Raw genomic sequence first — 144179 nt, forward strand, 5'->3', positions numbered from 1 at the left:
CAAGGAAGTTTCTTTCCCATTAGAATTTTTGGTGACTTGAATGTGGTGAAGTCCCAGACTGGAAGGATGCTGCTGCTGCTGTGTCAGTACTTGAGTAGAGGCAGTCAGTCAGTCCTGCTGGTGGGACATCTTGTCATCTGATAAAGAATGAACCTTATGAAGATAAAATGCATGGATAGGACTATAATAAATGCTAAGCAACAGATTTTCTAGATAAGGCCTAAATTTTTAACATTAGTAATTACCTCTGTGTCATCTGATTGCTGAACTGGAAGATCAGGAAGACAAAAGGAGGTAATTTTGTTTCTGCTCAAGCATGTGTGTTATCCATGACAGGGACTGATCTAGTGTTGAAGGGTTTGAGAGTGCTGGTGGGAGCTCAGAAGAAACTGGCACTGCCATCAGGGACCGTGGTGGCAAAGGGTATGGCTGTGATCTGTGGTAGACTGTATGCTCCAGTCCAGTGGGTTTTTAAAAGTATTATCAGAAGTGAAAGGCTACATTTAAAAATGTATAAGAAGGGACTTTGAGCACTGCATGACTTCATTCATAATTCAACAGTGTTCATTTCTAAAGAAGATTTGATATTTTTACAAGCTAAACGTACTTAAAAACCTTTCTTTACTTCGTGGTAAATGTGTGGTTAAGTGAAATTACTGCAAAGCAGGAGAGGGAAGCAAGGCTTAGAATAGGGTCACCCAGATATTAATGAACTGACTGTAGTTTTCATGTAATTCAGCTGTGATTGGGAAACGTTGCATTTCTGCTCATAGTGCAGTCATAGGTTTGATGCTGGTAGAACTTTTCTGAAAAAAATCCCCAAATTGTTGGCTGGTGACTATTATTATCTGTACCTTGGTATCTATTTGGTGGAGAGGAAGCAGCAATGTCATTCCCATCCCTACCTGGCGTGCCAGAACCTCACAGTGCTGAAGCCAGTTCAAGACTGGACTGGTTGATAAGTAGGTAGAAGAGAGAGCACTGTAGAGGCTAAACTGGACTTGACATGGAGCCAGTTGTCCACTGAGTTTGCTCAGCAGACCAAATAAAAAGGGTGACCCCCAAGTCCCTGCCTCCTGCCCACAGCCACAAGGTCTCCCTTTGCTCACCTGTGGTGGGGAGCTCAGCCTGGGATGCTGATTCCTGCAGGCTGAGACATTCCTTTGTGCTGCTCAGTTTCGTCCCATGGAGCAAGGACACAGGCTGAAGTTTTAAATGATCTTCCAACACATTTCCAAGGAAGTAAAGACCAGCTTTTTCCACAACTTACTGGGAAAGAGCTGTGGGAATTCTAGGCTAGAAGCTGAGTGAAAAAGCTCTCAAGTTGGGACAGATATCAAGTCACAGCAGTACAGGTCTTGTGCCACAGGGCTATTCACACCTCAGCTAAGCTGCCCCAGGACACAAGTGTGTGCATACTTGGTTTAGCTCTGTTGCTACTCCACTGACTGATGCAAAGTCACTCTGAAGGAGTGGGGAAGGGCAATACAGCTCAGGCATAAGCTGGGTGTGATGTGAGATACAGCAAGTGTTAATGTTACACCAGCAGGTAACAGCTTTCTAGCCTGGGAAGGCTTCTGCTTGGCACAACAGATTGGTGCTCTTGGATCTTGAGGATCACCAGCTCCAAAAATCTGGGCTCTGGTCTGTGAAGGTGGAGGACACGAAGTCCCCTAAAGTGAGGACACTTACTGCTGATGGCAGCACAGAAATTCACCCAAGTCCATCGTGGTGAGGCTGCAGCCAGCAGGTACCTGCTATGCTCCCACCTGTATGTGGTGGCCCAGCATTGGCACTGGCATGGATAGGAGCTGGGGGAAGGACAGAGCAGATGTTTACTCTAACAAGAGATACCCACTGTTACAGTACCCACAGTAATTAGGAGCAAAGCACTTTTAAAGCACCTTCCCTGCACCTATTCTATAGGCACAGTGTGAGGTGTAGCCATTAATCAGACAAGCTGCTGGAGATAACTGCTAATTGAGAGCAGTCTGACTCCCTCAAGTTTCTCTCCCTCTTTCTACTCATGCTGAAGTATATAATTTGTTCTATACACTGGCATTCAAGAGCAGATTGTGGTTTTTCTCTTCTACTGTGTGGGGAGATTGGAGGAGGTATCCAGTGGTGTTTATAGGATAACAAAGCCTGTGGGTGTTACGTGGCCCTGCCCACATCCATGCAATGATATGGCTGCTGTGTGTTCAGATTCCAGTTCTGCAGGAAGAGGTAAAAGTGGGTGCCTGATAGGAAGCAATAGGGAAATTTCCATGGACATCTGACTCTGAGTGTCTAAATTGGTAGCAAGCAGCTCACTGGAGCAGCACCAGTAAATAGAGTGTTTCCAGCTGATGCTGGAAAACTCAGCATGCTCAACTCGTTTACTCAATACAAGATTATGTTGCAATATCTGGTACTTTAATGTAAGGAAGACTTTATTTGCACAAGTAATCCTCTTAAAGTCAGAGAGCCACTTGTGGGTGAAAGTGTTGCTCACTACCAGAGCTCCAGAGCAGGAAGAACTAGCTGAGACTACATTGAAAAAAAAACCCAAGCCTGTAACCACATGTATGGCTGTATAAATCAGACAGAAAACTCATGGGAAGGCCCTAGAATTGCAGCCCAATGAAACCAGACTAAGAGGAATCAGTCAGGTCCCATGTCCCAAATATGCTACACCACACTCAGCAACCTCCAGACAAGGTTCCTGCTGCCTAAAGCATTGCAAATCAGCACCTGATGCTTTATTTTCTAGCCAAAATCAGCATTTTCATCCCCTCCTTAATTTTCTGCATCTTTTTGCTCTCTAACAAGGCCATCTGGGGACAATCTCTGCCCAAGCTTGTTCCAGTGTAATCCTCAACTGGATGTGGCCTTTTTTTTTTTTTTTGTGTGTGTGTGTGTGTGTCTGGTGCTCAGTTCCTCATCCTTTAGGAGTTGCCCAGGACTTAGGGATGAAAGCCTGCCTCCTTCCCTCAAAGGATCAAACTCATTTGGCCTGTTTTCCAGCCTGATTGATGTTTATATCTACTAATTGTTTTCCCTCTCATTTTCTGATTTCCTACTGATTTCACAGAAAGCCCTGAAGAAAACAATCTTTGATGGAAAATAACATATTTCAGAAGACAACTTCCCACCTCCAGTGTTTGTGGATAATTAGAAGATTGAGTATAAATGGCTCTCAAAGCTAGTTATCAATGTATTTTTTCCTTCCATTACCTAAAAGAGTTCATTTCTCTGTGTATTTTGGCCATTCTAGGCTCTTTCCCATGCAAAAGGCAGAGGTGAGCTCACTCTACACCTGTTGTCCCTGTCCTGCCAACTGCAATTTTAAGCAATATCACATTTTTAACATCTGCTGCAGCCAAGACTCCTGGTGTTTATGTACTGCTCTATCTTCCACAGGCATTAGTGAGAACAGATTAACCCACACACTTCCCAAGACTGACAGGTCCTGCAAGTTTCCATAGATGGACAAATTGAAGTGAAGAGAAAAAAAAAAAAAAAGCAGTGACCTCATGGGATCACAGGAGGAATCAAAATGAATTCTGGAACTGGAGGTTCTCTACCCATTAACCTCAGGCTCCAGATGAAGTTACACATTAATCACAGGTTGGAACTGGAGTGGAATCAAGTTAAGGTTTTTAACTTTGTTAAAAGTTAGAACTGGGAATTCAGTGAAAAAAGCCTTTTGAGTCACAATATATGGCAAACTCATATCCAGGACAGATGGTGTTTTCTAAAAGTAGCTGTTTACTCCTGGAATTACTCTTCTTCCTTCCTGTGGCATTTCTTCTTCATTCTGTGGTGCTTCTGCCCACAAACTTGTCTTTTTCAGCATATTTCTGGTGGCAATTTTAACAATCTTTTCTTAAAAAAAACAACCACAGCTATAAAAAACCCTCTTTTCGTCTCTTTGTCTTCTTACCTTCGTGTTCCTCTCTGGCAATGTCCTCTCCTAATTGTAGGTAAATGTAAAATATTTAGTTACTTTGGAAGATGTGTTTTGTCTTTACACAAGAGGTGTAATTAGCATCTTAGTTCATCTTGCTTTTTGTTCAACTAAATGTCACACTCTCAATTTGTCATTGCCTTTGTTTCCAGCTATGTCAGAATATCAAGAATAGACTGCAGGAAGAAATACACTTTGTTTCATTTTCCTCTAGAAAGCTGCTTTCAGCTGGCTTTCCTTCTTTCACCTTTCACAAAGGAGGGAATCCTGTTTCAGACATCTGCCACCATGATGAAAGTGAAACCACATAAACTCTCTCCTGAAGTAGTTGTCTTAGACCAAATCAGGTTTTTCACCATCACAGCTTTTTAATAAACCTGGGCATGTAGAACTTCAGCAGTCTCTAGTGCTACTTTAAGGGTAGGAAAAAGCAGCTTCTTTCATTCACAAGCACCAAGCCTATTATAGCAGTCAGGCACAGACTGATGGTCTCATGAGCAACACTTATTTCCACTATTGTGGAATCTCTCATGCCAAAGATTAATGTCTTTGCTCACAGCAACCTCCTTGTCGGATTTATTTCTGTGCATGAAAGGGACCCTACCCAGGGCTCTAGCTCTGCCCAGTCATTGCAAGGACATCCAATTACCAGTTCATCATTTTAGTTTGATTAAATGATAGTTATGATGAGCAGCTCCACTTGTATTGTGTCCTCTGATCTTTTGCCTTTCTATTAATGCACAGGTAGTGCTGGCTGTGCAAGAGACCAGCCCTTGCCTGAAAGCAAAGCCAGCTGAAGTCAACAAGAGACTTTTTAGTGACTTCAGGGGACTTTGGATCCAGCCTTTGATATGAGGTATCATATGCTGGTAGTCACAGTAATTTGCTTTTTCAGTCCTAAGGAACTCCATGCTTCCAGATGCAGCCAGCTCAAATGAATGCATTATTCAAATGGGAGCACACTATAGGTGGGAAGATAAATATAATTGCACCCAATTTTGCACATGCACTTGTCCTCTAGGAGCTAAACTGAGATTTTTAATGTACTTATTATGAATATGTGCATCTGCTCTGCCATTTTTGCATAATGAGCACATTCCTGATACTTAAGGAATTAGCTTCCTCTTTCTCTCCAAAAGATAGGCAAAATGAGGCATGCTGTTATTCCTGTATTTATTTATTCATTCATTATTTTTTTGCCTGAAGCATACTGGGCAATCCATCTTGTTCTCAGGAAAACCCCAGGGGGTGTGGAGAAGGCTCAGCTTCAGCTCTGAGCTCAAATATCACAAACCTCATCCTATAAATTAGAGCCTGTTACAGAGTAAGGAGAAAATTCAGCTCCCCATAGTACATCTCCTGAAAGAGAGAGAGAGAAAAAAAATGCTTCCAGTCAGTTGCCTTGAGAAATACAGGGGATGGAAATTATCCACCCTTCCCTAGATCCATGCTGCAGGAAGATAAGGGGCTGCTGGCTGCAATTCCAAATAAGTTTTGCCACATCTGGTTTCATACACTGAGCAAAGTCCAAACAGCAACAATAACCATGGACAAGATACATCAGCCTGGACTCAACTGTCTGGAACTCAGATATGAACCTTCCCTGAAAGGAAAACAACTTTTCTTCCTTGAGCAAACCAAATAATGAGATTTTATTTTCCCCTTCAATGACTCAGAGCACAGTTCTGAAAAGATGCTATTTTCCAAAGTAATTCAGGTGCTAGCAAGCCACCAGGAAAGCACCTATAGGTTGTACCCTTGCAGACAACTTAAATCCCTTCAGTATTCAGCCCAAACCTGTTCCACAGCTGCATGATGTACCCTGACACCTCTGAAAGCTGCAGTGAGACCAGGAAAATGTCACCAGCTCAGAGGTTTTGAAATACCTGGTAGCACCAAACACCCCACTTGCAAACAGAGCAATACAACCAGTATTTTCCACCAGGTGATGTTCCCAAGCAGATGTGATCATTAATCAGCTCTTTAAAACCAGCTGATAGTGCTGCATTGTTGACCTTTTAATTCTTTTCCTTTGTTCAAAGGATGTTCCCATTCAAACATGTGTTCTTGTTTTATATCACTTTTTAAACTTCTTTGAGTTCTGACTCAATCTGGCCAACTGCAAAGGTCCTTGTTGCAGTAAGAGACACTGTTCCTGCTGACAGCCCAGTGAGGGGCTCAGATAGCACCAACAACCCAAAATTTCTACTGTGCTGACTTTGGTGAATTGCTGCCAGGGGGGGTTTGGAGGCTGAAGAATGAACAAGCAGCTTGTTGCCTGGCTGAAGTGGTGCCTGACCAGTCAGTTCACTGCAGTTTTTAGCAACACAGGGGGATGTGTAAGGAAAGAGCTCTCAGGCTGCTGGGGGATGCTGTCAGACAGGCAACATCCCTGCCAGCTGCCAGCACTCAGTGTCTGAAGCATCCAGTGTGGAGGTGCTAAGTGTAGAAACCTGGTAAATAAGTGTCTGAACCTGTTAAAATGCTAATTAAGCATGACAGGCTTGAGGTAGGATGCTCTAATAAGAGTGAGGATGTGTGAGATGCTCTCATAAATATGCAACAATCTGCCAGCTGATTCCTATCCTCTTTGCAATCTACCCAGGACTGTACAGTCAGTATATTTTTCTTCTGATTTCTTAGCTTCCCTAAGTGGTAGGTGAAATTTATTTTTACCAGTTGCAAATCTGAGGCCCATGTAAATAGCTAAGGGGTTAATCTTTAACCAGGAGTCACATAAACCACCACCAGCTCAAAAAAACCCACTGGTATTCTACCATTAAGGTCTTTTAATTTTTAACATCCTTATTTCCAGGGTGTTTCTCAGAAACTTAGCTCTGTAGCACTGCAGCTGCTTTGGGCTGGATCCAAAGAAACTTGAAACCTCTGGGAAGGTTTCCATTAACTTCACTAGATTAGGTCCTGGAACAGGAAAACACTCATCTTTTCTGGTAAGTGTGGAGGCTTTGTGGGATGGCTGTGCTGTTGTCTATTTCAGATGTGAAAAAAAATCCACGTGTTCTGAACACTGCAAAAACTGCTTTTGCACTGGAGCTGTCATTCACACACCCAAGTCATGAACACAGGTTTCCTAACCTTGTTTTGGCTTTTCCAGAGAAAAAAGAGCCTCCTTCAGCTTCTTGCATCACACCTGAAGGGAGCTCACAGGCTCCTTGTGCCCTCAGCTGCTATTAAAAGCTTTTAGGACAGCAAGGAATCAGGGAGACTCAGCTGAATTTCTAGTTACTTTTTTTTTTTTACTTAATCTGTTACCAACACATGGAGGGGAAAAGGCATAACAGCTGCCAGGGCAGAACCAACCCCTCTAAACAAATCAGAGGTTACAGTCCCCCCTGATGAGGAAAAGAAGGGGCTTGCTGTACTGAACTTAAGGAGCCAAGTTCAGCAAGGCTTTTCAATACATGCAGAGAAAGGGTCTTCATCTGTGCAGGTGGAGATGGTGCAGATGTCCTCAAAAATAGCCCTTAGATGGATAATAAGGGGAAAGCACTTGGTCAGGCTCTTTTTAGTGGTCCTGAAGGAATAAGTGTTTTCATAGGAATTATCATGCAAGCTCCTATAGAAGTCTACTAGTTATGTCACAAGGTGATGGCTCTGTGGGCTTGACCAACATAAGGAAACTTGCTGCAAATAGTTGAGTCTGAAGTCCATGGCCAGCATGTTAATGAAGCTCCAATTACAAGGCAAAGACTTGGCCTATAGATGCCTCAATTTGTAAATAATGAATTTTGGAGTTCATTCAGGCTAAAAAAGCATTCATTAAAAATGGAAATCCAGTGCAAATCAGTGAAGCAGACAGCCAGAAATACAGAGTAAAGATAAACAATAATTATGCATTATTGAAGCTTAAAGCTAAGAAAGCCATCAGAAAGTCAGATTGTTCATCTACAAATGGGGCAGTGAAAGAAGATAATGGGCCTAAATTCAGCTTCTATAAAACTTTCATTGACATCACTGATTAGGAAGCAGTTGCTTAAAAATCAGCAGAGTGGGTTCTGATTTGGTGTGGGAAAAAACTTCACTCACTCAATGGACTAACCAGAAAAGGCTTTTTTTGGCACTATTTATGAAGAGCTACCTATGGCAAAGATTTCTGGTGCTACCCTAAGAGGTTACACAAATTGTTATGGTGAAGGACTAAGGAGGATGTGCTAGAAGGAAAGCTGCTTGCCAGTTTGGGTAGCCTGATTTGCTTAGTTTACAAATTAGAAGAGGATTTGTCCTCCATTTCCAGAGGCTCTTGGGCTTCAGCAGCTGCACTGCTTACATTTTGCTGACAGCTTTAGCTTTCATTTGTCATTTAGCTGTGTACAAGGCTTCAAAAGATGCACGCAGATTTTACTCCTTGTTTGATTTATGGCACCTTCTGCAGGCATCCAGGTGCTCCAGCAAGCAAGACCCATGTACAGAGACCACTGTATTTCAGCAGACTCCAGCAACAACCTCTGGAGTGCCACATGCCTGGCATTAGTGCAGCACCAGCAGTTGGAGGGATGAGATTTTAATTTGTCTGTCTTTTGGATAGGATCTATCTTAAATCATCATCCTGGGATGTATTTTGATGTCAGGGTCAACTAAAGCATGTAGGTGGTTTTGTACCTATGTCTATTCATCAGTGAGCACCTTTCTAGAAGAAGTGGCAGAGGAATTTATGGACAGATCCCAATGCCATTCATTACTGTGGCCAAGGCACAACATGACCCAGATTCTCACATTCACAGAAGCGAAGAGGGCTCTGATCTGACACTACCAATTTTGAGATGTTCTGCTTTAGCTCAAGCTGCCAATTCCATCTGCAAGCTGCTGGGTTTGGGCCTGTATCTGAGTAAGATTCAAGGCATAGCACATGCTACTTCTGACAGGGGAAAGGGGCTGATTATCTCTGAAGGTCATTTGAAAGAGGAGCTGAGCTTCCAGAATGTCCAGAAAGTCTTCATATAGTGGATTAGATACAAACACAGGCATTCCCCTCATCCTGCTCAACATCTCCTTACTTCTTCATGTTAGCTACATCAAAATTGCATAAATGGAAAACGTGGGAAAGTATTTAATATCTTGGAAAAGATGGAATATCAGGCAGCATGTATTCCAGAAGCTCTTGAAGACAATCTCTGGACACAAACTTTTGCCCTGAGCTTGCATCAGGCAGAGGTACTGCCAAATCCACAGCCTGCTTTTTCTTATGCTTCATTTTCACACATGACCAGAGCTGGGCTGACCTCAGCTCTCAGGTCTTTTGACCCACCAAATGGAATTGCTTTTAATTTTTTTTTTCAAGAACCCCCAACAGCTTTGGATTGGTACTTTCCTAATGCAAATGTAGAAGCAAGCAGATAATTCAGTTTGATCTGGTCACAGACTGAGTTAAGGCTGGAGGCTACCTGTGAATCACTTTAGCATAGAATTTTCTCAGTAAATCCAGCAGCTTGTAAATGGTAATAACTTGAAATTCCATGTCAGAACTTGTCCCAGGAAACTCCACATTCTGCTCAAACTGTCCATTTACAGCTTAAAAAGAATCTTCCTTGTGCATGTTTTCTACATATTGAGTCCCAGATATTTTAGTAAACAACCACTGCCAAGACAGTCCATACTAATACCTGGAATATTTTCTGAAAAATGAATTTTGTGCTCAAATATTCAGTACTAGAAGAAAGTTTGCTCCCTCAGGATGCAAATTAGCAAGTGTATGTCCAGCTCCAACCTGAAGCAAGGCTGGGGCCACAAAAGCCTTGATCATTAGAAGATGCCATTCTCACTTCCCAGAATATGAGATTTAACCACATATTTTCCTTTCTCACAGCAAAAGATCCTCTGTCCATTTTGTCCCCTTTAACCCCACTTTTCAATGTTTCTGCTTGTTTAGCCCAGTAGAAAGCACAAGAGACCAGGTTTGGAAAAAGAATCTTGATCCAGAAATGTCTTGGGTGAAGTCTGGGGCTGTGAGGTGGCATCTCCAGCACCCAACCTGTTTGTCAGATGTCACCCAGATGTTCCTTGCCCATCTCCAGCCCCATCACTCCTCCCTGCACCCTCCATTTTCAGCTCTACACATCCAATTTGCTTTATAACCCTTGAAAGTCAAAGGAAAGATCTGCCTTTGATTTCAGAGATTTGAAGATAAGCTCCCAAGTACACTCTATGTCCAAGAAGCAGATGGACGAGTTGAGGGGACAGACAATGCAGTGATGGGAGAGATCAGGGAACTGCCCTCAGCCCTACAGGTACCATGTACAGACCCACTGGCAAGGATCTGAGTACCCTTTGGGCACTTCTCTAACACTCACATAAGACAAGTTCATTTTCTGTTCAGCACCCTAAGGCAACAGTCAGGTTGAAATCCCAGGGTCCCTCTTCCCTCCTTTCTTGCTGTTGCTTACATTGCAATCTCCTTCAGGCTTGCAGCTTGTACACCCAGCACGGGCTCTGCCCACTGCTGCTGATCACAACAATGATATCTAAAGCAAACAATGAGAGTGGGGATTTTTTTCTTTTTTCTTTTTAGTTCGTGTGAACTTCCTTTGATGCTTAAAAAAAAAGAAAAACAGCAAAACAAAATGAGGCTCTCATGGGAATTACGCAGGAGTACAGAGGATGCCACTCCCAGCTGTCAGGTAGAGTTGTAATTAGGTGCTTCTAGAAGTATATCTATTTTTATCCATTTTTTATTGTGCATACTATATTTATTGTGCTGAAAACATTCTGCCCCTCACAGACTGCAGATTCCTTGGTATGTTATTGCCTAGCACTGTTGTTGAACCCCTTTTTGAGATTCAGAGACAAACCAATTGGTTTCTGACATTTATTTGTCTTCTTAGACTGAATCTTTTTGTTTGGTAGATATGTAGGACTCCTAAAGAGACATTACACTGTGTCATGCTAATCCTCCTTACTTCATGGATTACCAACCTAATGCACAATGACAGCCCTTTCAGAGCCATCCTCTCCCACTCTGGTAATCTGCTGTCACATATGTGTGCCAGAGTGCACAACCCTGCACATCAAACCCGTGGTGTCTGCCCTAAAACAGCCCCCACAAAACAAGCTATCCATGTGCAAAGGCACCCATAAACCATTCCTGCTGCTGAGAGAGCTCAAGAAAGCCCTCACTGCTGCCCTTACTGCCTGTAGAAGGATGCATCTCACTTCAGGAGAGCAACACCCTTTCCCTAAAAGCTCTCAAAAACTTGTGTGGTTTTCAGCAGAGAAAATTTTCTGCACTGGAGCAATGCTGATGCACCCAAAAAGTGGAGGTTTGCCCCTCCCTGGGCTGTACAGATCTCTTCTCAAGGCTGTGTTAGCCCCAGGAGCTGAAAATCAGAGCAACTTCCCTACTCCAGCTTCCCACCCCTGCCCACATAGAAAAGTTATATAGGAACAAGGCAATAAATCTTCTCCCTTCCCAAACACCAAGAAAAGAAACATGAGTCAAGGCTCTAGCTACCTGGCAGTGTGAATGCAAACACACCCGAGTGTCCTGGGAGATGCAAAAAGCAAATCTCAGCTTGTTTTGGCCATTCCACTTCTTGCAATAACCCCCAGGTCAGTCCTGGGTCCTCAGCTCCCCCAGCCACACACAGGGTCTGAGCTCAGCTGTTGCCAAGCACAACCTGAGCACCCTTCCCTTTGGTTGGGTTTGCACTGCTGGGCTGGGTTCGATTCACGCCAGTTTCTCATAAGAAAGCACAAAGGAAACCATTCCCAGCTTCTTAGCCAGTATCTCCCTTCTTCCAAGATCCTTGCATGTCTCATCCCAAAAGAGACCCCTCCCTTCAGCTTTTTTGTCTGTCCAACTCATGACTGGAAACAAGAAGAATTTTTATCTGTCTAGAAAGCTGCAGCAGAGAGCTTGTAAGAGGCAGCATCAAAGTTCAAGAAAGGAAGGAAACTGAAGACCCTACAGAGCTGGTTATAATATGGCAAGGATGAGTGACCTTTAGTTAATTATTCTATAGAAACACTACTAATCCTGCTTACAGAAATTCAGAAACAGGTTTAAAACAGTGAGTTTATGTCCCTGACAGAATGAGCAGCCTTCTGCAGAGACTTTCAGCTTGAGCCCTCCTGCCAGAACCCCTGACCTACAACCCAGCTTCTAAAGAACAAAGACCTTTGCTGTATCTGCTTCTCTCTGAGCCCAAAGGCTGCCAAGTGCTGCTTTCCAAAGGAAAACCAGGTTTGTAGCTCCAGATCCCTGGGATGACCTCAGCCCAGAGGCAAAAAGCAGAGCTATGTCAGGGAGGTGATTTTCCAGCCCCTGTCTGCTCTCCTGGCACAATCTCAGCATGAGAACAATCTGCACCTGCAGGAAAACCACAGCCAGGCACTAAGGATAAAGCAAGAGTAGTATCAACCATTTCAACTTTTAAAAATCCTGGTTTAGACTTCTTAGCTAACAGAGAGAGAGCTGCAGTGCAAGTGCTGCATTAGAGACATCTTTGCTGGAGCAGGTGGGTCTAAGAGAAGGAAAAAAAGCCATGGGGTAGCAGAGACGTTTTCCAAGTTCATGGACACTTGTGTAACCTGAGATGTTCTGAATGCCATGTATGTGTGAGTCAGGGGAATCTGAGCTGGGCAGTGAAACAGTGCAAGACATGTTTTTAGTGGTAATACATCAACCTAAAGGTGAATGAGACTATAGAGCAGATCTTTCTCTCATTCATAAGTTGATATGTTGAAATGCCTACGTTTTAGTCTATCTGGCTACAGTCTTTTAAACTATATGTTTATAAATCCTTGGGAAGAAAGACATAAAATGAAACAAATGACACCTTTGAATTATAGCTGTGATGAATATTGTCATAAATTCTCTCCTCCACCCAAAGGAGAGATGGGAGATTCCTTCTATACCACACCATGTTTTCACAGGTCTAATACAGCTACTTGTTCAATTTACAGCTTGCTTTTGGCTTGAAAGTCTCCACACATATTACGTGAACCCAGCTGTAAATGATTCAAATCTCTTTGGTTCAGAGTACCATATTTCTAGATAAATTCAGCTGAGATTTTCTGGGTTGTGCAAAGGCTTTTGCTATGCCAGGCAGAGGAACTGATGTGTTTAAATCCTCTGGGCAGTGCATCAAGCCCTAATCTTTTAGAGGTGTTGCTCTATAGCTTGTTTCTACAGCTATAATTTCAAGAGGAAGGGATGCTGAAATGAGAGTCCAAACAAGGAATATGCTTTTATATGTAAGATTAGCATTTTTCAACACCACAGTCCTTATCAGAGTTGTTGGGCATATTAATCACCAATTCCTTGTTTTAGCTCAGTTGGCTGTTGCTACAAAAGGGGCTGACAATTTAAACAACCACTTCTGAAATGCTTGGCTGGCGTGCCCAGCTTTGGCTCTGAACCAGATTTCAAGTGAAAAATGAGTCTGTTCAGACACAATGGCTACACATTTTGCCATATCTTTATTGCACTTTTACCACGTTGCAAACAATTCCACAAAAATGCTGCAAAAGTAAGCCTAGAGCTGCTTGAAAGCAGCTTTTTACCCATATATGTATATATTTACACAAAACTATCAAAAGCAAAGTTGAAAAGTAGCAGCTCGGCTATGATAGTCTAGAAAGATAAGAGCTGCCACCTCCCTATGGACAAATAGTACAACTTGGCATTTTACATCACTTTGTAAAACCAACATTCAAGTATTCCTGTCAATGCACAATTAGTGAAATTCCCTTCTGGTAACCACTGTATTTATTATAATAATAATAATTATTATTATTTGCCTTTAAAAGTTCATAATGCCTTAACCCTTTAAATGCTGAGTAGCTGGGGGGGGGGGAAGCATTCAATTTAAATAAGATACAGTGGATTAGAGCACTTAAAGGGTTAAAACAAAATACTAAGTGGACTGTCACCACAAATTAAAGTGTGAGTCACAAAACTATGCCATCCCTCTTAGTTAAATTTGGTAGGTAGGTCTGGGTTTTCATAGATATACCATATATAAATACAAAATATTAAGTAAAGGCCTCCTTTCTATACAAAAAGGACAGGAGGTGGTTTGCTATCAGACTGTTGTCTGTCAATGATCTGAGTATTTTCTGAGTCTTTTCATAATCTCTCTTTAGGAACTAATGAAAAGCATCACATTAGACTTATTTTTCTTATTTAACTAATCCTTTGCAGAGTCTACACATTACCTACTTTGGGAACAGTTACATCTCATTTCTGAATTCACTGAATTCATGAAGTGGCATATACAGTCTTTTGCAAGACTTTTTTTATTTATTTTGTTTTTCTCCTCTTTGAATCTTCTTTGCTTGGCTGGTAAAAACGTGGTCTTGCCATTTCACTACCTCTCGGTCGTAACAGTGTTAACATCAGTGTGAAAGTCATTTTCAATGACATTGTCGTAACCATCCTTTTCTATACAGTCACTAACAGCCTTGAGGACAATCCGCAGCCTCCTGTCCATCGCCTCCAAGTGAGGCTGGTAGAGAACAGGAGCTATTTTATCTTTTAGTAAAGATTCCTTCATCAAGAGACTGAGCTTGTATTCCTCCTTGGCTAACAACTGCAATCGCAGATAGGTAGACTTCCTGATTCTAAGAGAAAAAGGAGAAAAAAAATGTAAATCAGTATTTTCATTGCTATTGATCTTGACAAGGCTAAAAAGCTGATAGCCAGCATAGCCATATTCACATAAAAATCTTATTATGTGACCTGAAGTGAGAAGCAGGCATAGCTGGATACAACTGTGTAAAATGGGAGACAACTCCAGAGGGGAACCATACCTGCAGCACTGGTTTAAAGGCACCAATATGGAAAGTTCATCATGGGAATATTTTCCAAACCTATTTAAAGATAAGAGTGAGAACATGGCTGTTGCAAAGACTTTTTTTTCCTTCCCCAAAAGATTATGAAAGGTATTTACCCTCTTCCATTGTCTAAGTGGATAATAAATGTTTCATTTCCGAACTTCTCGAAGGTTTCGTAGTGATGTCGATCCATGTTACCTATGGGGGAAAAAGAGAGAAAAAAGACTTCTCAGTCTGGCTTGCTGCTGAGCCTGCAGCTCAGACCAACATGAAACCTACGGGTCAGCAAGACTTCCTGCATTGCCCAGACATGGATCTGTATATGGGATGTAGCTGGCATGTGTCTGAGGATCAGCCTGTCTGCTGGCACCTTGAAGGTACATTAGTTGCACCAGAAGAGCTTGCATAGGAGAATGTCTCTGCTGACCAGTGAGCAGGCATGGAATAGGTCACTATTACCTGCTTGTTAATTATTATTTTATTCCAATCAGGCTACATAAAAAAACCAAAACAAAACCACTTTCTGATAAATACTACAGTTGCCTCCAGGACAAAGCAACACTTTTTTTTTTTTTTTTTTTTTTTCCCCTCCCCCTGACAGTTCAAAGAGCAACCAGTAGTGAATAGTACTGCAGGCTGAAAACCATGTGCCAATAATGAGCAGCTCTTGAATGTGCACCCAGGAGCCACACGTTACAATGGTAAAGCACTCACTAAAGCAAACTGTAAAGATCTTGGCTGTTGTGAAGGAGACTGGCCTGACCCACATTCATCATCACTCTGCACTTCAGAACATCTTTGTTCCTTTAATCTGCACTGATGGGAATACATAACCATGCAAATCTGCATTTTCTCATAATCATCTAGAACAGCACATACACTAAATGCAGCTTCAACTATGCTTTAGCAAACTGCTGAGCTGAGCAGAGCAATGTAGAAAGAAATGGATCTTATTCTAATTAGATGTTGCATTTAATTTTTGAAAGAGATGAAACATACCCATTAGGAAATCAAAAACTGTCATATCCATTATATCCAGAATTCTGGTCCCACTGTCGTATGGGGGTGTTTGTTTAACCTCTTCACAATAATCTGGATCAACTTCCCATCTGGAAAAGCCAATATTTTGGTATTTTATGTGACATACAAAGCTTACTGAGCATTTAAAAAAAAAAAAAAAAGTTATTTTGGAAAGATCAAGTTGTATCATGATTGATTGAGGGCAGGGTCAGGTAGAGGCAGGAAATTCTTCAGGCTGCTTTCAGTAATGCAGGCAATGGACAAAGATTGTGACTGATGAAAAAGGAAGAAAATCACAAGATTGAAAACTATCTGTCTAAAAGCTTCAAGATTTAGGAGACCAGCTGCACCATCAGTCATATGATGAAAACATCTGAGACTTGTTTAGGGCTGCAGAGAATCTTTCTTCCTCTGGTAAGACTTAGACAGGTCCAGTTGCATCCTGTCAAAGCCACGGGATGTATCTGTCCCACGAGGGAATTATGCCACTGGAGGTCCTTTCAGGTTCAGGACTATCAGCTGGAGCTCCTTGCAAGTGTGAGTCCCTTCCCAGGAGCTGGACCCGTTGAAGAAATGCAGGTGCTCTCCTAAGCCTCAATGCTTTAGATCAGGCAAGGGCAGTAACTGCAGCACTGTGACTGCAGCTTTGGCCTTGGCACCTGGTGAACCCCCTGCTCACCACTACTCACTCTGCTTTCTTGCGCTTGTGGTAGGAACGTCTCCAAGGGTTTCTCCAGGTTTTCCTTTTAGCTAAGGACAAATCAGGCAGGAAAGCAGCCAGGGACCCTTCAATCTGATCTGGTTTTCCACACAGGGCGTGCTCTGTTGAGCAGTAATAGGAGCATTCCCCATAGAAGCAGATGTTGTTGGCTGGCAAATGAAGGAAAAGAGTTTTAAAACCTACCCTTAAATTACAGTTGAAGAATTCATAAAAGCACTGATGTATGTGTGAGCAGAAATAAGTCTTAGACCCAAAACCCCATTACCACACATAGTTTTCTTCCACTGAAACCACTAGAAAGACATTATTTTTGATGGCTGAGATCACGCCCTGTGCTGTGACTATTTCCAGTCTATTTATATTTCAAAAAACCCCAATTTTGTTATTTTTAAAAACCCTTTCCTTTCTTCTTTCATTTTCCCTGACTGATACATCCTTTGGGATATATTTGTAATGTCAGGCTGGAACCCCAAATCCCACAGCTAACAAGTGGCACGTGTTCAAAATTAAGTCACCTTTCAAAATCTTGGCTCATTTCTTTAGGAACAGACAACATTTCATTCATTGAATTGCTGGGATGAGAAGAGCTGTCAGTTTTACTAATGAGAATTATTTACCAGAAAAATTCATGTGGGGGTGTATGTGGAAGGTGGAAATAGCACAGATGTAACTCTGCCAGAATGCATCCCAAACTTGGATTTCTTTCTTCACACATCAGGTTACTCCAACAACCCCACAAAAAGAGCCTGCAGCAGGTTTTGGAGTGTGTGTTACGTTAACACCCCCCCAAAAGCTGCCACCACATATTTCTGTACTAAGAGGAACACCCACCTCTTTACAGGAACCCAGTTCCCACAAGAATTCACTGGTGGTGGGAAAGAGCAGCTCATCCCCAAACTCCACCAGGATTGGACTGTGAACAAGAACAGGAGTGCAGTGCTGATGATCTTGTCAGTGTGCTACAACTCTTTTGACATTGCTTTATGCACATAAAATGTAGTTAGGAGAAGACTGCCCTTTCCTTATGGTAATGCATGAAGCTGAGAAGTCCCATTGCTTCCTGATTCCCCTCAAGGCCTCTAAATTCAAATGCTCCTTCTGAGCCTCTCCCTTTGGATCAGTATAAACAAATCAGGAAGGCCTGGCAAAAAGAGGGAAGTGATTTTCTGCCTGCCACAGAAGACCAGGCAGCTTGGAAAGGTAAGTTAGTGGATTTTCATCATAGTATAATGAGATGTATCTCATCACATCACTGTGATGTTCCCTTGATCCAGCTCCATCCCATGGCTGGCAAAGTGCCTGGCAGAGCTGGTGCAGTGCTGGTGGGCAATGCAAGGGAGATGCTGAGTCAAGAGGACAGGGAGCAGGGAGTCCTGGTGCTACAGAAGTAACAGGAGGGAGGGAGAAACAGAGCAAGAGGCTGAAGCTGGGGAAGGAGAAGAAGAAGGTGGAAGAGTAACAAGGTCCCATAATATTTTTGATTGCATTAAATAACTGTATTATCTGAGACCAAATGCTAACCTTGGAATCACATCATAAGGCTCAGCTCTTCATTCCCAAGCCTCTACTGATGGCCATCAGGTTTCTCCTTTAACTTGTGATTACTTTTCCCTGGACCCTCTGTTGTGACTGACCCATTAGTGACAGCCATCTCCCTGTGCTCAGGAAGGACTCCAACCCATATTTACAGACTGTATATTTACAGTCACACTGTTGGCTCATACCAGTTTCATGCCTCCCTGTGAACCTCTTCCATAATTCAGGATGCAAGGGAAGAGTTGTCCAAGCATCTGTGGGGAGCTCTGCCAGCTGCAGAAGGTCTGCAAGCAAGAGCACCATGCTAGGCCATTAGGATCTTTGAGATACTCTCAGCCAATAAAAACTTGGGGAAAATATCTGTCATTTATACTCTTAAAAAAATCTTATTGCAGACAAAGTATTTCTAGGGGCCAAGGGCTGCCACATGGGATGATTTACAAGAAATCAGGTACCAATGCTGTTTGCTGCAGGCTGGCACAGGGTTAGGAGATGCAAAGGGATCCCTGGTGTCCTGGGTGCCTGCATCCTGGGAGAGAAGTCAGGGCTCACCCTGCAGTGCACCCAGGGGCTCTGTTTCCAACCATCTGAAGGTGCAGTGATGTTTTTGCTTCAAGTCAGCTGTGCCAGCATCACCTGTTCCTCTGGGGAAGGAGGAGACCTATGCAGATTTATCTGAGACAATTTATCTTCCAGGGTTTCTATAACCTGACTTCCACTTGGCAGGGGGAAGCTGATGCTGGGTTATCTGCCTCTGTAACTGCTTTGTAGACAGCAAAAGGGCCAGTGAAGCCTTTCCCATGCTATGGCAGCCTCTGCTGCTCACTATGTAAATCTGACCTTTCAAAAAAGGAATTATATTAAACACAGCATTTTTCACAGTGGGAAGATAAATACTGTGTTTAATAGTTTGCTTCTGAATTTAACTTTGGGAACAATGAAACCCTGCTCTGTATTGTCAACGAAAGCGACTGGGACTAATCATTTTACAGTAATCACACATTTGTATCCAGACAAATCTTCAGGAAAGCTCAGGGGTTATGGCAGTGATGGCATTTGCTGCTGCAGTGACACAGCCAGCACGTGTGCTGCCTGCACCATGCTGGGCCCTTCATCCCTGCTCCCCCTGTGCTCCTCCGACTACTGCTTTCCCCAGAGAGCCCTCATTGCCCCCAACAGGAGTCCAGTCCTCCAAGAAATGGCAGGATAGAACCACAAGGGTGTTTCTCAAGGAAAAGTGACTTTCAATGGCAAAGCTTTCTCTGCCAGCTTCTCTTCTCCCTGTGGGATCAGACCTGGGGTACTTGCTCTCCATGGCTCCTGCCTGATTTCTAGGGGTAGTGGAGGTGGAAGGACAATGTATCTCAAGTGACTATTAAAGAAATGAACTGCTTTGGTTGATACAAAATAGACATCCTGATATGCCTACCCTAGTTCTTACATGGAGTCAGTGAGATGAAGCTGCCTGAATTATCTGGGGGAAACATTAATTTTTAAGATTTCTTTAAAAACGAAGGGAAAAAAAAAAAGAAGTACCAAATATAGAGAAGAACAGTTCTCATTTCAGACTTCAAGGTGCAGTAGCAAGGCTCTTTGAAACCTAAGTAGGTGACCCACATTCTGCACAGCAGGCTGAGGGTGAAATTCCAGCTAGAGACATGAGCTCAGGGCTTTGCCAGCAATCCCATGCTCAGAGCAGAGTTTGGCCTTCAGAAAGCAAAAATCTGAGGGAAAGGGGAGATGAAGTCTAATTGGAGTGTGGTCCTTCTCTCATTAAAACTGGCCAGGCCATATGTTCCTGTCTCATAAGATCCAGGTGTTTCTGTACAGATCCCTCTCCCTAAGCACACCTGCCAAAGAAACAACTGTCAGAAATTTGTGCTCCTGCAGAGTGGGCAGCAACAGCAACAGCAGCTGTGCTGGCAAACCAGACAGGGAGGGATGTTTATACAGGTTGAAATGTTCAAATGCTGCAAATTTGCAACATGCAAACTCCCTTCTTCATTGAAAACCAGAATTGCTGCCCCAAAGCACTAGAGGCAAGAGAATCAATCCCAAGCAGTGTTGCAAATGTCTGATTTTCATTATCTGAGGATGAATAGATATGATTTGTAATGAAAACCACACAAAAATCATAGTCTGGATATCAAAACTCCAACTAATTACAACAGTTAAGAGCCAGGGTATCTGTGGATCTGCACATTTTCTGTGCATAGTCCTGATAACTGAACAATAATCCCTCTCAGGAAGAAAAGGAACAAGTGGAGATACCTTAAAGCACACTGCTTGCCAGAGCAATTCTTTTACTGAGATTTGCATGACTGTTAATACAGGACTGTTAATAGAAGCCTGTGCAATTTGAATACTGGAAAGCATCCTGAATATTTACTAAAGAAATGCATGAAAAGATTTTTCTTTTACCTGCTCAAAATAACAGCTAATTCATAATTGCCACTGTTCGCTTAGAGGGAAAAAAATAATCCATAATCCCTTGGAACTGGTTAATATGAACAAAAACATAGTGCTTACTAGCTGTGTAACATTGATTTCTTTAAGCTGCTGCTTCAATTACTTCCAAAATGAAGGCTGACATCATTAATATGTCTCTTTTTTCCTAGCAAATTACCATTCATTTGTAAAAGTAGCAGGGCTACTGCAGTCTGCCCTACTGCAAAGGATGCAAAATTAATTTAAATAATTACTGACCTAATTCCATTTCTCATGTTGAGTCCGAACTGTCTGGAAGTGCACTTTTCTGCAATCTGCTTTCTCTCTGAATGCAGTCTAAAGCAGGGACTGACTGACTGACCAGCTTGCTCACAGCCATTCCCACCTTTCCAAGAACTGGGAATCAGACCCAAATTTCCACCCATCATGGGACAAGAGTGAGGTTTCTTCTGATACATCTCTGCATGGGTCCAGGGAAAAACAGGGTGAACATCATCAATATTTACCCTCTGAGGGTTTCCACTGCAAGCAGTGGTCTCCCAGGCCCAGGGGAAGAACTTTGTACAAAATCAATTACATTAAGTTCTTGTTTAATTTTAAGAGATGTATATAAATGCACAGAGAGCCATACATGGCCAACAGACTTCATGTGTCCCCATGACCCCACTGTCACTGAGCACTGTTGGGGATAGAGATGCAGGGATGCAGCCACCCCACAGGGAGCCTCAGGGGAGCCTCCAGAGCTTCCTGGGGGTGCACAGGCTGGTTCCTGCAAGTATCCCTATGGCACACCTCAATTTCCCAGCCTTTAATCACTTCTCAGAACTGGTTAAAACCCTCAAAACCAAGTGACCTTGGTGCTATTTCTCTGCCCAAGGGGACAGGTCAGTCTCTTCAAGTTATCCATAGGCTCCCTGGTCCCTCTCCATCCTCACCTTCCCAGGCTGTGGAGCTCCCCCCTGCACCCTCCTCTTTTCCCTTTTCTGCCCTTAATCTGCTGCTTGAGCTGCCTGATAGGTGGGTAAATTTGTTTCCAAATGCCTAATTTAGGACCTTTGTTACTGTTTCATTAAACATTAATTAATGCTTGCCTCTTAAGGTCAGTATGAAATACAAGAGAGAGGTTGAGTATATGTTAATGAGAATCTGACTAATTAAACTTGGGACTTGTTGGAAAGAACTCTGACAAGTAACCAACATGATTTAAGCAAACTATATTGATTTAGGAAATGTAAAATTGAAAGAAAAAATTAATTCCTTAAGCATTTTATTCTCCAGGAAAGCCCGATTCACAGTTAATCAAATATTTTAATTGAATTTATCTGAGGCCTCTAAATAAATTTGAATAAAGGATTATGGTTGGATCATCCCTTGGATGTCTGGAATTTCATTATGACAAGATAAAGATCTTCATCTGAACCAACAGCCTCAACTGCCTTGCCATGCTCTGGCTGCTGTAAGCTCAGTACTTGAGTACAGTCTTGTAATTCTCAGAAATCACTCAAGTTCACCCCTAAGCCTTGCTATGTAACCTGGAAAGACTAAAAAGCAAGAAAACCTGCTAATCTTACTTGCTAAAATAGGAGTAAAATGGCTTACATTTGAAATGGGCCAAAGCACTCGTGAACAAGAACAGTCACAAGATATTTTTTTTTGCCATCTTTTGCATGTGACTGTTTGCCTACAAGAAAAGCAAACAAAAAAAAAGTAGGCAGAGAGGGAGAGAAAGGAACTGAGACACAAGTACCTAGCTGGAGCAGGCAGAAATGTCTGCATGTGGGGGTTTGGTGAACACTGTCACCATGTGCCGTCACCATGTACTGTCACCATGACTGTACATGTGAAACTGGAGCACTCATAACACAGAGTAAGATGAACCCTCTTGTAATTATGTCATGTATTTTACAAGTGAAGTTACTGGAATAAATAGCTGTCTGCTCAACTGTGTCCTGCACAGCTGAGCACAAATATGAAGCTAAAAATAACAGCCACAATAATGACTTTATTGGTGATCACAGAAGTGTGATAAATATTTTAAGAGAGAAAGCTCTGCAATGACAGGGCTCTGGATTTTAGCTAACAGCAAAAAATTACTGTTACACTGGGAGAAACTGTAATTAAGTCTTTGGATCTTGACTTTAGGGATCTGGGATAAACAGCTTCTGGCCAATCATGCACAGACCAAGGGAGAGATCTCCAGAGATTTCTGCTCCAGATTTCCTGTTACACAAGCCACAGCCTGAGTTCAGCAAAGCACATTTCCATGCAGCTGAAATATAAGTTAAGCTCACTGGAACATAGCAACATGCTTGAAGTTGAACATTTCCCTAATACATTCTTTCTCTAAGAATACATGTATGCAAACATTTTTGTGCTTCAACTCAGAGCCTTTATTTCTCCATCTCAGCATCCCAGATACTGAGCAGAGATACCATCGCTTTCTCCCACCGTTTGCTCATCTTCACCTATTCCAGTTCTGTATTCTGCTGAGCAGGGTGTGGTTTTACCCTCTTTGTAAAATTTCCACTCTGTGGAGCTCCATTTGTGGCTGGGGACACAAGATGTTGTGAAACACTGAAGAATGATGAAGAATAGTATTGGTTTCTGAGGTGAGCTCTCAAAGCAAGAAGGAGGACTTGGAACAATTCAGGTCACTTCTACTCTGGCCTCTGCCCAGGGGAGAATCTGAGCTGGAAGCAGGCTATCTTACACATCTATTTGCTTGATTTTTTCCCAAATTGCTGGTGTAATAAAAACTGAAGTACATGACTCTGAGAAAATTAGGTTTTGGTCCACCAGTCAAAACCAAGAAATAAATGCATCTGACCAACAGAAGTGATCAGAAGTGATGGATCACATTGCAGGAGAAAAAAAAAAAAGTCTAAATAACTAATGGGCTAAGTAATAAGGTTTTGGATAAAATGAGAATAACAGAAGAAATTGCTTTAGAAATTGCTCTACATAAAACATTTGTTGAATATATTGCTTTTGTGAACATAAAAGCCTGTCTCTGTGGATAATTTGTCAAGGGGAAAAGGCACTCAATTCAAAACAATAAAGTCTTCTTTGTAAGCTATGTCTCCACATTTATTTTTATTCAAAGGTCTAGAAGACAGTTCTATTAGAAACATCTGAGCAATTAAGCAATCTACACATCGTTCCCTTAAGTATGTGTTTGGCGGCATGGAAAGAATATGTGTTATTTCCAAGACTACCTGGTGAGATGAAAAATGTTCTCCACAGTTTCTTGTCACGAGTTACATCTCTTATTTCTCTTGTCATGTTAACCAGTCTGCCTGCAACAGGGGGCACACGACGGAAATCCAGGATCCTGGAAGAGAAAAAAAAAAGAGAGTTTATGTAAAGGATTAAAATATAACGATACTGATAGGGTTTAGGAAGGTTCATTACACTCTGAAGGCACAATTATCTGTGGTCTTTAAGGAGTAAAAAGCCCATCAACTATAACTGGATAATCCTTTGTATAATACGTTACAAAATACGCCCTGAATATGATCAGCTCCGACTTGCCTGCTTGGTACAGAGCAGATGCAAAATGCAGAAGAGGATGGGGACACATCATTCCATGGAAAAAATGAAGATACACAAAATCCCAGAAGTCAGAGGCTGTGGAAACTTATTTTTGATATTGTGCTACTTCAGGATTGTTATAACATGCATTTTACTCACAGATTTTTAAGGGGCTTGAGGAATGTGATTTCAGCTTCTTTTTTCCATAAACACCATCTCATTGTAATTTTTTTTTCTGGCAGTCTTAATATTTGTCTTATCCTTAAAATATCTACCCAGGGTGGCTCTTAAAGGCAAACCTACCTTGTGCCTCCTTTATCCTCCATCAAGCAAGAAGGCAGCATTATTACACATACCTCCAAACAATTTGCATTCCCAGATCTTCAAGCTCAGATTTGTGTGCCCTGGAGCTAACTGAGGTGAGCCAGTTTTCCAACACAATTATTTGAGATATTCCCAGGGAGATGGGTCCCCTCTGTACACACTTTAGTATCACAAGGGAAATTCATTTCTCTGCTTCTCAATGTAATTTCTCTTTCTTTTTGAGGATTACTTACTGCTAGGCTTCTAATTCTCAGAGCCAGTAGCATTTCCTAAGTACTAATCTACCCTTTTGTCATCTGCCATTTCCTTTATTTGTGGTGTTTGCCCACTTTTGTTCCATTTTCCCCTTTTCCAAATGAAACTCAGTTACAGTGCTGGCCAAGTGCAGAAACTTATCTCAATATTTCCACTTCTCTTTTAATGCAAATCCATTTTACTTGCCTGTCCAAATGAAATGCTGCTATTTCTGCATTATGTCTTTCATAATCTGAGAAATAAAAAAAGTCAGGTGGGGTTTCTTGTTCTCTGGTTTGTCTGCAAAGAAAAACAAGGAAAGTGTTTTAATGAAGGGTAAGGATTCCTAAGGAGCAGTACTCAGTCATCAGCATGTTATTCAGGAGTTCAGTATTGTTTGCTTAATAGAAGGCCTTTAAATAACTGTGTGCATTATTTGCCATGTAGCCTGCATTTTATCTTCTTGTTTAAACTACTGTAACAAAAAATAGGAATTCAAGCCTTGTGCACACAGGCTGCTGTCACAAAGCTGTTCCAGCCAAGACACTTGTCCTGTTTAACCAGATCTGTTTTATCATTCTCAAACATTTCATTAGTGATAGCAGTGAAGACAATGTCATTTCATAAATTATTATCATTAACTGCAATTATGAAGTTTCTAAAAGTAATAACTTTTTTCTTTCATCTTTGGCAGCCGTGCAGCTCCTATCTAAAATATAATTCTCCTTTTAAGAGCCCAAACTGATGTGTTTTTCTCATTTCAGGAGAAATGGATTCACTGCACTTTGATGGCCACGACACGTCATGTGTGAAAGAACATTAACAAACCCATGTTCCACCAAGGATTCAGAGTTTGTTGTTTCTTCACTTCAAGAATAGATAAAAAGTGTCATTCTGATGGGGACAGAAAGGCTAAAGCTTCAGCACCAAACTCCATGGAAAATAGAAAGCTCTATATAATAAAGGAGCAAATCTCTGTCTCACTTCAGGCAGTTTCCAGTCCTGATGGCTTTTGACTGGAGCACAGCTCAAGCAGTGACCATCACAATGTCTGGGCCTCATCTCAACCTGCAACATGCCCTATTTTGAAGTCTGAAATGGGAGATAGGTACTGCAAAGCTGTTCTGCAGAGCAACTTTCAAGAGAGGACAGTTCCTGAGAAGAAGAAAACAAAGTTCCTTTTCATACCCCACTGTCACAGGTGGCCAGCTGACAGCTCATGCATCACCCATGCTACATGCTGGCAATTAAAATACAGCTTCTGCACTGGGATCTTGTCTCATGAAAAGCTTTGGGGTGCTGGTGCAGAGGTCAAACCTCAAGAGAATTTCCTGTAGATCCTAACCATGGGGCTTGTTGGGAACCTGGAGCTGTGTCGACAAACCACCATGATTACCAGGACTGGTATCTGCCCTTGAGCTCTCCTGTATCCAAACTGCTGGAGAAGTTGGGTAAGTCTAATGGTCTAATGGCTATATGAAGACTTTGCCATGCAACCAGTAGGGTTTGAAAGGCTTACATCTTTTCTCAGACTTTTTTCTTTATATTAGTATCTTGGTGAGGTACACTATATCACCCTGAATTATGAACAATTGCCATCAGAGAGACAACTTCAAGACATTTGACTTCTGTCCAGTGTAACTCAAGGTCAGAGGGGCCTCCAAAATCCCAGTGATGCTCTGGCTAAAACAGCACTGACCACTGTCATATCAGTGGTAGCAGAGGAGGCCAGGTAGAAGTTGTGCTAGGGTGCTGCTGTGGCTGCAAAGAGTTCACAAGGACACAAGCTAAATGTGAGCTTGGCATAAAGTAAAAAATAATATTTTGCTTTGTCTCTATAATAAATGCTAGAGAGGAAGGAGCACACCCACAAAGAGAAATACAGGAGAGCCAGAAACCTATGGCACATCACACAATACACCATGTCATCAAGACAAGAGCTAGGGGAGCTGCCACCCTGTTGTGCATATTCCCCTCAAAAATGAAGAAATAAGCCCTGAATATAAATGCAAAGAAAAGATTAACATATTTCTGCTGGGCAGAAAATTACACATTTGTATCTAACTTCCCCTCCCCCTCCAGATTTTAAAGTAGCCTATTTCTTCAACAAATCAAAGACAGAAAGATTCATCCCATGATTTTGCAAACTTTACACATATCAGCACAGCTGATAAGTTTCAGAAAATATTACTAATTACCTAATCAATGCCATCTGCTTTTTATCTCCCTAAGACTTTAAACAAATCATGGCTGCTCCTTTACAAGAAAATCTTGCTCTGGAAAATCCAACTTAAATACGGGCTAGATCTCAATCTTGCAGGCACAGCCATGCCCACAGCCCAGCTCCACATGCTGGGCAGTCAGGACATCCCCACCATACTCCAGTCTCTCTAATTTCACTTTTCTATTTGCTTCCTCTCCCCCCTGGCAATGGCTGCAGATATTATTCATTTGGGTGCAAGCACAGCTGTCCTGCAGGCTTAGACTTGTTTGTAGGTATTTCTCTCCTGTCATAATGTATTATTAAGGGGTAGTGCAGCCTCCTAGAAAATCATAACTTGATTGTTCTAAACCCTTCAAATATGGGCACCAAATCCACAGGGCAAGTTAAACAATGGAAATACCACTGGTTTTTGAACATGGCTATTCGGCATGAAACAAACTCCCATGTTTATTTGGTGCTTCAAAGGTGTAGCAGATCCAAATGTGAAAACCTCTCCTGAAATAACCTTGAAAAGTACTTTTTGCTTACGTATTCTAATACTCCACAGATCAAACAGGAACCTTGTTCCTTGGATCTGAGTTTAGGTGGCAAGAATTTTATTCAAACCCACATTTATTGCTAATTTCATATCTGAAGTAGCACCTAAAGAGATTTGTTGGTAACTCCTCAGCCTCAGTAAGCTGCCATACAACCTCAAACTCAAAACATGTGCAATGATCATACCCTAAGGTACATAACTGAGTTTAAAAAGCCACATGAGCCTAACACAGCTTGGAATCGATGGAGTAAGTGGACTGATGGGGATGGCTTAAACAGTGTTAAAAAGGCACCTACCTCATAATCTGTACTTTTACTTTATCCAGGTGTTTTTCTACATTATTTTATTCACATTTTAAAAGCTGCTAATTTTGGCATGCACAATCTAATCACTGCATTCCCTGGTTTGGTGCTAAGTCTTCTAATGATCTGTTCTGATGTACATACATAGAGAGGTGGAAGATCAAACTCTGCTTTCAGATGTAGAGTCAGCAAGTCTTAGCAGTGACTGTGGCTTTGGATGGTGGTACCTGGCACTCAGTCTCTACGTGACAGGCTGGGAAAGGGGCATGAACTCTGAGTCCCTTCCAGGTCAAGTAAAGTATCTTACAAAACAACACTGGACCTGACCCATCCTACAGCATGTTTGAAATCAGAATTGCTTTTAGAAGGGGGGAAAAAAAACCCCAGACCTCAAGTTATTTTGGTTTTATTACCTGATGACTATTGATATTAATTTTCTAATAAAATGACACACATAAAGAGTTATTTGAGAAAACCAATCAATACGCTGAGCCCTCTGTAGAAGGAGGGAAAATAAATTACAGCCATGGGCAGAGCTCCTCTACTCCAACAGAAACATCTCACAAGGTGCTGGGAACATGTTTTGCACAGGTTGCAGACGGTGGGAGAGGATTTCTGGCAGCAGCTCTTATTTTGCAAACAGTTGGAATCTGGTGATCCTCTCTTTGGAGAAGGATTTGGCAGATATTTATAATGGCAGGCTGGGAAGCTCTGGAGGAGAGACAGATGGAAGTCTGTTGATAGTGCACACAGTTAAAAATTACACAGTGGCACCAGACCAATTACAGCATGAGGAAAAGACAAATCAGCACAGTAACACGAGTAGAGGAGAAATAAGAACTAAAGGGGAAATCAAAGCCCGTGAAAATTTCCCTGCCATGGCACAATTCAGAGAAAATATTGGAAGTAAAGCATAATTTTAAACAGGACAGGGACACATTTGTATTGACACAAGATGAGATGCAACTATAATCTGATCTGGTGGCTAGAAAAACAAGCCATGATTACAAATAAAAGAAATAAAGCTACTTTGATAAATGAACAGAGACAGGAAGAAATGTGGTGAATCAGCTCCATCCTAGCTATGGTTGGGACACGTCTTGGTGTTCAGTAGTATTTGGAAAAAACGATTTGCATGCAAAAATAATTGCAAAGACAAAAGCTTTTCTCAAATGTTTCTGTAAATTTTTTTTTTTTTGCCAATTAGTTGATACCCCAAACCCAACATTAATAGATATTTTTTCTTGCCATTCAGGAACCTCATCACCACAGTGAGACTGCAGGCTCTGCAGACGCTCCAGCATTTTAGAAAACTACACCTTTAACATGCAAATCTATATTTAGTTTCCCAGATCATTTGCATGCACCTGCCTAAATTATCAGGATTAATACCCACCAGGGCCATGTATTACTCGAAAGAATCCTGCCTCATTGCCAGACTTCCTCTGCTCTGGAGGGGTCCTATTATCTGTAGAGCAGCCAAAAAGCTAGAAAATAGGGCAAACAGCCCAATCAGAGTCAAGTGTGATCCTGACAGACACATGCTGTCTTTCTGTGCTGCAGCCCAGAGACATTTCAGAGCCACGTTTTGTGTCACCCCTGTGTACCTTAACTAATGGAAGGATGTGTCCCTGGTTAGAGAACAGCCCCTTGTAAATGCTTTGCACTCCTCTTCTGACACATAATCAGGGGCATCAGCCACAGGGATTAGGGATGATTATGGATCACAACAAGGAGATTTGCCACAGCAGGGAGCGGGTTTGTTTGTGTTAGAGCATTTTGCAGATGGAAACCCTGACCCTCTCAGGCCAGGGAAAGTCAGCAGCAGCGAAATCACTAAGAAAAGTAACCAGACAGTGAGGTGTTGTAATTGCATTGGCAGGGACATGGCTAACATTGATAAGAGAGTAATTTGGCTCTTGGAGCAGTTAACTGGAGATTATCTATCCACAGCTATAGGTTGCTAGTCTCCTCTTTTGAAGAGCAGCTTTCCTCTCTTCTGGGGTATTGAAGGTGTTTAAACACCTGTCCTGGAGCTGAGTTGCAGGCTCAACAGTTAATATACAGGATCACCTAAATGATAAAATAGAGTTAATGCAAGACTAAAAGGCTTCCACTCAGCAATTTGCTTGTTTCAATTACTTTGTGGCCTAGGAGGGACTTGGGGACCTCTTGCACTTGGAAGCACCACGGTGGGGCGCCCCTTGCTTGGGCAAGCAACCCAAGGACAGACACTCCATCAAGTCCAGAGATCCTTTCTTCCAACACAGACAGGCATGAAATCTCCCCAGCCCTTGCCTATGAACTTCATCTCTGTACTAGTGGAAAACTCAGAATGAAAGTCCAGTGTCTGCTTGAAAGATTTTCTTCCTCCCCACACCCCCTGCAACGCTTATGTCAAATTGGATTGTGCAGCAGTGGGATCTAGAGTGCCCTGAGATAATCTAAAGCTTATTATTCTAAGTGAAGGAGGCAGCTCGTGGAAAAAAAAATCAATGTCTCTGAGTCAGCTGCACTCCTTAGGAGGGTACTTAGATTTTGCATGCAGTTGTATCATCCGAGAGGGCTTTCTATGTGGTTTGGCACCACTTAGAACAGGTGGAAAAAATGCCACTTAATTTTATAATACATTTTAGTGGCTTAGTAAGTCCTTAGGAAGATAAATGATATTGCTAATGCATCTACAGCTACAGCAGTGGATACCTGGTGCTTATTTCTGACTCCTTATGGAGTCTTGGCAGCTGATGGCTTTGGCTTTAACAAAATGTTCTGCTACAAAGAGCACTCCCAGGAATGATATGAGCTGCTTACAAGAGCAGAATATGGTCCAGAAAAAAAACGGCCAATTCAGGAATGCAAAGACATCCTATTTAAGTGGTACAGAAAGGATGTTTGGCCTGTTTCATTGCTATCATCCAAATGACAATATGGGCCTCTGCAGGATGTTCAGGCTTCTGTTTAACTAGCAGTTCTGCAGCTAGGAAAAATGAGAGTATTTACTGTGGCAGGAAGACAGAAATTCGCACTGGGATATGATAGCAATAGGAATAATTAGCAAACTGCCAAAAGGATAAATACCAAGATCATGCCATGGCATGCCAGCCCCGGAGTGCTTTTATTCTGAGCAGCTGAAGAGGGTTTGACAACAGCACATGCTCAAGGACCAGTTAGCTCAATATAAATCATAAACTTCTGATGCAGAGAATGACAAGAAGCTCTCAAAAGAGCATTTATAATATAAATATATTTTTACCTGGCACAGGAAGATGGGGAGGAGGGGGGGAGAAAGAGAAAATCCACAGGGAAACAGTTATTAAGGTGGATTTTCTTTCCATTTCCAGTTGTGGAGTCAAAGGAAAAAAGGCTCAGGAGGTCACCTAACCCTTTCCCTGCCTTCAGGGTGAGATCAGCCAGACCTAAACCATTCTTGACAGACTTTGCTATAACATGATTTTCAAAATGTCCTTTCACAACCCCATGGCCACAGCCCTCTCCTCCTTGTCCCCATCTGATAGCCTTACTCTTCTGCAGATTTCCACTCTTGCTTTTCTTCTTTGCAACACAATCAAAGCAAAACCATCACAATAAGACTTGCTTTGGTTGATCTGAGTGCCTTTCTGAAGAAGGAATACATATGATAGACATGCCAGAACAACTGGCTCTCATTCCTGGAAAGAGCATCCTCAAGCCACACCTGGGAATTAAATCTCAATGCCTTCAGACTGCAGATTCCTCAGCTCAGAGGCCCCTTCTTTACAAAGCACCATTAATATTTTTTTTTATTTCACTAAATACACAACTAACCCAATGTCTTGAATCTTGAAAGCCTACTTTAGGCTTTCCCCTTTAAATCAGCACTGTTTCTAGAATACAACCTCAGATTCCTCTACATGGATCAGTGTTTATGAAACAGTTGTGCAAAACCCATCCTTTGCTTGCAGCAGAAGCAGGGAAAGGTTCATAGCATTCCATGCATGAGATGTAGCAATATGTACTTATGCACATATATGTATATATAAATAAAACCAGATTTGCACCTGAGCAAAACATGAGTTACCACTCCTGACTACATAAGCAGATAGGTTAAGAAGGGATGAATAATCAGAGTAATTAATATGATCCAAGTACATGAAAGATTCATTTTATTCTCCACTACAATATAAAAAAAAAACCAATAAGCCCAGACATTTTCCTCTTGGAAATGTTGGGCTTTGGGGGCATTTGGGGTTTTTCTGTTCTTTCTAGTGATCTGGATTTGGTATTATTATCTCAAAATGCACCCTCCCTATACTCTGACTTCACTGACATTGTGCTGACAGTAATGTCAAGGCATAATCTCACCGATCATCATTTCATTGTCTCCCAGCACAAGAAGAGCTCCTTTTCTCATTCATTCTTTCGCGCTCTCAGATACATAAGACATGAAGAGAATCTTTGATCAGCGCAAAACACATAAGAGTTTGATCAAGTAGGAAAATTTCCCTCAGCAATTCAGAATATTACTTCCAGCTCTACCTAGTAAGTAGCTGCCTGTCATTATGGGAAAAGCAAATTGAAAAAAAAAATAAAATTAGTGTAAGCACATTTGTCAGGACGTCTTCCCCACTCACACTTTTTGGCGCAACAGCCGCCGGTCCCCTCCCTGCTCCCAGGGAAGGAGCCCAAAGAGAGGGGTCAGGTCCCTGTTCTGGGGGCTGCACTCCCAGCCTGGTCAGATTTCAGATTCACAAGTTGTTTCTGTTGTCTTTAAATAATAACAATAGCACCACCACAATGTATTATCTTTTTAAAAGATGGTGAAAAGAAGGCAACATGAATCGCTGTAACAAAACAGGTTTAGCTGTGCAAAATCAAAGAGATGAGCTCCAGTGCTATTAAACTGCTGATGGATGGATGGATGGATGGATGTAGGTGCCCTTAATATATAATCCAACATATACATCACTATATAATACCCCCTGCTGTGGTACTGGCCACAGTGTGAGCAGACAAGTAGGATCATTCTTTATATTTGCCTGCATTTTCCCTGCACCCCACAGGCATCTCCAATTTGAGAGGCAGGCACAATGTTAGGAAACATGCAAGTTCAAAATACTCGAGGAGAGATGAGTTTTTCCAGCATCATGGGATAGAGCCTGATCTCAGTTATTATCAAAAAGCAGCACCACTGAGTCCTGGGGTAAATGAAACAAAGATGCTTTTCACAAGTGCTTTGGTAAGCTGTGTACAGGGCTGCTTCTGTTATAAGTAATGACACGCACGGCTGCTTTTTGGTCAGTAGTGGGGATTGAAATGTGGATTCCTAAAATTGGAAGCTCAGGACTTCATACCTGGATGTAAAGAGGCTACCCTCTGGGCAGAGAGCTCAGCAGGAGGTATATAATCCATACTGTGTGCTGATTGCACAGGAGGCAGCACACATGCACAAATTGCAAGCGTACAAATGTGAAGGACTTGCTGCAAATTCGTCTTTATCTCCCTCTTTTGGGATGCTGGTGGAAAGAGGGGATGTGGGACAGAGAATAAGATAAATGTTGATGCCACGTTGGCTAAGTGGCAATGCCTGTTGGCTACAAAGTTTTTTTCTACCACCCAGAAAAAGGAGGACTAGTACAGAAAAACAAATGAGTCATGGTACGAAGAGACAGCAAGCTCTGGAAAGGGTCTGTCACTAATTTAAGAAATAAGGTTTGATTCATCTTTGAGATAGAAACTTGACTTGACATACAGGAATTGAAAGATTAAGAGGTACCTGACAGGATAACAAAAAAGAGTTCCCGGTGCCAACGTTATTATGGGTGATATTGTTGCCACAGCAGCAAGAAAAAAAACCTCATAGCAAGTAAATAATTAGGAGACAATATTAATGAGGTGCTACAATGATATTTGTGCCCTTCTTCAAGGTGTCTTCATTAAGAAATTGTATCACTAGCAGTATTTTCTGCCCCTGCATGGCCTGGATTCCTTTGTGCTCTTAGACAAGTGGTGTGAGCATTTTTGCCATGCCAAGCCCATGATATCTGTCAACTTTCCCCTCGATTTATCCCTTCAAGGTTCTGTTGTACATTGTCTGCTGGCCATAAATTGCAAACATGAAAAATGATACAGCTGCAAAAACTATTTTTGAAAAACAGGCAGTGCAAACAGAGCTCAGTGTGAGCCTAGGTACCTTCAGCCTTTCTTGAAGAAAAAACTGCAGAATATTTTCTACAGAAAATTTCAATAAATAACATTTGTAGAGCTCTGAGAGCACAGGAGGAAAAATATGTGTAAAATTATAAGTCTGAAGCATTTCTTCAGCCCTGAGAAAGTTATTTAATATGTCTGGGGTCATTAAGGGTAGGGATTTAACGGAACAATAACATTAAACATATTAGAAGCATAGCAGAGCTCCAATTTCTTTCAGCTTGTTGGATTTTTCTTTTTCACTGTACGTGATATATGTGCCACTGAAATTCCAGGGTTCACAATAGGTTCCAGTTCAAAACAGAAGAAGTAATTACTGTGAATCTGATGTACTGATACATAACTTCTTAGTTTTTATTTATGAGTTGCCTTCCCATCATCATGAGAATGATGAATGTTAGTAAGCTTGTCCTCAAAATCTCCCAGGAAGCAAGAAAATATTAGCCCCATTTTTTTAGCAAAAGCTGCAAAACATGGAGCTAATAAGGATTCAGCTCTGCCCTAAGCAAAGCATTCTAGCCTCATTAAGCACATGCTTAACTTGGGGCACACATCTAGCCAGTGAACTGTGTGTGTCCTTGACAGTCAAGCATAGACTTAATACTTCCTTGGAGCTCTTTTGTGCTCAGAGCTTTGCAAGAACAGCCAGGATAAGCACCAGGTCCCCAAAGCAGCTCCGGCTGCTCACCCCTTCCACTTCCAGACTCACACTTGTTTTTTATTCTCCTTCTCCCACCCACACCAACAACTTTGGGAAAAAATGTGTCATTCTGTCAAAAGTACAAGTCAGATTGGCCATGGGCTTCAGTAGATCCCAGATGTCACCTTTCAGGTTGACATTGAGGTCTGCATGTTGTAGGTGGGTTCAAGACTCCTGTACCCAAATAACTGCACCACTCAAAGCACTGCAACTCCTCTAAACAGAAAAAGAATTACTTTTCTTTCTTACATGGACAAACTACTCAGAAATAAGACTCAAGTGCTGGCTTTCAATCTGTCTCCTGCCCCACAGTGGGAAATATAAGTAGATCTAGAAAAGCTCAGATAACTTTTATGAGTTCTTGTGTTCCAGAAACACTATTTGCATTGTGCCAGGTGGATTTCCTCACACTCTCTCTCCCAAATGAAATGTCTGCAGTTCTTAAGATCATATAATGAAGATAAAACTGAATACAATACTACCTGTCTATTAGGCATACAAAAAAGTGGTCATTCTGTCATAGCTTGGGAGAATAAAGAAATGGATTCTCAGGTTGCAGCTATGAAAGTGGAAAATTCTTTGACATTTCACTGGTTTGAGTCACGGTTGAATTATGCATCTGGATTTATACAGAAGAGCTCCATGTTCCCAACACCCCAAAGGAATAACCATGATAACTCATGGTGTGCTCCCTCCTTTCAAACACTTTTGGCTTTTTATTGACTGTTTACCATTCAAGATCTACTGGATACTGAATTGCACTGAGTTAAGTGCCCGAGATTTTGCAGATAAATAACTACCATCAAAATCATTAATGGAACAAAGCCTATAAAATATGTATGTGTAGACCAGTACATTTAAAAAAAAAGAGCATGGAAGACTCATTTGTACAGTGAGCTGCTTTTACCCAGCTAAGGATCTTCAAGCCTGGATACTCTTCTCACACCCAGTACAAAATGAGAAACGGGATAAGAACAGTGAAGGATCTTATGCAACTTCCACCCCCATATCTCCTGAATGCCAGTGGACAGCTCAGCTCCAACTACTTCACACCAGTTCCAGCCCTGTGAAGGGGTGCAGAGGATGGGCTGGCTGCTCAGAAGAGATATTCCCCAGCAGAATGGCAAATTGTGCTTTTCAAGCTTGTTTCAAAAGCTGAGGATCTTCTATAATTATGCCTCTCATGTCAGCAGGCATGCAGAACCTGTGAAATAATTGCTCTCTAGAGTTGTGTGTTTTTAACTCCTCAGAGGTGTGATTTCCCAAAAAAGCACAGGTACCCCTGAGCCTGCCTTACTGCTGCCCTTAATGTCCCATAATAGGTGGCAAAGGGTGATATGCCTCTCTGTGCTGGAAAGAAGAGGTAATTACCTGGTTCAGACTACTTGGTGGTTACAGAAAAAATGGGAGTTGCTTTGATATGTTGTGGTATTTCATTGTTCTAATATAGCAAACTGCAACCTCTTTATTTTATTTTTTACTCCTGTCTTATTACTATTCCTTCTGTCAGCAAATACTACTTTGTGAAGGGTCTCTCTTATTCCTTACCCTAAGCTGGTTCTGCAGTTGGTTGGTAAACTTCTATTTATTAATGTCTTTTCTTCTCCACCAGAGTTTTGCCCAACAAGAAAAACAGAGCAGCCCTTTGCTGCTCACCATTTCCCCGCTGTGCCTGGGCATCAGCCCCATCCTGCTGCAAAACCCAGTGGCTGATCAACAGATCTCTCAGGCTGATTTTCCCTGACAGACACATGTCCCACCTGCCTTACTCCCATCTGCAAAGAATTACAAGTTTGGGAATGTGCTGACATCACCACTTTGCCATTTGTAGCACTTCTCTAGCAGTTCATTTCTGACCGGCAGCTGCCAAGGTGATTTACAAGCTCAAATACCCCAGAGGGCTCCTAAACCTCTTGAGTGCTGGGGAACAGGTTTTCTCAGCCTTGCTTCAAGGGTGCCTTAACTTTTCAAGAAGAAAGAATCCATGGACTGGCTTAATATTAACCCAAATGTTTCAGTCTCTTGGTAATTCTGAATTAATTAACTGTATCTTTCTCGGCCTTGGTTGTTCATTTATTGCATGAGTAAGAGTGTATTGGGTTGGGTGCCCTTACTTGTAGCCATTTCACAGATCAGTTGCCCTGCCTTATAAAACTATATAAAAAAACTTTACTTTCTCTTTAAGCTTCTCCTCTTCCAGGCTGGAAACTGCTGCTAAGCCATGCTTTATATTAAGGGAGCCACATGAGTCACAAATTATGTTGGAAATTACACATCAGGGTCCTTTTAGCTTGCAACCGGCTGGATAAAGGGTGGGTTAATGCTCTGCAGCCCATGGGGAGTCACTGCACTACTCCCAGGGGAAAATCAAGCTGTATTAGCATCTCTCCTCTCTTCTGAATCTGCACTGAGAATAAGGATTTTAACCTCCTGGCCTCCACATGGGTTCTGCTGCGGGGGCTGCAAACAGGGCGAGGGAAACAAGCACCATCCCTGCTCTCTGCAGAGCATTATTCCCCTCCTCCTTTAATCCTAAGGACACAGCATTTTAGGAAAAAAAAGCAAGAGGGGAAGGATTTGAAAAGCATCACTTAAAAGGAAAGCAGATGCAGGATTTGAAAAGGGATCAGTAGTGTCCTAACCTGCCTATCTTAAGTGAAAAAAGACCTATTGAAGCCTCCGAAAAATATCCTCTATGGAAGAACAAAGAGCAGAAGGATGCTGGGGAACTACTCTGGGATACTACAAGGGAAGATCAACTCTTAGTGGCTTGGCTGCTCCGGGCAATTCCTGTGAGATATAAACATCTCCCAGCAAGTGCAATGCATTCAGTGAACTCCCATGCTCGAGGTGAAGAGAAATATTCATGCTTGGTAGATCATAGAAACACATCCAACCAAACCTGGAGTGAGGATAAAGAAGGGTGTACGTGCATCTGTGTGTATCTGGGCGTGTGTGTCAGCTTCCCAGCTGAGCTCATGTTCAGTCTGAGACTGGTGTGCTCCCCTTCACAAGGCTTAGAAATTAGTTTCAGCTAATTTAAACTTAAAAGCCTACTGACATTGAGGTTCTTTGGCAAGATAAGGTGACATTACAATAACATATGCGAGGGTTGATAATAAAAGCAGAGCTTAAAAAACAGCCCAAGAAAAAAGAGACAAGAGTAGAGGACAAGAGAAGGAGGAAAAATCTGCAAAGGATGTGTGGTAAAACCTTTAGTAAAATGACATCATTGCCAACATTTTTTTATGGAGTTGATTTATGACATGCAGCTGCTTTTCTCTAACAGTGCATATCTGGCTACTTGAATTTTTAACTGCATTTAAATATCTGCAAAATATGAAACTTATCTACTGATCAGTGTGATAGATGTGTGTGTGCGCAGCGCACAGGAGTTACGTGGGAGTCCGATTTCAAAGAGAGGGCTATGCTGTTTCTAAAGCCAAGGACATTTGCAGTTTTCAGACCTTTTAGTATGAACTGTGAGGATAAGTATATGGTGAGGCAAATCTATTGCGTGATTTAATCTTTGAACTTCATTCCTTCTTTGAACTTTCATTCCTTCAGCACTTACTGTTCTTCTCTGGGCCTGATCCATCTACTCAGTGAAAAGTCTCCCATTGAATTCAAGGTCAAATGGACCAAGAAGAACAGAGACAGTTCATGGACTAGGAGCCCCTACTCAAAGTGAAGTGCAGTGTGGAGCAAATACAGATTAAAGTGAACAATGAGAAGAGGAATCTCCAGCAAATACCCTGTTCCTATCCATGGCTGGATGTGGGGGACAGAAGACATAATGTCTGATTTTAGTGTATGGTTTTAAATATCTCTATGACATCTTCCACAGCTCCTGTTAATATCAAGATGGATATTGCAGAATTCAGCAAGTGTTGGAGGAGAAGATTCTTAAATTAATATTAGAATTTTAACTCTGTCCAAAGCACACTGTGTGTCTGACACTTTTAGGACTGAGATTTTGGGTAAAAAAGAATACAGAAATCATCTTCTTGTGTTTTATTACAGGCCCCTTGAGTTCCCTCCTTAGCAATCTCCAATAGGCTGCTATTACCAAATGCCTGAGTGAATTCCAATAAAGTTGAGCAAAGATCTTCATTTTATCACAAATATTGGTAAGAATGAAACCTGTTTGGTTTGTTGGGTTTTTTTCTCTTGGGCACTATTTTCCATTCAGCTCACAGAGTATGATTGTATTGACAGAAATGCTCAACAGCAATATGAATGTCAAGAAAGTATTACAGGATTAGTTACACTGAGGCTACTTTCTGACTGAATCAGCTTACTCGTTCAAAGGGGCAGAAGGGGAAAACAAAGGAAACAAAAGAAAGTGGGTTCACTGCTCACCTACAGTAATACCTGCAAAATGACCCAAAGGTGCAAAGCAGGATTATATTTGTCATACCACTTTCTATACCTATAAGATTGTTTTAGTCACATCTTTTAAAATATCAGCCTCCCCCTTTGGTGGGGGGATCACTTACACTGGTGCCATACCAGCAAATTAACCGCATCCTTTAAATGAGGTTTCACCTATGTAACTGTGGTGTGGTCTAAGGCTGGGAGAATCACAGAAATCTTTTGGTTGGAAAAAGACCTTAAGATCATTGAGTCCAACCATTGCCACACCACTGCCAAGGACACCACTAAACCATGGCCCTCAGCACCACATCAACACAGCTTGGAAATCCCTCCAGGGATGGGGACACTGGGCAGTCTCTGCCAGGGCCTGAAAACTCTTTCCTTGAAGAAATTCTTCCCAGTACCCAGTCTAAACTTTCCCTGGCACAACTTGAGGCCATTTCCTCTTGTCCTGTTGCTTGTTCCTTGGAAGATGAGGCCAAATCCCCCTGGCTCTGACCTCCTTTCAGGCAGCTGTAGAGAGCGAGAAGTTCTTCCCCTCAGCCTCCTGTTCTCCAGGCTGAACATCCTCTTCCCTCCATGGAAGGACATCTCCTTGGAAGATTTGTATTCCAGACCCTCTCCCAGCTCCATTGCTCTTCTCTGGACATGCTCCAGCCCCTCAACATCCTTCTTGTCATGAGGGGCCCAAAACTGAGCAGAGACAATTAACACCCTGGAGAAGAGCCGGGGCTGTCAGCACGGCAGGAGGACAGGAGGCTCCTGAGGAAACCCTGACAGAAGCCAAACCAAGGAGTGGTGGGATTCACCCAGCAAACCCTTGAGGAAAGCCAGAAGGGCTGGATCCATGCTTTCTGCCCTCAGGGTGTTTCTCAGCAGCCAGACCGGCCCCACAAGGAGGGGATTCCCACAAGGAGGGGAATGCTGAGAGGAACGTTCCACGGGCTGGTGGGCCCCGGGCAGGGCCTGCCTGTGCTGGGGCAGAGGGGCAGAGGGAGCCCCGGGCATGGAGGAGGTGCTGAGAGGAGGTGCAGGGGCTCTGATCCACCTCTGCTAACAGGGAGCGTGTGACAGAGCAGTGCAAAGGTTGAAAGCGTAACCAAACCCTTCAGTAACTTCCTGGAGAAATTAAAATACTCAGTTGTTCTTAATCTTTTACACTCCAAAGAGAGAATGAGGAGAAAAGAGAGCAAACCAGACACGGCAGATATTAGTGCCTTGGTTCAGTGCTATTGGAAGGCACCAGAGAATCCTGTCCAGGCTGGACTAAAGCAGGCTCAGGCAGGGTTGGAAAATATGCTGTCCAAAAGCTCTGTTCTAGTACTGATTGCTTCATACCCTGCTGGAAAGGATGGGGGGAACCATGGAGTGAGTCAGTCTCTAAAGAGTGCATCCAGTCAAACACTCATCCTCACTGAAAACCCAGTTCCTCCCCACTAAAGACTCTTCGTTGGACACCACCTGTGAAGGTAAGTCTTTTAGGACATATTTACAGATGCACCTTTTTCTTTCCTGGCATACAATAAATCTTTAAACATCCTAAATCCCACAGCCTTTGTGGCAGGCTGGTGAGCACTGTGGCAAAACAGCAAATCTTTTTTGATATGACCTTAATTAAATCCTGCCATTAGGTACATGCACACAGCTCCAGGGGACATACTAAGGCTTCCCTTCCATCTTGTAGAGCTGGTCTTGCTAATGATTAATATTCAGTTTTGTAGGTTTAATGAAGTCATTGTTTCCACTTACCTACAGGTCAGATGGCAATTGCAAACCAACTTCTTAGATGGCTGCAGATTGCCTACTGATGAGTCTGATTATTTATGCACAATGTGCATTTCCAAATAGATGACCATATTAAATTATAGGCTTCTGGCTTATTTATTTCATGAGTTTTAATGGCTTCCCATTCCTTTTTTATTAGAAAGAAGTAATAGTTCCTCATGCTAAAGATGTGCTGTAGCTATGTTTTACATCTGCATCTCTGAAGTTACTGAAACTATTTTCTAAAGGGAAGTGTCTCAAATTGCTGATTTTTATCATGAATAAAGACTAGAAAGCAGATTGAGGGGTATTTCTGAAGACAGTGAGATTTTTTTTTTTTTTACATTTTGAACTATTTTGAGAGATCTAGCAAAAACTTTTCACATATGAGCCTCATACTCAGCTGAAGTCAATCCTGTGCAAAGTCTCTTTGTATCAATTACACCTACCTTTAACTCTGAAACCAAATCTTTTCCAAAACCACTGGACAAACACATGCACTCCACACAAGTGCTGCCTTTAAGGGATGAGAAAACCTAATGTGGGTTGCTAGAAAGCAGACATGGTCCACTTCCAAACCGGAGTGGTTGGCTCCAAGTTGGGAAAACCAATTCAAATGCTCTGCACTCAGCTGGGAGGGGATAAGGAAAAGCACAAAGACACACAAAGCTGCTTTGTGGAAGTTTAAAGCCTGCCTCTGAGCTGCAACTCCTTGATCCACAATGAGACAGGAAGCCTCAAAGAATCATGGAATGGTTTGGGTTGGAAAGGACCTGAAATATCACCTAGTTCCAACCTCTATGCATGGGTAAGGACAATCCCATGGCATTATGGATTCAGCTTCTCCTACAGTGACACTGAGCATGGAGACACTAAGGTCTGAAATGAGACCCAGCAAGAAAGGTCTGTGCATTGCAGGAAATTTTTTTTTGGTTCTTTCTAAAAGTACCTGCTACTTTAACGTTACTTAACTAAAAATAGCCAAGTCAGTTCTAGCTCAAAATGAGAGCAGCCCATAAATAGTTAGATAAACTCCTTCCAGGCACATCATGTACTTAATTTCCATTTGCCACATGTACTAAAGCTCTGCTTATACATAAGTAATGCCTATGAATGGTAGATGGCAAGTTTTCCTTCTTAAACACACAAACCACTCTGACCTTACTGAGCAAAGAGACACGACTGTGCTTTATGCACTGCCTGATCTTTGCTGTCTGAACACTGCAAGAGCAATTGCTGTTTTTTGCAGAGAAGATATTTTAACATCTGATTTGTAGATTTCAAATACAAACATGTGCTCTTGAAAAAAAAAGTCTCTGAGGAATTTTGGGGGATCTTTATTTCCAAAACTGCACAAACGAGGTTTCGTTTTCATTGCTCTTACCAAATGTGTGTGGCTGGGGTGGCTGGGGAGGCTCCAGACCTCTTAATTTCATTTCACCTTATTTGCATTTCTACGTCCTAACCCTAGGTTACAAATTCAGAGCTCACTTTGATGGATCAGGATTTGACTGCCATGATGTTAAGTTAAACAACAGCCTCATTCCATGCTATAGTTACTGCAAACAATTTCATCGTCTGAGGTGTGCTTTGCAGGGTTATGTATTAGCTGGTGCTACTTCTGCCACTATTATCACATGAATATTCTCTTTACCTGCTGTGTCTGTGTGTGCCTGAAAGAACCGTGGCATTTTTAATGGCATAATTTCCTAGGATGAACTGAAAAGCAGCACAGCATGGTCTGCATTATTTATACGCTGAGTCCTACAAATAGCAAGAAAAATAATGTAGAATTCCTGGGAATAAATATATTCATTATACTGAAGCATTGTGCATAACAGAGTATGTCAATGAAAGAATTTAATTACTACCTCAAAAGAATCTTCATTTTGCAAGATTTGTTAACAACAACAAAAAAGTACCTAGACACATTTTAATTCAAAGACAAAAGACTTTACCTACGCAAAAATATGCCATGTTGATAAATCTAGAAACATGCCCTACTGTTGATGATAATCAGTAGAAAATTCTTACCATTTTTACAGAATGAAATAAATTGGAGATTGATCCAATTGGGAATACTAATGACAGAAACCATAAAACATTTTGTAACATCAATTACGACTAAAGGAAAAGGACTTGCACCATAGATCAGCAGAATATTTTGCAACTGTGCTTCATCTAAGACTATGATTTCTTGATTGGATTTGCCAAGAAGGATGTTCAGGAATATATAATTGGCAGCTATGCAATTGTGGTGCTTTTGCAATTCAGCTGTAGCAGCAGAATTAGCTTAGATGAGAGGATGAGGTCTATTGAACTTAGATGACAAATCTCTAGACCTGAGCTGAGTTTTCCAGATTATGTTGGAACCAATAATAAATGACCTGCTTTTGGATAAAGCCTTAAAATGGTACATTAAATGAGTCCAGACTTAAAAAGTGACCTGAGAGACAGCAAAATCCTCTGTTAAATCTCAGATTTGTTTTTCACATGTTCCATATTGCTATGCACAGACTACCTCCCTGACCACGCTCCATAGTCCAGTTCCAGGGAAATGGCTATTTCTGCCTTCTGACATGCAGGATTTATCAGAGAAGGACACTATTTTCTGCTTTACACACCATCAATTACAGTGGAATGAACTCCAAGTCATCAGTGTAACTTCACCAGATTGTCTTCAAGAACCTGTTTGTGATGGAATTGCCATTGTAGGGACAGAGAGGAAAAGCAGAGGAATAACTTGAAATGGGGACTATGATGAAATTAAGAGTTAGTGGGGAAAAATGCAAGAGCCAGGCTTAAATTTGTTTCCCTTTCCTCTTCCCCATCATACAGAAATTCTCTCTTTGCCCCAAAATATACAGATCAGTGGATTCTGAAACAAAAGCTTGTTTTCATCCTGATGGAGAAGATATTTCCAACAGTTACACACTATGGGAAATAAAATCCCACCAGATACAGCTGATATCTCTCACACTAGACTTGCAGCAGCTCCAAGCTCAGGACAGGCACTATTTGGTCACAAGGTGGTTAAATTAAATCTCTCCTCAACACAGCAGAGTTATCCATGTTCAGCCTACAATGTTCCAGCCAAATAATGCTTTGCTAATGATGTCTGCAGTTAGATGACAAATCAGGCTATTCAAATTGCTTCAGCACATACATCCTTTACAGGCAAGGTATCCAGGTAACCATTCCAGCTCAGCTTTGGGGTGGGAGGGAGAAAGCAATAGCTAATTTCTTCAGCTGGGTGGAAAATTAATTCTGAAGAGATTTGTCTGGTTTGCTATGGTCAATTGGAAGAAAAACAATTTAAAATAATTGTTTAAAATGCATTTTAAAATGTGTTGCTATGCAAGAAAGGACAAAATAATTGTCTTTCAAAATGCAATGGGTAGGCTTACTTCTAAAAATAATTAAAAATATTTTAAAGCCCTCACTAGGAAGGTTTTCTGTACTATAATACATGTTAGTATCAAAGTGTTTTAAACAAAAAAATGTATAGTTGAGATTTTCAGGTGCTGCCAACAGTCACTTACAATAGTAAATACTCAATGGTCTTTTTTCCCTCTCTAAAACAAGCTCAATAATAATTTTAAAACCTGGTTAAAAATTGTTCTTGCTGACCAGCACTAGATGCTATTATGGCTCTACTTGAGATGCCTGCTGATGGCCTGGAGAGCTTTTGGAAACCTTTCCTTTTGGAAAGGTTTAGCTACATGGAAGATACTGGTTTTGGTGGAGATGAGGAATTCAGGGCCTTTTCCTTCCCTCACCTGGGCTGAGGCTTGTTCAGGGTTTCAGAACAGCTTTTTATGGTGAGGAGCCACCTGGAGAGGCAGGAGATGGGACAGACCTGTTGGTCCCCAGTTTGGAGACCCTGAATATCTGAATATCTCCTTTTCTGTGAATCCTCCCTTGGGCATCCTGAATATTTTAGGTAAGGGCAGGGGATTCCTCCAGCTGATTCACAAACAGAAATACTGAGATGAGAGGCCACATCTGGTTCCCTCTGAAGTCCAGGAAAGTCCTTCCACTGTGCTCACATATACCCAACAGCTGCAGACCCCCAAAGACAGACCTGACCCCTCTTACAGTCCCCCTCAGTAGGTGAAGGAGAGGGGAAAAGCCTTCTGTTTTGCCTGCAAAGCTGCCCAGGGTAGGAGACAGGGTGCTCTCCTCCACCCATCACCCAAGGAGGATGCCTGGCTCTGTCACAGCACCACTCGAAGGGACAACCACCACATCTGACCCCACAGATGGCAGAGGGGTGGGACAGGGAGGGACCATTACGACCTGCACCATCCCTGGGCAGGCTCAGAGATGTCTCTGCCTTGCAGTGTGCCAGCTGGGAAGTCAACATCCACACTCTGGTGGTGTTTGTCTTTCCATGCAGACCATTTTCAAGAAATCACCAGATCTGTTAAACAAGAAATACATATAACTTCTGATACCCCTTTCCTTGAAAACTGGTTTGGAAAATATGACTCATTTACTTCTCCTCTAAACAGGAGAAGTAATATTTTCCAGCAGTCCCTGAGGATGCTTTAACCAGAAGCTATGACAATTGCAGAAACATTTGCAGGAATCGCATTCCTTTCATTTAAAAAAAAAAAAAAAAAAAAAAAGAGAGAGAAAAAGAAAACTGTAAAGCAAGAGTCTAGGTATTATTGGGTTTTAAAGCACTGTTGGCCTTTTGACTACCCTTAAAATCAGATCAGATCACAGAGAAAACACAGCATATGATCAGCTAGAGAAGGTCACATTGAAAAAGAATGCAGGTGGTCTCATTTTATAACAGCTAATGTAATAGAAGCTCAAATCTGCCAGCCACCAAAGAGCCTCTCCTGGTTTGGCAATTGCCACCTATAATATCTGATGAACTCCAGTGTCTCACTGCTCAAGGATAAAATCCCAGCAGGCAGGAGCTGAAGGAGCAGCTACACAGTCAGAGGGAAAAACTCTTGTATTATTACAGCAACCACTTATTTTATTCGTGAGAATTAAAACCTTTTCACAGATAAAAGTGGGGATTTTTTTTTTCATCCCACAAAGCAATTTTAGATTTCTATAGAATCATTCAAAAGCAATTAAAATCTTGTTCATGTTGATGGATTTGTATTCCTCTCTTGCAGTGATGTCAGGTTTTGAAATTCAAGGCTGTTGAGTGTAACTCTTTTGAGGCTTTGGAATCATTGCTGAGTGCCAGAAAATACCTTCCATAAGTCCACAGATATTAAATGTCTTTGGTAACACCAAAATGATTTTGGAGCCTGTAGCTATTAAAATCTAGAAGATACTGCAATAAAGAATGGGTTCAATACCAGCAATACCAGGCAATTCAATACACTGCAATTTTATCCTTTTAGAGAGTGAATTTTTAGAGGGAAGGGAGAGAAGAGAGAAATACAGATAAGAGGGACCAAGGAGTTATTCCAAACTGTCCTAGTGCATCAGGAGTGATAGGCTTACAATGACAAGGAAAAAAAACACCAAAAAACAAGAAAATATTTCACAAACAAGCAAGTAAACAACCCCAAACCACTATCTACACAAAAATGATTCATAGCCCTCATCCATTTAAAGGTCTGTGTTATTTAAACTAGAAAATGAGCCTCCAATACCAGTGTTTGTTTTGGCTTCATTTTATATAACAAAGGAAATTGTTGTTAAAAATGTAATTCAGATGTCAGCAACGTGAGGCCCTTCCCAATTGCAGAGACACAAAATGTCAGGTTTATTGCTGCTGTGTCTGAAATTGCACGGGAGGGAGGAACCCTGATGCACAACACTGAACAAAAGGAACAAACCATGCCAACCATGATGGGTTTTAGGCATCTCCTGCAATATAGGTACCATTCTGATCCCTGAGAAGGTCTTTTTCCTGCCAAAAGATGCAGTGCATAATAGGAAAAGCATAGGGTCAACAATATGGGATGCAAAACGCTGCCAAAACATCAGCAAAACACTGATCAGTGATTATGACTATTGGCTTACCAGCACCCTGATGTCTTATCAAGATTGGCATCAGCCCAAGAATCTGGTGTCTGTGGATAAACAGGACAATTTCTTTTCTTAGGCCACATTTAATCTACAGAATTGCTGTATTGTTGCTCCTTGAAAAGCAAATGCAAAGTTAGCTAAATAAAGCTATAATCATGCTGTTGCCTGACATATGAGATTGTTAGAGGCCACCAGGAAGAACTGGCAGAAGATAGGGGCTGGCTCAAAATGATTACAGCAAAATGAAGTCTTCAAGGACACCAGCAGAGCCCAGCTGAAGTCAGCATGGGAAGAATCTGTCCCTTCCGCTGCTGTTCTGGGTGCACTTCAGTGCTCTGGCAACAGAGTGCAGCAGGGAAGTCACCACACTGGAGCTAAACTGGAGAAGTAAGATGGGTTTTCTGTGCTCACTCCAAGCTTTTGTAGCACAGCCAGCCTCAAAAGAGGCATGTGACCATCCACACACAGAGCCAGTGTTATATTACAGACAGATCCTGTATCCTTCACAGCATCACACACAGCAGGGAACAAGGGGAGGTTGAAAGGCAACAACCGATTTATTTTTTGTCATGTTTCTCTTCCTCTAAACTCAGAGTAATAGATACAAATCGTCTCACTCCTGCAAATCACGTTTGAACTGCTGCTGTCGGGGAATGGAGGCGGTTGAAGGGGGAGCTATAAAAGGCTGTTCATTAGTCCTGCCTTCTTTATGAGCTTCTTCAGTCCCAAAGACAGATGGGTTTGAGAGTGAGGCAGAACAGGGGACTCGTGTGTTCAAAGAAATGATGGGATGCAGGCCTGTGAGGAATTCCTCCCCCCATCCCTTCAGATTATGGGGTTAATTAATAACAGTTAATTAATGATGTGTCAATCATCATGAAACGCATGCCTGTCTGTGAAAAGCTGCCCCTCGGGGTGATAAGCATTAAGGCCTTCCCTGGAGTTATGTTTTAAAGAAAGCCCTTGTGACAATTTCTGTGAAGCCTCGAAGAGGACGTTTTAATCCTTTTATCTCAGGATTCACTTCTGGCAAGAGCCAGCCTCTCAGAGGAAACCACCTAGCAGAGGTTGTTAAAAAAAAAAAAATTTAAAATTGCTGTGCTGTGGCCTTCAAGGTGAGACTCTGGAGGACACAGGACAGTGCCAGGTGCTGGCTGTCCCCAACGAAATGAGGAGCTTGGGAAAGCAGCTCAGAAAATAAATTGTCGTCAGTGATGGAGTAGCAGGGGCCTGGAGAGAGCGAGGGGGGTTCTACCATCACCCCCTACCTAAACCAGACACCCCATTGCTGTGCCTGCTTTTGCCACGGTAGCCTCAGGAGGGACGGGTATTTGGACAGGAGCAGCAAGGAGCTCTGCTCTGACTCCCCTCTGCCAGATGAACATCCCAGGCTCTTGGCTGCCGGGACATTTCATGCCCATCTGCTCGCATGGCACAGTGCCCGCTCACAAGTTGTCAGACAATTTCACGGGTGCCAGAAGAGCCTGGATTTGAATAGGTGGCCTGGATATGCTGCAAAACTCATCATCCCTGCCTGGCCTCGCCGACTGCTAGCAGAGCAGGACCAGGCTGCCCTCTCACTGCCTGCAGCCACAGATTGACTCCAGACCCGCACTGCCCCCCGGTACTGCAGAACTCAAGTGGAGGCTTCACCGTGGCTTCAAGTGAAGCGTGAATGCCCTGAGTGCCACAGAAGCACATTAAAAGCAGCTTCTGTACCAAAATATCCAGTGCATACCAAGATAACATCAAGGTACTGTGATACAGTCAGCAGCACAAAAGCCCAGATCTCCAAAACAAAGGCACAGGAGGAGCAGAGACCCCCTTGGCTCCCCCTGGGCAGTGACAAGTAGGTCAGAAAAAAGGGTGTATTTGGGGCAAAATTTCCAGTTGCCCAGCTCTTGGACCTGGGGCTAGGAGGCTGGAAAATAAATGGTTTCAGCTTGGAGCTGGCTCTAAGAATAGGAAAATGAGGTAGGCAACAAGGAAGGCAGGCTCTGCCCTCCTTGGGCATTCTGCTTTGCTGCTGTAATGTTGTAGATTCTGCTGTGGACAGCAGGAGCCACAGAGGCTCCACAGAGGCATGGTGGGTCCATGCTAAAAGGGACAGCTGCTGCCCCCAGCTTGCCCAGGGTTGGCACGAGCCCTCCTCACTCCGCCCCATCCTTCACAATCTTACGGATAAAATCTCTGCCATCATCAGCCCCAGGAGGCAGATCTGGCATTGGAACCACAGCTCTCCCCCCTCCTGGCTGAAGCTCACTCAGGGCCCTGACACAAAACCTGGGCTTGCAACATGAAAGGCTGAAAAACCTTTGGGTTTTATGCCCCAGGAATCAGATTTTCTGCTTAATAAACCCCTAAAGAATCAGATGCAAAAGAGGCTTGTTTGAAAATTCTGACTGGATTACCATATCGCAGGAATTCAAAGCACAAAATACAGGGAAGCACAAATATGCTGGCTCAAAATTCTTGTGCATCATGAGTTAGAATCAAACAAAATGTCAGTCAGCCGTGCTGAAAACTAAAGAAAACAATAATAATAATTGCTAGATTTCCCCGTAAATCTACGGATCAATTTAGCATCTTCATTTGTTTTGCTGCTTCATGCCATCTTATCAAAGAAGTTAAAAATTCATACACAGACTGTGTGTCTGCAGTCTGTGTGTAATATTCCTGATAACTATTACAGACCTCCGTGTCCTCTGGCAGGGTGACCACTTCTGCATTAAGAATCTGGATCTCTGATTAGCAAGGTTTACAAAACAGGCCTGAAGCCTTAGCAGTTGGATATTGCTCCTGCACCTGCCTTTCATGCTGTCTTGGGGTATTTTATTACTGCAGTAAATAGTTAAACTGCTATTTACAACAGTTTTGCTGTCCCCCCTCCACCTCCAGCTCCCACACATCTGCTTGCTATTTACTCTGGGTTTCTGCTACTTCTTCACACACAGATGAATCTTTCAGGCTTTCTCATTTCTATTTACCCACATGCAGAACCTTACAGCAGGGTGGAAAATTGCACGTTAACATGAGAAGTATTAACACTGTTGAACTAGACTCTGAGAATGAAGGAAAAAAAAAAAAAGTCAGTAATGTCCAGCATGTCCCAAAGCCATGTTATTAACAGCTATTATAGCTATTTGGCTATTTTAAATACACTTTTTTATTTGTTTACAGCAGTGAGTCACTAATACCACCACACCAAGGACATCATTTGGACATGGACTGCATGCTCTCTCCTAAACCTGTCTGCTTTGCCAAAGCTTTCCTGTCTGGACCTGTAAGATACTCTTACTTGGCTTGTGGTTCTCTTCCAAAGCCACCCATCTATTTTGCATCATTACTGACCACAGGACCATGTCAACTGAACTGGTGACCTCCACAGAAGTTGTCTCCATGTCCTGAGCCATGAAATGTGCTGTTTCATCAGACCCATTTCACACTGACCCATTTCTCCTGCCCCTTCCAACAGCCAGCAGCAGCCCAGATGCAAGAAACCTGCAGAAATGCTGAGGGCTTTACTGAGCTGGATAGTAGAAGAGCAAACACACATCAAACAAATCTCAGTGCGAGTGGCCAAATCCCCATCTGCATCCTTCCAAAGCTGTGAGGATCCTCAGAGCTATCCCTGCATGAAATATGGACCATGGGAAGAGAGGAAGAAACTTAGCTCCAGAAAACCTCCAAAAATAACTCCTCCCAAGGGGGAGATGAGCATGGTGCAACTTGTCACCAGGATAAAGCTGTGTGTGCTCCTCCAGAGAGGAAACAGCGTCAGCCTCTGGTTTATGCCACAAGTCTTGCACAAATCATTCTCCCTCCCTGAATTTCAGTCTCTTGAGCCTAGTTGAAGGATTATAAATTGTAGAGAAATGGAGGCAAATTCCCATGAAATATTTCAGGGTAGCAATATCTGCATATCCCACTGAAAACATTTTGGAAACATTTTTTTGCTTAGATTTACTGAGGCCATCTTACCTTGCTGCTACAGCGATGAGTCCCCTGTGTGCTAAGCCCTGTTACTTAGCAGTAAATTACAGGTTATGCATTTCATGCCAGCTCTTCCCTTGATAATGTTTGCTGCTTTTCTGCACTGCTGATACAGGGTAAAAATGTGTGAAAGAAGAAACCGAGGAACTGAAAGCAGTCTTTAATTAAAAGACAAAGCCACAGAACTGTATTTCTGGATATGCTGAAAATTAAAATGAAGCAGTAGCTTGATTAAAATCAGTCACCAAAGATGCTTCTTTCCTAATACACTGTGGTAACATGTAAAAAAAAAAATGTTAGCTGCTGCAATAACTGTCTTTTAAAGGAAAAATAAACACCAGTGTGTCTTTATTCCTGAAGACTAATTAGCAAGATTCTATAAGCACTCAGATAAAAGGTGGCTAATCAAGCAGAGGCACTTCACTACTGTAAATTATGACTTCCCACTCTACCTTAAAAAGGGTGATAAGGGGCAGGTACAGTCAGTACCTGTGGCCATTTGTGTCTGTGTAAGACAAGAACAAAAAAAAGATACTGAGCATTATGTTATCTGCCAGAGACCCCCTAACAAAGGAGCTGAATTAAAATTCAAGGCTTGAATGTTTTCTGCAGAAATGCCCAGACACAGGGACCATGGGGCTGATGTTTCCATGAGCTGTGGAGTCTGCCAGGAGCTGGAGATGCCATGGGGAATTCAGGGGAGCATTCACCAGCAGTGGTGGATGGCAGCTTCCCAGTGCTGGGAAATGGGATGGGGCTGAACCCCACGGATGTGGTTTGCTGGAGGAAAGTCTGTTACCTCCCACTGCAGGGACTCATATTGTCCCATCCTGGATCAGAGCAGCTCCTGCCCAGGCCCAAGAGAGCACAACCTGGGGCAGCTCAGCTCAGGACAGCACACAGGAGCTGGTGCAGAAAGAGAGGAGAAGAAGTTTGTTTCTGCTTCCCTGGCTGCCAGCATGGTGAAATGCTGCTGTCAGGGATCCCTTCACATCCTAATCTAAATGGACAACTTTGAGCTACCTGGGCTTTGCAGACTTTGACTCTGGGGTCATTTCATAAACATGCTTGCAGAATCTGAGAACAAATTTCTCCTGGGCTGGATGGGACTCATCAATATTTCAGCCAGCACTTGCTGAGCTGTGGCATGGGGAAATGCAGCACACAGTGACAGACAGAAAGCTGGAATTCATTGCTGTCCAGGGCCATCAGTCAGCTTCAATCCTGATTCAACTCCCCTTGAAGTCACCACAGATTTCCAATCTGCATAAATGAGATTTGGACCAGAGGCACCGCTGAGTGCTAAAACACAATTTGCATTGAAAACCTGAAGTATGATCTGATGAACAGGATTAGTTAGAAAGGAGAAAAACAGTTCATGCATAATATACCAGAAGTTAAAGAACTAAAATACTACATTGGCAACCTCTACTGCCCTTATTTGGGACCACATCCAGATCTCATGTACTTTAAATACCCAGTGACATAATGCCATGGGCTTACTCCAGATTTATTTCTGATGTAATTACAATCAAATCTTCCTGTCAGTCACAGTCAGGTAGATGCTTCAGCAGGTATTTGGTAGGTAAGGATCTGAAGGCCCTTAAAAGCCCAGAATCTCATGGATGAGAGCCACAGAATATCTGATCATTCATGTCCAGAAGCAAAAACATTTCTTCTTCACCATGTCATGAGACAACAACCCTTGTAATTTTAAAATACACCTATATAAACTGAATATTTGGATTACTTGCTTCAACCTTTCTGACCAGTTTAATAAATTTTTGTTCTCCCTTGCACAGATCCAGCATTCCCCAGTGACGAGCCCAGTAACACAGCTTGAGCCCAGGGACAAAGCACAGCACCCAGGTTTGTGCTTTGACCAGTGACTGCTCAGCTGGGTTTCACATGGCCCATTCCAGCCTGCCCAAAGTGCTAATCCTGGAAGGCTCATGACATAGCAGCGACTGTCTGCACATCCAACTTCTCTAGCTGCTCAGAGAAAACACTGCAATTTGATTTAATTGCTATGTTGACTTATAACACTATGTTTATACTGGATGCCTGCCAGCTGAAATGCAACAGGTTGGCAAAATGTATTTCCTCAAAACAGCGTGATATGCAGTGGAATAAGGAAAGCAATCTTCTAGTGGTCCTGATTCTGATGTTCATTTCGACTCCCCTGACTTGGAAGAAATGGCACCAATTGGGAAGAATTGCACCAGCCTAATTGATATGGTAATCAGGCCCAGAGGCTGCATTTTGCAGGTACAACAGCCACACTGCAGCTTTGGAAAGGGAATATAACTGCTGGAAATGAAAGTGATTATCAGTTGTTTGGCCTGTTTAATATCCCTATCAAAAGATGCATTATTTGTTGAGTGATCCTAAAAGGAAATAAAAGAGAAACAAAGAATATTGCTGCTCCTTTGTCGCTATGATGACATTTAAAAGCCACTAAAAAACTGTGCCTTGCCAACTGAAAGAAAAATATTCTCTTCCCTGTGACCTTGGATGCTAGACTTCAGCCCAGCTAACGGTGACCATGTCTTTGAGCCAAAAGATATGCTACAGGAACATTGCAGATGCTGAGAGGTGAGTGTGCTGGTTTTATTCTCTAGAGCTCTAGCTTTGCACTAGCCCATGGCCACTGGCTGATGCTGTGGCTGGCACTGGGGTGGGCTGTGCCTCTGAGGGCTGCAGAAACTGGAAGATGCTCCCAATGGGTACCATTATCCCCACACCAAGGAGTTTCAGGAGGGATAGTGGGGCCGAAAGGTTGAAACAACGAGGTCAGTGGTGTTTGATCAGTTATCAGTTAGGATTTTGTGAAACCATCACCTGTGATTCAAGGAGACAGGATTTCACTGCTGCAAAAGTCACTTCTGGCCTGATTTCATCCTGATGTTAATTGGTTCTTCTTTATTAAATAATTTCACTGTATACTTCAGCTAATGAAAGAAACAGCCATAGGGCTCTTACCAGTCCTGTACTGTGTCTTGTAAAAACAACAGAAAAAAAGATGTTAAAAATATCAGGCAAAATCTGAACAGAACTGCCTTTTACCTCACTTTCAGTCAATAGTGAGTGTTAGTGAGTTAGATACAGTAGTGTTTATCTTAATGGAACAAATAAACCTCAAAGATTTTATAATGAAAACCCTTTCTAGACATTTATACAAAGCCACCTATAAACGTGGGAATGGGAGTTGTCATCCTTAAACACATACCACAGGGCACTTTTCTCACAACTCCAATAATAAGATATCATTTTCTATTCAATCCTACTTGGCTTTTCCATAAGGAACTATTAGAATCCCTCACAAAATCCTGGCACCAGCATATGCAATAGGAATCCTGACACTGACTCTGCTGGAGCAGAATCTCCCCCTTCAAGAATAAAGCCTTTGGAGGGAAAAAAACAGTGTGTTAGTTTTGTTGCTGAGCCAGCTATTTAACTCCACCAGCTAGCAGAAACAAATGGAAACCAAATAAAACTCTAGAATGCATGTTCTTTTTGGACAAATAAGCCAAACCCTTTGAAATTTATGGCTCTACACCATCTCTCCCTGCTCAGTCATACAGAAAGCTGCAGCTGCAGATATCAGTGATCACGTAAATAAGTTTTATTATGCTGTACAATACTAGTACAGTTAGACACACTAATCATGGGAGAAGGGGAGGTTGTTATCTTTTCCTTCCCATATGGAAATAATTTTGTATGATTGAACTGTTATTAGCTAAATAAAACTATACATTAGCTGTAAGATACATTGCAAGTACATTAAATCTTCCCTGGAGTTTTGGCAAATACTCGCTTTTTCTGTGATGCATTTGGAATTAGCAAAGGAATCTACACTGGACTGTAAGATTTATAAATAGATTTGGCTTCCTCTGCAATACTTTATGGGCAATTATTTCAGAAATGAAGACGCAGAGCCACAAATAAGTAAAATAATTGCAGCTGATCAGGCTTTACTTACCACTATCACATTTCCCTGACTGTTAAGCTTCCCTCCTCTCATTTGCTTCACTAGCCTGAATCAATGGCCAAATGAAGAGTTATCAGTTCATGTCAAACACTGAGCACAAAAGGTTCTAAAGGCAGATTCTGGTTTCCCCATTTCCAGATCTTGCCTTGGCTTTCTGGAGCTGGCTTGCTCCCTGGACAAATTCAACGTGGAGCTGGGAGGTTGGGAAAGGGCAGAGCAAGTTAGATGAATTCTGAAGGGTTTAAAGCAACTTGTCAGGGAGAAGGTTTTGCTGTGATTACTGCAGAAGTCACTGCCAAAGGTCTGGAGGCCTCCCCTTCCATTAGTAGATGCCCAGCTGTGTCAGAGGAGTTTGTGTGGTCTCCCCTTTCTGCCACGATGCTGCTCAAGGTATTAATTCAGTTTGGAAGATACTGAATACAGCTACATAGAGCAAAAACAGCTTTCCAGGGAGTTCAAATGACTCAGACTCAGGCAGAGCCTGACTTCACACCTGCATGTTACCCTCTGTGTACCTCACACCATTCAGCTTTTAGTACTTCAGATCCCAGACTCAGGATTATCAGCTTTCCTTGGGATCAGGCCTGATATGCTACTGATGCCAACTATATTCTCTAAAAAACAGTGGCTCAGATCAGTTTAGCTGAGATGCAGCTCATATTGCCTCTTCCAGCACTAGAGAGATGAACTGAGGCTCAAGCTTTCATCTGCATCTGGGTACAGTTCAATGGCTGTATTACCTGGGGTTCAACAAGAAGGTTCCTTGAATGAGAAGACTTATGATCTCAGGAGAAAGAAAAGTGTGGTTTCCACTGCTTTAAAAAGCCACAAAGCTGATAACACAGCAGCAATTGAAACACATAGAAGGCACCACATGGAAATATTCTGACTATCCACCAAGGGGTTCTTTCACAAGCTGGTCTCAGTAGTAGTTGCCAAGATGGTATTTTATGATCCTCAAATTAAACTAATTAGAAAAAACGCCCTTGCCAGCACCAGTCCTGATGACCAGAGACATCTGCCCTCGATCTGTGAGCTCCCCAGAGCCTCTGCAGCAGGGAAGGTGCAGCCAGCTTTGTGAAGCCTGGATCAGAAGGGTACCTACCCTGCAGAATAGAGGGAGCACCAGAAACAGCCTGGAGGATGTCTAGGACTTGAAGGATGTATTACAAGAAGAGGCCTCATAGCTTTAAAAGCCTTTTTTTTATTATTATTATTTGTTATTTTCAGGCTTCTTATTTTTGCATAAAGAAATGATGCTGCAAACCTCTCCAAGAACTTCATCAGCAGTCCATAAGCTGCTGAAAGAGGCCAATGGGACCAGATGCCAAAGGAGCTAGGAAGATTTACACTAGCTGAGCATATGGCTCCCTGTTCACTGTTATCTGAATGAAGACAAATGCTTCCAAACAGCCTTATTCAAAATCACTAATGTCTTCAGCAATGCTTGGGAAAACCACAGCAGTGTTGCTACTGCAAGGTGTGGTGCCTGGGAACACAGCTGCTGAATGCTCTAATGCTGCTTTTTCCAGTGGTGTCTGAGCAAAGAGAAGATGGGGTATTGCTACCCTTCAAATCCAGTAAAGGGAATGATTAAGACATCATCATTTTCTGTTATTGTTCTAGTGGATGATGGTAATTGTTTCCACCCAGGGACGTGGCTATCCCTCTATCATCATCCATCATCTTGCCAGGGCTGTACATAGTACAGTACAAATGCTAAGCTTCTGATTTGACCTCATTAGCATTTCCAGAACTACAATGTCATACCAATGATAAAGACTGAGATTATCTGCATCTCAACAAATGGAGAAGAAACAAATCACACACTCTGTAAAAAGCCAACAGCACAATCACCATTCTGCCAAGCACTTAAAGGCTGCCCAAACCTGCCCGGTTCTTGATTTCTCACTCACGACACAATTAAGAATTATGCCTAAATACATCAATGTTGCACATATAGGGGATGGAAACATGCCCTGATGTGATGATCTGAGCATTTAGAGGGCAGGCAGGGGAAGGAAAGATGTTGGAGTAGATGTTCTCTGATACAACTTTCCCTCTGACCCGCTGGTATTATCTGGGCTTCCTCTGACCTTCCCCAGGCAATCACTGATCCACTAGAAAGATAGGGAAATTTGTGTACCATTTGGGAAGCAACTCAGAGGCATTTCTCTTTGCACAAATGTCTTGTGCTGCCTGGGAGTTCATAGGATTTCCTTGTGATTTCCCAGGATGAATGTGCATAAGAAGGGCTCCTGCTCAAACATGGGTTGAAGGAAAACAAGAGCAGTTCTTTGGCCCTTCTGGCAGTCAAATAACATCAAGGCAAGTCTGTACTTTGCTGAGATCAGTCTATGGTGAATCTTTAGTAAAAAAGGGAATTTCTCAGTCTCCAGCCAACAGCTTAACCCCTGAGCTGTGCTGCCCACCATAGCTGGAACACAATGTCAACAGATATTCCAAGCCACTTGCTCTCAGTTACTTTAGTCTTTTATGGACCATCTTGTTGGAAATTAACTGAACTTCCCTATGGTAGGAACAAAAGAAGGAAATTAATCTATTTTTCCAGTGACACAGACACTGTGTAGCTTCATTAGATATTTTACAGCCCTGAGTCACTTTGCCAAACCCCCTATATTAAGCACAGAGTCTTTTTCCCTATTACAACACAAGCATGCAGGTCAGGATTCAGAACTCATTTACTCATCCTTTGTACTTGAGTAACTTCCCTCATCTCCACTGGATCTGAGCAGATGCAAATCAAGACTCTTCCCTTCTCTCTAGTTTCATTACCCTGCAGTACCACTCTCAGATAAACCCATTTTCACAGTCAGCATAGCCACAGCCAAATGACTAGTAAAACCCTTTAATACAAACAACAATAAATCAACTGATTAAATTATACTTTATCAAATAAATACTATTTAGCTTTCTCAAAGCTGTTCTGAGCCATCTCTCTTGTCTGGTCACATTCCAGAGGAACACTGACACCAAATAAAGCTCAGAGGAGTAAGTTTATATAAGACAGAAATGTTGAAAAAATCTTGTATTTATGATGGGAGATTTCACAGAGATGAGAGTAAATAACATTTCTGAGCAGACTGATAGGTATCTGAACCCTCCTCAGCATCTCCTCCAAAGCCCAATCTAGGAGGACATTTCCACAGCTCCTGCAGCTCTCCATCCAGCAGCAGCCTTGGGAACCAGACACACAAACCTCAAGAGACACTACACCAAACTTCTAATGGCTTAGAAAATGGCAGCAGGCTACTCCACCACAATTTCACTTTATGACACAGACTTTTTTACTTACTTCATTGGTTTGAACAATGCTTGCCCATAGTTCTGGAACGTCATGATCAGCTTCAGCTGGGTGCCTCCTGATTTCATCGCTGTGGGAAAGAAACAAAACCGCTTTAAAATGCTACATGTGGATCTATTTACATTCAGCTTCCTTGAAACAAAATCATCTGTCTCTTGCTCTGTATTAAATTCAGCACTGGTACCTGAGCACCAGCAGGGTAATCCTAATGGGACAACAGATTATTCAGAGGGTGCAGAGTAAAGGGGAAGGCTGTGAGCTGCTGACCAAGAATAAAAATGGACAGTGCACCCTGACATATCTTTGTCTTCTTCAGCTGATCACAGGCAGAACCAATATGGGCTCCATATGCACCCTAATTGAACAGCATGTATAGAAACAGAACACTGCAGTCCTATTTTCTCCATCTTTGGTTGCTTTTTGACTTCTCTGGACAGAGGCAGACTTTGGGAGAGGAGATGGGGTGCTTTCAAAGACACCTGAGTCTGCAAAGTACAGTCCAATGCCCATTTCCTAGATTAAAAGTGTGAGCAGATATTATAGCAATCTCTGATCCCTGCTGCAATTTTAATAATTACTACTGAGCAGTAGAGGTACATAAATTCATGTCCTCTATGCACAATGGGTATGTATCCAAAACCATCCATCCAAGAGGTTCCAAGGTGGCTCACACCTGAAAGCAGAGCTGTGCCAAGCAGGGTTGCTGGCTCTGTGTGAGGGGAGGGACAAATGGAGGTGGCAGGGCCTGACCACCCTACATACCAAGGGAATTCTTTGCTCAAACACGAGATGCACTCTCTTCCCAGCTGAGAGCCTACAGGAATTTGACTGACATTTATTCACACCAGTCTGAACAATTTGGACAGTATCATGTTAATAGTCAGATTAAAGTGTTTCTAAAGTCAAAGTGAATTTTTTTTAATATAAGTATTCATAAAAATGCATTTTACTTGATGATAAGGTTACTTAGGAAAGATAACTATATACTTTGGCAAACCAGCTGCTTTTTTTACAGCCTCAATCAAAACTGTTCTGCATAAATGAAATGACCTACACCCTGATGTCTAATTCACTTCTGTGTTGAGAGAGACAGGCCATGGCAGTCATGTCTGTGTGGATGACTCAGTTCTTTAAAAATGTTTCCCTGTGAATGATCAGATAATCAGTCCCTTTTTCTTTACAGTTCTGACAAAACCTGTGTCAACGGGAGAGCTACATAAATGTCAAGTTACCTTGCTCTGTCAATTCTGGCTTAGAGCTGCCCTTGTTCCACCTATAGAGCTTGTACATTTTTTTTCTCTAACCAATGCCATTAGCTGCTCTTCTTTTTAATTACTCATCTCTGTGCCTCATTACTGATAGGTCATCAGCTTTCTTTCAGCACTTGCAACCTATATTTTTGCAACAAAACACTATGCAAATCTGGACAGTGTAATTATACTTCCCTTAGAATAAAATCTCTCCTCCCTTGCTGTTTTGCTGACTCCATCCTGCTCTTGTATTTCCACTTTCTCCCAAAGGAACAAATTAATAATTAGAAATTACAGGACGTTAAATAAGTTGCAGAGAACAGGTAAAGCAGACACACATGGTTCTCACAGATTAAACACCCTCTCTTGTGGAGAGCAGATCAGTTGATCTGCACTTGAGGGAAGAAGGAGTCGTAGACCTTTTTTACACCCAGCCCAGAGGCAAGGAGAAGCAGCAATCCTCCAGCCAAAGCCTCACAGCCCTAGGACCAGCCCAGCACACTGGAAACAGCCCTGGTTGGGCAGCAAACAGGCAGCAGGAGCTGCCCTCACCTCATGCCCACAGGGCCCCATGCCCAGGACCAGCCCCCACCAGATGCAGCCCATAGTGTGAGGTTTGCTCAGCTTTTTAGGCAGAGCCTGCACTTGTACCCCTGCTCATTCCTGTTGTATCCCTGTTCATGTGGGCTGTCTCCACTTAAGTCACTAATATCAGCCTCAGAACCAAAGCCTAGAATTGTGTCCTTTTTATAAGGTCTAACTCTTGCTCACCTCTACTGACCTCAACATAGCTGCTTGCAGACTGCTTCCACCAACTGGAAGTTCTTTCTCTAAAACTTATGTAATTTATGCTTCTTCATCCAATTCTGAGGAGCTCAAGGCTTGGAAACTGGCTCCCTCTCCTCTGTGAGACATGTATGTCCAAAATACAACAAAGATCCTACAAGCCCATCAGAGAAAAGCATGGATAGAGCCTATTTTGAGGTATGGCTGGGAAGCCAAGGATTTAGGAAATCACTTCAATGCAAAGAAGAAAGAACTGTGTTTCAGCAGGTCTTTTTCTAAGCAGAAAGTTTCAGATAGAAGAAGAGTACTGGCTTCTCAGCAAATTGAAGCCACTTGACAGATAATGATTTTGTTAGCAGCTGAACTCAACAATGAGTGTGTCATCACCAAGCAGGGAAATGTATGAAGAAGATTAACAATTCAGAATAATTCTTCCATGAGACACAAAGGCCTGGCTTCCTGTCAGATGGAATTGAGCTGAAGTAAGACAAAAGCATCTCCCTGGTCTTTTTAAATCCATCTTATTGTATTGCCTTAATTGGTTGCAATCGTAGCCTCAACCAAACACAAGTTTTGTTGGCGCATAAACTAGGAGTAAACTTTGGACCTCCACAAAACAGAAGATGACGCTGGGGGGGACAGTGTCCCCTTGTGCCTTGCAGCAGGGCATGCTGAAAGCCACATGCATCATGGACAACAACCTGTGCCAGAGCTCTATGTTGGCTTCCCCACACATCCTCCAGACTCCAGTGAAGATACTCCCACACTGGCTGTTCTTTCAGTGCAGCAGATGTGCCAGCCAGGCTGGAGGAGACACAGAGCCAACCTCCAAATCCAGACTTGCTAGTCTAACATTGTAATCCTTGTAAAGAGGGAAACAACTGAGTTTACACTGTCCTTTTGAACTCAGCAAAACTCTTTGTGCACCTCTAAACAAAACAGACTCGGGAGCAGCCCAGGGTGCTCAAATCTTGTAGGCAGCAATGGCAGAACACTTGGTCAAATTACTTCCCTTGTCCTAATTCAGCATTTCATCTGCCTCCTGGCTTCCCCCTCTTCTTCTGTATTCCTTTAAGAACTTCCTTTCCTGATAAGGCCTCAGTTAAACACCTCTCTGTGGCCAAACAGCAGGAGCCTCATCAGCTTCCAGGAGCTTATCATGAACACTGCGTATCTGGAGATGCCCTTGTCCCTTCAGTGGCCACCCACAGGAACATTTCTGACAGATGGATAATACCCAGAAGAAACATATACAGATTTTCCAAGAAACTGGAGGATGCTACACCATGGCAGTCTGTCACACCTACAACCAGCAGGTTCAGCTATTTTTAGGAAGCCCTTGCAATATAAAGCTGTACTGACTTCAAGGAAAACTCTTGTCACACTCTGAATTCACCTTTTCTTAAAGGTTTCTGAATATACTGCAACATCACAGGTCATGAACAGCTCTGTAAAAAACTTCATAAACCTGCCAGCTCCCAGCAGGTACCTCAAGTCAAGTCTCATATAGCTCCTAGACATACCAGCAGAGTGCTAAAAACAAACCCCAGTACTATCATTACTTTTTATCTTCAGGCAACTTAAAGTCTCTCTTTCCTCCACAAATCAGAAATAAATGGAAAGCAGTATTAACCCTTCCTGTTAACCCAGTGCAAGGCTTTTCAGATGTGAAGAGAAATCTTCTAATTTTAGGAGGCTTTGCAAAGAATTCCCAGAGATATCTTTTTGCTGCGGGATTAGAGACTTGTCCAAAGACCAGTCAACTTGGTGGGTTTCCTTCTAGTTTCTCTGATAGAATTTGGATAAAGCCTCTAAAAATCCCCGTTCCATTTACATCTATGAGCCTGTTGTTACTGCCACATGCCATGTCTGCTACTTGCCCACCTTGTCCCCTCACCAACACGAGACCTGAATTTCCCTACTGATCCACAAACACCATCCAATATCAAAGATGCACTTCACATCATCTCTCAAATATCTTTTCATAACTGTATGCTACTGAGTTTCTGATGTTCTCTTCCAAAGCATCTGGTACCAACCTCCAGGAGAGACTCAAGTGTTGCCCAAAGGGATTTGACCAAAAAGGATTTGGATTTGAATTGATATGGCTTTCTAGCTCCTCTGTTTTGCTGCAAGAGAGCTCTCATGCTACTGGCTTGTTCAGACAGTGTGTTCTTCTGAAGGACAGCAAGAGACCCAACAGGGCCTCTGAACCTGGCTTTTAGTCCAAGATGTTAAACTGCATAATGCCTGAGAAGTGAGATCCAGTCATAGCCTGAGATGAAGTAACATCTGAAACAGAAGATACTCAGATCCATTTTGGATCCTATTTATAAATCAAGTTTAAATCTAACATAAAGATAGTGATTGACTTTAACAAGTAATACTCTGACCAAGCCTAGAAACATGGCCCTGTTCAAGCTGTAAGGAATAAATTTCAAAACAAATTCAAGCCCTCATCATCTCCTAAATTGTTCTTGTTCAGCCAATTCTGCTAACTTGTTTTTAAAGGCCTTCCTTGGTTTAGTTAAGAGAGTAAAAGACTTCTGGAAGGGAAGAGATCTGTGAAACCATTCAGTCTTTGTTATACATTTTAAGTCCCCTCTTTTCATCTGGAATTGTACATTAAATCAATTCCTTGACTCTTAGCAGAGTTGTTGTTTTCTTACACAGTAAATCAATGGTGCTACATTTCATTACGTTTTTTCACACGTTCTGAATAGCACTTTTTCCCTTCATTTGGATGAGATTTAATAATTTCCTTTAGCACCAGAACTGAAGTTCAGTATTTAACATTATCTTTTTCCTTTTTTTGTTTCCTGACTTGAAGCAGAGTCCACCTTAGTTAATTGCCACATTTATTCACTGTCTGAGTAATCTTGCGTGCTTGCTTTCTAATTACTGCCTGTACAAACTGAAGGCACTGCAGGTTCAGAAATTAACTTAGACAGGTAATGTTTCCGAACCTTTTTTAACCAGACAACCTACAGAATCAAACAATAAAACCCAGCTAAACACAGGAAACACAAAAGCCTGTTCTGCTCACAGGCAGTCCCACAGCAGAGCTCCTCTGGACAGTACAAGCAAGCCCAAGCCCACACTGAGACACACCAGGCAATATTTGTCTTTAAAATGCTGACAGTGCTGCCACAATTATGCACAGACACCTTGCAAATATGCAAGAAAATAGCTAACCATGTTTATTTATGCATGCAATAAGCAGTTAATGAAAGGCAAAGGAAATGTGCAATTGCCTGTGCATGTGCTCCTTCTGAAAACTGGGTTTCAGTGCTCTGTGGAAAACCAATTCTCTCTAGGCTCCTATTTATAGCAGGAGGAAATTTTCAGTGAATTAAATCAAATTAAGAGCTATCCCTTTATGCTCAACAAAATGAATAGGAAATACATATATTGATGCAGGGCACAGAATACATCCCCAGCCTGAAAGCTGGGGTAACCCTGTCCTTTTCAAGGCCAGCTCTAGGTGTCACTGTGGGAGCTGCATGTGATGCTCTTTCCCATCCATGGATTTGTTCCATTTAAACTTTAACATCAAGAAAATGTCACCTTGGTGCTCCCTGCTCTTGGGAATTGCTTCTGTCACCGTTTTCATTTTAAAATAACACTGCCTCTTACAGAGTCGTGCCAGCGGTTCTGATGGATGGTGAGGGATCAATCTGGTCACCACTCTCTTCCATAAATAATGCAAGCTGAGCAGAGAAATTACAATGTGGCTAAGAAAGCTGTTTAGCTGCAGTTTGGATCTAATTACTGTAGGTATCAAGAAACTGCACAGCATATCACCTAATTCTTTTAGAGCCAAAGCAAATCTGAACACTGGGAAAAAACTGTCTACAGCAATATCCCATTTCATCTAATGCATATAAGCCTCTATATTTAATTGTCCTGCCAGCAGGAAGAAGCCTGAAGATTGGGCATTATGCAGATTTCCATTAATTTTATACTTTCAACTTAGCATCTTTGCATCTGCTTAAAAAAAAAAAAAAGAAAAGAGAGAGAAAGAAAACCATAAGAAAACCATAAGGAAAAGAACCCCAGACAAGTTAGAAGATATGGAGGAATATGGAAAAAAATGGAATAGCCCTATACATGTCCTTTGGTGAAACACATTACTCCTTATTAATCAGCTTACATGCTTTTAAATCCCTGCTGCTGCTCTGCAGTAGAGCTGAAACCTGGCAGGTATTATTTTAAAATATATAGACTTTAAATACCCAAAGAATTTGCAACATAAAGTAAGAGTTGCTGCACCATGTAATTAAAACTTATAATAATAAATTAGAAGAAAGTTACATGCTCTTCATTCCTTTGCCCCTGACAGAAAGCTCCTGAACCCCCACAGAGGTAGGCAGTGAATGCTATCAGATCCTGGAATCTCTATATATGCCTTTCCATTTCCAAGTGCTTGATTTTACAATGGGATTCATGAGTAAGAATCATCTCCTGCCAGTTCTCACAGCAACCAATACTAACTGTACCTCATGTTTTATTTTATGGAAATTATATTGGATAATTAATAGAAACCATGGCTCTGTTTTTGTTAGGGGCATAAGGGACCCTACCATGCTCTTGTTCAAACATTAACAGAGAGAAAATCCCAGAGGAAATCACTAATAATGATCATAAATCTTCCTATCTGGTCCCATGGTCCTTTACCCCTGTTGATCTGAAAGCTCTATCTAAGTCACAATTAATGGAAACCTCACAACGCATCTGTGAGACACATTAGGTGAAATCATGGCCCCAGAGAAGACAAAACTTCCATGTATGTCACTGGGGTCAGGGTTTCACTCCTATTTTTTATGATAGACGTTTTGCTGCTAGGTTAACTGAAGCATAGAGAGATTAAGCAACATGCCCAGGAGCACGAGTGAAGATCAAGCCGAGAAGATCAAGTGAAGAGGGAGTACTAAACTATTATTTCTCATTCCTACCTCCCTTTTTTCTCCCAGCAGCTTCTATGTCCCTACATCAACCTCAGCCATCCCACCTCTCAGCAGAAGTGACAGACTCACACGCCACTGACTTTGCTGCAAACACTGCTCTCCTCCTGCAGAGACAACCCTGCTGAGCTCCGGAGTGTTGGAGAGGTAAATAGAGATCCATACACTCAGCAGCCAAGCAGTACAAAACACCTCTACGTCCAATGAGTTTTATGTAAACCTCAACAGAGGAGACAGGAGATGGTTTGGTTGAGCATCACCTCCACCCAGAGCTGAGACCAGCTTGGTCACTGCCTGGGGTGCTGTGGATGCCAGGGAAGGGCACAGACTTTTCCTCCCAGATGGATGTGCTCAAAGAGCAATATTAAGACATGTGTTACAAAGTGCTGGCTCTGTCCCTGTTCATGTGTCACTAATATTCCAGAAATTCCTTACTATTGAGCGGAGAGGTCAGGGAAGGTGAGGTGTCTGTCAAGGAGAAGATCGCCCAGGCCATGTCCCTACATTGTCCACATTACCTCCAGTGCAGATCAGAGAAGCATGTGCAGAGCCTGCTGCTATCTCAGATGTCACATCAGAGCTAGCAAAAGGACAATATATGGAGTTCAAATACATCTGAGCTCCTTAATTAATCATTCCCAACCAGAGTTCCAGGGAAGAGAAAACCCATCCCAGATTAACAAATGAGCCTCTGTGTATCCTCTTCCATGAGCTAGCAGTCCCCTGGACCCTTGAATCCAACACGTGGGATAGCACCTGGGCACCATAAACTGCTTTCTCCCAAATCTTACTCCAGCAGAGCTCCAAGCAGAGCCCTGTGCCGTGTACAGCCACTTGGCCAACTCCATTCACTGCAAGGAAGCTCTCCTGTGGCATCCTGCATTTTACACCTACTCCATCCGGGCCAGCTCTATCAGCCCACTCCTGATGACCGAGCATCTCCCTTTTTCCTGCTCAGCAGCCCCTGTGATTCACACGATGGAAAATGTAAACCTTGGGGCTGCTCATGCTATTCTGGCACAGGCTACTTCCTGCTGAAGCCAGGGGAATTTTTGCCCTGCAGGGTTAAAGACCTGCTGACCTCATCCCACCCTGCCAAAGCACCCTCAGCACTTTCACACAGCTCCTGCTGTTTCATCCCTCTGAAACGGACTTTGCAACTTTGTGGTCAGCACAAGCAACTTCATTTTCTGTGCGGCCAAGGGAAACCACTGGCTGTGCTAAAGCTCTCTACCTCTGGAAACCACGAGGTGTGCATTCGTTTAGTATCCCAGGGCTTTCATTTGGGCTTCAGGGTTGTTTGTTGTTTGTTTGTTTGTTTTTTTTCCCCTGTGCAGCTACACAGCTAAATTCAAGGAGACACATGTTGTCATTAAACAGCCTTGGGAGAAAAGCCCCGAACTGTGTCACCTTATTTAACCAGAGCCAAAGGTTGGCGCAGGCACATCCCTGTTGTGGATTTACAAGCAGAATAAGCAGTTGAACCCTGCTGAGCAGCAGCTCGGCTCGCCCGGAGCTCCCTGCACGGCGCTTGGGGAAGCTGCAGCTCCGCAGAGCCCCGCGGCGCAGGACGCTCCCGCAGCCATCGCTGCAGGGCTGCAGGTCAGCCACCTCTCCTTCCTTGGGAAAAAGAGAGCTGACAGGCACAGCCGATTAAATAATAACCAGCTAATAATACACGTCCAGCTCAAGCAGGATGCTATCTGTTTTTTGACATCTTTTTTTTTTTTTTTTTAATCACATTTTTTTTAAAGCACCGAATGGGGAATTTTTGCAGCCTGATCATGGCTAAAGATCTCTGAAATGAATGGGGTTTGCCTTGCTGGGAGATTGTTCAATTATTCAGGTAATAGAGAGCTGGCAATATCTCTTTGTGTTAAACAAGGAAAATGAGGGCAGAAGTCAGGAAGCAACATTTTAGGCACACCAAAGATAAGAGCCATGCAAAAATATTATTATTCAAACAGCAATGAGATCCTGAACAACAAGCAAATAATTTATTAAAAAAAAAAAAAAAAAAAAAAAAAAAAAAGAGGAAAAAGAAAAAAGAGAGATATCCAAACATACCAACACTGGTTATCTTTTGGGAGACGAGGTCTTGTAGTAATGCCTCAATTGCAGGATTATGTCTGGAATACAACTCGTACCGATTAATGCCAATGTGGAATTTTAACCAGTTTGGGTAGGAGTCTACGGAGGTTTCTCCAGTTGGCAAAAATTCTTCATGATCTTCATTTTGCCTACCACCAAAAAAAAACCAAAAAAGAAAACAACAAAAACTCAAAAATGAGGATAAAGAAATAATGTTACACTTTGTAACAAGCATCAAGAAGCAGGGCTTCAAGACGTGACAACTTGGAAAGGCAAAGCACTACAGAGATGGGAGAAGTGCTGGGCTTAGTCCCCATGCTGGCTGCATGCCAGGAGCCTGCTCCCACTTGGGACCTGGGGGAAAATGAATTGTCACCTCCACTCCTCATGCCTGACTTAAAGCCCTTAGAAGTCAAGAGCAAAATTCAGGGTGACACCACTGACCCTTAGCAGAGGCCCTTACAGAGCAGAAGCACAGAGCTGTCAGTTTTACACTGTGTTTAGGTTGTATTGTGTTGCATACATCTTGTACAGGTTTGACCCAAACCACAGCATCATCCTGGGTCTGGAAACAGAGAGGGCAGCAGTAACTTGACCTGTTGTATGTAATGTTCCCACTCTCTCTTTTTCTCTTTCTTAAATAGAGAGAATGATAAGAAACTGTATCACTCTACACTGGTTGCTACAGAATAACTCCGGGTGGTTTTGCCCCCTCCTTAACTAGGATAATGCTACAGAAATGAATTGTTTAAATGATTTTTAGCTCCTCAGTTTCATGTTAGTTCAGTGAACTTTGGCTGCAGCCACTCAGAAAAACATTTACACCAGGCAGATGCATTGTAGATAGCAATGTTGATTTCACTCTTCATCTACTGGGCACTGTAGCTTTAGCTTCCACCCAGAGGTCCTCTGGGCTTCTCATCTCCAGATGTTCATATATTTGTGACTCTTCTTTTATACTCTCTCAGAGAAGCCAGAACTTTTTCAGGTAATTTCACTTCACAGCTTGATTATTAGGGGAAGAGGCCTGGACAATTCACATGCTTGTGGGGTGGAAATCAGAAATATTTATCCTCTCTTTCTAAAGGTTTAGATCATGCTGGCTACTCTGCAGCTTGACAGAGCTTTCACATGGTACAATGCAGCTGTTAAAACATTACAATGTCAGTGTGCTTGGAAGAGGGTGCTGTTGTATTAGACAAGCCTTTTGATTTTTACAGTCATTGAGATTTCTCAGCATTTCTTACAAGCCAACAAGGCATATGATTCACAGGGGCAACTGCTTTGAAGGCTGCAGAGCAGCAGAGGTGCTAGGACACGGGGAATTAATTGAGGATGAAAAATGTAGGACAGATCAGATCCTGAAGGCAGGAATACCTGCTAGGCTGAATGCCTTTGTGACATTAGGCCTTGCTTTTGAGAAAAGTTAATGTATCTGTAATGTAAGCCTGGTCTCACTGCTTAGCCCCCACACCTATGAGTGGGAGACCAGGAAGGTACTGGAGAGGGAAGCTCACTGTGTGCTCACCCTCTTTCTTGCAGTTTTTCCAGTAGCATGTGCCTCTGGCTACAGCTAGAGAAGGGATATTGGCCTCAGTACTCCAGACTTCTGCTCCTGTAGTTACTGTGCATTTCATCTATTTATTTTTAAGGAACACAACCGGTCAAGTCTGTGTACGATTTCTTTTTTTCCTACTGACACCGATTTGCTCTGATTAACCCTCTGCCTACCCCAAACCAGCCCTTACATTAACTCCCTACATTTCAAACCTCCATTATCAACCACCAGGCAGCAGCGACCCGGGGAAGCTCCGTGCCACGTTTCCACACGGAGCCCAGCACCCCACCGGGCCTCCCCCCCATCCCCGGGGCACAACGCACTCCTAGTACCGACCCCGCCGAGCCAAACCGGCCCCGGTATGTGCGTGACCCCCCTCCCCGGTACTCACCAGTCGGGCTGCTCGGCCGCCCGGGGGTTGAACCTGATGTCGCTGTTGACATTGAAGAGGAGGTCGCCGTCGGCGAGCGGGGGCAGGGCGGGGCGGTAGAGAGGGTGCTGGAAGAGGGCGGCCAGCGGGGCGGCGGCGGCGGCGGCGGGGGCGGCGGGCGCGGAGCCCCCGGGGCGATCAGCCGCCTGCTCCGCGCCGCCGCTGCCGCCGCCGCCCCGCCGCCCGCTCCGCCGCCGCCGCCGCCGCCCCCCCGCCGCCCGCCGCCCGCTCCGCCGCTTCCCGAGACTGAGAGGAGAGGTTGGAGCCCGGCTCGGCGCTGAAGTCCTGCAGGATCCGCAGCGTGTGCTTGCTGGGCCAGCGCGGGGCGGCACGGGGCGGTGCGGCGGCGGGCGGCGGGCAGGAGCAACCGGGGCGGCCCTCGGTCCCTCGGCGCTCCAGCCGCGGCAGCAGGTCGATCATGATGTGCATGGTGCAGGCGACGAGGAACACCATGAGGATCAGCACCCGGAACTTGCGGACCAGGAGCATTTTCATGGCCGGGGCGGCTAATAAATTACCGGGGGAGGGGGAGGGAGGGGAGGCGGCGGGGTCGGTCCGGAAAGCTTTCGCGGAAAAAAACCTGGGCGGGCGTGGGTCTTCCAGCCCCCCCCCGGGGCTTTGGCTTTCTCCGTTCGGATCGGGAAGCGAGCGATCAAGTCAATAAAGTTATCTCCATAGGCGCCGAGAAATAAACAGGCTAAAAACAATAGGTCCTCATTTCTCAGTAGCATCAAGAACTTAGGGGGGGGAGGGAAAAAAACATAAAAAGGAAAAAAAAATTTAAAAGAAGTACCGGACCGAGCTTTTAAATTCAATAGGAAAACAAAGCCAGCGGCATTGCAGTATATAAAGCCATCTGTTCACGGTTTCTCTCTCTTTTTATCACAGGGATCACAACAAACAGGGAAAGCTGGCTCTTGAAGAGAAACCGGCATTTGACACTAGCTCTGATTAAATAAAAAATAAAAAAAAAATAGACTAGGAGGAGGGGAAAGAAGAATAATATTAAGAAAACCTGTACGGAAAGCCGACAGAAGAAAAAACCCCATCCATAATATTTGGCTGTGCTGGAAACGCTGACTCCCTTCCTTTGAATTTGACCAGTGATGCAGCAGAAGCGCTCTCCTGCTCCCTCTCGCTCCCTCTCTTCTCTCAGACTGTTTAAGAACATTGGCTGGAAAATAATTTTCTTAGAGCGGTTCCAGTTTCTTCATCCATCGCGTCCAGTGCTTGGGAGAGATTAATATGTTCAACTGAGATCAAGTCTGGGTGGCTGCGGTATCCGAGCTGGTCTTTTGCTTTGGCTTAGGTTGGTTTTTTTTGGCTGCAAAACTGTCTGATGGCACAACTGCAATATAAAGGTTAAATATGGCACAGGAAAAAAAAAAAAAATAAAGGTTGGGGGAGGATTAGAGGGAAGAAAGTAATATAAATCAGTAGAGGTTCTTTTTAGCAAAGAGGTCCAGTCTTTGATCTCTGCTGGGTCTTACAGATCTGCCTTTTAAGAGAGAGAAAAAGGAAGAGAGAAGGGGGGAGAGAAGGGAAGAAGGGGGAGAGATCTTTGGCAGGTGCAGAGTGAAAACCTCTTTCAGCTACGCTGAATTCTGGAGACTGGTTGGACTAGTAGCTCTGCAGCTCCAGCTTTCAGTGGGTGTGTTAAATATTATGAGCGAGCCATGATTCCTGCCTTCCTCACGTCATAGTTAGGAGATTGGCTAAATAAACGCTACAGTGATAGTAACAGGAAAACCTCAACCAAAAGCTTTTTTTTTTTTTTTTTCCCCTCTCCTCCCTCCTTCCCACCCCCCTTTTCATTCTACTGCAGCTCCAGTTGGGGCAAGGAGAGGGCGTCTGTTCCACAAAGGTTGCAAAATAAAGAAAGAAAGAAAGAAAGAAAAAAAATCATCAGATTAAAGTGGTAGCGGGGAGAGGAATCTGCACTAACAGCGGTGTGTGAGCTGGGTCCGTGTGCCCAGGCTGGAAGCAGGGATTCTGCTCTGTCTCCGACTGCTCCCCTCACATCCAGAGCAAGGTCAGCATGGAAAGCTGTGTGCTCTGCTTCCTCTGGAGGAAGAGTCTTTATTTTTAATCCGAGATCCTGTGGGCTGTGATAATCCGGCAGCGCTGCGGGGTAATCTGCCCTGCCTTCTGCCGCCCTTGGCAGTGCAGGGAGCTCCGTGGCTGGGGGCCTAATGGTTAATGGAGACGGTGGTCCTGGGGCCAGGCCAGCCACTGGAGCCCAGGGAGTGCTGTTGAGGGTTGTCTAAGGTTGAGGGAAAGCTGGAGGAAAGGACAAGTCACTTCAGCAGTCTTCAGGTGAACAGGCAGGGATGCTCTGCGATGCTGATTTTATCTTTGGGAGAGTCCTGTGGGTTTTACAGTCCTTCGGTGGGCTTAAGAAGTTGAGTGGAGCTCTGGTAGGATAGAGAAAGGTAACCTTTCTTTTGCTTACTACCTTTTCACAGATCCATCTCAGTGCTGACCAGGTTGGCCCATTTTTTCTCTGGATTAAGCAACATTAAAGTTCTTCTTTCCACCCCCACCCCCCCCCCCCATAATAGTCTTCCTCACCTGGGGGTTTTCTAGTACTGTTCCTTAACTGGAAGCTTCTGCAGAGCCTTGTGCTCTGCACTGTCCTGAAACACACCTAAGCACTATTACAGTGTCACCGTATTTTGCACAAAGGAAGTCACTGCTTTTCCAAAGGTAAAAGGAAAACATTGAGGAAAACAAGAGCTGACAGAACCATGATCCTCTGGAGTGCTCTGTACCTTTACAGAAGTACAAGAAGTACAAGACTTGCTGTCCTAGGGGGATCTCTTGGGATGTCTCAGGGTTCATGCATACAGGTCGCTCTAGATGGAAGCCATCATGTCACTCTGGAGCTTTCAAATGCAGGTGTGCTTAAATCATATCAAACATTTTGCTATGGATCCAGATGTAAGGCTTTTCATCTTTTTCTACTTTTTCATCAAGGTCAGCTTAGTCGAAGGACACTAATACTCAACAGCAGGTCTGTGTGGTTCTGCTTGGGAATTGAGTTCTATTCATAAGTTAACTGTCTCTCCATGAAGTGACCTAAAGTTCAGCTTAATTAATCTAATTTAGCACATTGGTATTTCAGATCCATCAGAAAGAGCCTTGCAGTTTCAGTTCAACTGGGGAAGCCATTGCTGCTGTAAAGAGGTATGGTAAGTGATAGGAATGCAGCGGGAACAGACTGTAGAAGACCATCTTTTTAGGTTTTGGGGTGTTTTTTTGCCTGCCTGTGTCCCCAGCCTTTCTCCTGCAGAACTTCTGGTGCTGTCTCTTAGGGAACTCAGCTGAGCTGGTTTGTCAATCAAGACTAAGGAGACAAAAGGACGCAGGTGGCCCAGGTTGTGCCCCAGAGAGCAGGGTTCTGGAGGAGAGCAGCCAAAGCTAGAGCTCTAGGAGGGGTGAGTGGAGGGTATGGTGTTCCTGTGTGGCACTTGTATTCCTTTTGTTGAGGCTTTTTTAAGGGATTTTGGGTAAGCTCTCTGAAGCACTTCATGTAAGGATAGATAACATGGAACATTATCTATTTAGCATGGCACAATAGGGTTTGTAGTTTACAGGTTATAGCTAGAGGGTTGTGCTGGGTTTTTTTCTTAGTGTTTGACTACTGAAGCTGGAGGTGGGGGTGAGCCTTAACAAGTAAGATGAAGAAAAAGTTTAAAATTACTCAAATGTGTTCTTTAGGTTGTTTGTAGTAACAGAGTGTTGTGTCAAATATGTCCTTAACTCCACATTTAAGAGGCAGACAATGAAACTGAGGTTAGCTTTGTAATATAATCAAATAAATATAATAAGTTACATGGTTTTCAAAAGATGGAATGGCAGCATTATGCATAGGTAACTGCTTCCTTGAAACTGCATTTTTTTTGTTCTCATCAGCATGACCTTTGGGTATAGTAGCTACCTGGTTAAGTATGGTTTCATCTAAACTGTGTCTGCCTGTGAGCTGAATCTCTCTTCTGGGAGATTTTCATTTATTGAGCTGTTCAAACATTTCAATTTTATCTGAAGATGGGAGATTGCTGGATGTACCCTGCTTCCCCCTGTAATTCACTTTTATGAACAAGTTTTGCCAGGACCAAAGTTCCCAGAGATGTTAACAAAGCAGAACTGTCTTAATTCTCTGCATTTTTTCCTTCGTCATCTTTTTGGTTTTGGGGGGTTTCTTGGTGGGGTGTTGTTTTTTTTTGTTTTGGTTTGGTTTTTTTGTTTTTGTTTTTTGGGTGGGGGGAGGATTTGGAGGAACTGAGTCTTAGTTTGAAAGATTCGATTTGCTCCCACTGTGAGTCTCCTTTGGATCTCCTGTGGGTCACTTTGGTTGGTGCCATTCTTAAATGGACAAGATGTTTCTCAGCTCTGGTCCCAGCCTCTTCAAGGTCTTGAGAAATAAGTTACAAACTGGTTAACTTGGAGCTGCCTTCAGCGTAGGTTTTCTCTTCCTGCTCTCTGTCTGCAGGGATATATTTTTCTCAAAATTCCTGGTATCTTTAAGGCTTCAGTCTTTCCCAGCAGGGATGAGTGGATGCAGGGAGAGCAACTCTACCTTCTTGTCTCTATATCTGGATGCCCTGGGCCCATTCCTTTCAGTGCAGGACAGCATTTGAATGCCAGTTACCTCCCTCTGGTTTGATATTTGCCTTCAAGACTTGGAGTTGGTGGGAAAACAAAAGTTTGGTACCTACTGATTGTTCCACTTTTTCTTCAAACAAAGTTTTTAACCACAGGTCTGGTGTGCATAGAGCCCTGATTTTGATAGTTTCAAAAGTTAGCTGGTTATTATTTTACTTTCCAAGGTTGTGGGCTCAGTAAGAAAAATGTAAATATTTCTCCTTATCTAAATGCTGTCTTCATATGGAATTCTAGCACATGGCAAACAGCTTTTCATTTCTGCTGTGCTGCCTGCTGGACCAGCATCGCCACTATAATTGCTAGCATTATGTAAGCAAAGAAATAATAAGTTCTTAATGGAATATTATTATATCAATAAGTTATTGTATACAATTCATTTCAATTATCTCAATGAAATCAAGTCCCTTACATCAACTTTTTATTTTCTTTTTGGGCCACTGAATTAATTTATCTTCTTTGTTTTCTTGGAAGCATTTGAATGTTATTGGAAATTTCACATTGAATTACTACTAACGCAAGCCAAGATTGCTTTGGTTCTAACAGGCTTTTCAGTTTGATATGACAGATTAACACTGAGCCCTTTTTTTACGTTATACCTTCGCTTTTATTTAATAATACAATCAAGAATTCAGGAGTGGTTATTGTTGTCTATCCTGGCATTTCTTCATTGTTTTGTGCATGAATTAAGAGTTTATCTGCTGGTGAAATCTGTGCCGCTGTTTATTTTCCCCATTTTTGTCTGCTTGCCTCACTGAGCAGTGACAATGGTCAGTGTACATGATAATGTATTCAGGTAAATAAATGAAGCATAGTTTTGGGTGAGTAAACATACCCAGCTATTATTTTCTGTTATAACGGTTTGCAGCTTTGTGATGTAAAGCTTGAATGCAGCAGGGCAAACTGTAAGTCAGGCCTGGTTGCACATTTTCAATCAGCATAATATTTTTATTGTTACTTCTAATGGAAAAAATGGATTTTCCTTTCAGAAAGCCTCTATCTATGATGCTGGAAGTCCTTAGGGCAACACATGCCTTGCCTGGCCCCTGCAGTGATGCTGCCTAGGGTGCTCTTTCTGCTTTTCTTCCTTTCTCCCTCTGTGAAGATTTACGTGTTGACCCAATTTGCTACTGTTTTGCCTTATAAACACAGATCACACTGTCAGTCTGATGGGTACTGTGTATTAATCTCCCACACTGTGAAAATCATCTTTATTGCTAGAGAATATGCTTGACACTCAACAGAAGGCAATTCTATAAGGCTGACTTCATAGTCAACTTTTTTAGTGTAGGATGGATCAGTGATACCTGCTGGAAGTGATATGTTACTATATGGTTGGGGAGGTTTTTTTTAAAAATGGACAAACTGGTGTTGTCTTGGTTGCTTTTCAGACCAAGACTTTGTTAGCTGTGTGACAGCTTTTGAACAAATGTTGTCCAAATCTCCTCCCCCAAATCACCCAGGCAGTGGGGCCAGTTATTCCTTCCTGTAATGGTTTTGCTAAGGTTGACTGGAGGGTCACTGAGCTGCAGGCTTGAGCTCAATAGTGGTGCAGGGAAGGTCATGGGGTTGGCTTCCCCTGTCACCAGTGGTGCTGACTGGTATGGTAAAATCATCAGTGCTGGCCAAAGAGTGGCTCATCCTGGAAATGCAACACCAGCCTCAACTGACTGCAGAAAGCCAAAGCTTCCAGCTTCAGCCTTTTGATTTGAATGTTCCTATTCTTTAATTTGGGATACATTGTTCTGGATGATCCTAAAACTGAGGGATTGATTGAGGAGCCTGTTGAAAGCAGATAACTCATTATTATATTAAGGCAATGAAAGAGAAGGCTTTTCCCTGCCTGTTTATTACTCCTCAGCTGTTGCAGATCAAGGGTTAGTGCCTCACTAGGATCAGCTGGCCTTGGTTTCAATGAAATGCCATCTAATTATATCAGATCTGGTCCACAATGCTTAATTCTTCTGTTGGCTGGAACAAAGAGCTGCCTGGCAATGCAAGAACAAAAGCTGTTATTGTTAGTGCTGGAGCAATGGCACTGGCCAGTGGAGGGATCACATTTGCTCTAGTCATTCAAGTGAGTAGTAGTCTTGCACATAGCTTCCCCATGGAGGGGCTGAGGAATTACCTTATTAACTGGTAGAATGTCATAACGAAAATTAGCTGCTGGGAGGTTGTGTTCTTATCTAAAAATGATTATTTAAACTAAGTCAAAACAAATTATCTTGATGTGCATGACATAAGAGCATGCACTACTTGAGTTATCATAATTTCATCTTTCTATAATAACTGATTCCTTTAAAAAGAACTGTGATTAAATAACCTGTATTCCTTGTGGACTTTCTGAGTTCAGATAATAGTGCATGAATCTTTTTAAAGTGTATAAAACATGGCTTGCTAAATTACACATAAAATCATTTTGCAGATTCATTGAAATCGATGGAGCTACGTGATTTATGCCTGAGGAAAATGTGTCCTGGTGCTAAAAGAAGATGTAGTTACACATGCACACAGGAAGCTTTTACATGCTTCAGTCTCACACAGACCTTTTTGAGTGCATGCACATGCACAGTTTAATTGTACACTGAGGGAGCTCTTCCGGGATTTCTTTTTTTGTTACTGTCTAATTTTCATTTGTATGGCTGTTTTGACTTCTTAGCTCGAGCTTTTTCCCTCTTGGCTGGCTACATTTTCAATCAGATAATTTAAAAAAACCTGCGGAAATAAGAGAGCAAACCACAAAGACATTCTAAGCATGCCACAACCTGAAATAGGAATTAAAATACTAATAAAAAACCCTTATGGGAGAGTCTTACAATCAGGCACTGTAACCTAACATGCTGCAAATTACAGTGGCCCCAGGAGATATCGGGACTTGTCCCAGCTTGGATTCTCCCTGGCAATGTGATGCTGGAAAGCTGCTTCAGATTCCACATTTGATAAGAAGAATACCCCAGAGCGTTTTGAGACCTATTAATAAAAGGTACCACAGGACAGACAGTTATGATATTTTAGGTTTTTGCTTCTTTGGAGAATAATTCCTACTCCTGACTTCAACCTGACAAGAAACTCAAACTCTGAAGAATATCCTGCAGAGGAAGGCCTGAAACACTGGGGCTTTAGGTGAGTCCTTGAGTCATGAAACCCCTTAAACTGAGTAATGTCCATAGGGATGTATAATTGCTTATATATATTTAAGGATGGTGCAATATGACTGGAAATGCAAAGTGTAGTGATTCTCTCCAATAAGAGAAGGGCTTGTGAGAGCCCCCTTGCACCTACTCTTCTGCTCTCTGGTGTTTTTTCACTGCCTGATGTTCCTCCTACATACTCTTGACATCTGAATTAAACCATTCTAGCCTGAGGTAAGGTGAGCCCAGGGCTGGCTTGGCCTTTCCCTTGATGAGATGAGGGAAGTCTGCTGTTGGCTTTTCAAGGGAGGTCATGAGGCTCTCTTCCCTCCCTTCCTATGAGCAGGATGGAGTATCCAGAACTGTTCAGTTGTCACCAATTTCCACTCTTTTGGTCCTATATTTATCTTTGTTTCCCTAGGGGATTTTTTCACACTGTCTCACTTTCTTTGGTTGCTCTGTTGATATGTTGCAACAGTAAAGTCTAGCAATTAAATCAGGTTATTTTGCATTTGGTGTTGAAGGTGGGAGGATGTGTGTAGCCTCCATGGTAATGCAGCTGTGCTGTTGTGAGGGAGTGATGATCTGTGAGTATGAGAATGTGTCAGGGTGCTGAGGCCAGGTTTGTTTTCTGTCTCTTATTTCTCATCAGGTTCTTGGACTTCTCCAAGGCATGGGCTCAAACACTTGAGTCAACTTAAGTGCCCGAGCTGAAGGAATAATTGCCATGGACTCCCTTGTAAATCCGACTTAATTGGCTTTGGTATTGTCATTTAGCTGGGAGAGCCCAACACAGATTTTCATATATAGGTTGGAGTAATAAGACCTGAGTTATCCCCTTTTTCTTTTCAGAGGGGAAATACTGTGAGGCAGAGCCTATCCTTTATTCTGTGTTTGTACAGTTCCTCCAGTGAGAAAACAGTGTCCTCGGGTGAAATACAGCTTTGAAGAAGGATGGGGATAATATATATGCACAGTGCCTGTAATCCAGTGGTGAAAGCAGTTGCTCACTTACCATTGCTGCTGGAAGATAAAAATTCTGGGTAGTTGCCAAGAAGTGTGTAAAGGTTAGAACTATCGGGTGGGCTGAAAACATGAATGTCACACATGCAAAGTGAAAGTGGTTTCAAGTGTAGGCTTTTTCCTTCTCTGGTTCTTTGAAGATGGAGGTAACTTAAAGAGAAGAAAAAGGTTTCCATGGAAATTTTTGAAACCGAAGGAGTGAATATTAGTGTGTGCTTTGTTCTGCGTTCTCAGCTGATGGAAGTCACAGTGTAAATGGACCTAACTGCTGAGTGACCTTTGACAAAACTGAAGAGGAAGTCTTTGTTGTTGTTGTCAGTGATGGTGTTTTCTTTTTTTCAAGGCAAGAAGTCTTTTTCAGTGTAGTGATTCACTGTTTTTAACTGAAACTTTGAGACAGGGACACGGTGACGAGACAGAGATTGTGGTGAGTAACAAGGCTCAGTCAATTATTGACTAGCCCATCTCAGCACCTTTGTTTTCTTTGCTGATGAAATATCACAACCCCTGTAAATAGAGCTGAGACTGCAGGAACCAGGGATTGACAATTCTGAATGCCACTGAGAAATGAACATTTTCGTGTTATAAAGTGAATTGAATTCCCTCCTTGCAAAGCTTTTCCTATTATCTTTTAGATTAGTGTTCTGTACATGGCTGTCTGCTCTGATTTCTGTCCTTTCTTATAAGAAAACATGCAGAATAGACACAATCCCATGCAGTAGCTCTTGTCTTGTAAAAGGTTTCAGAAGCCCAAATAAAACTAGCTGTGGGCCAGATCTCCCTGAGGCCTCTTAGGCATGGCTGCCAAACATACAAATGCTAATGTGCTGACTGATGTAAGATTGGGTCCTTCTTCAGATGGTGTATCTGCTAATTCTACTGGAGTGAATGGTTTCAAGAGCACAAGGGGTCTGTAGTAACAGTGGCTGCAAAGCTCTGCTAAGCTCATGTCTTGCTGTGTGCTGGTATGCATCTCCTTCTTTCCATCTGTCTGCAAAGATAGATCATGCCCTTCTGGCAGGTTGGTCAGGACACAGGGACTGGACTTCTCTGTACCTTTTGCATAGGTGTCACTCCTTTCACAGCACTGATGTAACCCTAAAACTCTGAAGAAGGGCTAATATTTGAGATCCCCAAGGGGCAGTGCCATGCCCCTAGAGCTCCTTGCCTGGATGTGATGAGGAAGAGCCTGTTGCTGTGGGATCAGTTCCCCTCAGCCTGAACTGACAGCAAAACCTTAAGGCTGTTCCTTAATTGCTTACTGAAGTCACCAGCAGCTCTGACCATGCATCTTGGCAGTTTGACATTGGAGGACTGAACAGACTGAATTGAAAGGCTTGTGAAGCTCTTGAGCACAAAATCATCACTGGGAGCAGAGGTCCTGCTCAGCTCACTAATTGTCATCACTTGGCTGGACTCTGCAAAGCCCACATGCAGATTCTTGGAGACCGTCATATGATGTAAGGCAGCAAAGACTTTTTTGCTTGTTAATCATAATGTCTTCTTTAGAATTCTAGTCTACAAATGGAAATTGAGGGTAGGTAAGTCAAGTGCTAAGGGCAAGGAGAATTGAACTTAGTACTTGTATTTAGTTAAGATGTGGAGTGATGCAATGAGTTTCCCAGTATCTGATTGCTTCTGTGCCATAGATAACAAATAAGCCAGCAAGAAAAGTAAAAATTGCATGGAGAGCAAAGAAGTAGCAAATCCAATGTGATGTCTTTGAAGCATTTTTGGAAGTGGTAGGGTTTTTACAAAAAAGCTTTTGGAAAGAAACATTAAAAGGATAAACATCAAAGGAGGAACAAAAAGAAATGGGGACAAATAAATTAAGGAACAAAATTATGAGGCAAAAGTACAAAATACCTTGTACAAAAGGACTGAAAATGAAGCACACAAAATAATGAAACAAAGGAATAACAAAGAGTATGAGATGCAGCTTTGAGTATCATTTGTGTAGGTGCTCACAGTCCAAAATGAACATTTGCTTTACACTTCTTATTGTATTTTCTTTCATTTGTTTTATTGTTCCTTAGCCCAGAAAAGATAATTATAGGTTCCTTCTAATAATAATTACAGATAGGCTGTGCCTTCTACCTCTGGCCTCTAGGGATAACACAGAAATAGCACTGCAGGTAGTCAAGAACTTGGATGCTTTGCTTTGTACCAGCAGCAGAGGCAGATGTGGGCAGGGGGGTTGCAGATGGCAAAGGGCAGAGCATGAGGATGTGCCTGGGTTTAGGTAGGGCTCAAGGGTATGCACAAAAGTAAGGTGAAGGCTGAGTGAGGATGGAGAGGAGGCTGCTTTCCCTAGGGAGTCTTTGATGGAGGTCTGTCAGTGCATGATTTGTCCCATCTGCCACCTGCAGAGAGGTGCAGAAGAACATAAACCCTGTGGATTTCATTAGTAGGGATATTTAATTTTATGCACTGAGGATCGTACTAGTTTCCAGCCTCTTGGCATGTAGCTGATACTTGAAAAACTGATGTAGAGATCAGCATATAAATTAGGGCCAAAAGATCCTGCTGCTCCAAATGTGCCCCCCTGTACAGATGCTCAGGGTGCAGAGATGGCAGCACTGGGGTGAGACCTGAGCTTTGACATGGGTGTATGGTGTGTAACAGATGCCCAAGCACCCTCCAGGGTGAACCCATTACAGAGGCAGAGAACTTAATTGCTCTGTTCCCCACCTGCTCCTGTGTTATAAACCTGTGGCAAAATGGGAGTGAAATGGCCAATGGATCTCATGAGTCCAGCCAGACCCCAAATGTTTTCCTTGCAGAGGGCTTGAGAGAAACCAGCTAACCCCCCCTCCGTACTTGGCCTAGCATTTTTGTTTAGATTCAGAAGGGAGACATCAGCACTGCTGCAAAACAGTTCAGGAGGGGTAAGGATGCTGGGAGGCACTGAAATACAAATAGCTTTACCCCAGAGGGAAATATTGGCAGTTTGTATGCCCCTGTAGCCTCTTTTCTACCATTAAATTTATAGAGGCTGTGTTGTGATGCAGCAGCACTTTCTCATCTGTTCCTTCATTGCAGTGGCAGCAAGAAATGGGTAAAGACTGCAAACGTGCTCCTGTTTGTACCCCTCAGTAAGTGCCATCTAAAATAATTCAATTCTCTGCTTACTGTCACCTGACAGCCACAACAGTTGAGAAACAGATGAAAAGGAGACCAAGGGGGGAAAAAAGGGACTGATGCTTAGAGAGGTGAGAGACACAGCAGTGGCAATCACTTCAGAAGTCCTTTAATAGAAAGGTCTGTGCAAAATTATTTTCTCCTTTTCTTTGCTCTCCAGACCTTAGCACACAAAGGGCAGGCAGTGGATCCGGTTGCTGCTAGAGGATCCTCCAGAAGTGCTGTTCTTTTGACTGGGGCAGCCTGATGCCAGTAGTGGGAAAACTTGCCCTGGGTGCTGAATATGCACATTTACATTCTTGAAACCCAAGCTGAACTTCTATTTAGTCTTTCTGAGTCATGATTCAAATAAATAAATGTGCAGGGATCGCAGCTGTGGAAGAAAGCAGCAGAAATGGTTTTCTGGCACAAACAGATGCAAGCCATATTTCTCCAACAACAATTTCCCATGGAATTTTAACCTCTGTAAGGGCACTAAAGTTAAAATGAACTGTAGGTTTTGTAACATAAGATGGTATTGTTGGTCTGGCAAGTCTGACAGCCATAGAGTGGTAACACAATATGAAAGAAGTCATGCACCCATATTTAGAACAAAAACCAGGGAGCTCTTCCCAGAGTCTGCATTAATGCTGCCATCCCTGTGTGGCTATGGCCATGTCATTTAATTTGATTGCATCATCTGAAAATGGGTGTGAAATTAGTACCATATGCAGCTGGCATATAAAGGCCAGGGGAATAAATCATAGTGAGAGAAGATCACATTGTCCTTAAAGAGGGAAAATTGGAGGCCATGCACATCTGAACCTGCCTTCTCATCTGCCTGCTGGGGGAGTGGGCACAGGGCTGATGTTTGCCTTGCTTGGAGCAGCATCTCTGTACCATGGGCTGCCACAGAAAGTGGATGAGCCTTGTAGGCCACCCTATTGAGGACCATCCCCTACCTGTGATGCCCTGAAACCTGCATGTGCTGGGGGCTGACTGCATCTGGAATGCCCTGGCCAGCCAGATGTGCCTTTGCTAATAATAACAGGGAATTGCCTTCTGAGCACAGCTCCATCTGGGTGGCTTGCATAAGCCATAGGGTCCTGGCTCCTCTGGGCAGGTTATGTAATGGCATCAGAAATCCAATGGATGATTTGGATTTCACCTTTTCTGAACATCTGGCTGTTCCGGGGTTAGATCAGCTGATTTTATAAGGCTTCTGGTTAGAAACAGAGCTCTGGGCATACAGGCATGGAAAACAAATGTTGAAAGGGTGCCAAGACCTTGGAATTAATTTTCAAATCCAAGTGAATGTATTTTCTCCTCTCTGCTCAAAGTTCCAGTAAGAGCAGTGCTGTGGTGTGTTGACTCCTCAAGCCTTCATTCAGCACTTGTTTGAAAGTCTTTCCCTTTTTCCTCTTGTGCTGCATTGCCACCTTTGAAACCAGCAAAGAAGAGGGCATGGGAGCCCTGCAAGGAGCCAGGATGTGACCTCAGGCTGGTGGTGTCTGTGAAAAGAGCCCAGTCGACTTCAGCAGGCTTTTGATTGAGCTCATAAAAGGCTGCTGGCAAGGGCACTCTGTGGTGCCCTTACAGTGTTTTAATTTCCTCCCTTTGCTGGTCTTGGATAGTCTGAACCTCCTGACCTTCGATGCATGCTGATCGTCTTCTGTTTTCTACCAGGGAAGCAAAACCCAGGACAAGTTTTGCTGGAGAATTGTCAGAGAAGTGATTGCAGCTTTTAATATGCTTGACTTGCTGGCTGAGGTCCACTTTGGCAGATATTTCAGTAGCTCATTATCGTCAGAAGCTTTTCTCAATGTTTGTTCTTTAAAGCTATGTTCAAGGTATCCAGTCCACCCTCATCTATGTCCCTTTTGCAGCCAGGTTCAGGATCCCCTTCTCAAGTAAGTGAAGTCAACAGGACTGGATGCACCAGCAGCATGCAAATACAAAGAAAGGTTTAATGGCCTTGTTCTTAATGTTTTTAAGCCCAGACACTTTGAGGAAATGAGAAGATAAGTATGATAGTCTTCCTTCAAAGCCCTCCCCTGGCATTTTTAACTGCATTTCTAATTACTGTAGCAGATAATAAATACAATACACACACCCATGCACATAAAATAGCATCATTTTGTGCTTAGTCCATGTGTTTCATATAGAAATCTGGATGACAGCCAGATCAGTAAATGACTGATTTTTAATGGAAATCAAAACCACAACAGATGTACTGTGTACTGAAAAGAGTTAAAAATAACTGTTTGCAATCTCTCTGCTTGCCTTTACACAAAATGCATAATATTCAGAGCAGTGGTTGGTAAGCATATGGAGACTTTAACCTTTGCCTCCACTCTTTCTGAGAGTTTGCCAGCTTTATGCAGGGGGACCTTGAAGTTAATGACAAGTTTCATAGGCAGGGTTTCTGCTAACATTTGAAGCACCCTCTCTGTGTTCATCCCCTCTGACTGCTATGAGCTGGACAAATCTTTATAGCCACTTACGTGTTACAGTGTTACTTGTGAAAAGCTGTGCAACTGCACTAGTAGAATTAATTCCCATCCCTGCCCTGCTAGGGACCTGGGTATTTTTATTTGGTTTGCATCTTGGTAAACTGAGAAGTTAATGCTGGGTCACACAGCAAACTTCTTTTAATGCTGGTGCCTCTTATGACTGGCACCAATTCTTTCTCATTACAGATCAGAAAAACCAGTTCAGCATTACATGGAGGATTGGCTGCATCTGGCAAAACTGGATTAATGCCAATGTGCTGTGTAACCCCAGACTGACTGCAATCCTTCTGAGGAAAGGATTTGTCTTTAAGAGTTAATTTAAGCACTATTCCAATGTGTGCATCTTCCAGTGTGCTTGGCCTCCTTGCAACTGTCAAATGGTTAGTGAGCCTTCATATAAATCACTTTGACAAAACACATTTGTAATCTGGTGTAAAGATAACATTTTCTTCCTTTATGAATTTTATATAGTGGGAGACCTTCATCTCCACGTCATGCTTGTGCTTTAATGCACAATATTTTTAAATAGTCTACTGGTAAGATACTCTGTGAGGGTACAGAAACAAGTTTTAGAGCAGTTAACCAAATTACCTGAAAGCCTGATATTTTTTTTTTAAGAAGGATTTTACCTATTTCTGCCAAGTTCTATACAGAACATTTTTATTCAATATGTTGCTCTTGTTGTAAAAAAAAACTTGTTTTCTTAGAGTGCTAAAAAAAGATCTTTGAAATGCCATGAGAGTACAGTGATGAGTTATGCTGCAGAAACCAATATTATATCTTTCATCATTTGTCTGGTGTCCTTGCCAAACTTCTAATTTAGCAGCACACAGTAGTGCACCAAAGTGAGTCATGAATTCTTCAGTATAATTACCACACAGTGCAAAACTGAGGCCACAAAAGTCTGAACCTTTTCCTGTCTGTAGTTTTTCCCTTCCTCTTGCTTTTCAAATACCATATGCTTTGCAGGAAAGCTGTGCATTGCATCACAGCTTCAACCCTGTTCTGAGCACATATGATTGAAAACTAAATTTTGATTTAATTGCAAAGTCTTTTTCTGTGGGACAGGCACAAAAGAGAAATTTGTTTCTGGGGGGGATTTGGTTTTTTTTGTTTTTTTGTTTTTTTTTTCAGCTAGAATATGAGGCTTGGGATTTTTTAGGGAAAATACCCTGGTAGAGGCAAGCACTATGGAGTTGTAAGACTTGATAGGACATGAGAGTAAATGAGAGATAATTCTAAGATGGTAACAAGACTATTTTTTTCTTGAATTGATTTTTATATCCTCACGTTTGTCTCTACCTGTGCATTTTAGCAAGTGATCCTTACGTGAGGTGGTTGCAAAAGGCAGTGGGGAAGCTCATGCATTCATTCAGGGTCTGACCTCATACATAACTGAGTTGCAAAAGGGTCCCAGTGACTTGGTGTACTGTCAGTGAGCTGTGAAAGTTCACCTGCAATCTGGAGTTTCAAAATTGCTATTGTGTCCAAAGTCACCTGTGCTTAGGTGCATTACTTGGGGATCACTAATTTTTATCTGTTTTTTAAGTGCGTACAGCGCTTCAGACTTTAAAAGGTCTTTACAGAAGACAAAACTCTACAAATTTAATAACAAGTGAAGTCTTTATTTAAAAAAGATCAAAGTTCAATGTCAGGGTTTGTAGGTAAGATCTTTATAAAACCCATAGTTACAGCTGAAAAACAATTCTGTGCAGTGTCCATTTTCACAGGGCAAATATTTCCCTTTCATGTTTCTTTTGGCATTTGACATTTTCCAACTTGCTGAACATGACTATTACTTTCAACAAGACTCTGGAGTAGGTAAAAACTTAGAAATTCAAAACAACTTCTTCAGTTCTGAGGAATTTGTATTTCTTAGATTGTTCAATAAAATTAATCCTGTTTACAAGCACTCTGACTTAAATGTGAGGATGTGTTAAGTATTATCTCTGTGTCTGAGTGACACTGCTGGGTCCCTGTCTGCATTACAGGATGACTCCAGAGCAGGTACTGCTGGAGCACCAAGAGCTGGGATTTTACAGACCTAGAGGATTTCCCTTCCTTCAGCAGCTGTGAGGATGGTCAATGTTCAGTGGCATATTGTTTCTAGGCATTGCAAAAAAATGCTTCCTGAGCTCTTAACTGCATAAACTTGCTTGTTGCAGGAGGCACAGGAAAATGTGCTTGTGCTTCTGAAGGCATATTGAAATTTCAGAGAGCTGCTACAGAAATAATGCCATTTCAAGGTCCAAATATATGTTCCCCCCACTCCCTTCTTAGTATTTCTGTATTTCATAGGGCAATGTGCCTATCAGACATAGGTCTATTCAGCAGCTATAACTGAAAAATCATTATTTTTGAACTGTGACCATGAAGAATGCAATGACCAAAAGTTGCTACAAACTCCCGTTGCTTTTCTGGAAACCTCTTTCCCAATTACTGTTTTGGTTGCCATAACTTGATTCTGGCTTGTGGCTCAGCCCTGCACTAGTTTCATGCTTGGATAAAGTCATTTTAGCTGAAGGGCTTGCTCACATGAGTGGTGTTGTACAGGTGCAGGAACAGTCACACTTCACTGCTCTGCCCACACTTCCAACAAAGCTCTCAACCACCCTTTTCCAGTAATTACATTAACTAAGCTCAATAGTCTGACAAATTCCCAGATGTGTCATTTCATTCTCTTTCATAACTGTTTATAGGAATACACTGTGGTGAGAATTTAATTCTACATCCATTTTGAATTGGATGTCTTGGGGATTTTTGTTGAACTGGAGTGTTTCATAACAGCAGTATTGCTATTGTAGGAGCTTACATAGAGAGGTGAGACTACCTAAGCTAAAGGGTTGTTACCTGCATGCTATTTCTTTCCTTAGAAGTTGAATAATAAGTTAGATATCTAAGGAGTGCTGTTCTTCAGGTTATGGAGATGTTTGGTTTGTCCATTATGTGATTTGCTCTCTTCAGTTGCCACAGCATCTATAAAGTTTCTCATACACCCCTGATTAGTTTCTGTGTGGTTCCACAGCTGCATGCAGAGTTTCAAAGCACAAGTAAAAATAATTTCTAAGAGATTCCAAAGCCTAAGTGAGGAGGAGGTAACAGCAAATGATAGAATATACTTGGTATGAAAGACAGCACGGTTACATGAGAAGGTAGCATAAATCTTTTGGGGGGGAAAATAAATATATTGTTTCAATAAGAGCATGGTGGGTTGAAAAATTAGACAAGAGTTGCTGAGGAAGGGTTTGTACCAGAGATGAGACACGGTGGATCAAATCCAGCAGGATACTTCAGGCCCCAGGACAGCCCAAACAAACCCTGAGCCACTCACTCTGATTATAATAGCTGCCTTGGAGAGAGAGGCTCAGTCTAAATGCTGCATTACTTTGATTTTTTTGTCAATTAAAGTCTCATGCAATTAGATGTAGCCCTTGCCCTGCATACTTGACACTGGAAGATGCTGAGGAGGTTGGCCCTGAGCCAACAAAGCACTTAAGTGGTTCCATTAGCTTAAATGGCACTACCTGTATGCTTAAAATTAAGCGCGTGCTTAAGTGCTTTGCTGGGTTGATGCCAGTGTGTGCAATGGGTGGCAAGATCAGTTCTGTAGGCATGACCAGAGTCTTGCTTTGGTTTCTGCATGCAGGAGGTCTGTATGGTTTCCTTTAGTGCTTCCCTAGGCCTGCTCTTCCAGTTGTGGTTTGGGTAAAAATAAGTGGTGGCACTAAATAAATCACCCCCCAGAAATGCTTCTCTCACAGAATTTTTACTCTGCACTCTCTCAGAAACTCTTTACCTGGAGTAGTGGGAAACTGAGCCATTCCAGTTACCAACACTGAGTGTCTGAGGCAGCTAAATATGGAGACTGATGCCTTGTGACCTGTGAAGGCTGTTTGGGAGTAGCTGAAGTACATTATTAGAAAGAGCTGATGTTCTTGACTGAATGAAGGCTGCATAGCCAGATGCCTAATGTTGCTCTTGGATTAAATGGAGCTGTAGTCTATGTGTAATTGTGACAAAACTATCTCATTGAATGCTAGGATTATTATTACTCCGTTTATATACTGTTCTTAAAAAAACCCAAAGGTGCTGTTAAGTCAGAAGTAGGCACATCCACTGAGTCTGCAAAATTAGAGGTTGTGCAGGTGCAAAAGTCTATGGAGAAATTTGAGATGATTTATGGTAAATTAAAGAAAATGGGCCTGGAAGGTACCTCAGGAGGTCATTTAGTTCATCTGTCTGTTTCAACCACCAGCACCATATATTCCACAGTCTCCCTAAGCTATCTGTTTCAGGGCATAACAGTCTTTACCATTAGAAAGTATTTCCTGATGTCTGAATTGAATTTCCCAAGCTGTAATTTTATCTCATTATTTCTTGTCTAACCTACCAGGCATGTGAAGAATAGATTATTCCCTTCCCATCTGCAGCATCCTTTACAGCAGTCTCAGGGCAGAGCTCAGGTACTGTTCCTCCATGGGCATCTTCTTCACTGCATATTTTTTGCAAATTTTTGCACTTCCCTCGTTTCCATCCCTCTAGGATCTTGCTCCAGACATCTACCTGTGGTGGATTAAGAGGGGATCTGAGACTGTGCTGCTGGGGTTTTAGGCAGCAAGGAGGTCTGGTGGGTATAAGAAATTCTGCATCTCTGCTGTGCAGAATATCAGAGTCCCAAGTCCCAGAATACAAGTCTGTAGTTGTGACCTCACTGGGATGGCTTTTTTATTAAAGGAACAGTTAATTGTCGAACTTCTAATTTATTTTACTTAGCAAGAAGTGATAGAGGAGACAAAGCTGCAGTCAAATGAAGTCATTGCTTAGAGCTCTGTGTTTTCCCTGGGAAGCTGGGCAGTGGATTTACATTCTTGCTCTTTCCGTGTGATCACCAATTCGGTCCTGACAAAGGAGCCTCAGTTCCAATGCTGAATTTTGGTTCTGTTGGGCAGCAGACAAAAGGCTCAGACTGCTGCAGCTTACAAGCCATGCTGCAGTTTCTGCAAGCCCTGGCTTGCAGGAGAGAGTTGAAAGCTTGAGGAGGTATAAAACAGAATAAAAGGGAAACACCTCCTGAAAGCCCTCTGTGCTGCTTTAGCTTGAATCCGAGAAAGCTCATTTCAGGCTTTTGGTTACATTCTAGTGACTGATTTTTAATTTATTTTTTTTTTTTCTATTGAAGATCAGGTTTTTAACAGATAGCCTCCTGTGTTTGGGCACACTTCAGGTGCAGCCTTTTCCTCAACTGGCTCTACCAATACTGAAAATAACTTTTTTCCCAGGAATCTGAGGCTGGTCTGGGAAAATCAGGAATTCCAAGGGCAGACTTTGCAATGCACACTTTTTCCCAAGCAGCCTTTTCCACCCTATGGATGTGCACTACACTCTTTACTATTCCCCAGACCCCTCAGAACACTTGTGCAACGTGTGGCCCTTCCTGCCTGGCAGCTTTGGAGCCAGATGATACCCACGTGGCTGCAAAGCTGGTTATATTTACACTCTCCCAGTTGTCACAACTTGTCAGTGGTCAGGACTGAACAGTTTATAGTCTCTGTAAAGACTCTTTTCTGTTATAGAATTGTTGGAAAAGGAACTGGGTGACTGATATTAAGATGTAATCAAATGCATTTAGGCAATGATTGCCTTTGGTGTTAATAATGAGAAACCTGACAATATAATTTTCCCTTCATTCTCTTGGTTCATTTTTGTGTTGAGAAATGAAATTAAAGCAAGCAAGAGCCTCCAGGAACCTTTTCACACTGTATTTTTGTTGTCATAAAAATCATAAAATAAGTACTTCTGTCATGTAATTTTAGATAAATTTTTTTCTGGAGAAAATATTTTCTTTATCATAGCTCTTAAGTGTTCCCACAAGTGAGAATTAGGTTCTGAAATCATTGGGTAGTTTGCAAAATTCTCCCTTAAACCTCACTTGCAATATCTGTTTCCTTCTCAGGCAATATATACTTAATATTTAGATTTCTATCTGCTATATTTATTTGTTTACTGAAGTTTATATAATTCATTTTAAATCCCTAAGAGCTGAGCGATTAGGAAGTGATGGTTTATAGCAATCTTTTTAGATCATGTTTAATACCTTAAATACTGTTCCACTACAGCAGGTTAAATAGTCTCCAGCCTTTACCTTATAAAACCTCATTTAAACCTAATACTCAAAGACAAATGTTGTGGAAATTGCCATTTAACATTTTTGTTTGACATGGGCTTACGATGTTTTCTCAGCTGAGGAAAATGAGGAAAACTGAGCTGAAATATCTGAATTCCATTATCTTTGATTCTGCTCTTTTTTAAAACTGATGATCTTTCCAGTTTGTCTAATGACTCCCTTGAGTTTGTTAACTTTTGTAATTATGCCATTTAATTTTTCATCTCTCTCTTCAATCAATTTATATAGTAGATTCAAGACAGTTTCTTCATATTCTAGGTTAAGCACTGTGTTCCCTTTAGAACCCGGAGTTCTAATTAGACCTCCAAGGTTGAGGTCTCCTGGTGTGCTTTGCCAACACTGGTCTCAGACTGAGTGAAGTGTAATAAGACAGACTGGCAATTTCCACTAGGAGACCTCAAAGGCAAACTGGGAGATCTCATAGGTACTCCAGCAAAGTACAGGAATATTTTTTTTCACACTTGCCAAAGAGAGAAAGTGAGCAAAGGAAGGTGACATTTCTTGTGCAAGGTAATGAAGTCCTCATCATGAAAGGTAGGATCCTATTAATTTTGGTGGGTTTGGAGGTTGCCTTCTGGGTCAGGGCAAGTGAGATTCAGTGGATATATCTGCACAGCCAGTGGAGGATGTGTGCAGACCTTTTGTCTGGCTTAATCTGACTTTCACATTTTTTATGTGCACGGAGGTGTTCAGCCAGGCAAGGTGAGCTTGCTCATGGGAAGGCTCACCTTCTGTGTTTGGGGTGAATGAGACTGAGTCTTGCTTTTATTTCTGCCTTATTTTTCTAGTTGGTTAGAAACAGAGGAATGAAAAGAAACCTAGAGCTTTGAGGTGTTTTGACCTCTGGAACAACTAATTCAATGCATCATAGCTGAAAATGATGGAATAAAGGTTTTGTGACTGAGAAGCAGGGAGAAAAATTCAAGGGAATGGCAGTTGCTTCAAATCAGAATTTTCCATGACTCATTGAAATTCTGGAGAGGGGGCTGCAGACTGATGTATTTTAAAAATTAGCTATAAAATGGCTTTGTCAGGAATCAGACATGCACATGACTAACATGTCACAAGACAGCTCTGAAATCCAGTTCTACAAACAAGTCTAAAATAAGTTATTTTCATCTTTGTGTGGAGCTCTATAATCCCTGCAACCAAGATTAAAACTAGGTTGTGCTACACCACCAGGAATATGGATAAATTTGCTGGCAGATTAAGTCACTTCATGGTATTTACTGTTACAGTCAGTTGCATCTCCACTGTTATAGGACCTTTGCTTCCATCCAGGAACTGTCTTCAGAAATATGGATGGACCCCAAACTTGTTCTTATAGGAATAAAATTTCTATTCACTAAAGCTGGTAGAGATGTTAAATCTCCTAGACTTTGAATCCTGTTTTTCTGAGAGCTCACTTACCATGGCAGAGCAATGTATCACTGAGGTGACCTAATGGGTACCCCTGAAACATCTCACTGGTGTCAGAGTAATTGACCTTAACACCTTCCCTGCTTGCCTCTCACAGCAGAAGTCATTCCTCTTGGCTGCTTGAATGATGAGGCTTGCAAGCACAAGGCAAAAGAAGTTTTATAGCACCTGCTTTTTTGACTTATTTTTCAATTTCCTTTAAGTGTCGTAGGGGTGGTGGAAAGACATGGAAAGATATGGATTATGGAAGCATGTTCTTTTAGTGCCTGCTGAAGTGATCTTTAGTTAAGGCTGCTCAGTAAGACCCCAGGGCAAACACACAAAGGGAGGTTTGAGCTAGCACAGCCTCAAGATGTTTGCCTTATTAGTGCTGTTAGGAAAGTTTCTGTAAAAGCTGCTTTTAGGTTGAATGAGGAAATTCCTTGAGACACGAGGACTCCTTACTTCTGTGCTGCTTTGACTTGCTCTGTACCCATCACTGGCAAGGATTTCTCATGGCTCTTCCACCGAAGTGAAGGCTTATAACCCTTAGGAACACACTCTGAATTTCACTGCTTTTTGTGGGCTCTTGGTTCCTTCTTGTGGGTTTCTCTTCTCATGCTGGAGAGATGAGAGCATGGGCTTTGTTTGGTTTGTTTTCCAACGGGAGCACCCTGCCAGTGCACAGCATGCAATGTGCTCGAGCCCTTTATTCAAGGACATGCAAGCATCTTTTCTGTGGCACATTGCTTCAGACCTGTGTGCCCAGGATCCCCAAAGCTGCCAGCATCTCTCTTATGAAATGCTGAGCTCCTGTTAGCCAGGGGAAGAGTACTGACTTCTCACACTAATCCCTCCTGAGGCAATGCCATGTTCAAAAGAAACATATGGAAATAGGCCTGTTCCCAGCAGCTCCCTTGTTGCTGCCTTTCCACCAATGCCAAGTTCACTGTGGCAGGGAGACCTTGTTCATCTCCCTTGCATGCCACTGTGATCTCCTCTTTCTGTGAAGCTGTCAGGCTGGTTCCTCCAAATGAATTATCTGTGTTTCCAGTGAAAAATTCTGTGGCCTGCTTCACTTCCCAGCAACTGGCAAGTCTTAGAAGAAGCTGGCTGGTCCTTTAGCTGACAAAATCTCTCTCCACATAATGCCCTGTGTCAGAGCTCCATATACAGGGATAGGGGACTTGTTTGCTTCCAGATTCCACCCTCCAGCTCATATGGGTCATGTCAGAGCTGTGACTACTGAGGTGGTTTTCTGCCCCTCCACGTTTCCCCTCCAGTCCTTCACAGGCATCTTGAATCTTCTCTGCCAGACCAGTATTAATTCTCTGCTCTCCTCCTGTTCTGTTCCTTGCCTCTGCTATTCCTGACTCTGCTTCCCCATCCACAAGTCTTTGGAGTTGCTCTAGAGGTGGCGTAGGAATTACAAAGGGATTTTTTTGGAAGAGGGCATCTGAATTGGTGCCCTACAAGAAAAACAAAGTAATGTAGCCTCTAAGTCTATATCACTTAATCTGCATTTGGTTCCCCATGTAAAGAAAAGCTTTCCTATAGACAAGACTGTCTGGTGCTCTATCAGCCCTTGCCTGAGGGTTGTAGAGAAGTCATGTCCTCCTCCTTCAATGCTGGTCTAGTGGATGGGCTTTTTTTTTCTTTTTTTTTTCTCCCCAGAAAAAAAATTTCCAGCTCTTTCTCTGGAAGAAGAGCAAAAGAAAGGTGCTTTTCATTAATTGTTGCATAAGAAAATCAGTGGCAACATTGCAAGGATGAATTTATCTTCCTCCTCTTTGGCTTGTACTTTAGTCATAGTTTGTCAGCCAAACAAAGCTCATCACTTGTATATTCTCTGGAAGGGTTTTATATATAAGTTATTTCATTATACATGTATGCTCCTTAAAAGTCTTGGCATTTCTTGCAGAAGCCAAACATTCAGCTGTGATCAGTTTTATTAAGAGGAGAAACTGCTAGAAACAATAGTGGCCCAAATAATTGATGAGAGAAGAATTTGATATCTGGCTGGTGGCTGTAATAAATTTATCTTGTCAGCTCAGTTCATTTACTGCAGGTAGGAGCCCTGAGCAGTGATTAAAGCAGCAAAATATTTTGGGCACAACAGAATGTAACAATTCTCCCAGTGAACTGGACAAAAATAGCTCCATGGGTAGATAAATGGAAGAAGAGGTGCTTTTATTTGAAGCCTTTATTAAATTAGGGACCAGTTATTTCTGTTCCTCAACCCTTGCAGGTGAGAGCAAAGCAAAATTATATTGCTGAGACTATTGCCTGGTACAGTATGTCCCTCCTTTTGATTAGAGACTCAGTTTCTGAGGCAAGGGAAAGGATTTTCCCTTTTCTTGGTGTGATTATCAGGTAGGATGGTGTGGAGAGATGCCTGGGCAGGAGGAGAGGGAATGCTGGGCAAGGGGAGGAAAAAATGGTGCAGGGGAGGGAAAGCTCAGAAAGGCTTCTGTTCTCCTTTGCTCTAGGTATGGTTGGGGTTTGTGATCCAGATCATTTTCCTTCCAGCAGGCAGGGCTGCTTAGCTGCTGAATGGCAGAGACAGGGAGCAGGTGGGACATCAGAAGGACCTTGCCCAGCCAGGGGCAGCACCTACTAGGTGCCCATGCTGCCCTGACCCTTGGGACCACCCCTCTCACACACATAAAAGCAAATCAGTGCTTTGTTTTACACGTGAGGTTGCTTTTCCCAAGGGTATTTGAGTAGCCTGGGTTGGAGTCATGTATCTTAAAGAGTATTAAATTATTAAACCCAAGCAGAGAAAACCCCATTGTTTTTCATCAGGGCAATATAAGACCAGCAAACCCCATTGGGGCCAGAGACAGCAGCAGTTATGAATCACTCATTTAATCCGCACAAGAAAATGAGTAAATAACAGCATTGTCCTGAGAAAGTGTTATGTCTAATGTTAAATATTATGTTTAATGTTTCATGAATATTGATAATATCTTTTTTATATATATAAAGCTTCCATTAGCATGCTGGGCTCTTCCATCCCTGAAGTTCTTTCCAGATGGAATAGCAAAGGCAGGAGACAGCAAGCTGTCACGGCCATCAGTGCATCGTTAGAGTTAACGCAGGAGCTGACAAATGATGCCTGTTGACTGCCAAAAAGCTCTGTATTAACACGAGGCTGCAAAAAACTGTAACGTTTATCATCAGCAAGTATTATTTTAAAAGATCATTTAGTATCTGTCAGTGCTGCTGTAATATTTTTTTGGCCAAAGAATTTAAGTGGGAAGATGTGTGTGTGCGCGCGCCTGCGCTTCTGATTAATTGTAATTGTAATCTCACATAATGCACTCCTCAGCTTGACATTTCTAAAGTAAGAGTAGGTTGGTTGATTCCTGAAATTAATTATAATTCAGATTTTGGAGTGTGAAACAGATAGAGAGCTTTCTATAAACCCTTTAGACACAGCTAGAATTTGGGCTGATTTATTATGCGCTTCTACTATGCTCTGCTGCTCATGTCATGAAATCTTTAGGAATTTATTTCAAGAAAATGGCTCCTTTTCACAAATTTGATGCAAAGAGAAGATGGAATTGGTATTTTAATTATCTTTTTGATAAAAGAAAAGAAAGCCAGTCAGGGCTGTGGCCCTTGGTACACCTGATAAATTGATAATCTGGTGTACTTAATTTGGAAAGAGTAAGAAAAACATATCTGTGTGAATCTCTGTGTGAAAGTTTTTAAAATATAACAGCTAACATATGCTGGGATAGCTTATTTGCTTTCCCTTGCAGGAATAAATTAGCAAAGTCAAAATACTTCCTAGCCCTTCAGCAGGAATAGTCTTTCAGTGGTTCTCCCTTAGACGTTAAGCTTACTAATGCTTTTATTCAGAAAGATTAAACTGTCTTTAAATTATGCTGTAACTGTGGCAGCAAAAATACTAATTTCTGAGCATAACCAATGCTAGTAAAGGTCTAGTCTGGAAAGGACATTTTGGAATTGCAGCTGTCTGCACAGGGAGTTCTTGAGGAGCTCTGACAGTATGAAAACTGTTCTTAATCTGAATTAGCTGTGTTTACACAAGAAAGGTAAACTATCACACTTACCCTTTTGTTTTAAAAAAAAAACTTCCCAATGAAGAGTTACAATCTACTGATATCTTCATGCTCAGAAATCCAGAAGATGGAGGAAAAATATAGTGAAATGTTGTCTGGGCTCTCACAGAACAGAGATCTAGAGAAGTGTTTGTAGCTGTGTGATGGGTATCAGTGCATCTCCATTGGGGATCAGAGCCTTGCTGGGTGCTGCAAGCAGGTTGTTACAGAACAACAATAGGATTTCTTTCATTAAGCTCTTCCCTGTTGGCCAAGAAAGATAAGAATGCCTCCTCCCCTACTTGACTCATGCAGCTGATAAGATAAACATCTATATATAAGATAAAACCTAAGTGCAGCAGGGACTTGGAAGAGTCATTTGCTAGGAGACGAACCTTAGCAGGAGTCAGTTTGAAAAAGAAAATAGACATTGATTTATAGTCTGTAATAGAGGAATTATGTTTCTGGTAGTGAAAGCAAACCCCCGTTGTTGGCTGCAGATGTACCTACTTTTGGAGAATGTGGATAGCAACAAAGGCATCATCTGCAGGTTGTAATATTCCCTCCAGAGTTTTTGGAGGCTGGGGAAATTCAGTTGCTTTCTCTGAGATGGCCTTTGTGCCAGGTTAACATGCATTGCAATCATCTGCAAAAAATTGCTGACCTTAGCAGGCTTCTGTCTTATATGGATGAGTATTTGTTGAATCAGTTTTGTGGTGAAGACAAAACGAAACAAAAACTTTTGCAGATTCATTGTTCTTCAGCCTTATCCAATCACTAATGCCAACATCCTCAGTCATGGGAATTCCTCAAACCCAAGCTGTCTGTCCTTGGTACACTCCCTCTTCAAAGCAGTGACAGAGCAGGAGTGATTGTCCATTTGCTTTTCTTTACCCTTGCAGAACTTATTTGCCTTTTCCTCTTAATTATCTGCATTGCTGGTCTCTGCATATTGTCAGCCTTCCTTGATCTCATGAATATAGATGGTAGGGATTGTACTAACATATTTTCCCTTGCATTCAGGAATCCAGTTGGTACTAAGCACACCACTTTAATAGAATCTGTGGGTCAGATTGTGTTCTGAGTTTGCATGATGAGGTTGGACTGAAGGCCCTGGGGACAAATAATACAACTAAAGGCCTATGTACCTCTAGTAACCTGGTTGTAATATTATGTAAGCTCATTATGTGACTGCGTGCATGCTTATAATTTCATGATTATTGTTATGCAAAATGTAATTTAGATGTTCCACTGTCTTCTATCTCAGGGAATACTTTCCTTCTACAGGAGTAAATCCTTTTGTCTCTAACTTGAATATTTGCAATCTCCACTTTGTCCAAATTTTTGGGCTTTTCTCCACGATCGTTCCCTTCATATAGGCACATGGCAGATTCTCCAGAGAATGAAAATTACATCCTGAAACTCAGTAAATTTTGGAGACAAAGATATTAATGTTAACTAGTTTCAAAAAGAACATAAAACTCTATTGAACAGTTGTATGCTGAGACATCAGTTAAAATTTGCTCAGAGATCCTTTAGTTTAAAGGAGCACTCAAACCAAAAGAGTCTTCTGTGCCTTGGAACACAGGCAGAGTCTTGGATAGGGTAGGAGCTGGATGTTCCATGTTTTAGCTATGTCAGTGCTGGAGTCCCTGGCTGCAGGAAAGCTGGGCTGGCAGCAGCTGGCTGGTAGCCATGGGGTCAGCTCTGCCTGGGAAATGGGACGTGCTTGCTCTGGGATTACTGAAACCAGGTAATTAATGAGAGAATGAAAGTGAGAATGAAATGGAAGGGGATTCAGTTATGATCACCAAGTATCTTCCAAGATGGATTGTAATAGGAAGTGGCAGAATATGCTGGCAATAAAATCCAAAGATGAAATGCATTCATTTAATCAATTAAGATCAATTAGTGGAATCAAAGGCACTGTATTGGTTGCAGCTAATGCAGAGTTTAAAGCATTTTATCACCAGTAATTTAAAAATTTTCTCGATTTCCTATCTCAAATCTGTGTCCCATAAGTGAAGTAAGCATTATAAATAATTGCCTTATGAGTTACTTGATATTTATTACCCACCCTTGTTGCTTGATTAAATTTTTAAATACTTAAATATGGGTTTTACTCTCTAATTCTAAACAGCCAATTTCTACCACTGTTTGTAACCTCTCTTCAAAACTGTTTCATAACACTATCCACCAACGACTTCTTTTAATGAGGTGAAAAATGATCATGATTATATGTATTTCTTTCTAAATGAAATCTTTTCTCAAATGCTGACCTTCACTTCTCTACAGAAATACAATTTTTTTTTTTTCAGTTTTTAATTTTAGATAAAAGCCTTAGTGGAGGCACATTTATACAGCAATAGCATCCTTTTGCTGTAAGGGCTTGTTTGCTCAGAGAATTGACTGAAGCTGTCCTGACAAATGAATTCTTTTCTGGGTGTGAGCTATATTTCCCTTAGGAGTGCGTGTAAAGTTTTACCAGCCCATCCTCTCTAATGCAAGCCAGTCCTAGGCTTGGAGGGATAAGCTGTCCTGGGACAGGCTCCCTTCTGGTGCTGAGGATGTTGTGAGTGGTGTGTAACTGATGTGTGAGTGGAGGCTCAAAGGATGCTTCACACTGAGCAGTTCTCAGAGGTCCCACTAAAGCATTTCCCATCTCTCAGACCATAGCAAATAAGAACAAGTTTGGCTTGCAGAGAAAGATCTTTTCAAATGACTCTTGGCTTTCAAGACTCCACCCTGTTCCAAGGGTGCTGATTTAAATGCAAATATAAAATTGTACTCAGTGCAGCTGAAACAATATGGGTGGCTTCTCAGCCAGACTGAGGCTTTTTCACCTGCACAAACAGAATGTTTCATGCAGAACTCTTCCCCTTGCTAGTTCCAAAAGGCAAATGTTTCTGCTTCTGAGCACTGCTTGTTCCCAGCCCCTGAGGGGTCAACCAGCTGGTTTCTCCTCTGTGTTTGCTGGGGAGGGCTGTTAAATGTGTGGATCTTGGAAGAATCACTCTTGGTGGGTTGGTACAACCTGGCACCTGATGTGCCCCATGCTGAGATGGAGCTGTGGTCTCTGCTATAGCAATTGGACCAGGAAAGGAAAAAATCATTGTGTGGTCTTTACCCAAGAAGACAGAGCTGCACTGTGCAGGGTCTTCACATACAAATTTTTATTGTTTTCATAGGTGTTGTCTTTTTCCATTTGCTGTTTCCTTGGATCCTGATACTCTGGAAGAAATCTGCCTCCTGTCTTTGACCCCTGAATAACTCAGGAGGAGCTTTACCCCAGTCCAGTAAGTACAGCAAAAACAACTGTGGAAAATGAGCTGTCAGCCACAGATTATTGCATGACCAGATCTTCAGCCCTGGCTTTTTTTTTTTTTTTTTTTCCTTTTCTGTTATTCTGATTTGAGCAATCATAATTGCAGCCTGTTCAGAGGAAAGTATGATTCAGTTCAGGACGCAAACCAGAGGGAAAATACTTAGTCTTTCATAAAGCAGGATAGTCCCTGAAAAATTGCAAAACATTACTGTGAGATTTTGAGAGAAGTCAATCTCCCCTTTTCTGCAAAAAAGCCATAAAACTGACTTTCCCCCCCCACACCCAAAATGATAAAACACAAAACCACAAACATTTGTAAATAAAACATGAGACAGAGGAATTTTCAATGGCTTTTGGGGAAGGAAGAGACAATAGCAAAATATGTGGCAGCCTACAGCAAAGCCCCAGATGGACAGCAATGCATACTTGATGTACAGTAAGGAAAAAAAAAAGCCCCCAAGGTAGTTCATGAGTGCAGTGAAACCCCATTGAAGATCTGACGTAATGATTTTCCATGGGCATCTGAGATTCCTGCTCACCATCAAAAAGACAGTTTAAACTATATCTGCTTCGTGTTACAGCAAATATATCTTTGAAATCTTGTGTTCTCAATCTGAACCTCAGCACTTCTAGTATCCTGCTGTGAACGGCAACTTGGCCAACTCAAGCTTTACACTTTGCTGCAGAAAAGTTGTGTTGGTGAAGCAAAGGAAAGAGGGGAAAAAAGTGTGGGAGAGAGGCAGCAGTACCCCAGGAACCCCTCTGTTTGGGCAGGATGTGCAAGGAAAAAGGCTGAGCAAAGTGTGCTGCCAATGCTCAGCTGATTGGTACCTCTGACAAGACAGAACTGTTCATAGGGGGGCTCATTGAGTGACCATTTCCTCTAAATTTCCTCTAATTTCTGTGGCAAGGAGTTTTGAAATGGTGGTTTGTTTTGATAAGAAAGAAATTAATCTGAATATATTCTTCATGAAGCAGGTTATAGAGTTGTGACCCAGGGCTTCAATAAAATGCTCAAACATAGAATTCCAGTGGTCTGAGCACCTCAAGGATTTGGTGGATGTGGCTTTAAGTACTTTCATCTGTATAGGCTTTCTTATATTCAAGTAGATCAGTCCTTTTACATCTCATTTATCTATGGATATGTGGAAATGATCTGTACTGTGTAGATCATAGAGCTTTAGATGAAAATCATGAGAGGATCTGAAAATTTCAGGTGGAGCTGAATTATCAGAGAGAGACAATTTTATAAAAAGTGGTGTGGATTCTCAGCTCTGGGAAGCAAAACTGGACACAGGTGTTGGGTGGGATTTTTTTCTGGTGAGTGGCATGGTTCAGCACAGTTAGAAAAAGACTCAATGTTTGTCTGGGCATGTTTATCTTAACTTCAAGAATGAGGAGAGGAGAAAATCCAAGGTGCTAAGAAGGCCCATCTGTCTAAAACACACTGGATAAAATCCTAATCTATTCTGTTGATTGGTAAGAACATGTTTTCTTGTTTTCCTTTTTCATCCATATTAAAAAAAGATGCACACATAGATGTATCCCTCTACCTGTCAAGAAGCATATAACAGTAATCAGGATTATGTTGTATTCATACAAACATTGAAATTAAACACAGTATTGCTCTTCTGTGTACAGCAGATTGTGCTGTACCGTCCTTGAAATACCTGATCTCTGCAAATGCCATCAGGATGTGCATGAATGTGTCTACATAATTTCCACCTTCCACATATAAAGGCAGTTGGCATTCTTTGATTTACTGCTGTGCATCACTGGACCTTCCTGTGGTCTCCAGGCCTACAACTAGACTCTGGATCTTCTTCCCACCAAAGTTGATGGGAATGTGGACAACTGTCCTGCTGGAAGTTATCCTTATTTCTGAGACCAGGATGGCTGCATGTTTTCATACCCTCTCAGGCAGCACCTTCAAAGGAGAAGCTGTGTACAAGAGTTGGCTCTAGTTGGGGCATCCACTGGTACATCCCTCCAGGTGAGTATTCCTGGCAGATGCTTCAAAGGAGCCCAGTAATGACTCTTTCTTTAAGTGTCTTCATGAAGAGGTGCTCGTGTTAAATTTGGGTTTTCTTAAGCTAAAATTGTTCCCTCAAAAGATATTTCTCCATAGCTAATAGCTGAACCAAGAAAGATGGAGAAGATATTTAACCACGTTATTCCAGATTCGATTACGATGGAATCTATTCTGGGAACAATGACTATAATTCTGGTACTTATTTATGAGGATGGCAAGGGGCCCAACAGGAGGCCTGATGCGAATCACCAAAGCAGGGCAGCCCTCCAAGTTAGTTGATATTAACTCCTGCAGAGCATGGAGAGGAGCAGGGAGGTGGGAGCAGCAGCCCGTAAGAGTGAATGGATACGTGTGGGAAAGAGGCAGCTTCTCACTCCTGCTGCTCAGTCTCTTCTGGCTCAAGGCTAAAGCTTGGCAGTTTTGTCCAGGCATGTCCTAGGCTGGGTTTTGGAGGCTGAGGAACAGCATCATGAGACCCTTAGCCCTGGCAGGGCTGTCTGTGCCAGCCTTGTGTGCCCCAGCCTGGGGACCTGAGCTGTTGGAGCCATCGCAAAAGGGACTTCTCTGGGGCAGAGGCACCAGGCACCAGGTGCCTGTGCTGCCCCCTGCCCTGTTCACCTACTGTACCCCAACATTTTGAATTTAGGTTTTTTTCCCCTTTTAAAAACTCTGGGTAGAAATACAGTTTTGTTTGTTACAAAGCCTCCCACCTGATGTCCATGCTGGAGGGCAGGCAGCTCAGCTGTAAGGCCACCATGGGGTGGTTCAGCCCTTGCTGTAGTCACACTGTCACACATATCCTGATGAGAACCTGGCTGTTTAGGACTAGTCTGTGTTTTTCAGCAGATTTTCTATTGCCTTGACATACCCTGCATATTGCCAAGAGTCCTGAATCACTCCTGTGTGTGCAGGTAGGGACAGCCAAGTGCTCGATGGCTTTGTTTCCTCAGCGACTCGAGAGGGACCATGGTCCTAAGGAACACAAATGCCTGCAGTAAAAGCACAGGTCTGCCTAATTCCTGAACCCAGGCTCTGGACCTTGCTTAAAGAAACTGTTCTGCATGAGGACTGTGTTTTCTAACCACAATGTTTAGGAAATCTGTGGCCAATTTAGGAAGAATATGGAGATACTTGATGGTATTTGAAATGTCACAGAGTTATACGGTCAGTTTTATGACTCCTTTCAATGTTTTTTATTGTATTTTATAGTAAAAGCAGGTTTCCCATGTTACCTTATAAAATAAGTGGCTGCATTAGTTGACATTAAACAAAACTGGACTGCTTTCACTGGTGTAGATAAGTCTCGAATCTCATAGAGGAAACATTTAGTCTTGGAGTGATAACAAAGCAAGTAATAAAATGAGTGCAAATTTGCATGTAGTTTTATCAGATACCTACCTATTAAGGACAGACCCATGAGACTGGGAGTTCCCTGTGCCTGAATTAATAGGGACTGGTGTTAAGTGTGGTGAAGCTGTGGGAAACGCCCTAAGGCCCAAGTGGAAAGAAGAAACCATGTAGTATGGTTATTAATCTATCCTAGGGTGTTCTCCTCTTTTCTTTGGTACCATAACCAAATTAAAACCTTTGTATATAATGTGCAGCACCGTGCATCTGATTCTGCTTTTGCTGATGTCTGTGGCAAGAGTTAATTAATAACATTTGGCTTCTCACCATTGCTGTGACCCTGTCAGCAGTCACTGCTCTGTGAAAGGCAGGGAAAAGCAGACAGCTTCTTAGGTTCCAGTGACCCTTCTCCAGCAGAAATCCTAATGCAATTAGTCTTTGGTGCCTATTATAGTGAAGTTTCCCTGACAAAACAGAGCATCCTCCTCTGCTGTCACCAGAGCCCTGAGGGCCTGGCCCAGTCTGCACAGGGATTCTGAGGAGGACAATGATCTTTGTCAGCCATGCAAACATATCCCCACGGTGCTTAGTTTTCTTTTTTTTTTTCTTATCTTCCCCAGATCTTCATTTGTGCTCTCAAATCCCACCAGAGCCACCGGAGGAAGACAAGTCTCTGGAAAAGGCCTCCAACAGTGGCACAAATTATGCGAGGATTCAGGCAAGTCCTAACTTGACATTTTTCAAAGTGAAATGCAAGACCTGCTGCTTGCTGATTGCTTTTGCCCTGTAACAGCAGCTGAAGCGCAAACAACATCATTTGCCATGGATGATGACAAGGAGAGAAAAGAAAAGGGATGGGGAAGGGGTGAGAAAAACAAAGTATTGAATCAAATGATGGAGGAAAACAAACTTCTCTATGGACAATTTTGATGAACCTATTTATTTTGTGTGTAGTGCTTAGAAATTATCATGATATATCCACTGTTCAGAGCTAGAGAGCTAATTATATCAGATACAGAGGGAGATTTAATTATCTCTCCTTCTTCAGCAAGGCTTGGGGCTGCCACCAGAACAGGACAATGTGTAGGGTTCCTTTATCCGCCAGCAAGGATGAAGGCTGAAAGGAGCCCTCTTCAGGTTGCTCCAGGCTGGGAAGCCTGGGGCTGCTTCCCTCAGAAGGAGCTGGGCAAATGGGACCCATCTTATGTAGCCCATCGTGGACATGTCCCCTTTTTCCCCCAGCTGAGACAACCAACCAGCCAGTGGGCTCTCCTCACGAGACTGAATCTATAATTAGGTGGGGGTTCTCAAAGAGAACCACACCTCTAAGAATTGCCCAAACTTTCTGCAGAAAACCTATGGAAATAGGGAGAGGGGAAAAAAACCCACAAAGATTGTGTTCCAATGGAGCCAAAGACTATGGGCTCTTTAAATGTTATTAAGTCAATAATTAAGTGAATTTGGAGTGTGAACTGTGTATCCACTTTAAATGGATTAATGATATGAGAATTCATACCAAATTGCTGTGTTGATTTTATGTTAATGGCTGTTTGAATATAAGCTGAACTATTAACCAAGGATAAGTGGAACTAATGTGCCAGCATTACTATAGAAATATAATTGAAAGGATGGTCTGCAATTTGCAAAGGGCCTTGTTTCTCTGGAGTGGGCCGGTGGAACAAAGGCTCCCTTGGACAGATTGGAAGGATGTCAGCTAGGGCGGGAGGGCTGTCAATGGAGGGGAGGGATGCTTAAAGGAAGCCTGAGTGGCTTAAATAAAAGCTCAAAGGAGGGGTATAATCCAGCTGTCAGTAGTGACGCTGGAGACACCCAGCAGGGCAGGGTATCTAGTTTGTCAAGATCCTGAGTTTGTCCTTTCACCCTGTTGGGACGTTCCCAAGACTGCAGTGTTTCATGCCAGCAGCCAGGGAGTAAATATTCCCAAGATTTTAGAGCTGAATTTGTGTTTTAAGATCTATTTCACCTGTGTCAACCTTCCCTCTCACTACATCGCATCCTGAGTGCAGCAGGGCAGGGACAGGGAAGCTGCTCCAAAAGCACAGCAAAGGCTGTGTTGGTTGGTAGGAGGCATGACAAGTAGGAATGGCATGAAAATGAGCAGAAGGAAATATAAGCTAGCTGCCAATGTGTTTTTTCCAAACAGCAAAGTCTGGTTGATTGTGGAATCCCCATTACTTGGATCATTTAAATACAAGCTGGATAAAAGCCCTCAAGAAAATACTACGGAGTGTATTCCTGCTTTGGCAGGCAGTTGACAAAGATGAACTAGTAAGTCTTTCCAGATCTTAGTTCTTGGGGGCTGTGTTTAAAATTAAGGTACCATTGAAGCAGTTGCTCAATGACCTTCTTTGTTTTCAGCCTTTTTTTTTTTCTTTTTTTCCTTCCCCTCTCAGAGGAAGCATCCAAGGTGCTGAGTGGGCAGCCTGTGTGTAGCCCAAAAAGGGAGGGGCAATTTGGGGTAACCAGGGATGTAGCCTTGAGTGTCCCTTCTCTTATATCTCTTCTATGTGCTAATATGATTCTTCTTCATTTGGGGATAAAATCTCAAGGCTTTTGATGCAGATCATTTTAAATCATGTTGTGACAATACCATGTCAGTCCTTGGCAGTAAGTTGGCTTTGGAGGTGCAAAGATGGAGGTTTAAGGTAATTGCTTCAAACTTGCTAACCAGATGGAAAAAGTGGTTAATTTTCTGCTGGATTAGTGGGTTGAACTGGCTCAGTGTGAACAGACAGGTTGTGCAAAGAGGAAGCTGAAACTGCAGGGGCAGGGCAGAGGTGAGGAAGGAGCAAAGGCAGCACGAGTCCACTTCTAGCATTGGTTAACTGTTGGATCTGCTCAGGTGTGGGGTGTAGCTTCATGCTTAGTTTCCCTAGCTGAAATTTAGGGATAAAGATGCTGCCTCTGTACACTGATTTCAGAGCTACTGATAAAAAAGAGTAAATCTCCTCTTTGTAGAAGTGAGTGTGCTGTCCTCTGCCTCTCCAAGGACTGCCTTTAAAACCAGACATTTAATGTGACTTTAGATCTTGATGAAGCTGCAAATTCTCTGTTGGTCTTTTGTGACTTTCAGTGATAAGAAAGATACCAATGGGACCTGGTTAATGCTCAGAGGTCTGTAAGAGCTGTTGGTTCTTGACCCTAATGAAGGTTAGATCAGGCTCCATAGGTGTGCACAGAAAACCACCAATGCTTTGTCAAAAAACAAATCAGTGCTCAGAATTTGGGGCAACATTATAAACACAGAACGGGGTAGGTGATTAAAAGCATTGTTCATAATAGAATGCTGCTGATATTTAAAGAAAATGTAAATAAATCCTTAATCATGCTTTTCATTCTTTTGAGACTTCTCTGCCAGAACTACAAACAAACAAACAACAGCAGCATATAGATGTTTGGAAAATAAGCTGCATGATTAGCTAATCTCATCTAACTGAGGCATAATGATAAACTGGACTGTACATATTTTGTAGTTTATTACTACTAGTATGACTGCTTCAAGGTCAGAAGTTTTATTCATCTAACTTCATAAAAATGCATACTTGGAAGAAATGAAAGTTATTTTGTATTGCAGATTGTGCAAAATACCAATATTCATTGCTTAGAGGCATGAAAAATACAACATATCTAACAGTTTTGGGTGAAATCCTTCCTTTGTTGGTTTGAGTCTGTCTAGTAATGTACCAATCTTAATTTTTTTTTTTTCACTCAAAGCCAAACCTCCACATTCCCAGAATATTCAGGACACTTAAATGTACATCTCTGTGTGCAAATTTACATTTGCAAATTTATAAATGCAAATTTATATCTTTACATGTTCAATTTTGTCAGAATCCTTTTCCCAATAATATTATATATATCATCAAGCTACAAGGCTTAGCTCTCTGGGTCTCTCTCCTCCTCTCTGGGGCAAAGCTCAGTAGAGCTGAGCATAATTCTCCATTTGTGATGGGCTAAATCCTTCCTTGATGCTGCATTTTGATGCATTTACTCATCTTCTTTGCATATCACTTTATTTTTCTGGTAGTCCACTTTAGTAATGGACATAACCAGTAATCCACTTTGCACTTAGAGTGCCATAACACTTGGTGGAAGGAGGGAGGTGCGAGTAGTTCTTCATACAGAGGAAGGGGAATAATAGGAATGACATTCCCTAGCAGAAGCAGGAGCATCTGCCTGGCTGAGGACATTTGCAGGATGGGATTGCCAGTGGAAAATGTTGGGAACAACTTCCCATTGCAAGGTTTTGGGTGGGTTGGTTGGTTGGTGGTTTTGGTTTTTTTTTAGTACCAGAGCTATGCATCCCTTCACTGCAAGACATCTGGGCAGCCCCTAATGAGGCTTACATTATTGCTACTTAATACACAAGTTGTTTTAAAGCGAGTGAGACTTGCAATGGTAATGAACACTTAAGCAAAACACATTTTTCTTCACTGGCCCATTACTATCCAGAGATAGCTAATATCTGCTAAGTGATTTTTCTCTCAAAGATAATGCCCAGATAAGCTGTTAATACCTCCTCCCATGCAAAAATTATGTCAGGTCCTCTAAAAGCAGGAGGTTAACTTCACAACCTTTGCTTCACTGAAACCAAATTACAAAGTCTGGAAACCTTTCCAGTTGCCTTTCGTGCCTACAGGGGATGCCCGGGTTATATTTTTAAGGTGTTCTCCAAAGTCATCAAAGCTAAACAGTTGCTTTTTGTTTTGTTTATTCTGAAGGTTGAAATTATCAGTTAATTAAATTCTCTCAGTAGGTAACACTTTCAGGAAGATGCCAAGTATAACAGGGCTCATGTTGTGGCCACCAGCAAGTGACTGTGCTACAGCTCAGCAAGGGAACAAACATCCTCAGAATATTCTGCCTCGATGTTTTTGGGAAGAGGCACTTTCTGGATGAGCAAAGGTCCCCACTGCCTAACTGGTGTCAAAGCAGCTCTTTTTAGAGAGGGAAAGGCAACTTACACACAACCTCCTGCTTACCCCTGAACAACACAGAGCTCTGATGATCATATGCCTCTTCAGGGTCAAAACTGGTTGCTCCTGACAAAGCTGCCCTTTGTGGGAACTTGGCTGCTGCATTAATGACAGAGAGATTTTGGCCCTGTGCAGCAGCATGGTTTGGCCACAGTAAAATTCAGCACAACCCTTTTTAAATGCCTGAGAAGAAAATTAGTTCCTCTCCCCTCCCCCCCCCTTATTTAGAAGGCTGTATGTTTTTTAAAGAGCAGTGGCATTTTGGATGCACCCACTGTGTGCACAGCCCCTGGCACCTGGGAAGACAAAAGGGTCTGTAAAATAAGAATAACAGCAAGAATATGTATAATTTCCCCCCTCTGTTTTCAATCTGATTAAATACTAACTCGTCTTTGCCCCAAGAACAGCATTTCCTTGACTCTGAGCTGGCTCTGGATGCAGTCCTGTGGAAACCAGAGGAAAATCTGGCTCAGCCATGTGTATTGGGACTTGCTTTGCAGAAGGTGCCTTTGCTTTGTGCCAGCCCATCACATCTCATCCTGGAGAGAGAGGCCAAAGAGGATGTCCTGCCTCCAGGAGGCTTTATGGAGGGGCACTTCCTTAAGGGGAGGGCAAGATCATCTTTTTCTTCTGTGTCTTTTCAGTTAGGACTTAGCTTCTTCCCTTCTCTTCTGGGGCCCCGTTCCTCATCCGGTGCTGACAGCCCTGTGCAACCACCTGAAAAAAACCCCTCAGGTTGTTGTTCTACATCCAGATACACAGTTTGTATTCCATATTTCTCTAATAACCTAGGCAGTCAAATTAGAATAATATTAAGGGGCAGTGTAGTGAGGATGAATAGCAAACAGTGCTGCCAGCTGTAATGGAAAAATATCTGTATCCAGGTTTTTGTGAATTCCCCAATAATCTTAAAAAGCACAGTTAAAATTATTACATTTCACTCACCTTTTTTTTTGTTTTGTGTTCTGATTTCTGGGTCTTTAGTGTACATCATAAAGTCTAGAAAATTACTACTAATAAAAATGTAGAGAGGAGCTAGCTGAGTTACTCATGTCATTGCACGCTTCTGGCAGCAAAAGCTGAAGAGTGCTCAAAAGTCATAAGACTTGAGATAAAAATCATGTGAGTTAGCAACACTGTTCCAAGACTCCCCGTACCTCCTGTGCCTCCTTAGAGAGCCTAAGTGAGTTTTTTCAAAGTACTCCATTGCAAAATTAATCAGGGGAGATGATCAGATGGAATAAATGGGAGGGAGTTTTGCAATGACTTAGATTTATGGCCGGAGGAGGCTGACTCATGTTTTGCTGCAGCTCTGCTACATGTCCTGTCCTGCTGCTTCATTCAGGGCTCTGGACACGTCTGAGATGAAGGCATGTTGCATGTCTTGATTTCCTTCAGAGAATCAGCAGAATCAGTGTCCCTGGGTCAGGGAGATGAAACAGTTTCTTGTCAGGAAAGCGGCACAGCAGCAGGGAGGTGAAATCCCTACATGGCCACAGCTCAGGAAATCACTGTTTTCTTCCCTCAGTAAAGGAAAAGGCCAATTTTCATCTTCATCCAGCCTAGGTAATATTTCTGAATTTAGTTAAACTCAGGTTTGTGACCGCAGAGTTATACTTAGTCTGTCAGATCCTATTGATTTCCAAGTGTCAACATTTTGTTGCAATATTGTTAAGTACATTAAAGCTGTTCAAACAGCACTTTCCAAGGCTCTGTTCTTTGGTTGATCTGTGAATGATTTACAAACTCTTTCTGGTTTCTAAGCTTACCATTAGGTGCTGGGCCATGTAGTTATTTGGAAATGGGTATGATTCAAGCAAATCATTGACAGCACATGGGGCGTTCATGTGCAGAGAGAGATGTTCAAAAGCACAAAGGATACTTGGGTGACAAACAAGGGCTGAAAGACTGGGAAAGCACATCTTCCACATTCTATCTGTACCATCTTCTAGGTGATTTGCTTATTTGTTATTTATGGAGTGTAATCAACCACATTTGTGGGTTTTTTGTTTTTTTTTTTGCTCTGCAATTTGATGTGTGCAACCATCCCCCAACAGGAAAATGATGTAAAGGAAAGAACAGATGGCAACTGAGACCACTACCAGCTGGGCAAAGCCTGTGGCTTGCTCCTTGGGGTCCTAGATTGATTTCTCCCATAATTATGACTGATGCTTTGACCAGGAATGTGGAATGAGTTTGGGCTGTCATCAGCAAAACCAAGGGGCTGTGAGATCCCCTTGAGTGGAGGATGTTTCCAAGCATTGTAAGCACTTCTTCATATGAACGTAGTGAAGGAATTGTAATACAGATTTGGCTATTTGTCAAATTATCTTCTCAGAGTTGGTAGAAGAGGAGGATATAGTGAAGGTGCCCAGATTTACTTCAAATAGATAATTTGGGTGTAATTTGGCACCCTGAGTCCTGCATTTCATTTGGAGGAAGGTTGGAATGAAGTGTGGAGCTCTGCCCCCGACTCTGCTGTGCATTTGTCTCAAGTGTACCTTAAGAAAACGTAGGGAGCAGGATTTTTTTTTTAAATATATATAGTTTGTGAATATATTTCTTAAAAATAATGGGAGTAGCTATAAATGCCTTGTGTGGATGGGAGATGGATGAAGGGTAATGTGTTGGTAGTTGTTAGGGAAGAGTTTTGGAAACAGAGTGCATCAAATACTCCATTCATTGATATTGAACAATTCAGGACTAAGTCCATTGCAATCAGTAGAGCACCAAGAAGGAAACCAAGGAAAAAAAATCTCTTGCCAACAGCAAAAAATCATTTCTTGGCAGGTGCATATCAGCTGTGGCCTCTAGGTCGCAGCAGAGTGTGTGCTTTTTCCTGGGAAATGCCATTTCATCCTTTGTTTTCCAAAAGTGGAATTCCCCTGTGAGATAAACCAACTCATTTGGCCCTATCACATGAAAACCAAACCAAAACAAAAGCCAACAAAACAAAAAACAAAACAGCAAAACACCAAAAAACCAAAACCAAAACCCCAGACAAATCTAGCCTTGACCTTGCAGATGAGACAAAAGGATGGTTTTTTAGATTTTTGCTGTGTGGGTGTGAGTTGCTTGGAGCAGCTCAGATCATGTGAATCAATCAGTGCCATGTGGCCCAGCAGCATGGTGCCTTCCCACCAGGATGGGAAAATGGTGGGGAGGACCAAGCCATACCATAAGCAATGCTGGGAAAAGTGGCCCTGGAGGTCCCACCATTTAAATTTCTCCATTTTTGTGCTTTGGATCCAAATTTTGCAGAAAGCCACAAAGTTGGCTGTTAGGCTAATGTATCATCCAGTAACAGAGCTATGCAAAAAATATGATGGTGCTGCACTGAGAAACTGCTCCACATTAACATGATCCCACCACGTGCTACAGAAATGGAAAACTTTAGCAGATGGTACTGATGTAACTCTGTCTGCAAAAATAGGAATAAACAACTTCATGTGTCAGGTTCACTCACTTCATTGATTACTCACAAAATATTTAATACAGGTAAGGAAAAACCATAAAATCATATGGATGTTTCAATGACAGTGCTCTGATTTTCACCAGGAAATGTTGAGAAGAAGCCAGCACTTTGTAAAGTTGGTCATAAACACAGAAAATATTTAAAATTCCAGTGGTAATTATAGACTTAACAGCTTCCTTTTTGGTGAGAAATAGTTTTATCAATGTTTATACTGATCTGCTTGAAATACTCAAGGAAAAATGGGAAAGCCACTCAAAACTCTGAAAAATCTAAGGCATGTTTTCAACTGTCTGAAAGCCAGAAGTCATGTAATTTTTTTTTTTTTTTTTGTAAGGAAAAAAAGCAGTCCCTGTTTCTTCAGAGGTTCATTTGGTTAAGGCCAGAAAGGAGCATTAGATCATTTACCTTGGCATTTTGTTTAATGAAGGCCAACTACCTCTATATTTAGCCTGAAAACTTATATTTGATTAGGTTTTTTTTTCCAGAAAAGCAACTAGCATCTAGCTGTGGTTAGCATATGCTGAGAACTGCAAAATCCACCATTTCCTTGATATTTTCTACCAGTGATTTATAGCTTTCCCTAATGAAACATCTTCTTAATTGCTCATTTATGATTGTATGGCTTTGTTTTTCAGAACTTGCTTCTTGTTATGCTTTGCTGGATTAGATGAAAAGTTCCTTTGATAGCCACTGTTTTCTTCTTTTGTGTGTACAAATGTCCTGCAATCAAGTCACCTTTCCATTGTCTTGCTGCTTAATTAATGACTGAATACAGAAATAATACATAGAACATTTTACTAAATTATTTTTGACTCTTTACTTCATTTTTCAGCATATTTAAAAAATACAAGTGGTGAAACAGGATAGTTTTGCTGGTGCTGTGTGCAGAGTTAGCAATCCACCCCCTTTTTTTCTTTTTTTTTTTTTTTTTTTTTTCCCTTAGTGTATCCAAAGGTCAAATTTGCTTTTTTGCCTTTTTAAATTTGTTTTTTCCTAGAATAATGTTGATATCCAGTTGCTTAACTGTCCCAAATCACTGCTTTCCATGTAGCCCTCCTTGCTGCATTCCTCATTGATTGGCTGTGCTCCTCACTAATAGATGTGCAACTTTGCCTTTGGCTGGATTAAAATGCATTTTAAGTGCCCAAAATCATTAAATGCACATTTCTCTCCATGATTTTCTAATGTTGATTCCTACATGTCTAGATGCTGAAGCTTTACAACCATATCCTGCTACAACCAACCTCTCTTCTCCAGATATTTCCTAATGTTTGTGTAACCAGCATATTGGGTTCTGTTGAGTTCTGTGACTCTTCATACTCTGTGTGCTGCATCAATGTTATCTTTATCATCCAAACTTGTGATCTCATCAGATTTATGAGGCCTGTTTTCCATAAAACCATGATTACTGGCATTAATTGTATTTCTCTGCTTTATTATTTTAATTACCGTTATTAATTGATGGCTTTTATCAGCTTTCCAGAGCCTGGCCTGACATTGATGTTAGTCAGCTGGCTCACCCTTAAGCTCCATTTTTGACTCTTGGCACCAGTTCTTGTTGTCCAGTGGTCAAGAATTTCCTTTATGTGAGCATATTTCTTAAAACTTAATATCAACAGGCTCCATCTTTGTGCCCCAGACACTTAATGTCATTGGTATTCTCTGTGCCCTTCTTCTGTAGCAAAAGCTTTCCTGTGGAATGTTGAGAGGGAGAGCTGCCATCACAGCACTGTGTCACCTAGGAATTCCTTTCTGTCAAGGCAATTTCCACATTAAATTGGCAGATATTATCACCTTCAGGCTTTTCTGTCATGACTGAGCAATTGTTTTAGCTCTACTTCTTATTGTATGGATAAAATCAGTTGGGAGAGGAATTTCACCTAAAGCTCCAGGACAGATGTGTGATAGATGGGCAGCAGCAACCCGAGTCTCCAGAAGTCATCTCCTGTGTACAGATTTCCTCAGTGCTGCCATAGCCACACAGTGAATTACTAGAATCTGTTTTATAGGCAACTTCAATCTAGCATTATTCTGGAGAGCTAAAAACCCCAGGCATCTCCCAGTTATCCATGCAGACTGCCACCCATTACTCCACCAGCTCAGGCCATGAGATTGCATTCCTGGGGAGCAGGATCAGTTTTGTGTGGGTTACAATGGAGACTTGCATGGTGTGATGTTTCCATGTGAGCAGGACTAAAAACAGCCTGAGGCACAATGTAAGTCTTTCCAGACAGAGCTTGTATTTAATTTGGTGTGCAACAGAAATCTCTGGGCAAGTTTTCCACTCAGATACTTTATATTTTACAAGGCCACTCTGTGAAGTACCTCATTCTGTGTTTTTTATCATTTATCTTTAGGAAAGTAAATAGAAGTCTTTCTTACAATTAAACACCTGTGACTCCCAGAGACCCAAGTTAATATGCTAGAAAAGTAAACCAGTTTCTGTATCAATTGTTAGATATTTAGATTCAAAGATCGAGCAGCCGGTTCAGTACAACACATTCTAGTTTTTATGACTAAAGGAGAAGGAAAATCATAATTAGAGAACACTATTTGGGTCCAGCTCCCAGATGTGGTGGAAAAGAAATTAAATGCAAAATTGTCCAGATTGCACCAAGGGTCTACCAGTCTCCAGATTAATATTTCTCTCCCTTTTGGAAGGGCAGATGACATTGCAGTAGATTTGCAGATGGATCTAGCTCAGAATGTGTGATCAAAATCAGCTGTGGGAGTGAAAGGAAAGAGTTTTGCCCAAGAGGCAAACAATTTAGTACAGGTCTAAAAATCTCTGCCTTGGGAATAGGTCAATCTCTTTACCAATACCTCCACACACCAACATCCCTGTTGCATCCTGTAATGTGAAGACCTTAACAGAAGTTTCTTATCTATAAGCAATGGGTGCTCTGATTGGGACTGTATTCATAGAATAGTTTTACTTCTGGCTATCAAATACCAAAGTCTTGGCTAAATTGTTGTGATATAAGTATTAATTAAAGGTGCCTGCAAAGACATTGTCCACATTTGCATACCTAGAGGTTAGCTCAAATAACTGACAGTAATGTCAGGCACATCTTATTTATGCTATAATTATTTTATTTACATATATCCCTGAACATAATTGTTTTCTCAGTGTTTTGAGATTTCTCCTACAGATAGGGAGCCACAGAAATGTCATTCTAAGATAAGCTTAGGAGTAGTTGAAAGAAGCTGCAGTTGGAGTGTCTGGGGTACACAGAGCTCTTCTGATTTCCAGCTGGGTTTGTATGTTTGGGTGGAGCAGAAGTTGATAGCTGTTCCCTTATAAAATATGTAACAGTGTACTTTATGACCTAATATATTTTTCAGTCCTAGGGTCTGATCCAGAGTCCATTTAGCTCTCTGAACAGGCTTCCAATGGCACCAGTAGAGCTCTATCAAATTCTTAATGAACCAACGCAAGTGAGAGGTAATTTAGTGCCATTATCTTTGTAGGGTTGCATATGGTTGGGTGATGGTCTAACACTTGCCTCCAGAGTTCCCTCCCTGCTGCTTCACTTGCTTTCACCAGTAGTTTTTCACCAGACATCAGAGGTTTTGCTATGACAGCTCTGGATCTCTTACACTGTCTGAGGCCCCCCAGTCACAGATGCTGCACTCTCTCTCCTCCTTGGCAGCCCTCCCCAGGAAAGCTCCAGGGCCAGCAGTGGTTGATAATGGCTGGTGACATTTCATGGCACTCCTTCAGTCTTGTCATACTTCTCTGTGAACACACTGTCAACTGCAGCCTCCTAATTGTGATGTGATCTTTCAGTGTGTTGGCAAAGGCTGCTCACTTCGGGGTTAGAATATCCACCTCAATGGCCTCAGAGAATGGAATGGCAGGGACTGAAATTTGGAGCTTTTTGTTATGGCAGAGTGCTGCGAATCTTTTCACAAGAGGTTAATTTCTGCATACAGGGTATAAGCTGAATTTGGGACAGGGAATGTAAGTGAGCATGAGCCAGAGTCCTTAAAGTGTAATGAGACTAAAACCAGCCAGAGGGATGGGGAAGATTCTGTGCTTGGGACTCAAAGTCCTGGTTGAGACCCATGTCTGCATTCTGGGGTTTGCATCTTCAGGCTGCAAAAAAAATATGGCTTCAAAAATAGGATCCACCCATGCTGCCAGCAAGTTCTGCCTGCACTGCTTGTTGGTGTGTGCTTGAACAAATAATTACTGCTTTGCCTCTTCTGCAGAAGAAGACATTGTACTGCCTTTTCCTACTTTGAATAGAATCCAAAAGGGCTAAAGCAATTTCAAAACCAGTAGGGATGTGCCAAGTACATGTATATCTCACTAGTTTGATGTGGTTTTGTTGGAGACTCCAGATATTTCACACCTACTGGATGTTTCTGGGAAATGTTGTTTCCACTCCTGCAATTCCTTGGTTTTGCTCTTGTTTGTGCTTGTCCCATTAGATCAAACGAGGCTAATGACTCAGGGATAGCCATGCTTCCCAGGGATTTAAGGACTTAAATGCTTGAAAGCTATTAGCAGACATGCTCTGCTGTTGAATACATTGAAGCCTATTGCTGCAGGGGATCATCCTAAAGGCTGTAAGAAAACAACAGCTCAGTATTTTGACATCAGCTCACGACTTTGTTTTAGCTAGAACAGTCTTTTTCTGATCCTAATGTAGGTCATGGCTGCAAGTTAATTTGTTCCATGTGCCATTATGATGTAGGATACATTGAGTAAACCAGGGTTCTCCCAGGGTGAGAAAAAAGTTGTTTACTAAGCAGTTATAGAATGCTTTTTTTTTCCCTTCACGAATTTCCCATGTTCTTTCCCATGCTTTGCTTTGCCCTCCTCCCTCCTCCTTGTCTTCCAGCATTAGCAGTCTGATTCCACAGCCCTGGCAGATCCAGCTTAACTCCCTCTGCTCCCCAGAACTCTGGATGTTTAGGCAGGGAGCAGCTCTATCTCAGTCCCCATTTGGGGCATGGGGCTCCTCTGCAACTCCCTGGGGCTGTCCTTGGGTTTGCAAGTTGTAGCAGACATCACAGACCCACCCAAGCCCCCCTCTCTAGGAAGTTTGGGGCTGGTGGACCCCAGCGTGTCCCTCTGCATCCCTCACAAACCTTTACCAGAGGGTATTCCAAAAAACCCAACCAACAAACTGTGCTGAGCAGAGGCCTTGGGCTTTGGACACTGCATAAAGCGAGGCAGTGCTTGATTTCAACCAGCTCTGGGTTTGGTTGGTTGTTTTTCAGGCTGTTTACTTGGTGATGATAACCAGAGGGGCTCTGCACACAGCCTCCAGTTGCTGATGCAGGGAATTTGCTTTGGCATCACCTATGGATGGGAAAGAATGAAAAACCCCATTAGTATCACCTGAGCTGAAAGCTGCTTGGTGGTGACTGCAATCTCAGAACAATTAGCCACCTGCAATAAGTCACCAGACTAATTTTATTTTTTTTTTCCTGTCTCTAACTTCTGAAGATTTAAAAGACAGCCTGGAGCAAAGGGGCTGCCACAGGGTTTGGGTCCCCAGTTGGGTAGAGCCCACTGCTGGATCCCAGTGGGAGCAGAAACACAGAAAACAGCCAGGGTACATTAAGAACTTTTGTCCCTGTCCCCTGGTGCCATCCCTCAAAACTTCACCTACCATTTTGTGAGCTCTCTGTGTGCCTTTCAGGGCTATTTCTAGCAACTTGAACTAAAGTAATTCAGCCACTCTGAAGACTGTGGAGCCTGGAGAAAGATTAACTTCCCCATACATATATATACAGGTTGAACTTCTGTCTGTGTAGGTTTTTCAGTTTTGTTTGAGTGGTTGTGCTAAAATGCCATGAGACAAAAGCATTGTAGTATGAGTCCTTGCTGTGGAAAAACAAAACAAAACAAAAAAGAAAATGTAGAAAAGATGGTTCAGATATAAGCAAGTTGAAAATTTAAGCCTATTGTTTGGTGGGTCTTGGTCAGCTTCTAAACCGACCACACAAGGGCTCTGTGTTGCCATAACACTGGGTGCCTCCTGAATTGGCTGTGGATTAAAAAAGGTAGAGAAGGATCACCTTTTCCCACCTCTTCCCTGTTCAGCTTGGAAGTTCATTGTACTGCCTTTCCAGGAAAACTGGATTTTCTCAGCACATTACAGACCAGATCTTCAGTTGTTAAAGTGATGTAGCTCCCCCTAAGTCAATAGATCTTGGATGCTTTGAGGTAATTAAGGTTGGCACTTCTGCACACTGCGACTAAAAAAACCAAACCAAAAAGTTTAGTTTCTCTAAAGCAAAATAGCAATTTACTAGGTGTTAAAATATGGGGGGGAAAAAAAAACAAAAATTAATCTTGAAGTAAATTAATTTGGTGCACTTTTGACACCAGAAAAGGGAATTTGGGAATTTTCTCTTTTAATCCTATGTATGAAAATGTTTTTCAGTTTTACAAGCTGCAAACGTGTGTGACCGGCAGTGAAACAGAGACAGTGTGTCTTACACAAAATAAACAGCACTATGAGAAAATGTAAATATTTCTAAAAAGACAAAATAGAGTCTGTAAAATCATCTTACATTTGAGACGTATGGGTACTATCGCTGTGGATAAGAGAGGCAGAAAAAAGAAGACTTAAATTCCACTTATAGGAGTTGAGTATAATAAAATATAATGTATGTGGCTACACAGAGCAATTTGGGTCTGCAATTGTAAAGTCAAGGAGAATATATCTCGGGGTTGTATTAGTGACAGCATCTTGTACCTCTGCCCAGCAAGATAATGGTTTTCCCCCTCTGATTTGTCTCTCATGTTGGACCCAAACTTTCATTGCTCATTAAAGGAAACTCCCTTCACACTTAGTGGGCTGAATTCTCTTCCTATTTACATGGAAATGGGAGGACTGGAGGATATTGTACACAGGTTCTGAGATCAGATTTCCAATAAGATCATCAAAATTTAAAAGTAGTTTGATAATCCAAAAATTTCCAGCTGAAAACACAGCATTTCTGATTGCTATCATCTTTTAAGTGACCCAGTTTTCATGGGTAAGTCATTGCAGCACAGGTATTTTTCTTTTTTCCTGCCAGTGTCTATTTGCAGTTTCTCTCCGAGACATAAAACATTATCATGTAAATGTTAGTATTCTTAGAAAACAAATCCACTGGGATTTTTAATTAGAATATCTCTGTAAATATCTGAACCAAATTGTAGCACGCTGTGAAGATTTGAAGTGATTCTGAACAGAACTCCTCACATTCTGATTTTGTGTTTGCTGTTACAACAGGTTGGTGAAGATAATATTTCAAAGTACACAGCTCAGTAACATAAAAGTTCTTGCAACTGTGAGAAAGTGAGAGAGCTTGAAAGATATATAGAAACCTTATTTGGAGAAAGGAGTGGAGGAAAATGTGCTACGAGAAATTATATAAAAAAAATCTTCATTACGAGGGCAATTTTCAGATTACAGTGTCAGGGTCCCTCATGTTTATGAACATTTTCTGCACTCACCTAATAACTGAGAGTCAAGGAGACTCTATCAAATTAATTTTAGTTTTGCTGGAGAGTTAGACTTTTTAAAGAATGCTAATGATTTTTTTCAGGCATTAATAAATCTGCAGTAAAACCCAGCATGCAAAAGACAAATGAAGGGACATTTTTGTCCTTCATTCCCTTTCTCTTCTTGGAAGGCCAGAAATATTATTTATCTGTGCTGCTAGTGCCAGGGAGAGATTTTTGAGTGCACGTTACAAGAATTAAATGTGCAGTGCTGGTTAGAGTGACAAATTAAAAATGGAGAATCCTTTGTCCTTCATCTTCAGGGAGAGGCCATTGGCCCATGAACATGGAACAGACTGAAAATTTGAGAGAATAACATCATCTTCACATAGCAGAAATGAATCTCTAGATGGCAGCTTGGTTTATAGAGGAAAGGTGGGTATACATGGGCCCTTTTTCCTGAGCATTTTCTGCTGTGCTTTGCTGGCAGCAGGTAGTCCTGGCATGTTGGTTTGGTGCAGCCTGGCTGCTTTTAGGAGCTTTACCTGGACTGCAAAGCAGCTTCTGGCAGTCCCACAGGAGTGGGTATCACAGTCCAGTGCCTGTGTCCAAGCCGAAATCCATTTAACTAAAACAAGAATTCAAGCATCCTCAAGTCCCATGTGCCTCCCTGGGAGCTGAAGGCATCATCTTGCACAGAACCCTGTCTCATAATCCTAAATGAGGATGAGCACTGAACTTGACTGGATTTTGTAGAAAAGTGAATGTTACTGAATGTGAAGCTCTGAATACAATTTGGTCTCGTTATCATCTCTGCAGAGAAAAAAATTACTTACATTCAGCTCTTAGTAAATTATTACTTAGACAACTTAGGTTGGGACAACTTCTTTAGTCTCCCTAAAGTATGAGTCCATTCCCCAGACTGTAAGAAAGTGCTGGTGTCCAGCCTATTGCCATAGCAGCCCTGTGGGGGTTAATGTGCTACACAGCACACGAGAGTCTTCCAGTAATTCCTCTGCAGGTTAATAATGAAAACAGAGCTACATAAGCCTAGGGCTAATACAATATGCAGAGATATAGTGAAGCCTGGGCAAACATTTACAGTGAAGGAAAGCAGTGGACAGAATCCAAAAGCTCAGCTTTGCTTCATTTTAATTTCCTCGTAAATAGAAATACTCAACGTTCATTTCTCTCTCCTACAGTGTCACATGTTAGGACTGAATGCAGAGTATCTGTTTCTGCCATCAAGGAGGGAAATATCCCCAATGAGCTGTGCCAGGACAGCACGTGGGTTTTGTTAGGTGGCATCACTCAAGAACCTTCTTGCAAACTGTTTGCAATGACTGAAGGATTCACAGTGTGAGCCATAGCCAAGCAAGCCCTGGCATATGAAAACAACCAAACATCTGGAAAATGGACCTGAGGATCTGTGATACCTTTGAGTAGTTGTTTTTTTAAAGATCCAGACTGCTACCTCTCTTAAAATGGGTGAGGTTTAAGAATCTTTTTCTGGACTCCAGCTTTCTGTATGTGTTTTCTCCCCATAGTTACAGCACATATTCTCTTTCCTCAGCATAGTGAGTGAGGAGTACAGTCTCAGGATGAAATTTTTTGAGCATTATCTGATGTAAAATACACAGTTGGATTGATTCCCAGGTCCATTCTCATCTCTTTTGACTTGGAAAGCCATGGCAAGACTCCAGGAAAGAGGTGGAACACCCTGTAAAAATTCAGAGTGTTCATTACACCCAAACAGTTTAAAATCTGAAGGTATTGCCTTAGGAGTTTGCTGTGCAAAGTAATTATAGTATAGGAGGCAACAAAAAGATAAATTTAAGTTGATGGACAGAGGTATTTATAAAACATAGTTGCTTCCTATCTGGTTGTAAATTCTGCCTCTGCTCCCCTCTCTTCAGCTCAAGTTATCTGCCTGAATGGAGCAGAATGCTAAAGCATGTTCCTTCACAGATGCTTATGTCAATGGCAACTCCAAAATACCAGATCAGACCTTGAACCTTCAAGGACCTTGAGCCATGTGGAGCTTTATGCTGGTGCCCTGTCCCTGGAGGTCAGTGGCAGTGCAAAAAGGTTTTGACCTCAATGGATGTTGTCACCCACCAAGCAGCATGAGAGAATTCACACTACTCCTATCAAAATATAGGTAAAGAAGTGATGAGTAGAAATGTTCCATCAAAATGCTTTCTCAAAAGAAAATATCATTTCTGAAGGTGGAGAAATCGATGCTTTTTTTGCAGTTTTTCATTGGGAAAAAATTTCTCATTGAGAGTTACAGACTCGTGCTGCCTTGACAAACACACACATAGATTCTGGCAAATGGTGCAATGCTGAGAATTCATCTCTGTGTCTAGTGAATACGTATGAGATCTCAGAGTATCAATGAGAAGACACAGATGATTCCTTTTTGACTATTTCACTGGAGTGAATATTTCCCTACTTGAGCATCTTTAATAGGCCCTTCAATATTATTACATAAATCGTTTAGATTTTATAGGGTTTTCTCAATGCTTTGAAAAAACCTTGAAAGAAAGGAACCCCTATCTGGCTGATATTGTAAGATTTTTTCCCTACCAGATAACATAGATCAGACTCCAATTATTTTATGGGTCTTTACAGGAGAGAACCAGCATTCAGTCAGTGTGCCAAACTACACATCTGGCTAGCAGGTTAGTACATTCATAGGAAAAGGCAAAACCCCACATTCCATTCCAGTTTATAATATACAACAAATGCTTGTTGTGGTCTTTTTCTGTGTTGTTGTTTTTTGCTTGGGCTTTTTTTGTATGTTTTTTTTTAAAACAAAGCAGCCCACAAGTATTTGCTATTCCAAAAATAAACTGTGGGAGGAAAGAAAAAAAAAAAAAAGGAAAACCATGTTTTATTTTTCTATGGAAACCATAATCCTACATGATAGAAACAGTGAAAAAATCAAACTCATAAGGATTTCTGATGATGGGATAACCCTAGATTCTTTGTTCTGAATATAAATGGATACATTAAAATGTGCTCATAAAAACTGCAGCTTCAGTGTGAGTAGCCAATAATATGAAACTCAGCTTCATAAAATGCTACCTAATCTGAACGCTGTCCAGAAGATATTGTTCTATATATACTCTAAAAAAAAGACCCGTTTGCTTTTGAAGCAAAAGAATGGGTAAAAGAGTCAGACTGAGCCACAAGCTTGTTTTTAAAGTGAGTTTGTATACATGTTTCAGAGTTGATGCTTCTGTATTGCAAGCCTTTATGATCCCAGTCAAGCTAATTCCAAACCAAATTAGCTTTTGGTGCTTATATTTTCCTTCATGGAACAGGATGGAACATGAAAACACCCTTCTAAGCTGGGGGAATCAGTCTTGCTCCAGAGAAAACTCACAATGAAATGATTATCCTGTGTATTCAACTACAAATTTGAAACCAGATTTTTACCCACTTTCCCAAGATATGGATATATCTGCAGATTTGCTTTTAGTTATACTGGCACATGGGGAGTGAGAAAACTTTGTATCTACCCCTTATGTTGTCAAGTAAAGCCAAGATTTTTATAAACAAAGTTTTAAGTGATATAGATTACGTTTCCATTAATTGATTCTCACTTAACTTATGGTTCCAGAATATAGAATTAGAATTTGAAATGGCAATGTCATTTGAAATGAAAATGTCTTTTGGGAGATGAGAACTGGAAGCAAAATGCAATTTTTTTTCTGATGTAAGCAAAGCTGGCTTGAAACTAATTGAATTAGGCTTTATACTATGTGTATTAGGCTTTCTGTTACAGCAGATGAGAATGTGAATGTTTTAAATTAGTTGAAGGCAATTTCTTAGTGGAAATGAGCCTTGGTGGGCAGTTAGACTGACAGGTAGGGAGAGTAAGCTCAACACATTTCATGAATGTAGGCTGCTGGGTAAAGAAGAGAAATCCTATTAGTGCCCAGTTAAAAGAGTGGCTGTATCATGAATTCAGTGCTTATTGGAGGATCCGGAGGGACTTCTAGCACAGAGATCCAAATCTGTAAGAAATTAGGTCCTTGAATTCCAGCACTCAAGGAATCACTGTTTTTGCAGAGGTGTTCTGAAATATGAATGATGAGAAATTGGTCTCATTTATATTTCTGTAGATCAAGAATAACCCCAGAGCAAGACGGTGGAGTCAGCATTCTTAGATATTTCTACAGCTCCCATGGCCTCAGCATCTGAGTGCTTTCTGTATCTACATGGATCAATTATTGCCTGGGACCTAAGGAGATGCTCATACCCTCAGCTCACCCATTGCATCTGAAACAGGGAGAGACTGGAGTCTTGTTTCCTAAAAGGATTTAAATTTATAATTTCTAATGGTTTCATTACAAATCAGGGGTCTTTAGATTCGCTGCACTGCTCCAGAAAATATGTTTTGGAGGCTGGAACTGAGCTGCCATGGTTTGCAATTGTAGCTGCCTCTCCAATCCCTGAGCCTCCTGCCCTGGGTGGGGAAGGCTGAGCCTTTGAGCCTCCTCCTCACTGCACAGCAGCCTGCAGAGCAGGAGGTGAATGGGAAGGGAAGGGAGAGGAGGGGGGAAGGTGTTTTTGTTTTCACTTTATCATTTTGGGAGGTGATCAGATGCTGCAGTTAAATGTATTCTGCAAGAACCGGGGATATAATGGGATGTATCATCTGATGGCAGCTGCTCATTTGCAGTGCCTCCCTTCAGGGCGTTGTTTCCTGAGAAAATTCTTCCCAGGGTAATGATGAAAAACTGGTCACAAATCAACACAAATCGGAATATATGAGAATCATAAAATACTGCAAAATAAAGCAAACAGTGCAAAAGCCCAGTGCATTCATCATGTAAGGAAAGAGCTCCAGAACACTAAGGAATTCTGGAACTATTTCAGAGGCTCAGAAATCATGACACATTTTTCCTCTCAAGGCTTTTCCTTCTCTCTTTCCTCTTTGCTCCTGAATAAGTCACTCAGTAAGAGAATATATTACCTGGAAACACAGCAGGAGTCTTGGTCTTAGTATAAGAGAGCAGATTATAATGAGTTTCATGCTAAACAAGAGGGAATAGAGAGCATCAGAGGCTGAAAAAGAAATGTAATTTGTGGGATATGATGTAACTCAGGTAAGATGTCAGTGATGAGGTGGAAATAAAACAATGTCAGTGATTGTGAATTACTTATTCTCCCATAAAAAGGTAACACACAATTGTATCAAGCCATGAGGTTTGTCTGTCCCACAGGCAAGTGGCCATTTCATACTGTCCCAGGGTGTGTGTGTGTCCTGCTAGGGGACTGAACATCTCATTGCAGGGCAGGGAGGCCCTGAAAGCTGAGGCAAAATTGCAATTTCCATTATAAAACCTTTATACTGCAGAGCTAGTATAAAGCTGGTATAAACCCTGTCAGAAGTTTTTGCTTTAGGCTGAAACTGAGCTGACAAGGTCTCAGCACAAGAGCAAGTGTATCCAGGGGAGAATACTCTTCCTTATGCTGAGAACAAGGTTTCATTTAATGAATGAGAGGAGGTGAGACTGTGATTATTCTCTTAGAGAAAAGAACCCCGAAACATTGAAAGCTACAGAATAACAATTCATGTGCCTTTTTGGGAACACAGATATGGATTACATCAGTAATAGATCCACCTGCAAGGCAACAGAGCTGTTGCTCTGCCTCATGGCAGAGTTTGGATTTGTGCACTGATTGGCACTTTGAAGTGCCTGAAAAAAGTCAGGCCTGAATTTCTCTCTCTCTCTTTAAAGATGAACTCAACCTTTCTATTGTCACCCTCCAATACATAAAATTCCCAGTAGCAATAATTCCACCCTCCTTAGATGGTGAAAGGCAGAGGGAAAGAATTCCACCATGAGTGTCCACAGAGCAAAAATTGTAATCACATCTTGCTGTCACTACCACCCTTTGGGAAGCTTTAGCAAAACAGTCTATAAATGGTGTTGGAGGTTGAATAGCCTAAGGCTCTTGGAGGTTTGTAATGATGGGTCAGTAATTTTGTAGATAAACTTGGAACAAACCTGTGTTCTTAATTGTGACCTTGACTCCATGGTGACAGTGTTCCCATCCTAACATTCATTCGAAAGCAACCAGTAACAGGAGAACAGCTGAAATAGACAGGAACATACATTCAGTTGGGTGGGCAGAATGGGTGTGAAGTCTCTACCTGAGTCTCTTTGGAGTCATCCCATTTTTCCCTACCCCTGTGTGAAGGGGTCCTCATTTACATGTCCATAGCCTGAGAATCAGTACATATAATTCCAATTTTGCAACCTGCTGTTTGCTTTACTGAAAGGTGCCATACAAACTAATTATATCCCAACTCAGCAGAACATGCATTTACCTACTAGGTGTGTTTTTACACACTTTTTGGAGTCCTGTGTGAAATGGGCTGCAATCTTTGCTTATTAGTGATCTAAAACCATTTCAGAACTTTTTTGAAGGATCACTAGCAGAAAAGCTTATTTTACCTACATAGTTCAGTCTACAATTTGGAAATACTGAGTGGATTTGGTCTCCACCTATATATCCTTCAACAAGTTTTCTCTCAAGGGATCTCTAAAGCTGTCACCAGCTCTGTCACACCAGTCTGATGTTAGCAACACTCAGAAGCCCACCCACAGTGATAATATACTTGCACAAAATGCATGGGGCAATGGGCCTTGAAGGTGTTCACATCCCAGGCTACACATTTGGTTACTGCTAAAACAATGGGGAATAAAGGTCAGACATCTCCTAAATGAAAATACTGTTTTAAAATGGTGCCTTGGTTACTCTCTCTTAAGCAAAGCCAAAGGGTAGATATTGTTGTTGAATGGTTGACCTGAAGGGTTATCAAAGGTTCTTTTCAGGCAGATGTGCAAAATCCCCCTCTTCTCCCCCAAATATACTATATTTCAAGGCTATAAATAGGGAAAAAATCTCTGGAGAGCAAGATATTAGAAATAGAATTTAATCTATAAATGTCTCTCTTCAAAGGCACAGTCCAAACCATTTTACCTTCTTGACAAAGCAAAACAACTCAATTTGGAACTTGCTCACATTGATTTTACATCAGGGAATTCCACCAGTTTCTGGGAAATTATTGATCTAAGTGAGATCAAAATCCATTCTTTTCTTTCTTTTCCTTCAAAATTCTTTTCTATCTATTGAGCATGGCTGTGTGCTGTGGCTTATTGCCTCTGAGCTAATAATGTCCAAGTACTCTGGGGCAAACCAAACTGTGTGATGGGCCACAACACCCAGACTGATCCCTATAGTGACACAGAAATTTCTTAACCTAATCTCTCCCATGTTGCCACCTACCAGGAAGCCTCTAGTATTGTTGCCCACCTGACTACAGATGTTGAATTCCAGCTATTGAAATATCTGAAGGAATCATCCACATCTTACATCTATAGGTGGGGTCAGCACAGCACAGTGAAGCTCAGTGTAACCCTAAAGGCCTCAGGTCTTGGTGTAGTGCAGTTAGGGTTAAGCCAGCTCAATGCAGGACCAGTTTCATGCCTTCATTTTTAAAAAAATTATTATTTTCTGAGGATAGATTGTTCATGTTTATAAAGGATGATATTTCTTGATCTCTTAGAGACAGTAATCATTTCTTTCAGTGTTTACAAATCTTGGTGTTTTTAAAATATATTTACAGTGCTTGACTTCCTTAGTGAGCAGCTCCAGATGTTGGATAAAAGCTGCAGCCCAGTGAGGGTGTGTGCTGAGTACAGCTGTAGCTTGTTCTGCCCTATCCAAAGGGAGAAGGCTGCAGATTAATTGTGCATAATGATGTAAAACCTTGCTAAATGGTATGTAGGAACTTGCAGGGCAAACCTGCACATGCAGAGTCCAAAGTCAGATGTGAAATATGCTAATGGCAGATGCTGCTCTCTCTTGATGGAAGAATGAAGGTGTCTTGAGGCCATCTGACTGCTACCATGTGAAGTGACAGTGTGGCTGCTGGTGGCACTAATGGGGGACTACATCCCCTCCTTAATACCTTCAGATAAATCCACATGTACTGTTTTTCAGGAGGATAAAAGAACTACTTCCTTTTCTCCTCTGACTTCTATCCATTTAGCTTTACCAACTTACCAAGTTACTTCAGATTGACATAAGCAACAGAGAGTTCAGGTCCCATATTTTTGCAAGAATTTTTTTTACAGAATCCTTTTTCTGTGATTCTACATGAGGCTCTTTGTCCTTCTAGTAAAAAAAAATAAATTTCCCCCTTGTAGAGCAGTGTGGTGGATATGGTCCAAGACAGGAAGCTTAGAAAGGAGTATATGTGTGGGAGACATTGAGGCTGAGGGAGCAAAATGCTATCACAGAAGGTGAATCTCCCTTCCCTCTCCAGCTAGCATGGTTATCTGACCAAAGAGCATGGCCAATATCATATCAATACCTCTCCCCTCTTCCTCTGCTACTTGATTTTTGCAATTACTGGCAATACTCTTGTTGTGAAGGAAACTTTTTTTCTCTGGCACACAGAGTAATACTTCTGAAGTTACTCAGGCAACCCAGTTCCTAGGCTCCTGAATCTCTCTGCAAGGCAAACCAAATCTGGGGACCTCTGGGACATTGTCTTTAAAGTGTCTGTCTGATTTGAACTATCCCAGTCATGCAAACACACCATCTGTTCTCTCCATTCTGCATGCTGCACAGCTACTGAACTCAGCATCCTTCAGGAACCTCTGGAGCCTGCGTTTCTTTGGCAGGTGATGAAATGCCAGAAAATAAGAAATTTGAAATTAAAAGGGGTAACCAGAATGGCATGTGGTGTGGTCACTCTGCAGGGGCAGAGCCAAGCCTGGCAGCTGAATCTGTTTCAGCTGTGAAATTGGTAGCAATCACATGCTCATGAAAATCACCTGTTCCAGTCACTCTGTTCTAGGGGCTGCAACCTTCACTTGGGATCAGCAGGGAAGGGGTTAAGTGCTTCTCTTTAGCGGGAGAAAGACCACAGCTGTATACCCTGAGTACATTGGGGGGTTCAGGGCAGGGACAGCTGTCCTGAATTAAGGGATTACCTTAACATAAAATTACTTTGCTCCAGCACACTTGCTTTACTGCAAGTGAGGTGCGTGAAGGGGAGTTGGGGAGGATTTGAGTTAGGGAGAAGAAGATGGTGCTTGCTTTCTTCTTTACTTCCCCCTTATGAAGGCAGCTGGTGTCAGGTAAAGTAGCAGAGTTTTTTAGAAATTGCTTTTTCTGCAGTGCTCCAATCCAAGCTGTCTCATCTGGGGGGCTTGTGTGTTGGGGTGGGGGACTGGGAAGCTCTGCTTGCTGCTTCTGTCTGTGCCTTTGTACAAAAGAAAAAGTTAAATGGGGAAGATGTCTTGTGAGTTTAAAGCAGAGAGAGAATGGAATGAAAAAGAAACAAATACTGATGAAACAACCCAAAAGATTTGAGATAAGGTATCTTAATAGGAAGCTTTATGAAAAAAGGTCTCTAAACTTCAGTTCTCTAATGTGTGAACCTTGTTGAGATCTAAATCTTTAAGCAGAGGGGTTGTTTCTCCAGTGTCCAACTCACTCTTGGTAACAAAACTTCCCTGCAACCCTTCTGTTCTTTGTCCTGCAGGAAAAGAGGCTGGTGTCAACCTGGCAGCTTATTTTGGCAAGCAGAAAGCAGATTTTTGAACATATTCTGGTAGTATGGAGCTTTACAAGGTATGAATAAATACTCAGAATTTCTGAGGGACTGGGAGGAGGGCTTTTGTTGAACTGTTCTCTGCTTTGCAAACACTGCAGTATGAATGAGGAGGGAGTAATCTTGGGGCTTTTGTCTCCTGGAAGAAGCAATTGACTGTATAGGGCTCATGAATTATCAATAGCTATGCATTCAAGGGAAGAGGGAGTTTCTTTGTCTCTGTGCTGAAAGCTCTATGAAGGAAACAGATGCTGTGTGTACCTGGTTAATCCCACCCTGCGGTGGGTGCCCAGGGAATGGGCTGAACCTTGTGTCTGTCTGGTGTGCTGTAGGCACAGGCCAGCTGTGGATTAATCTTGGCAGAGAAACAGAAGAATAATTTGGCTTTGGATGGCCTTTAAAATCCTAGATCACCCTTGCCTATCACTCGCTTAAACAGCTCTGCATTTCACCTAATGCTAAATCAGAAAGCTTCTTTAGTGGTGAAAATGTTTTACATGAGCAACCTATTGCAGAATAAACACTGGGGGCTGCTTGGGGTCCTGCTGCTGTGAGTGGTGCAGTAGAATTTGTCTTCTCTGTCCTGTTGGGTTATTTAATGTGCTCAGACAAAGAATAATACACTCAGCCCACCTCAGTTCATGAAGTTCACTGAGGGCTGCTCATTAGGAAGCAGAGATGAAAATGCTGTTTCATTCCTTAGTCCAAGGGTGCTGGAATCGATTGTTCAATAATGCTGAAAATAAAATTGAGATCACACAGTGTCTGCCCAGGAGACACAAACCAGTGCAGAGCTTTAGCTCTGCTTGCAGGGAAGAAAACTGCACCAAAACCTTTCTTCAGTATGTCCTGCTGGTCCCTGAATGCAGGTGTGCCCCTAGATGTTTATCTTGATGTAGGCACCACTCGTGTCCAAGGGGTGTGAATAATTTGAGAAGAAGGTTTGCTTCTCAGAGCAGACAGGACAAGCACTCAGAGCAGGTAACCCTGGGGGAATGAAAAGCAAAGTTTTTTGAATGTTTCTGTCTTCAAGCCTATCTTAACTCTCCTGTAATGAACAAAGACCTGTTTTAATTTTCCTGCTCATGAACATGGCTTACTTTTAAAAAGAAGGTGAAAGCTTATTTCTTCTCCTAAATCTTAAACTGCAATTATCAAAACCAACTTAAGGACTAGTTTTCCCAGTTCTCACTCAGGGCTAATGAGCATTGGCCAATTAAATCTCTTTTGCTTTGAAATTTCCAGTCTAGGTACTTAAGCACAAGGAAAAAACCTGTTCTTGCTGCCTTTTGACCCTGTTTTAAAAAAAAAAATTAGAAAGCATTTGGTTTAATTTGGCACTAATTCATATAAATCCAATTTTATATAAGCTATTTTCAACTTTAAAAGTGGTTTTTTGGAAAAAGTGATCTATCACAGCTGTTGTACTGACACACTCCAAGACCATTTTATGTTCGGTCTTTCTGTGCCTGCCTAGCGCCTGTGTGGTACTCTCCAGGCAGTCTGGCCATAAATTAATGTGTGAAAAACTTAATTTATTGATGTTGCTTTTTCCTAATGTTGTTACTTTTCTCCAGAGTAAGTGTGTATGTAAAATTGTAGCAGTATTATCCTAAGAGATGGGTTTGGGTGTAACAGAAAAACAACCCAAGATTTAAGCCAAAGCCAAGTGATCCTGGGCTTGTGACTTGTGGAAACCTGGCTTTGATTAAAATGCTTTTTGTACAGTTTTAGCAGCACATATTCCCTTCTCTGCCAAGGAGGTTTTTTTGTTGCCAGCTTTGCTGTGCTTCTATTGTAGTGGTGTTGCTGGACTGTGCTTAATTTGCTGGAACTCCTACGTGTACTCAAACTTTTGCATTATGACATTGCACAGAAAACTGGTTTGGGTGGTTGACTTCTGATTTATACCCATCTGTTGGCTAAATTCAGATCACTTACCTGCTAAATGCAAACACAATACATTCAACCTCTTGAACTTCTGAATGAGGACTTCAAATGTGTGTGAATGAAATGGTAACAAGAGTGGCTGGAGTGGTACAAGCTGAGGTCAATAGGGCACTTCTCATCCATCGTGTCCATGTGTAGCCAAATCTTTTATTGCAGAAAATACTCAAGCATGTAATTAATGGGTAGGGAGAAGGAGCTTCTTGTTTGACTCAGTATAATGAGAAAAATGGGGTGTGTTTTTTTTCCTGTGAAGAGGCTGGAAAGTCTTCCTCTCCCATTACAATGGCTGGGCTGTCCCAGGGGATCCAATTTAGTCAGAGACAGTCTGACATAGAACTCTAACCTGTTTTTCTGGGATTAGCTGAGCCACTTTTCCTGAGAAAAGATCAGAAGGGTCTCTTAGGTTATCAGGTGTAGCCCTGTGTAGTTACACTTGGCTTTTTCCAGCACTTTCCATTCAAGCTGTGTTCAGGGTTTTTTTGGTGGTTGTGTGGTTTGTTTTGTTTGGTTGGGTTTTTTTGAGGGTGGGGAGACAGTAGTGTGAAGCCAGCACTACAGGATATAGCTTGTATTTCCATGTGAGAGAGGTGATGGTACTCCTTCAGAAAGAGCTGATGGCTGCTCCCTTTAAGGCAGATTTACTCTTGCCAGTTCCAGAGCAGAGCCAGGGGATGCTCCCAGAGTGCCCCATCCCAGCTGCAGCCCAGACAGCTCATGGAGTGGAGCAATAGGAGCTGCCTGGCTGCTTCTACTGCACAGCAGTCTGAGATAAATCACTAAATATAGCCAGCAAGGAGTTAAACAAATTGCAGAAAATAATGCTTCCCTTGTTTTATTTCTCTTTCCCCTCCTCTTTGTGTGTGGTTTTATTTTTGTCTTGTGCTAAGTAGAAATGTGTGGTGGTTTCTTTTCTTTGGCTAAGCTTATGTTGTTATTTGATTTATATGTGATCTTCAGGTACCTAATGAAATAGCCACGTGCCCAGGGGAAAATGAGTTTCATAACAGAATGACAGTAAAATGTTGCTAAAATCCTCCAGGATAGAGAAAGGATTAGAAGAAGAAAATAAGAAAATGCAGAATAATGTAGACATTAGCTTAAGTACAACAAAGGGTTCCTAGTCTAGTGACATACCAGAATCCAACAGAAGTATTCACAATTACTAATAACAAAAGGCTGATCTATTATAACAATCCCATTCAAACTAAAACACATGTAAAGCTTGTGTGCTAGTGAGTGTATTTTGATGATAGGTCTGGTTTAAACCTAATCTGCTGAAATACAGGCAGGATAGGGACAATGCTTTCTCTAGGGATCAACAACTTTGTCCCTGAACAGACTGCCTTATATAAACACTTATAATTGAGTTAAAATTCATGCAGACAGCTTGGATTAAAAAGAAACAAATATCAAGTGAATAAACAAAAGTCATGAGCAACAGGGGCTGGTAAAGCCATTGTGGGGAAAAAAATACTCTTTGAACCATATGCCAATGTATACTCACTCAAGAAAATTAATATTAAACACTACAGGTCAGAATAATGAACATATGTTTCACCTTCTCAGAAGTAGCTAGAAATCCTATTTTAAATGGTGGACATCCTGTTTAGTGTGTTGGGGTTTTTTTTTAATAATGAGCTGTTTACTTGAATATTCACCACCAGTTTGGCCTTCAGTTTACACAAAAAATGGTTCTTGTTTGGAGCTTGCAATGCTTTCAGCTGACACTAATTTATTCATCTGGAAAGAAAGGTGATTTATCTGGAATATTTAGGTGTCTGTAGATATGTGGGTATATTTTAAGTTGGCGAACACAGAAATTAAATCATATGAGCATTTATGCCTTTCCAGTGTCTTGGTTCATCAGCAGTGACAAAAGCCTTATCTATTGGAGTCAATACAATTGTCTGGGAAAATCCCAGACTTTGCTTTAGCTGGTGGCACAGGTGCAAAATTCCTTCCCACTGGGGAGACTGTGTTCATCCTTGTAAAGGAAAGCTCCTGTCTTATGCTGACTTTACTATTCTTACATTATTTTTTCCCTGTCCTTTGCACTCTCAGAATTAGATGCTGGGGAGCTTTGGAGAGGTTGATGTTCTCCATCTTCCCAGTGAACGTGGGACCACTAAATGCCCTTTCAAATTCCTACTCTTTCTTTTCCTGCCACATTTTTATCCTTGTTAAAGGTTCTGGCCAAGTTTGTGTGCGAGACATCCTTGAGGCTTGACAGGATGGATTTCAGCCTTCTATTTTTAGGGTAGGTTTTGAGATTAAAAGAAGTCTCTGTTGTGTGACAAGTCAGCTTTAGTGTGGGCATTTCAAGAGATATTCCCTACCTTTAGGTGTGGGGACATGGAGAAAATCCAACTTTCCAAGTTGGCAGAAGAAATGGACAGAGAGAACTGTGGCTCTGAAATCAGCATATGGCCAGGGATGTCAGGCTCAGAAACTTGCTGAGGCAGACTCAGGACTTTCTGAGCCAAGAAGCTGTTTCTCCTACTGTGTTCAAAGAAACCAAGCTCTGTATGTTTGCAAATAAAGCAGATTGTTCCAAATGTACACCTGACAGGTATTTGGTTTCAGTAACAGAAAAGAAAAATAATCTTTTGAGACCTGAGTAATTTCAGCAGTTCAGTTAATGCACTTGAAAGGAAGGGAGTTTAATAACTCCTTAAGCAACTTCCTATTTGAAGTGCTTTATCTTTCAAAATGTGTGTTCAGTGGATTTTCCTGAATTTCTTTCCTGGGAATGACTGCAGTGAGCATACCCATGCACAAAGATGCCTACCCTTGAACTAAGCCTTTTGGTAGATATTTGGAAAGTTCTTGACTGTATCTCCATCCCCTGTTAACAACTTTTGGACAAGACTCTACTGTGACTCAAAGCATGGTTTAAATCATGTATGAGAGCTCTTTGCAATATGACTGAGAAGAAAATTCAGCTAATCTTGAATTTAAAAACCTTCTCTAGGGGTTTGGTATTTAGCTCAGGCTTCAGTTTCAGTGCTGCTTACTTGTGTTGGAAAAGTTATTTTTGGTTGCTTTCTGTGCTTCATTATAATTCTGAAAATGACTAATTTGATGTGACATTTACTAATGTAGTATGATCAGACATAATTTGATCTTATTAACTTAGATGGTACCATATTAGCAAACATCAGATTCTATTTGAGAAATTTACACATGCTGCAAATGTGGATACACCTTGAAATCATACTGTATTAGTATAATTTGTCAGCTTAATGTTGTATTTAGTAAAGAACATCAGAATATACTGCACTTTATAGCTACCTACTTATAAATCTGCAAAGATTCACACTGGCTGTGCTGCTGTCATATAGCTCTATCCCTTTAAAAGCAAACTTGCTCTATCATACAAGAGGACTGCAGTTCAAACCCTTGATGTCTTCCCACTCTTTAGAAATGCTTTCACTGTCTTGGATATTGCTGTCTGCAATCTAAGTTAGCTAACTGGAATAAAGAGCTTATCTCCTCACACTGCCCATGTTTAGTGATGACCACTGTGGCCTGAGAAGCTGGCATCAGCTAGAAACCAACAGGTAATGAAGTGGTGCAGCTGCATCAGCTCTGTATCACCACATTAACCTGTCTGATACTGGCTTTTGTTTTCCTGCTAGGCACCAACCACTTTTTGAACAGAATAAACATTTTTTTTTTTTACATTATTTATGAAAGAACTGGATGGCCAGTTGCCTTTTACAACTGTGTAGCTGAGATAATAATTCTCATGTTCGCTACTTCCATTCTGCTCTAGTGACCTCTTTGCCAAGCCAGGCTGTAACTGGCTTATCTTGTGTTCTTCTTGTCCTGTTTTTAGTATATTTGTGTTGGGGTTTTTTTGTTTGGTTGGTTTGCTTGATTGTTTTTTCCTAGTTTTGAGTGCCAGCAGAGCATCAATGCCTTCCTATTTTAGCCAGATGGCTGCTGCTGCTCAGAAGACTTGGGATAGTCATGCAGTGAGCTAAAGGGACAGACTGAGCCTTGTTACAAAAGGGAAGAAGTGGTTTAGGGTCAGCAGTTGTATTTGTCTTTGGTTGTGTTCTCTGGGAATATGAATCCTGTGCCATTTTGGGTTAATGTCCCCTCATGGAACCATGGATTCCCCAGCAGGGAGTTTAGGGTAGAAGTAGGATTTGGGCAGTTGTAGACCTTCCAGCTCAGATGTGTGCCTTATTACCATACCCAGGGAGCTTTAGGGTGATGGAGGTGAGGCAGGAACCCCTTTAAGTGAAGTTGGTGAAGTGTGTGCTTGACCATGATTAGTGTCTTTATGTACTTACAGCCTCTCCTGGGGCCTCTGGGACATTGCACAGCTATTTTCCAGAATGGTCAGGGAATAACTCTCTTGGTTCTGTTGATTCAGGTTTTGCGTTCCAGATGCTCACCATGCTCTGTAGAAAAAACCAAAAGGGGGCATGAGCAATGTCTGCACAACCCTGGAGCCTCTTGCTTTCCAAATATTTTCCCCCAAGTTTAGATGTATGATGGTGCCATTAAGGTAGAAAAGAACATCTACATGTGGAGAGGAGAAGAATAAATATCCAAGTGTCAGTGCCACAGTGAGTGCTGGGATTGAGTGTAGGGCAGGACAGGAGGAAGAGGGATGAGGGCTTGGCCCCAGAGCAGCTGGTGGTCCAGGCTGTCTAACAAAGTGGAAACTGCTTCTCAGTTTCAGTGGACAGAATTAAAACAGTTAAACTGACAGTAAAAAACCTGGAGCTCTAAGTGCCATGATGAGCTGGCATCTGCTGTGCTGGAATGTGCCAGGATGAGCTTTGCATCCACTGAATCCCAGACTGCCCCTTGGAGCCTTGCTGAATTCACAGGGAATTGTTTGTACACACCTGGCTGTAGAGGTGAGGCAGGATGAGGGCTGAAGCCTAAGCCTGCAACTTCCGACTGGAGAGCAGGAGTTATTTGTGGTATTTTGACTTGGTTTGGGCTGTCTGAATATGCTGGAGCTGTAGAAAAACTTCTATTTTTCTGTATTTCAAAATATTTTTGATCTAGGTGTCAGGTTACCCCTTAACTTTTACAACCCCCCTAATTAAGACTATTAGAAAACCCTCACTAAGCCAGTAAAATGTTAAAGAATAAAAAAACCAAGCAGAAAATATACAACAAAAAGCAGTGTTTGAGCTGCTTCCATTGGCTGTGATTGTGAAATGCTCAACTTTCGCCAGGGATTTTGATCAAAAACTGATAGTGTTGCATCTTTCCCAATGGATTCTTGTGTTATTTTTTTCATGCTCTAGTTGGAAAATAACAATCAAAAGCAATTCCAGGCTCCAAATTCTGTTTGTTTCCACCAGATTGTTCCAAACACTGGACAAATCCAACCAGTTGTCAGCCTGAATTTGTTACTCTGATGCTTTACATCTCTAAAGATAACACTGCCTCCTGCTCTGCTTGTCAGAAATAGGATGCTGGAACTTTATTTCCACAGATGGGAATGTTGTGAGGGTTTTGTCAGGTGATTCCTCTGCTTCCAGGTATGCCCCAAAATGAGAGACCTTGAATCTAAGATGTCTTCACCATATTGTTTGCTGATGCAGGCATTCTATGAAGCTGTTAGTACAGAACTTTTCTCATTTTATCATAATCCCAAGTGGAATAACTTGGGCACTTGCCTGTAGTGAAATCCTCAAATAGAACAGAAATAGGTAACAACTTGCTTCTGACTTATACCAGTTGTCCAGATTTTCATTTCAGTGAAACCTTGGCTCTATTCTTTCTGACTTTGCCTTCTCTGGAGCTGCCTGCAGACAGTCTTTGCAGGTGTTGTATTTACATGGCACTTCAGGTTTGGTTTGTATAATAGGTGGAATGGCTATTTCAATTTAAATCAAAGTGCACTGTTTTGATTAGGTGCTCTGTTTTGTCCATTTCTTGCATGTGCTTTCAGGTAACAGTTCTGGGCTATGTGTAAGTGTAGAGAAACATTAACTGTGTCACCTGCAGTGTAGGGAATGGTAACAACCAGGGACAGAAGTTTAGGAGCAATGTCACTACAGTTTTTTAGATTCTCTTCCTCTAGTGTGATGGGTTATAATTTCATGTGTATGAAATAGATGTACAAATAGTTTATAAACATAACGCATAATTTTAATTAGAATTTATGTTGCTCTGGAGCAGGCTGGCAACGTTGATGATGCTCACTCAGTGTTTGGAATTTTTCCTGCCTTGGTGTGTGCCAGGCACCCATCCCTACCTGCTCACACAACTGCTTTGGAACATGCAGCTTCTCCCCACTCAGCTGTAGTGTAGATACCCCCTGCTTTTCACCTGGGGGGCTGTCTCATGCCCCAGATGGGATCAGATGCACTGTGTCAGGCAGAGCAGCTGTTCCAGAGCTCCAGGAGAGGTTTTGGTGCCCAGGGCACGGATTTCCCATTAGCAGTGGCTGGGGCATTCAGCAGGGCCATGTCTCTGCTCCTTGTGTCTTTGTGTTATTGAATCAGGAGTGCTCATGTGAAGGGTCAGTGCACTCAGGGCCAAATCATTCCCCTGCAATTGAGTTAATGCTGGACCAAAGTGAGCAGAAACCGAAGTGAAGGCAGCATCCTCTAACTGGTTCTGGTAGTAGCTTCAAGTTTCATAAGGCTCTTTCTATGAGATCTGTAGGACTTTGCAGGAAAATACCCTTTTGAGAGACTATTTAATTCAGATGTTTAAAAGTTGTTTTGTGGAGGGGTTTGGGTAGTATCAGATCTAGTCCAGAAAGTGAATAAATCTACACTGTTAATGGAATATAAAATAAAGCAAACCATAAATATAGGCTTGTCTTAGAATAATACAAGTGCTCTGTTAATTTCATCACAGGATTAATAGTTCATCTGCTAGTAATTCAATGGAAAGAGCATATTCACTCAGGCTTTTGTTTTATTCTGGTATTCCATCAACCTTTGTAGCTCTGATCTGCTGGTAAATACAAAACAGGTGTTGGAAGGGAGTTAGGTCTTTAGATTGCATAGACATGTGGGCTCTTAATAGGACTTTGTGTAGCCAAACTTATAAAGATTCATATTTAAATGCTGCTAGTGGGCTTTAAAATACCATTTTAAATTAAATCCAACCCATAGCTGGTATAGGACAATGAGCAAGTGGTATTGGGATTTGGTAATGAATTATAAATATTAAATGAGCAGCCATGTGGAACAGTTCTGAATTATAAATCTCCCTTTTGGACTGTGGGTCTTGGTCTTCTGCTGCACACAGAAGTGTCTTCAACTGAAATTGACTGTTACAAAAATAAATGAGATGATAGGCCAGAATATTGCTTTAAAAGCAGTTATTGTTTTTGAGAAGTGATGTAATATTAACTGCCTCACATGGTAATGTCTTAATTATCATCCATACAGGAAGTTATGAGCAGTGTAATAAAAACCCACTGGCAAAATCTTGTAATTTGGATGGATCCTTAATCTTCAAATTAATCTTCTTTCTACTTCATGCAATAGCAGATGAACAGAGCCCTCTTCTTGACAACTACTCTTAAAATCTGCAACACTCTGAATCATTCCTGTCACCTCCCCTCTCTGAAGTTACAGGACTCAGTTTCTGCACCCCTTCTATTCCTCTCTTCCGTCCTGCTGCCTCTCAAGAGTCTCCTTTGGCAAGAAAAGGAGGGTGCCAACTCTGATTCCTTTTGATGCAATTAAATTCATTTCTCCTCTATAGAAAAATCATGGGGACTTTAAGGATTTTTTTTTTTTTTTTTAGCTGCCTTTGCTCAGTTAAATTCTGTGCTGCTCCTGCCAAGCCAGGCACTGGAAGGCTCCATTGCTTTGCAGTGCTGCAGTCATCAAAGAGTTCTTCTTTGTTGTTTATGCTTTGGAAAGGGACTGCTGTAACTTATTATTTGGTGGGCTGAAAAGATCAAATTCTTTGTTTGAAAACTGCAATTCCCTTACTGTAAAAGTACTACTTTACCACACTATTCAATACCTGTTTTGCCAGAAAAGACAGTGGGCTGAAATTAAGTTGTGAACAATTTAAAGCTTCTGCAGTCAACTGTGATTAAAATCTTTTTTTTTCTTTAAAGTTGACCTAAGTTTTTCAATCTGTCTGCAGGGCAAAAATCTGGTAGAAGTAAATTGGGTTCTCAGCTGAACTCAAGTCACACAATTTAATATTCACATTTAGAGGTGCATCTTGTTAAGGCAGTGATTTCCTGATAGGAAATCTACGTGCTCAATACCGAATTTTAACTGCTTTTATGTTCACTCTGCTACCTCTGTCTGCTAACACAGCTTAGTAGCATTTGAAGGCCAAAAGCACATCATTTTATCCAACCTTTGCTGGAAAAATGGTTTGCACAGGCTCTTTGGAAGGTTTCTCCTGGGCAATCCCATTGTCAAACAAACCACTGAATAGGCACAGTCATGTTGTGTCCTGGTAACATACAGCTGAGTCAGGATTAAAATAATGGCAGTTTTGCTATTATCCATACAGTTATGTATTGTATTCCAGGGCCGTTCTGGATCTTTTTAGAGTGATATTAAGTACTCAGTTTATTAATGCCTTAAAATCTGCATGAATAACAAATTGCTGTGGTTCTGCACATATATGGATACAACAGCCACTGCAGCTGAGCTGGCTGACTGTACCTAAGGGCAGTTCCTGAATTTTTACAGTTCACTGCCTGAATTTAAGCAACTTTTAAAATCCAGCTTGTATAATTAATTGTGCTGGGTCTCTGCTAGGACACTACAGACCTCCAAAATTTTCACTAGTGGAAAATACTCAGCTCTTTCCAAAGTTTAAGAAGCTTTGATCTACTGGGCAGAAATTGTGTCAAAATTGTGCCAGATACTTCTTGGCCCTCAAAACATCCCACTGGGTTATGAACCTGCCTGATGTGTGAGAAGAGCTATTTTAAATGGAAACGTTGAATTATATGTTTATGGATCAGTGCATGCAGCTTTTTATTAAGGGTTACAAAGGTTTTGGCTAGACAGAGGAAATGATGAGTGGTAAAGCCTGTACTGGCTGCTGCATTTTGAGACAGGTGAAATCTAGGGAGGAAAGAAGAGTTTGCTCCTTCATAGGGAGCAAATGGGTGCTCTTTGGGAGGAACTTCTGGAGGCAAATGGAGACCTTTATGCACAAGGATATGTGGAAAAGCTCAAAGGAGCTGGGAAGTTGCAATGTAGAGCAGATGCCAAGCAAGCCAAGATAAGATTTTTGAAGGGGCCTTCAGGGATCTTTATAGGAAGCTGCTGAGGTCATGCATGGAAGGTTTGGAGGAAAAAGCCTCAATCAACTTCATTAGACTCAATTTTAAAACTGCTTATTTTAATTTTGCTTTTGTGTGAGCAGAATTTTCCCTCTTTTCAGTCTGCAGCTGTAGTGAATCAGGTGTTTTTAGTACCACATTTAGGAAAAGAAGAGACAGGTGAGCTTCAGGGCTGTGGCCAACCTGGATAATTTGCTGAGATTGTGGGCATCCCTTTTGTATGGCCAGGTAGTGTATGGGAGCAGCTGGCTTCAGGACATGGGCACAGCACTGGGAGAAGGATGGGTTTCCCCTGAGGAAGAACCAGGGGCAAGCAATGAATATGTTGGAGTCTGAAAAACATGACCTCCAAGGAAAGAGGGAAATGGAGGTAGCTAAAAAAACCCAACAAATTGAGACTTTTACTTACATAGTTATTTTTAATAGATATTAATAAGGAGGAAGATGGCAACTTCTGCATGTCCACAATGAATACACTTGATGTTGAAATTTATAAAGGCAGTAAGAAAACCACCCTTTGCAGAAAGGGATGTTCTGACTGAGAGGCTGTGGAGCCTTTCTCCTTGGAAGTGGTTTACATTAGAACACAGATGACATAAGCATGATTCATGCTTTATTGCTGTATTTGTATGACCACTGTCACCTCTCTAGGTACCTTTATAGTTTTAAAATTCAGTGTTCTACCACTGAAGCAGAAATATGGATGAAATACCAGTTTTACAGCAGCACAGATATTGACTTTTTCTTCCAAGGTCACAGGCAATGAAATTGGGGATGCTGGGCCAAAAGCAATCCACTGCAACAATGAATCTAGTTATCTGCCATTGAAACACTGGGTTATTTAATCACTTTTTTTGACCTTTATGGAGTTGATACTTAGATATAGTTAGCAGCAATGATGGATATATCTAAGACAGATGGGTGAAGTATTAAAAAACCTTCGTATGATGTTGAGTCCTCTATTCATCGGTCACTGTGCTAAAGCTGGCAGAATTACTGTCATAAGAGCATTTCTCTGCAGCACTTTTCAGATGCAAATGTCTAATTCCTGGCTTTATCACAAGAGCTTTAAAATACAGTGAACCAGTCAATGTATTCTCCTTTTAGAAAAGTACATGATGATAAATGCTATAGCTTGAAATTATTTTTTTAAAAATCACTACAGCTGGAAAGAATGAAATTTGATTCCACCTAATCTCAGATGTTTAATACTATACAAGTGAGGCTTTTCGTGGGTGCAGGCACTTTTATTTTTGTGGTGCACTTTCATTAAAATGTAGCTAATGTAAATAGTGGAAACATTCTTCAGATGCAGACTTCCTACATGCAGATATTATAAGACAATTTTGGACTTCTTGAAGAAAAGTCAAATATGCAATTACTGATGTCACACCATCCAGTTGAAGAGAAGCATGTTTAGAATTCTTGACCACTTTGATTTTGGTGAATTGTTTTTAGCTAGAGCATCCTTTTTTGTTAGAAGGTTAATAAAGGAAGAAGGGTTGTGGGAGGGCTGTTCTAGGGACAAGGTACAGATCATTGTAACCCTCTCTATGGATTAATCCATTTGTGTCTATTCTTCTATCCACCTTCTCTCCTGTTTCCAGGGAATGAATGCTACCATCCATTTTAATGAGAATTGGATTTCAAGTAGGCACTATCCAACATGACATTTTGGTATGCTAGGAGTTCATGTGTCTCTTGTGGGCAGCAAGATCTCTTCCATTTTTGAAGTAACTACATTCAAAAATTGTGGCCTATATTATATGAATTCAAAGCTGAGAGATGGGTCCTGGTCAAAATGAAATTGCTTTTCTGAATGTGTGGCTGTTGCAATCATTATTTAGTCCTGAAACTGGGGGGGGCTGATCCAGAGAAATTAAGATTTAAAAGAGGCTTCTGCAGAACCACTTCAGGAAACTGAGCATCCTCCATTTAAAAGCAAATAAAAGCATTAATGGCAAGATAATTAAATAAAATTTTCTGATTTGAAATTTATTTCATTTGCTTGTATTTATCTAGAAAGCTGGTTTGACCCTACACCCTCTTCTAATTGAACACTGCCTTGAGCTATTTTCCTGCTCACAAAGGCCATCACAATACCAGCAAAGTGATTAAAATGTTATCCATTTTATCTTAATGACCTATTTTGAAAATTAGCTTCTTCCCCATGTGTGGGAAACTGAGTCATAAAGAAATAAAAGATCTTGGTCACAGCTATGTTAGATCTGCTCAGGAGCTGGAAAGGGAGTGCAGATCTCCTGAAGCCTAGGATGTGACACTTGATATGCGAAAAATAAAATGTGATTCAAGGCTGAGTGGGTGACTAAAAAGAAATAAATAAATTGGATCTTAATCTCTGTCCTGACTCTTTCTGCTCTGCTCTTAATGCTAATTTCCACTCTCTAATCCAAGAGCCAGCATGAACACAAGCACCAGCATTTTTGAGGAGGTGTTTGAGTACTGTAAATAATTCAGAACTTTACTACTAGGTTGCTCATGCACAGTCATTGCTTGGGAGCAACTAAAAATAAGTGAGTGTGATGATTAGTTTGAGATGACTGCATGAATTGTGACAAGGCTTGACTGGGCTCTAGATGCCTGCAAAGGTTTGCAAATGTAGCCCTTGAGCTGTGTTTTCTCCATGTGGTTATTTTCTGGTATGACTTGGACTCCTGCCAGCATCCTGGCTGTATTGGATTTAAGGGACAGAACTCTGCTTTGTGTCATGGCTGTAGTGAGACAAGTAAGGGACTGTTCTCCCCTCTTCTATTTTTGACTTGTTGTTGTTACACTGCTTAAGGAAAATCAGGGGTTTGGGGTTTCTTTGGGTTGGTTGTGGGTTGTTTTTTTTTTTAACAGGCAATCCTATGGGATATGTCTGTGCTTAGATGAAACATCTATTTGAAGACATTGATTAAGGACTGAAAGAAGATATATGCATTCATGTCTGCCTGCATTGCTGCTTTGAAGTATGCACTTTTCTAGCATAAAGTGAACAGGTCCCTTGCAGGGTCTGAGAGCAAGGATGGAGCTGTTGCAGGTGTGTGGAATTTAGTATTGATTTACTTGGCACAAGGAGTCCCTGTGCCCAGGGCTGGGGCTGCAATGCCTCTGGGCATTGCTCAGGAGATCACCTTTTTATTGAAAGAGGTGGTGCTTGGGCACCTCAGTCTGTGGAAAATGTTCTTGGGAGAGCTTTATTGCAAGAGAAAAGACCTTTGGAGGGACAGAATCTGTCAGCCCTGTAAAACCTGCATGTGTTTGCTCAGTAACTTTAACACACAAGCTGCTGGAGGCAAGTGGAAGGAAAATGAAAGACACCTTGCAGATGGTTTCAGCCAAGCTCATTCCATGAAACTGTGGAATGACAGCCCTCAAGGTCATTCCAGAGACAAGTGAAACTGTGTGGAAATAAACCCAAACTGTAATGTCAGGCAGGTTGTGTAGAAAGCTCCAGTTGAATAAGAAATCAGAGGCAATAGAAGACATTTCTCTGAGGCAGAAAACCCTTGCTGGTGTGAGCAAAGCTTCTGAAATCATCTTATCCTCTCTGCTTTTCTTCTTCTTCCTGCTCCCATTTCAATGGTCATTAGATGATGTGTTGCCTTCTGGCTGCAAACCACTGCAGGGATCCCTGCGTGGAGGGGCAGATGTTCCCTCAGCAATTCTGGAGGGCTAAGCAGAGCTTGTTCACTCTGAAGCACTTCTTCAAGGCTTTTCTCTCTTTCCCTGTGGCAGTCCTTTGCCTGGTGCTCTTGCAGACACAGTCCCCTCTTGGTGTTTACTGATTTCCAGCTTTTCCACTGACAGCACAAATTCAATCAGAATTTCATATTAGTTCAGCAACAGCAAAAAGAAAGGCCAATAATATTGGAATATGATAATAGTCCTGTGCACAGACTTGCAGAAATTGCTCTAGGAGCTTGCATGCTGTTACCTAAAATCTCTTCTCTTATGCATAGCTTAACCAAGCAGGGTAAAAAATACCTCCATTCTCAGAGATTTTTGGAGGTGAGAATAGACAAACATCTGCTAGGAATACATTTGATGTTGATTTGGGTTTGAGGATACATATTGGGTAACTTCTCAAGCACTATTTTTCTATGATTTCACATTTCTTGAAAGTGGAGCAAAGGAAGGAGAGTCTCCCCTACCATTTGTTGGTCATGGTGTAAATTTGGTTTCTCTCTCTTCATGTAAGAGTGTGGCTGTTTCCACACTGGGCAAGGAAGAGAAGCCCTCCCTCCAGCTTCTGGATGTGGCCCAAGAGACTTGCCCATCACTGTGGTGGCCCTGCACAGCCCCTCAGCTTTTTCCAGGACCCCCTCTCCCAGTGCCTGGTTGGAGGCTGCTGTAAGGGTGATGGAGAAAGCCAGAGGCTGTGTTCTCTGTGGGACCAGAGGCAATCAGGGACTGTGGTTTGTATCCCAATTAGTTTGGCAAGCAAGTCAACAGGAGCCTAACACTGTCCCAGGGGCCCTGGTGCTGCAGGAGCTCTGAGGGTACATCTGGAGGATGGAGTGGGCACGGGGGAGATGAAGGGGGGTTCAGGACCATCAGGTGCCTCCAGAGCCCCCACCTTTTCCTGGCAGGAGAGGCCCATCAGCAGCTTGCCAGGCTATTAAACAGAAGGTCTTAAACTTTTCTCTCATGCTCTGACTGAAAGGACAAATATAGCCAAGACATCTCCTGACTTCTGAAATCAGCCTTTCAGCAAGGGAGGGTGGTGCCTTGCTGTCTGCTTTGTGTCTGGTGGCACTTCCAGAATCGACCTGAGGTGCCTGGGAAAAGGAGTTGTGTAAGTCCAAAACTTGTTGTCTCCTCTGCAGCACAGAGCCTTGCACTGCCAAAGAGGAGGTTGGGCAGTTGCCCTCTTTCACTGCTCAGGGCTTCTGGGAGAGAGCAGTTGTGGGCTGAGATGATGATGCACAGTATATGGCATGCAGAAAATATAAAATTAGCTTGAGGAACACGCTTCAGTTATGCCTCCAGATGGGTGGGGATAGGTCTGTTGGACTGGTAAGGCAATAAATTGTCTTCTGTAGTGTCTGTGAGAATATTGCTGCTTGGAAGGAGCAGAGACTTGTGAGGGCAAAGGAGTGGCATCAGAGGAATTGGGAATATGCTTTCATGGGTGGGAAGAAATCAAAAGCAGAGATATCTAAGCTCAAACTGAGAACAGGACAAGCAAAAGATGTGCAGGATGCCTAGAGGCACAGAAACCAAAGTTAATCCCCATCATGATGAAAACAGGAGCAGGTCCAGCTCCCTCTGGATGTTTGTGGCTGTGTGAAACTGCATGGAGGGCAGTGAAAATTGGTCATAAATTTTTGAGCTTTGATTACTCTCAGTCCAAGGCAGAGCCTGGACTGAGATGGGGAAGGGACTCACCCAGGAATTTGCAGAAAGGCTCTTCTGTACTTGCCCTGGTGCCCTGCATCATCTCTTTGAAAATTGCTGTTTAGCTATGGGGCTGGTAGAGCTGGAGGCTACATGACTGCAGCACAGTTTATCCCAATAGGAAAAATGCATTATTGTGAATCTGTTAT

The 144179-nt window shown here is 42.0% G+C and overlaps 1 protein-coding gene across 1 annotated transcript; it reads right to left on the reverse strand.

The window, feature by feature from the left end:
• Nucleotides 1-13365: 13365 nt before the first annotated feature.
• Nucleotides 13366-70701, reverse strand: FAM20C (FAM20C golgi associated secretory pathway kinase). The gene is given in 12 exon segments (XM_008498591.2): nt 13366-14527; nt 14717-14776; nt 14857-14938; nt 15740-15849; nt 16450-16630; nt 23681-23796; nt 24762-24854; nt 57952-58030; nt 67028-67200; nt 69001-69140; nt 69143-69226; nt 69229-70701. Coding segments are annotated over 12 exon segments (1677 nt in total). The 5' UTR covers nt 69535-70701; the 3' UTR covers nt 13366-14274.
• Nucleotides 70702-144179: the final 73478 nt, after the last annotated feature.

Source organism: Calypte anna, chromosome 14, assembly GCF_003957555.1.
Source record: "Calypte anna isolate BGI_N300 chromosome 14, bCalAnn1_v1.p, whole genome shotgun sequence".
Classification (NCBI taxonomy): Eukaryota; Metazoa; Chordata; class Aves; order Apodiformes; family Trochilidae; genus Calypte; species Calypte anna.